The sequence below is a fragment of the Ctenopharyngodon idella genome, chromosome 17 (genome assembly GCF_019924925.1).
Source record: "Ctenopharyngodon idella isolate HZGC_01 chromosome 17, HZGC01, whole genome shotgun sequence".
Lineage (NCBI taxonomy): Eukaryota > Metazoa > Chordata > Actinopteri > Cypriniformes > Xenocyprididae > Ctenopharyngodon > Ctenopharyngodon idella.
Genome location: NC_067236.1, coordinates 18,044,236 through 18,164,405, shown reverse-complemented (window position 1 = coordinate 18,164,405; position 120,170 = coordinate 18,044,236). Strand labels below are relative to the sequence as shown.

At 38.3% G+C, this 120,170-nt stretch overlaps 8 protein-coding genes and 1 long non-coding RNA gene across 21 annotated transcripts; 4 read left to right on the top strand and 5 right to left on the bottom strand.

Moving 5' to 3' along the window:
- Positions 1–5,580: 5,580 nt before the first annotated feature.
- Positions 5,581–17,469, top strand: LOC127498301 (kelch-like protein 28). The gene is made up of 6 exons (XM_051867526.1): positions 5,581–5,812; positions 7,747–8,007; positions 9,383–10,020; positions 11,356–11,799; positions 13,982–14,190; positions 14,385–17,469. Exons 2-6 carry the CDS (start codon positions 7,747–7,749, stop codon positions 14,546–14,548), a joined length of 1,716 nt encoding a protein of 571 aa, XP_051723486.1. The 5' UTR covers positions 5,581–5,812; the 3' UTR covers positions 14,549–17,469.
- Positions 17,470–17,961: 492 nt separating this feature from the next.
- LOC127498303 (uncharacterized protein C14orf28 homolog) lies at positions 17,962–22,316 on the bottom strand. The gene is made up of 5 exons (XM_051867538.1): positions 22,155–22,316; positions 20,104–20,628; positions 19,186–19,275; positions 18,964–19,098; positions 17,962–18,878 (listed from the first exon to the last, which is right to left on the bottom strand). The coding sequence occupies exons 1-5, from the start codon at positions 22,220–22,222 to the stop codon at positions 18,695–18,697; spliced, it is 1,002 nt and encodes a 333-aa protein (XP_051723498.1). The 5' UTR covers positions 22,223–22,316; the 3' UTR covers positions 17,962–18,694.
- An 84-nt stretch (positions 22,317–22,400) lies between these two features.
- Positions 22,401–40,590, top strand: LOC127498302 (fibrous sheath-interacting protein 1-like). Of its 10 annotated transcripts, XM_051867527.1 has the most exons (14): positions 22,401–22,545; positions 22,667–22,769; positions 22,933–22,995; positions 23,120–23,231; positions 23,468–23,607; positions 23,688–23,736; positions 25,435–25,589; positions 25,667–25,739; positions 25,853–25,945; positions 26,226–26,359; positions 29,374–29,493; positions 34,167–34,322; positions 37,319–37,444; positions 40,207–40,590. In XM_051867527.1, the coding sequence occupies exons 3-14, from the start codon at positions 22,939–22,941 to the stop codon at positions 40,387–40,389; spliced, it is 1,398 nt and encodes a 465-aa protein (XP_051723487.1). In that variant the 5' UTR covers positions 22,401–22,545; positions 22,667–22,769; positions 22,933–22,938; the 3' UTR covers positions 40,390–40,590. The 10 variants fall into 10 exon arrangements, with proteins under 10 accessions (XP_051723487.1, XP_051723488.1, XP_051723492.1 ...); XM_051867528.1 differs by having other exon boundaries at positions 22,667–22,995; XM_051867532.1 differs by lacking the exon at positions 22,401–22,545 and having other exon boundaries at positions 22,552–22,769; positions 23,120–23,174.
- A 984-nt stretch (positions 40,591–41,574) lies between these two features.
- On the bottom strand, positions 41,575–50,012 carry LOC127498300 (thrombospondin-1-like). Its single transcript, XM_051867525.1, has 23 exons — positions 49,878–50,012; positions 49,731–49,802; positions 49,079–49,641; positions 48,746–48,821; positions 48,376–48,468; positions 48,185–48,294; positions 47,916–48,041; positions 47,269–47,365; positions 46,981–47,154; positions 46,484–46,660; positions 46,224–46,397; positions 46,009–46,136; positions 45,773–45,925; positions 45,460–45,678; positions 45,275–45,382; positions 44,714–44,873; positions 44,495–44,613; positions 44,163–44,397; positions 43,828–44,055; positions 43,479–43,750; positions 43,292–43,389; positions 43,055–43,194; positions 41,575–42,967 (listed from the first exon to the last, which is right to left on the bottom strand). Exons 2-23 carry the CDS (start codon positions 49,792–49,794, stop codon positions 42,960–42,962), a joined length of 3,522 nt encoding a protein of 1,173 aa, XP_051723485.1. The 5' UTR covers positions 49,795–49,802; positions 49,878–50,012; the 3' UTR covers positions 41,575–42,959.
- A 2,644-nt stretch (positions 50,013–52,656) lies between these two features.
- LOC127499120 (uncharacterized) lies at positions 52,657–68,166 on the bottom strand. Of its 3 annotated transcripts, XR_007926053.1 has the most exons (5): positions 68,042–68,166; positions 67,664–67,778; positions 57,890–59,159; positions 56,988–57,029; positions 55,344–56,097 (listed from the first exon to the last, which is right to left on the bottom strand). It is a non-coding gene; the product is annotated as an uncharacterized LOC127499120 (long non-coding RNA). The 3 variants fall into 3 exon arrangements; XR_007926054.1 differs by lacking the exons at positions 67,664–67,778; positions 68,042–68,166 and adding an exon at positions 52,657–53,433 and having other exon boundaries at positions 55,921–56,097; positions 57,890–59,912; XR_007926052.1 differs by lacking the exons at positions 67,664–67,778; positions 68,042–68,166 and having other exon boundaries at positions 57,890–59,912.
- A 19,281-nt stretch (positions 68,167–87,447) lies between these two features.
- Positions 87,448–98,696, bottom strand: LOC127498796 (acid phosphatase type 7). 2 transcript variants are annotated; one of them, XM_051868540.1, is made up of 15 exons: positions 98,498–98,696; positions 98,027–98,066; positions 97,674–97,820; positions 97,374–97,574; positions 96,113–96,295; positions 95,949–95,974; positions 93,786–93,883; positions 93,149–93,211; positions 92,855–92,969; positions 92,573–92,686; positions 91,238–91,304; positions 90,540–90,607; positions 89,743–89,814; positions 88,730–88,867; positions 87,448–88,356 (listed from the first exon to the last, which is right to left on the bottom strand). In XM_051868540.1, exons 3-15 carry the CDS (start codon positions 97,768–97,770, stop codon positions 88,291–88,293), a joined length of 1,308 nt encoding a protein of 435 aa, XP_051724500.1. In that variant the 5' UTR covers positions 97,771–97,820; positions 98,027–98,066; positions 98,498–98,696; the 3' UTR covers positions 87,448–88,290. The 2 variants fall into 2 exon arrangements, with proteins under 2 accessions (XP_051724500.1, XP_051724499.1); XM_051868539.1 differs by having other exon boundaries at positions 97,674–97,774; positions 98,498–98,643.
- A 469-nt stretch (positions 98,697–99,165) lies between these two features.
- On the top strand, positions 99,166–102,948 carry LOC127498797 (ER membrane protein complex subunit 7-like). Its single transcript, XM_051868541.1, has 5 exons — positions 99,166–99,545; positions 100,262–100,381; positions 101,675–101,813; positions 101,898–101,978; positions 102,049–102,948. Exons 1-5 carry the CDS (start codon positions 99,319–99,321, stop codon positions 102,253–102,255), a joined length of 774 nt encoding a protein of 257 aa, XP_051724501.1. The 5' UTR covers positions 99,166–99,318; the 3' UTR covers positions 102,256–102,948.
- Positions 102,949–104,811: 1,863 nt separating this feature from the next.
- Positions 104,812–108,598, top strand: LOC127498923 (fibrinogen-like protein 1-like protein). The gene is made up of 2 exons (XM_051868903.1): positions 104,812–105,062; positions 106,784–108,598. The coding sequence occupies exons 1-2, from the start codon at positions 104,939–104,941 to the stop codon at positions 107,476–107,478; spliced, it is 819 nt and encodes a 272-aa protein (XP_051724863.1). The 5' UTR covers positions 104,812–104,938; the 3' UTR covers positions 107,479–108,598.
- LOC127498922 (muscarinic acetylcholine receptor M5-like) lies at positions 108,596–117,093 on the bottom strand. The gene is given in 2 exon segments (XM_051868901.1): positions 108,596–112,977; positions 112,979–117,093. Coding segments are annotated over 2 exon segments (1,407 nt in total). The 5' UTR covers positions 113,027–117,093; the 3' UTR covers positions 108,596–111,618.
- Between the last annotated feature and the right edge of the window lie 3,077 nt (positions 117,094–120,170).

Genomic DNA, 120,170 nt, shown 5'->3' with positions numbered 1-120,170 from the left:
GTATATGAGTGTACAGTAAGTGCAGTATATGAGTGTACAGTAAGAGCAGTATATGAGTGTACAGTAAGAGCAGTATTTGAGTGTACAGTAAGAGCAGTATATGAGTGTACAATAAGTGCAGTATTTGAGTGTACAGTAAGTGCAGTATATGAGTGTACAGTAAGAGCAGTATATGAGTGTACAGTAAGAGCAGTATATGAGTGTACAGTAAGAGCAGTATTTGAGTGTACAGTAAGAGCAGTATTTGAGTGTACAGTAAGAGCAGTATATGAGTGTACAGTAAGTGCAGTATATGAGTGTACAGTAAGAGCAGTATATGAGTGTACAGTAAGAGCAGTATTTGAGTGTACAGTAAGAGCAGTATATGAGTGTACAATAAGTGCAGTATTTGAGTGTACAGTAAGTGCAGTATTTGAGTGTACAGTAAGTGCAGTATATGAGTGTACAGTAAGAGCAGTATATGAGTGTACAGTAAGAGCAGTATATGAGTGTACAGTAAGAGCAGTATTTGAGTGTACAGTAAGAGCAGTATATGAGTGTACAGTAAGAGCAGTATTTGAGTGTACAGTAAGAGCAGTATATGAGTGTACAGTAAGAGCAGTATTTGAGTGTACAGTAAGTGCAGTATATGAGTGTACAGTAAGAGCAGTATTTGAGTGTACAGTAAGAGCAGTATATGAGTGTACAGTAAGAGCAGTATATGAGTGTACAGTAAGAGCAGTATATGAGTGTACAGTAAGTGCAGTATATGAGTGTACAGTAAGTGCAGTATTTGAGTGTACAGTAAGTGCAGTATATGAGTGTACAGTAAGCAGTATATGAGTGTACAGTAAGTGCAGTATTTGAGTGTACAGTAAGAGCAGTATATGAGTGTACAGTAAGAGCAGTATTTGAGTGTACAGTAAGTGCAGTATATGAGTGTACAGTAAGCAGTATATGAGTGTACAGTAAGTGCAGTATTTGAGTGTACAGTAAGAGCAGTATATGAGTGTACAGTAAGAGCAGTATATGAGTGTACAGTAAGAGCAGTATATGAGTGTACAGTAAGAGCAGTATATGAGTGTACAGTAAGAGCAGTATTTGAGTGTACAGTAAGAGCAGTATTTGAGTGTACAGTAAGAGCAGTATATGAGTGTACAGTAAGAGCAGTATTTGAGTGTACAGTAAGAGCAGTATATGAGTGTTTGTGAGTGCAGTATATGAGTACAGTAAGAGCAGTATTTGAGTGTACAGTAAGAGCAGTATTTGAGTGTACAGTAAGAGCAGTATATGAGTGTTTGTGAGTGCAGTATATGAGTGTACAGTAAGAGCAGTATATGTGTACAGTAAGAGCAGTATTTGAGTGTACAGTAAGTGCAGTATTTGAGTGTACAGTAAGTGCAGTATTTGAGTGTACAGTAAGTGCAGTATATGAGTGTACAGTATGAGCAGTATGAGTGTACAGTATGAGCAGTATATGAGTGTACAGTATGAGCAGTATGAGTGTACAGTATGAGCAGTATATGAGTGTACAGTAAGAGCAGTATTTGAGTGTACAGTAAGAGCAGTATGAGTGTACAGTAAGTGCAGTATATGAGTGTACAGTAAGTGCAGTATATGAGTGTACAGTAAGAGCAGTATATGAGTGTACAGTAAGTGCAGTATATGAGTGTACAGTAAGAGCAGTATATGAGTGTACAGTAAGAGCAGTATATGAGTGTACAGTAAGAGCAGTATTTGAGTGTACAGTAAGTGCAGTATATGAGTGTACAGTAAGAGCAGTATTTGAGTGTACAGTAAGAGCAGTATAGGAGTGTACAGTAAGAGCAGTATTTGAGTGTACAGTAAGAGCAGTATAGGAGTGTACAGTAAGAGCAGTATAGGAGTGTACAGTAAGAGCAGTATATGAGTGTACAGTAAGAGCAGTATAGGAGTGTACAGTAAGTGCAGTATAGGAGTGTACAGTAAGAGCAGTATTTGAGTGTACAGTAAGAGCAGTATTTGAGTGTACAGTAAGTGCAGTATATGAGTGTACAGTAAGTGCAGTATATGAGTGTACAGTAAGAGCAGTATTTGAGTGTACAGTAAGAGCAGTATATGAGTGTACAGTAAGAGCAATATATGAGTGTACAGTAAGAGCAGTATTTGAGTGTACAGTAAGAGCAGTATAGGAGTGTACAGTAAGAGCAGTATATGAGTGTACAGTAAGTGCAGTATATGAGTGTACAGTAAGAGCAGTATTTGAGTGTACAGTAAGAGCAGTATATGAGTGTACAGTAAGAGCAGTATTTGAGTGTACAGTAAGAGCAGTATAGGAGTGTACAGTAAGTGCAGTATAGGAGTGTACAGTAAGAGCAGTATATGAGTGTACAGTAAGAGCAGTATTTGAGTGTACAGTAAGTGCAGTATATGAGTGTACAGTAAGTGCAGTATATGAGTGTACAGTAAGAGCAGTATTTGAGTGTACAGTAAGAGCAGTATATGAGTGTACAGTAAGAGCAGTATATGAGTGTACAGTAAGAGCAGTATTTGAGTGTACAGTAAGAGCAGTATAGGAGTGTACAGTAAGAGCAGTATATGAGTGTACAGTAAGTGCAGTATATGAGTGTACAGTAAGAGCAGTATTTGAGTGTACAGTAAGAGCAGTATATGAGTGTACAGTAAGAGCAGTATTTGAGTGTACAGTAAGAGCAGTATAGGAGTGTACAGTAAGTGCAGTATAGGAGTGTACAGTAAGAGCAGTATAGGAGTGTACAGTAAGAGCAGTATAGGAGTGTTTGTGAGTGCAGTATATGAGTGTACAGTAAGAGCAGTATTTGAGTGTACAGTAAGTGCAGTATTTGAGTGTACAGTAAGTGCAGTATATGAGTGTACAGTATGAGCAGTATATGAGTGTACAGTAAGACCAGTATATGAGTGTACAGTAAGTGCAGTATTTGAGTGTACAGTAAGAGCAGTATATGAGTGTACAGTAAGTGCAGTATATGAGTGTACAGTAAGAGCAGTATATGAGTGTACAGTAAGTGCAGTATATGAGTGTACAGTAAGAGCAGTATTTGAGTGTACAGTAAGAGCAGTATATGAGTGTACAGTAAGAGCAGTATATGAGTGTACAGTAAGAGCAGTATTTGAGTGTACAGTAAGAGCAGTATGAGTGTACAGTAAGAGCAGTATATGAGTGTACAGTAAGAGCAGTATTTGAGTGTACAGTAAGAGCAGTATGAGTGTACAGTAAGAGCAGTATATGAGTGTACAGTAAGAGCAGTATTTGAGTGTACAGTAAGAGCAGTATTTGAGTGTACAGTAAGAGCAGTATATGAGTGTACAGTAAGTGCAGTATATGAGTGTACAGTAAGAGCAGTATATGAGTGTACAGTAAGAGCAGTATGAGTGTACAGTAAGAGCAGTATATGAGTGTACAGTAAGAGCAGTATATGAGTGTACAGTAAGAGCAGTATGAGTGTACAGTAAGAGCAGTATATGAGTGTACAGTAAGAGCAGTATTTGAGTGTACAGTAAGAGCAGTATATGAGTGTACAGTAAGTGCAGTATATGAGTGTACAGTAAGAGCAGTATATGAGTGTACAGTAAGAGCAGTATTTGAGTGTACAGTAAGAGCAGTATATGAGTGTACAATAAGTGCAGTATTTGAGTGTACAGTAAGTGCAGTATATGAGTGTACAGTAAGAGCAGTATATGAGTGTACAGTAAGAGCAGTATATGAGTGTACAGTAAGAGCAGTATTTGAGTGTACAGTAAGAGCAGTATTTGAGTGTACAGTAAGAGCAGTATATGAGTGTACAGTAAGTGCAGTATATGAGTGTACAGTAAGAGCAGTATATGAGTGTACAGTAAGAGCAGTATTTGAGTGTACAGTAAGAGCAGTATATGAGTGTACAATAAGTGCAGTATTTGAGTGTACAGTAAGTGCAGTATATGAGTGTACAGTAAGAGCAGTATATGAGTGTACAGTAAGAGCAGTATATGAGTGTACAGTAAGAGCAGTATTTGAGTGTACAGTAAGAGCAGTATATGAGTGTACAGTAAGAGCAGTATTTGAGTGTACAGTAAGAGCAGTATATGAGTGTACAGTAAGAGCAGTATTTGAGTGTACAGTAAGTGCAGTATATGAGTGTACAGTAAGAGCAGTATTTGAGTGTACAGTAAGAGCAGTATATGAGTGTACAGTAAGAGCAGTATATGAGTGTACAGTAAGAGCAGTATATGAGTGTACAGTAAGTGCAGTATATGAGTGTACAGTAAGTGCAGTATTTGAGTGTACAGTAAGTGCAGTATATGAGTGTACAGTAAGCAGTATATGAGTGTACAGTAAGTGCAGTATTTGAGTGTACAGTAAGAGCAGTATATGAGTGTACAGTAAGAGCAGTATTTGAGTGTACAGTAAGTGCAGTATATGAGTGTACAGTAAGCAGTATATGAGTGTACAGTAAGTGCAGTATTTGAGTGTACAGTAAGAGCAGTATATGAGTGTACAGTAAGAGCAGTATATGAGTGTACAGTAAGAGCAGTATATGAGTGTACAGTAAGTGCAGTATATGAGTGTACAGTAAGTGCAGTATTTGAGTGTACAGTAAGAGCAGTATATGAGTGTACAGTAAGAGCAGTATATGAGTGTACAGTAAGTGCAGTATTTGAGTGTACAGTAAGTGCAGTATTTGAGTGTACAGTAAGAGCAGTATATGAGTGTACAGTAAGAGCAGTATATGAGTGTACAGTAAGAGCAGTATTTGAGTGTACAGTAAGAGCAGTATATGAGTGTACAGTAAGTGCAGTATATGAGTGTACAGTAAGAGCAGTATATGAGTGTACAGTAAGAGCAGTATTTGAGTGTACAGTAAGAGCAGTATATGAGTGTACAATAAGTGCAGTATTTGAGTGTACAGTAAGAGCAGTATATGAGTGTACAATAAGTGCAGTATTTGAGTGTACAGTAAGTGCAGTATATGAGTGTACAGTAAGAGCAGTATATGAGTGTACAGTAAGAGCAGTATATGAGTGTACAGTAAGAGCAGTATTTGAGTGTACAGTAAGAGCAGTATATGAGTGTACAGTAAGAGCAGTATTTGAGTGTACAGTAAGAGCAGTATATGAGTGTACAGTAAGAGCAGTATTTGAGTGTACAGTAAGTGCAGTATATGAGTGTACAGTAAGAGCAGTATATGAGTGTACAGTAAGCAGTATATGAGTGTACAGTAAGTGCAGTATTTGAGTGTACAGTAAGAGCAGTATATGAGTGTACAGTAAGAGCAGTATATGAGTGTACAGTAAGTGCAGTATTTGAGTGTACAGTAAGAGCAGTATATGAGTGTACAGTAAGAGCAGTATATGAGTGTACAGTAAGTGCAGTATTTGAGTGTACAGTAAGTGCAGTTTATAAGTGTTTGTGAGTGCAGTAGGGTGGCTGGGTGTGTTAATGAATCCCTCGCTCTCTCATTCATGTCTATTTTAAGCTCCATCAGTGTCGCATCAGAGAGCAGCTCCAGGGCAACACACACACACACACACACACACACACACACACACACACACCCACACACACACCCACACACACACACACACACACACACACACACACAAAGAAAATTTTCTGCACCTGATATTCACAGAGGTGTCATTTGTCATTTCAAGAGAGGTTATTTTAAAAACAAGGTCTTATTTAAAAGAGCAGACGGTATTTGGAGGATGGCCGAGGTTTTATTTTGCTCTGCTCGTTGATTTCCCGGAAGTGACGCATGCGCTGATTTGTGTTTGTTTTCCTGACAGTCGCGGCCGTGTTGCGCTTCAAACTGCCAGAAATCAGCCAGACATTCAGGTAAACATTGACTAAACACTTTATTACTCCACTTTACAGCATGAAATAAACCCGAGGACGGTGTAAATGAGCGCTAAACGCCGCTGTGCTGAGCTCTATATGCGGATGCTAATGTTAGCATAGAATGAGCAGCTTTATTTATTCATATCAGCTGATTCATGTCAGACGAAGATGATTTTCATGTCCGAAGATGATCTGTGATGTTTTCACTTAATACACCTGATGTGATTTCTGCTGTTCGGAGATCTGAATGGCTGTGTGTCATACCTAGTGAGCTGCTGCTGCCTACCTAGAACGCATGTTTGTCTTCATAGGGAGCATTCGTATGGAAGCAAAAGAAATAAATCATGCTTTAGCGAATCGTATTTATCACAAAAAATGTCAATGTTATTACAAAAAGGCAGTTTTATGACATAAAGAGCTGAAATTATGACATAAAGTCAATATTATGACAAAATTATATGAGTCATATGAGATACAGAGTCATAACTATGACGTAAAAAGTAAATATTATGAAATAAAATGACAATATTATGACAAAAAGTCGAAATTATGACATTAAAAGTTAAAATTATGACATAAAAAGCCAATATTATGATAAACAGTCAAAACTATGACAATGTCAGATCAAAAAAATGTGAAATTATGAGATAAAATGTCATAATTATGACTTGATGAAATGATTTACAAAAGCATGATTTGGCAGAAAGGAGCTTCTGTACATTTGTGTTGAGCTGCATGTCTAGACAGCATCATGTACAGCAGTTTTGAGCCTCAGTGGTCTGCTGTCTATGTAGGTGTCGATGGACAGAAATGATGCTCGATTCAAAGGCACCAGAATGCAGTGTGTGAGAGTTTTGAACACCTCGATATCATTGATCTGAGCGGATGTTTGATGATGTCACAGCTTTCCATTTCAATTCAAGTACTTTACTGGCACGATTGTGTTCACATTCTGTACTGCCAAAGCTTTATACACTAAACAAGAGAAGGATTTTCAGTAACACTTTAACTCCACACTCATTTGTTAACATTAGTTAATGCATTAGTTAACATAAACTATGGGCAATGTATTTTTACTGCATTTATTAACCTTGATAATGTTAGTTAATAAAAAAATTCACAGTGCTGTTAGTTCACTAATGTTAACAGATTAGTTAAGGTTAATAAATGCTTTAAAAGTGTTGTTGGTGAGGGTGTGCAGCTGAAAAATGATAGTTTTGGGTAAATGTTTTCCCTGGTTTGAGGGATTGTTGAAGTGTTTTTCTCTTGATCACTGCCTTCAGATGCAGTATTGAGTCTCCCGACTGCTGATGTTTGTTCACATCGGCTGTTCTTTTGGGAGTCAAATGTCCCTGAAGAACTGAAGAAAGCACTCGTGACTCGTTTGAACTCTCTGATTCTGTTCTTCACAATCAAACACAGTGACTCTTTAGATCTTATAAATGAAACAAAGAATGAAACAAAATGTGATGTTACGTGACATACTATTCTCCGGCTATTTTACTGACGTCTTTCTGCGGTTGAAACACTGATTGTTCGATTACATGAGACATGATTCATTTCAGTAAGTTGTTCTGAATCTTTCAACATTCCTTCTGATGTTCATTCATGTTTATTTGGTGCTGTAACTAGTAGTAAAGAGAGGAGATGATCGCTTCACCACACATTAAAGAGACACAAAGACACATTTATTATGATAAAATGACAGAATTTGAAAGCTGAGACTTTGTTTCACATCATAAGCATCAAAGATTATTGTGATTATTGGATGGCAGGCGCTACAAATAATGTTCAATGAAGTTTTGTTCACACATCAACTCAAAACAGCATCTAAAAGATCAATCTTGGGATTTAAGAATCAATATCAGTTCCTCAAAATGAGAATTGATTAAGTGCTGAGCTAAACTAGCCAGGTTTTGTGTGTTCGTCAGATGGACCAGTCGGCGAAGTCATACATGTTTGCGAGTCTGACGCGGCCTCACTCCGAGCAGCTCCTGCAGGGTCTGCAGCTCCTGCGACAGGACCATGAGCTCTGCGACATCGTGCTGCGGGTTGGAGACGCCAAGATTCACGCGCACAAGGTGGTGCTGGCCAGCATCAGCCCGTACTTCAAGGCCATGTTCACCGGCAACCTGTCCGAGAAAGAGACGTCAGAGGTGGAGTTCCAGTGCGTCGATGAAGCCGCGCTCAAGGTGAGCAGCGTCTGTTTCACATCTGTTTACAGCAGAGAAAATAATACATGATCTTCTGCTGGGTGAATCTCTGAACACCTGTCAAGATCATGTTCAAATCCTGTTTTACGGCAAAATCAAAAATCAGAATAATGTTATGCTTAAATAAAATAAAGCCAATATTTAGTACCGCTTATTTTTTCTTCATTTTTAAATTATTTTCATGATAATTCTGCAGATTTTCCCCCAATTCTGATTGATGTAATGCATAAAACATACATTTAAATTATGAAATTATATTTAAAACATAAAACATCTGCCAGAATAGTATCAACAGTACTATATATATAATTAATTGCAAATAAATCACACATTAAATTTAGCTGAGAAATTACCCCCAAAAGATCATTTAAAGTCATTATTGTGTTAAAAGACAAAAGCGTCAAATAGACATTACAAATATGAAATTTAAATTAAATTATTATTTCATATTAATACTCTACATAAGAATCTAAAACTGTTGGATGGTGATGAATATCTAAAGTAACTGAGTCATTCATTTATTCGATTCATTCAAAGGGCTATATATATATATAATTACATATACTGTATGTAATTGTGTGTAAATGTAATTATATATTATATCATTATATATGTATAATTATGTAGTATATATAAATTGTGAAATATATGTACATAATTGTAGTATTTGCTAAATTATAAATATATATATATATATGACCATTTGCCTAATATATGACCTAAATTTTTGACCTACCGGTCAAAAGTTTGTAAACATTAATATTTTTAATGATTTTTTTTTTTTAAAGAAGTCTCTTCTACTCATCAAGCCTGCATTTATTTGATCAAAAATACAGTTAAAACAGTAATATTGTGAAATATTACAATTTAAAATAATGGTTTTCTATTTTAATACACTTATAACACAAATATTATTTATTTCTGTGATTTATTATAAAAATGCTGTTTTTTTTTGTTTGTTTGTTTTCATGAAAAAAGTATTACAGGTTCCAAAAAAATAAAACATTGATAATAAATCATCATATCAGAATGATTTCTGAAGGATCATGTGACACTGAAGACTGGAGTAATGATGCTGAAAATTCAGTTTTGATCACAGGAATAAATTACACTTTACTATATATTCACATAGAAAACAGCTGATTTACACTGGAATAATATTTCACAATATCAATCACCCCAGAGAATGATGAGAATTACAAAACAGATCATATGCATTAAAATATTGAGTATGTTCTTTTGATTTTGGGGGAGACATGTGACCCAGACGTGTTTTCATGCGTGACCCTGTGCAGTCAATCACACTGTTGATGTAGAGTTTTCGTTAACCATGACGTTTCCGTCTCTCCATCAGGCCATAGTGGAGTACGCTTACACAGGAACAGTCTTCATCTCACAGGAAACGGTGGAGTCTCTACTTCCTGCCGCCAACCTTCTGCAGGTCAAGCTGGTTCTGAAAGAGTGCTGCAGCTTCCTGGAGAGCCAGCTGGACGCCGGCAACTGCATCGGGATCTCGCGCTTCGCCGAAACCTACGGCTGCCACGATCTGTGCCTAGCGGCCACCAAGTTCATCTGCCAGAACTTCGAGGAGGTGTGTCAGACAGAGGAGTTCTTCGAGCTGACGCGGGCCGAGCTGGACGAGATCGTCTCCAACGACTGCCTGAACGTGGTGACGGAGGAGACGGTGTTCTACGCCCTGGAGTCCTGGATCAAGTACGACCTGACGGAGCGGCAGCAGTATCTGGCGCAGCTCCTGCACTGCGTACGGCTGCCGCTGCTGAGCGTCAAGTTCCTCACGCGGCTCTACGAGGCCAATCACCTGATCCGAGACGACCACGCCTGCAAACACCTGCTCAACGAGGCCCTCAAGTATCACTTCATGCCCGAACACCGGCTCTCCTACCAGACGGTGCTGTCCACACGGCCGCGCTGCGCTCCCAAGGTCCTGCTGGCGGTCGGGGGCAAAGCCGGGCTGTTCGCCACGCTGGAAAGGTGAACGAGTTACAATATTTGACCCGTTTAATATTTGACTGTTTAATTATGAAAAAAATAATTCTGAGATGATGATTGTGATTCTGTCTTTGGCGATTCTGAATCTATTCCGAAAACTTCAGATTTAGTTTTTACCGCATATGTGTGATGGCACTAGAGACAGCTGTATGATGCTTGCTGCCAATCACACAAACACACACACACACACACAAAACCACCAGACAAGTATATAAACTTCCGTAAAGTTAGGAAATGATGAAGCGAATTACAAGTCTGTTTGTGCTGTGAGAAACAGGCTTTTGCTCAACTCTTACAATGCGCCAGTATCTCAGTGTTTTCCCTTCCAAATGCTGTACGAAGGCAGTGTTAATGCCGCTAGGATCGCAGTATTAGATACACGAAACTCACTTACTGACAGACGGCTGCTTTCAAATGCTCACACACACTTTGTGTTCGTTTGATGCTTTTATAGCTGTTTCAACTTTATTTCATAAATGACAAATCTTGCAACATTGACAGTTATCAAACTAAACTGAACCAACATTGAACTGAATTGAATCAACATTGACCCGAATTGAATCAACATTGAACCGAATTGAATCAACATTTAACTGAATTGAATCAACATTTAACTAAATTGAATCAACATTGAACTGAGTTGAATCAACATTGAACTGAATTGAATCCACATTTAAATTGAATGAACATTGAACTGAATTAAATCAACATTGAACTAAATTGAATCAACATTGAACTGAGTTGAATGAACATTTAAATTGAATGAACATTGAACTGAATTAAATCAACATTGAACTAAATTGAATCAACATTGAACTGAGTTGAATCAACATTGAACTGAATTGAATCAACATTTAAATTGAATGAACATTGAACTGAATTAAATCAACATTGAACTAAATTGAATCAACATTGAACTAAATTGAATCAACATTGAACCGAATTGAATCAACATTGATCTGAATTGAATCAACATTGAATGAATGAATGAAACAATCAATCAATCAATAAAGACAATAGTGTCATTATTTAGATCAGTTCAGTGTGTAAAGCTCATCAATTATGAAACAAGTTCAGTTTCAGCTGTAAAGCAGCTCTACTGAAGACAATAGAGTCATTATTCAGATCAATTCACTTCAAGTTTTGTTCTCATCTGATAGAGTCAGTGCAGTCAAACCAATAATATAACTAAATATTAAGTGTCTTTGAAACACCCCTAATGTTGATTAATTCATTGTTGAGTTGAGTTTTAATAAGCTGAACTGATGTAGTTTTGCACATGATGACTGTGTGTGTGTGTGTGTGTGTGTGTGTCAGTATGGAGATGTACTTCCCGCAGACGGACTCGTGGATCGGACTGGCTCCGCTCACCGTGCCGCGCTATGAATTCGGCGTGGCCGTCCTGGAGCAGAAGGTGTACGTGGTGGGCGGCATCGCCACGCACATGCGGCAGGGCATCAGCTACCGGCGGCACGAGAGCACCGTGGAGAGATGGGACCCCGACAGCAACACGTGGTCGTCGGTGGAGCACATGGCCGAATGCAGGAGCACGCTGGGCGTAGTGGTGTTAGCGGGGGAGCTGTACGCGCTCGGCGGCTACGACGGCCAGTACTACCTGCAGTCTGTGGAGAAATACGTGCCCAAGGTGAAGGAGTGGCAGCCCGTGGCGCCCATGACCAAATCACGCAGCTGCTTCGCCACCGCTGTGCTGGACGGGATGATCTACGCCATCGGCGGCTACGGCCCTGCGCACATGAACAGGTACGGCAGCACTGCATTCTGGGAACTAGTCGTTAGTTTTAAGTTAAGATTTCTTTTATTTCAGTAATTAGAGTTGGTGCTATGACTAACTAAAACTATTTGAAATATAGCTGCAAGCAACAATTACGGGGTCAAACCGAATAAGAACAGAAAAGGAAATATTTGTGGACATCTGTGATCATGAGGTTAGCATAAAGCGGTTTAAATTACATCAGTTCAAGCACTTATAACATTATAACATGGTTTATAACTTCTGAGCAGTAGGTGGCGCTATGACGAAACTCTGCATGCACCCTCAAGTCATGCCTGTGATGACCTGTACCAGGTTTCGTGTCAATACACAAAACTTTTGCAAAGATACAGCCGAATATCCATTTTGGCGTGCAGTCAAATTTGTTGACGCAGTATAAAACAACGGTTGGGTCTATCAAAAATCTTTTAACAACTTTTTGTCATGAGTGTCTGTAGATGCTACATACCAAATTTCGTACAAATCGGACACATTTTGTAGGAGGAGTTTGAAAAAGTAAGTTTTGAATAAAATTCAATATGGCGGACAGTAAGTATGGTAGAATATGGCAAATTTGGTATCATAAGAATCTGCATAAGCCAACAAATCTAATGATGTAAGTGAAATGACAATATGTTGAATTTTTCATATGTTAAAAGCATTTTCATAAATTTCATTATTTCTTGACCACTAGGGGGTGCTGACCTAAAACTTTACAGGTCCTCTCAGAACATGGCCTCAATGAATCATACCGCGTTTCATAACTATACGTTCATGTGTTCGTAAAACACAGAATTTTATGACAAAATTCAAAATGGCTGACCAAAGAAAATTGGATTTCGTTTAACTCGGCATGCCTCAAGGAATCTAAGGAGATCTTCTGATTTTAGGAAAAGGCATTCAAAAGTTTTAAGCAAAAATAGCCATTTTTTTCTCATCTCGGCACCAGTAGGTGGCGCTGTGACGATACTGTGCATATAATGTCCCCAAGTCATGCCTCTAATGACAAATACCTAGTTTGGTGTCAATACACCAAATCATTACGAAGATACAGCATCAAATCCATTTTTGCGTGCTCGCCGTCAAATTCGTTGATGCGCTATACGAGAACGGATTGACCGATCAAAAATCTTTTAATAACTTTTTGCCTGAAGTGTGAGTAGATGCTACATACCAAATGTCGTGCAAATTGGACAAACGCTCTAGGAGGAGTTCGAAAAAGTAGGAAAATTCAAAATGGCGGAATAATTTTCATGAAGGAAATGACGTCAAAGGGTGCATTACATGGAATCAGAGGGAAAAAGAATTTTGTTTCTAGGACCTACACATCAAAAGTTATGAGCACAAACATGAGTGATTTTGAACTGTAGGTGGCGCTAGAGGGTTTGAGGTAGAGACTTCAAATTTCCTATGGTAACATTTCAGACTGTCCTCTATCTGTGTGCCAAATTTCATAACTTTTTACTTTTACGGTTCTGTACGCTTCCATAGACTCGAGCGGAAGAAGAATAAATATTTCAAATTTCCATTTAGTATAAGTTGAAGTACTAAAATTACTAAAACTAAAACTGAAATAGTTTTAAGACATATTAAATCTTATAAAACCAACAAAAACACACACAATTACTAAAACTCTAAGAAAAATTAAAACATAAAAATTCAAAATATTAATAAATACTAATGACGCTTATAACAACGGTTGGTGTATTAGCAGAAACACTGGAGTTCAAGGCCTTGTTTCTTATGTAACTACTGAATGAATTTAATTTTTACATTTATTTTTTATAGTTCTGTGTTTAAATGAGAATTATTCTATTTTTAATTTTAGTTTGTTTGAACATGTTTGTCTTGAACTGCTGTAGGGAAGCAAATGTTAATGCAGGAGTTACAGTCACTGGTTAACTGAGTCAGGTTTGGTTTAGTCAGTGGCTCATGGGACGGTTCTGGTGTTGTCGTTGTGTTTCCATGAGCGCCGTCCCTCGTGAGATGCGTTTCGGCGGAATCGTCTCTCTAAACACACGTGTTCAGGCTGGAAAGAACACAGACTCATGGGACGCTGTCATGGTTTCATCTGTTTCATGGTGCCAAACTTTATTTGTCTGGTCATTAATGTCAGGCAGTATTGAGTTAAATTCATGATATTTAAAAGACTGTGACTGATGTTTGTTTCAGTGTGGAGAGATACGATCCAAGCAAAGACTCATGGGATATGGTGGCGCCCATGGCCGATAAGCGCATCAACTTCGGAGTGGGCGTGATGCTGGGCTTCATCTTCGTCGTCGGCGGACACAACGGTGTCTCTCATTTATCTAGCATTGAGCGATACGACCCGCATCAGAACCAGTGGACGGCGTGTCGGCCCATGAACGAGCCGCGCACAGGTGAGAGCGAAGGTCCTGAAGAACCTGATCATAACAAATACAACGTGCTTTTGAGCATCATGAATATAAGGGCACAGTGCAAAAACAATATAAAAGAGCAGCTATTCTGGTTTATGTTGATCTTGAGCATGAAAAAGCTCTGCAGAAGACAGTATTGTGATTATTGACGTGTGTGTGTGTGTGTGTTTCTGCAGGCGTGGGCTCGGCCGTGGTTGATAACTACCTCTACGTGGTTGGCGGTCACTCGGGATCCTCGTACCTGAACACAGTGCAGCGCTACGACCCCATCACGGACAGCTGGCACGACTCCAGCGGCATGATGTACTGCCGCTGTAACTTCGGCCTCACTGCCCTTTGACCCTGGGCGCACGGATGACGCTCTGTCAGAGACCGCGAGGGGAAGGATGGGGTTCATTTCTGGAGTGTGTTTCTCGCTCACCCGGTGACGTTTGCTCCGCGCCGGCACACGGACGTGGAGCGCCGCGGCTCACGGCCGTCACTGAAGCACGGATGAACACGCGAGGGCCGAGAGCCTTCCACAAACCCGCGGAGGACGCGGAAGCCTCGAGCTCTTTCCCCTTTACATTTCAAGGCTTCTCATGAGGGACGCACATGGATGTGTGTGTGTTGCATGAGTGGAATCAGCGCTTCGCTCTGGAGGAGGAGCGCGGCACTCGTGATAAGGGCTGCCTTCTGTCACGCGCACGTGTGTGTGAGTGTGAGAGTATGTGAGTGAGTGTGAGTGAGTATGTGAGTGAGTATGTGAGTGAGAGAGTATGTGAGTATGAGTGTGTGTGAGTATGTGTTTGAGTGTGTGTATGTGAGTGAGTATGAGAGTATCTGATAGGGCTGCACAATTAATCGCAATTAAATCGCACGTGATTTGGCAAAGGCTGCGATTATTTCATGCGCAGTTTGTCAGAGCTGTACGGCTCTGTGATCAGCAGTAAATGCTTCTCCATCTGAAAGCCAGAGGGCGCTCTCACGCAGAAACTGCAAATATGCCCTGCTGCAGAAGTAGAACACGCGTCATTCCAGGAAATCCCTACGGGCATCATACTATCGCTGTAGCTGAATAAACAGAAGATTAAAACGTTTTGATTGATTAAACATGACTAATAAACACACGACTGCCTTATTCTGTGTAAGAAGACACATGATCTCACAGAAGGACGCTCAACTGTCGTTATGAAGTGAGTTTGGAGTAAAAACATATTAAATGTTGTCTTTTGTTGGACAAGATGTTAATAAATGCTTCTCATGTCTGGAAAGATGTTTGACGCATGTTGCTTTTTCAAATGTACGTTATAAGCAACTCAAACTCACAGTGCTTTCAGATGGATTAGCATTTGGAGTCATAGTTCATTGACAAGCCGTGCATAAAAAAAAAATAATCGCAGCTTTGCGTTTTCATAATCGCACTAAGCCAAATCGTTTAAGCGTGATTTCAATGCTTTTTTCCTTCTAATCGTCCAATTAATCGTGCAGCCCTAGTATGTGAGTATGTTGAGTGTGTGAGTGTGTGTTTGAGTATATGTGTGAGTATTTGTGAGTGAGAGTATGTAAGTGCGTGTGAGTATGTGTGTGAGTATATATGTGTGAGTATGAGTGAGTGTATTTGTGAGTGAGTGAGTATTTATGAGTATGTGAGTATATGTGTGTATGTGATTATTTGTGAGTGTGAGTGTGTGTGCGTGTGTGTGTGTGACTCTCATACTGACTGGTGCTAATTTCCTCTTCAGGATTCAGTTGTTTTAGTTCTTTCATCGTTTGAAACTTGATTTCCTGTTTCAGTGACGTTTGTTTCTTGGCGTTCAGATGAAACGCTGGATGAAGCATCATGCAATAACATCCTTCATCTTCGGCCCGTCACGTTTGAGTTTGGTGTGACGTGAGCGCCGGTGACGTTACAAGCGTCTCACTGAAACACAAACTCCAGTCACATAGTGCCAAAACATTTCACACGTTCAGATGAAGCGTTTCTAGAGGTTGGTCGAGGCCTGCATCATTTCAGTCACGTTAGTCTCAGTCGTGTGAAGCGAGTTGTTCCGTGCGTTAATGCATCTGTTCATATATTTGCACGTGGAGACACTAAAGATGGAGTTGTGCACTTACCAAACCATTTTCTACTGTGTAAATATGATGTTTGAGTTCCTTTGAGGCAATAAGACTTTTTCTTCAACTAGTTTTTTATTTTTGTCATCTAATTGCCAAGGTGTTTTGGGGAATCCTGTGACTGACCCGAACGGCTTGAGTTGCATTCATTATGTTGCTCGTCATTCTGGATTTCTACACTTTATAAAGGGATATGATCATTCTGTCAACATTCACTCGCTCTCATGTCGTTCCAAACTTGAAGAATGTTGCTTTTTGTTCCCATTGACTTTTTTGTCCATATAATGGAAGTCAGTGGGAACTGAAACAGTTTGGAACGACAAGAAAGAATGATCATTTTTGTCGATCACTGTTCATTTTGTTTTGGATTGATCTTGATGTCACTGCGGTTCAGGACATCAGTTCAGTCTCTTTAGTGTGTTTCAGTTCATTCCAGCGGAATGAAGAACTTCTTTCAGAGGCTCAAAGGGAAACATCTGTGTTTGATTAGCAATAAGAAATATTTCCTTACATCCAGTGAATGAATGTTCATCGCCATCATTTGTTGTGACTCGACACTGAAATCTTCATGTCTGTTTGCAATATATTTGCTGATTTTCTCTCCTAAACAAGCAGAACTGTGCTGAAACGTGATGTGAATCCGAACACATCCGTCCATCTTCTCATGTGCACCAACACACGCTCGGTGAGAACACGTGGAATCACGCTGGCGTGACGTCACCGTCCTCCAGCCGTCCCTCTGGATTTATGGATGCCGTTCTGAAGGTCATTCTGTCAAACTGCAGAACGAAGGGATTTGGTGTTTGTTGGTGTTCGTGTCTCGCCGCTCTCACCAAAGTGCTCTTGAGGGAATCAATCTAGAATGACTTTCTCTGACTGTCTTAAACTTTGTTTTGTTGTTTTCCCTGATGAAGATGATGATGATGCCACTTTTTCTTTTTCTCATGAGTTTGTCTGTCTGGCTTGTGTTTGAAATAGGGTGAGTTTTTATAAACCTGTGGATTGTTACTGGAACTAAACCGATAACCTTAGCTACAAACGCAGTATTTATTTTTCACATTTTATCAAGCGTTGAGAGAGAGAGAGAGAGCATAGCGTACTTTTGCCATTTTATTTATGTGTGTCGCAGCTCAACCAGTCAAGAAATAAAGGCCTGGAAATGTTTTCGTGTTTTTGCTTTCATATTATGCCCTTTTTCATGCTTGAATGTTGATTATTTTCCTCATATTCTCCATTGTTCAGCTCCTCTCTTCCCAGTCTGTCAGTAACGCTCTGTTTAGTTCCTGTCTCTATGAAGCCCCTCCTTCTGAAAAGCACAATGTGCTCTGATTGGTCGGCTGGAGCAGTGTGTTGTGATTGGTGTTTGGGAAATGTCCCGCCCCTTACTATAACCGTCCGTTTCCAAACACTATTGACTGACTCAACCAGGCCCCGCCCCTTTATTCTGCGTATGAACTATTTAAAGGGGTGGCTGAACACCGTTACTGACAATCCTCATTTTGGCTGCGTGAGATTCTCCAGCTTTGTTGTTGTTGAGCAACCGAAGCGTGAGTTGTTAAAGCTCCGCCCTCTTCTGGAAAGGGGGCCGGGAGCAGCAGCTCATTAGCATTTAAAGGGACACACACAAAAACATTAAATGACCTCATCAACACAAGGTTAGAAACAAATAGATTTATTTGTAACAGCAGATACAATATCTGAATAGTTTTTGATACTGATTATAAAAGTAATGCGCACTGATTATTATTTTCACTCGTACTCTGGAGTTGATTGCTGTCATACTTCAGGAAGCTAAACCTAGTAAACTAAAGGCTAGTGTATCTGCTCATGACAGCTGAAAGTAATAAAATAAAGATTAAGAAGTGTGATCTTGATTTAAAAAAGCAGTTTCCATGAAATCCGATTTGTACATGAAACCGAATCATCATTTACAACCATCAGCAGCAGTTCAGTGTGAATTCATGTATTTGGGACCATTTCTGATCAGATCACGTACTAAGAAAATAGTTTTTCTGTCTGTGTTAATGTGGATGGCAGACGTGAAACACTGAGATTTTCTGATTGATCTGAATTCAGATTTGAGTTGCATAAATGTTTCTGTAAAATGAGGTTTTCGCTTGTGTCTGTTAATGCACAGTTACTCGAAGCGGCCCGGAACTATTATAGTCCATGTACAGATTCTTGGATTCCAAGCACCGCCGAAAACACACCAGAGAATCACTTAGAAAATTACAAAAATCAATCAAATACAAGAGTATAAAATGTCGCACAAAAAATAGTTCATTCTTGAAGGAGACATCGATTGATTTATTGTCCACACAACCACATGGATGTGCAAAACGGGCTATGAAAAGTGCCATCAGACTGCAGGAGGAGCTGTGGAGGCGTCTCATCTGTCTGTGGTCCGGATGTAGACCAGCGAGGACAACAACAGGAACTCGGGCGGTTTGTTCAGCAGCACCAGGTTGTCGCTCCGCAGGCCGTCGTAATGCATCCAGTATCCGTCGATCTGGAAGGCAGCAGAATAATGATGCTCGTCTCTGTTGAAGAGCGTCGCGCCCTCAAGCGAATACCTGTGAGACACAAACACACACCAGAAAATGAGCTGACTAACTCGTAAGACTAGTCTAAGCGGTTTATGCGAGAGAGAAACAGCACCGTTGATCAGAGAGCTCCAGGTGAAATGGCACATAAGACAGATCCTCCGACTGCCACATCTGCATGTTGAGGATGACGAAGGGCGGCGGGCCGTGACAGAAGAGCCTCTGACTGAACTCTCTCAGACCGTCACAACTGAAACACACACATCAGATGTGAGAGAGAGCACTGGATGGACACACAGACGCGCACACACACACACACACACACACAAACACTCACCCAAACTCTTCACATGGCTCCAGCCGCGGGCAGAAGAACTCGTCCACCGCTGACTGAATGGGATCTTTATCTGGAAGCTCATGAGGAGGACTGAGACAGACACAGTGAGAGATACAGCTGTGAATCAGCTCACAAACATCTGTTCTGACTCAAGCATTACACACCATTTATGGCCATGAGAGACTACAGAGCTTTGAAACTTTATATCTCGCAATTCTGACTTTATAACTCACAATTCTGACTTTAGTAATTCTGACTTTATATCTCACAATTCTGACTTTAGCAATTCTGACTTTATATCTCACAATTCTGACTTTAGCAATTCTGACTTTATATCTCGCAATTCTGACTTTATATCTCGCAATTCTGACTTTAGCAATTCTGACTTTATATCTCGCAATTCTGACTTTAGCAATTCTGACTTTATATCACACAATTCTGACTTTATATCTCACAATTCTGACTTTATATCTCGCAATTCTGACTTTATATCTCACAATTCTGACTTTAGCAATTCTGACTTTATATCTCACAATTCTGACTTTAGCAATTCTGACTTTATATCTCGCAATTCTGACTTTATATCTCGCAATTCTGACTTTAGCAATTCTGACTTTATATCTCGCAATTCTGACTTTAGCAATTCTGACTTTATTTCTCGCAATTGTGAGTTTATATCTTGCAATTCTGAGAATTGCTAGATGTAAACTCGCAATTGTGAGATAAAAAGTCACAATTACCTTTTTTTTTTTTTTATTCAGTGGTGGAAACAAGCTTCCATAGTTTTCCCTCCATATTCTCACTGTATCAGACTATATGAGCCATAAAAGCCTGACGCATCAAATATGATGCTCAACAGAAAACAAATTAGGTTTTTCTGACATGTGTCCGGCTGTAACGGGGTCAAAAGTCACGCACTTGACGCTGATGGTCTTCTGCAGGTGCTCCTGGAAGCGGGCGGGGCAGCTCTCGTTGGAGCACCAGCTCTCCTGCGCGCTGGACATCAGGTTCTCCAGGTTTTTGGTAAAGTTCTCGTGCTCGTTGCCGAAGAGGTCAATCTCCAGCGCCGTGTGGTGCACTTCAGAGCGGTACTGCCGCTTGGACATGCGGTCCCAGATCCACAGCATCTTCACGGTGGTGTAGTCGCACGAGTCCATCAGGAACAGGAAGTGCTCCACGAAGCGCTTGCCCAGGAACGGCGCCACCTCTCGGGGGAAGCTGCGGTTGTCTCTCAGGATGACGTAGAGCAGCATGAGGAAGCCGTCGATGGTGCAGGTGTTCTTCAGGCTGATCTGAACGTACAACGGCGTGCTGGCGATGGCCTTCCGTCCGGCTCTGATGGGGAACACGCCACCCCAGGGCAGAACGGGCCGCCAGAACCATCGCTCACCCTCCGCGTTATTGTTGATGGAGGCACGGATCTCCTCGAACAGCGTCTTGGTCCTGTCACAACAAAACTCTGATGAAACCACATATACACTGAACAACTCTTTACATGGTACTTGAAGGAATACCATGGCACGGCCATGTCCAAAAAAAACCGGTACATTTTGAATCTTCCAAAAAATTCCGACTTTTTCGAACTCCTCATAGGTGTTTGTCCGATTCACTCAAAACTTCACATGCATCATTTATCTCGAAAAACATGGCCATCATTGGCCAATGAAATTTGAGCACCTATTAGACGAGGTTAACTGAGGCCAATCGGAACAAAACTTGGTGGGCATGTTCAACTCATGGTCCAAGAGGTCTGTGCAAAGTTTGAAAGAAAAAGGTCACCGAGTGGCGCTATTGCATTTTAGACCTGATATATCACGCAACATATCATTCATAGACACAAAATGCATATCATATGTTAAATCTCCTCATTCTGAACAACTTTGCCTCAAGAACCTCTACTGTCAATCAAATCATTCATTAAATATCCATGATTATGTAAAAAACATACTTTTGTGAATTAGTCCTAGGTTTTTCACCCGATCAGAACCAAACCAGTGCATTACAATTCTCTGGAATCTTCAGATCAATAATTATGAAAAAAAGTTTAACTTTACCCTTTGGGTAGCTATAACAGGGTCATTTAGAAATTGGGCGTGGTAAAATATACTCAAAAGCCTGTAAATCATAAATTAAAACTTCACGAAACTAGGTGAGCACATGCAGCATATGACTCTTAAGAAGCTTGCCAACTTTTATGGAGATCGGACCACTATAGCTTTAAAAAAACATATATTTCCTATGGTAAATTGCCTGTATTAGCTGTAAATGGTCTTTTTCTTCTATGATTTAAATGGTCACATGCTTGCTTAATAAAACATAATACTTTTTTTCTGCATTGGCTCATAGGCCTTTAAAAGCTTGAACCCCGTTAACTGCTGCTTGCAGCTATATTTCTTATCTATATTCTGAAGGTTTGTTCTTATATCATTTGCCTCATTTATACAACATTTATTCCCTCTATAAAAACCTTTAACTCTAATGTCAACAAAATAAAACAAGAATTAAAAACCTCGCTTTATCCAATGTTTACGTTTATGTTCTGGAACTGTATGCAAATTAGTGCATCAGGTCATTTGCATATTTAAACACACCATTTCAGAAAACTTGTAATTCAAGACAAATGTCTTAATGTACTGTGATTAATCAACTGGGGAAAGTATGCTGATATATATTAGATACATGTTTTAGTTTCTTAAGTAAATAATAAATAATAACAAGCATTCCAATTTAATACGTTATTAAAAAACAACACAATAATATTCAGAGCTTATATGAAGTTTGAAAGATATCAGAAATCTGTCTGATCAAGCAAAACTCAATTCTATTCAATGAAATAAGCAAAAAACTGCACTTGATTAATTGGCGTAATTAATTCTGCTCTTGTGATTGAGTGCTGTTGTTGTACAGATGCAGCAGGTCTGTGTTTAATAAAGCACAGATGTTCAGAGCTCGTAATGTGATGCTCTCACCTCTCGGAGTGTGAGATGAAGCTCCGCAGCTCGTCTGTGTCTGTTAAACAGCAGAAATCTCTCTCCATAATGTTCCGCACGTCTTCATTTCTACGTAGTCAACATGGCATCTGTTTTCCATCGCGGCGCCCCGCCTACCTGATTACGCGGCACGCACGCAGCGCCGAAGAAGCCCCGCCCACTCACGCTCTTTAAACGGTGCGTGTTATTTTTTATTTTTTATTTTTTTCTTAGTCATTTTTTCGCTTCTGTTAAAGTATGAAGGTAGTGACCTGTTTTATTTTTGATTTAAAATGACTGAAAGTACATTGGTGTGACGCGCCTAGTGCTGTGTCTATGTGCTGTGCACGCGCTGTAGTTTGGCGCGCTCTTGTGGCGTCAGTCTGCAACGGTGAGTGGAAAGTTGTTGCAAAAACCTTTTATCCCAGAAAAAATTCGGCTTCACAGTTTCACTCACAAAAATCCGCCTTCACTTTATGGAATATAATGCAGTTTTTCTAAAATGGGTTTAGGGAAGCTGCGTCAGGCTGAATTTGTGTAGTTACTACATCCGGGAGATCTGGCGTCCCTGGATACAGAGTGTAAACAAACGGAGAACCGCGAGAAGTTCGCAGTGTGAGAGACTGATTTACTTTAATATAATATGAGTGTGTTTGCTGCTTAATTGAAGCTGAACGAATAAATCGACATGTTCTGATTAGTTTGATCATATTTAACTTGAATACCGCTGCACTGTCACGTGATTAATACTTCTGTTGCTGTAAATGTTGTGTTGTAGGCTGATATGGAGATTTCTGAGGATCGTCTGGAGTTCATCAGCTCGACTCTCACAGAACAGACGGTGAGGAAACACTTAAACACACACATTCAGTCAGTATATGCTGTATTTCATCTGGTAGCATCTGATGGAGGCCCAGTTAGACACACACACACACACACAGTCAGTCTGCTGTCATTCTGTTCAGGATCCAGATGATTGGCATGAGAAGAAGAACACAGAGAAGCTGCTCACTGATCAAGGTTTGACATTCATCAGGAATCATGAAGTGTTGACTGTCAATCACACGATAAGTAAAAGTATGAAACATAAATGTGACTGCAAGTGAAATAACTGGCTAGTACTGTATATAGTAGTGCCATTCTACATTATATTTGGACTGTATATCATTCATTACAAAATGTAAACTATATTTCTGTATATAAAGTTAGTATAGTATATCCAACTCTACCTGCATACATTCACGATGTAAATGTAAATAAAGCGATATATAAGCTCAAGGATCAATTGCTGTGTGATGATGATAATGTTCCAGTGTCTGTGGACTGTATGGACATAACAAAGGGTCGTCTGGATGATATTTCTCGGCCGGCCTCCGGTTCTGAGATCAGAAGAAGGAGTGGAGAGCGTCCCGGATCTCTGGAGCTGCTCAGCCCGGACCTCACGCACACACAGGTGGAGCTTCACTGCTGTTTGAGGAACATCTGAGTGTCTGGAGACGGGAAGAGCTAATGGCTGTTTGTCTCCTGAAACAGGTTCAGGGCAGCACACATGATCTTACAGCAGAAAACAGCTCTGATCAAGGTAAACGAGAGGAAACGCTCATAAAGAACGAGGAACTGACCGCTCCGATCATTAGTTTAGTACACTGAAGCTGTCGGTAAACTTCTGACGGCATTCGGTGTGTGTTTGTGTGTGTCAGAGGTCAGTACGCATTAGAAAAGATGTGGAAATGAAGCTGTTTTCACGATCGTCCCGGGAAAAGATTCAAAGCTTTGGAGAATCGACAACAACAGCATCATAAAGCATAAAGCCTGGAAATATAATATATATTTTATCATATTGAAATGTTTCTAATTGGAGGAATCTAGCAGATGTTATTTCTTACACAAGTATATAAGCTTTTGTAAAAATGTTCACCCCCTCTCTAAACACCAACAAACTACAATAAAAAAGAAAAAATCGCAAGAGTGCACTGTAAAAAAAATTGTTTTACAAAGATTAAACATGAACTTTTAAAGTAGAAAAACTAAAGTAGTATTTTCTTGTAAAACTTTTAATTATTTTTACAAGAATGTTATATTACTTAAGATTTTTTTCTGCTTCAAAATTTTATGTTTATTGTTTGTTCTTTTAAAAAAAATCATTTTTACAGTCCTCTATTTGGTGATTTTTTTTTTTTTTTCATCTATTTTTTGTGGTTTAATGTTCTTTATTGAGAGGATGAACATTTTTACTAGAAAATACTATTTAATTGTTTTCTACTTCAAAATTTCACTTTTAATTCAATGCTGTTTATTTGTAATTTTTTATATTTTTTTTAATTACTAGCAATTTTTTTTCGGTGTAGAAAATACTCTTATTGATAAATTAAACATAAATTAAAATGAAAATGTTTCCTTTTTCTAACAGATGATATTTCTTACATAAGTATATAAGCTTTTATAAAAATGTTCACCCCTCACCAAACACCAAACCACAAAAAAAAATTAAAAATGAAAAAAAAAAAAAACGCACTATAAAATGATTTAAAGATTAAACATGAAATTTTGTAGTATTTTCTTGTAAAACTTTTTATTTTTTTACAAGAAAATATTACTTAAGATTTTTTTTTTCTGCTTCAAAATTTCATGTTTTATCTTTGTTTTTGTTTTTTTAAGTTTTACAGTGCTTTTTTTGGTATTCTTTTTTTTTTTTTTTTTTTTTTTTGTGGTTTGATGGTCTTTAGTGAGGGGATGAACATTTTCACAAGAAAATGGTATTTATTTTTTTCTACTTCAAAATTTCACTTTTGTAGTTGTTTTGGTTTTCTTGCTAATTTTACTAGCAATTTTTCCGGTATAGAAAATACTCTTATTGATAAATTAAACAAATTAAAATGAAAATGTTTTCTTTTTCTAGAAGATGATGTTTCTTACACAAGTTTCTTACATAAGCTTTTATAAAAATAAAACTTTATTTTTATAAGGACAATATTCAGATTTTTTCTACTTCAAAATTTCATGTTTCATCTTTGTTCTTTGTTTTTTTTTATGATTTGATGTTCTTTAGTGAGGGGGTGATTTTTTTTCTACTTTAAAAGTTTCTCAATGCTGTTTGTTTGTAATTGTTTGTGAAATTTAGTAGCAGTTTCTGATTGAAAATTGTTTCTGCATCAAATTATTTTCAGTGTAGAAATGAGTGTTAATTGATAAATTAAACATTTTTATCTCTGAGAACATGGTGGTAAACCAGCATAATGCAGCTTATTATTAATCAAGAGTTCTACTGATTATTTCACAGAAGACTCTGATGAAGAAAATGAAGATCCAGAGTTGGGAAAAGCCATAAGGAAGATGAAGAGACTGGACCGGATTCTGGCTCTCAAGGCGACGGCGGAGAGAGAGGTGAAACAGAAAGGCATGAAGCAGCACCAGAGACTCTGGCAGGAGCTTCAGGTCCGTCTTTACATCCGAACACATCGGCACTTCATACGGGTGCCTTTATTCTTTGGTAATTCTGACACACGTTACAGACTGTGAGTCTCAGGATGAGCAGCAATGAGATGGAAAACACCAGACGCTTCCTGGCACTGACACCCGACAACTGTGAGTCACAAATACACATGTAAAGATACATATAAGATTTATGTGTCATGATTTAGATGTAAACATGATCAAATGTTAGTTGATTCACTTTTATTTCCCTTCGTGCACTTCAGCTCAGGACTGTGAAGAAGTGGATTTCATCTCTGTGTTTGAGACTGAAGTTCTAGATCTGAAGTACGACACGAACATGAGACAGGAGATGGACGGTAAAGGATCGAAACATCATTCTAAACCTGTGCAATAATAGTAATAAGTATTTTTTTCCTTGTGATTTTTGGGGTGAAATTTGAGCTGGATGTATTTGTTTTCGTCTGTTTTATTTCGAGAGTCACACTAGAGGGCGTTGTGATGTCATGAATGATCTTCATGTGACTCCTGTGTGTTGTTTGCTCATATTTTACACTTTAACTTAAAATGCCAAGAAGTCATTTCTCCATCACCTGTGTGTGTGTGTGTGTGTGTGTGTGTGTGTGTGAACTCCCACAGAGCACACGCAGGTTGAGTGTGTCGCTCATGCTGAAGTGGGTCAGCAGGTGATGGAGGATCAGACTGCAGACGGCAGACGGTGCGGAGCTGCTCGCAGCAAGCGCAGACAAGACTTCGTCAAGAAAAATATTGAGGTATGTCGAGGTCACGTCAGGCCGATTACAGCCGTATGACTGAACATGTGGGTAAGGAATGCTTTAAAATGCCCCAGACTCTTATTGTCTTACTGTTTATTGAAGCAAGGGACATATTGAAGATCTTTGTTTTTAAATAAATAGTCAGTAACTTTTAGTTGACGTCTCAGCCATGACTGTGATATTGACAGGTGGCCTCAGGGGGAGGGGCTTTCTTGTACTGCACAGCATTTGATTGGACAGAAATGCACCCGAGTGCAAGATAATGTCATCAAGAGTTTTGGTCTGTTTTACCGCCATATATATTATCTGCTAAAGGTTTATTTATTCATCTTTCAGATATAAACTCACAGTTGCAAGTTATAAAGTCCGAATTGCGAGATATAAACACAATTCTGAGGAAAAAAGCCAGAATTGTGTTTATATCTCGCAATTCGGACTTTATAACTTGCAACTGTGAGTTTATATCTCACAATTCGGAGAAAGAGTCAAGAGAACAAGCTTCCATAACTACAGACATGAACCAAAGTAAAGAACAGAAGTCACGTTTCTATTTTAAACATGGACATACATCAATTCATAGCAGGACTGAATGGAATAATTGTAATGTACAATTGAAACTGCTCTGTGTTTTTCCACTGAATTGGTTCCAGCTTCATCATTGCATAAAATGATGTTCTTTCTCAGTATTTTTGTCTCGTTTTCCAGTACAAACATCTAAACATTCTTTAGATCTCTCTGCTGCTTTTGACCCAGTTAACCACCAGATCCTCCTGTCACTCCTCATGATGAAGGGCATCTCAGGAACTGCCTCTCAGGAAGGTTCTTCAGGGTGTCATGGACGGGTGAGGTGTCTTTTCCACCATCGGGCCGAACGGTTCTCATTGCGTAACTGTTCCATTCTGTGCCGATCCGGACCAGCTGGTACGGTTACGGTTTTGTTTTCCACTGTGGGGCTGATAACGGCCGCTCTTTGGAATGTAATACAAAAGCGTCAGTCTTTGCCTTGGTAATGCAACGATTTACTTATGATATGAGATGTAATAACAACCGCATTATGGCGGATGATTAGATATTTTATTATTAATTTGTGTACGTCGCTCAAATAGAGCGCTTAGCTAGCTACGGAAAAACTGGTAGCCAGGCAACAGACAAGTGACCAATCCTATGTGTCGACATCACGGATTCTACCAGCACGATTCTGGGCCGAGAACGGTTTGTAATCGCAACTGGAACCGTTCCTTACCATTCTAAGAACCGTTCGGCCCGATGGTGGAAAAGCGGCTTAAGTCACAACATCTTGCTACTGGAGTGCCTCAGGGCTCAGTGCTTGGACCGCTTCTCTTCTCCATCTACATGACATCACTAGGATCTGTCGTTCAGAAACATGGTTTTTCCTATCACTGCTATGCTGAATACACACAACTCTACCTCTCATTCCAGCCAGATGATCGGTCAGTAGCTGCTTGCGTCTCAGACTGACAGACATTTCTTCCTGGATGAAGGACCACCACCTTCAACTCAACCTTGTGAAGACAAATCTGCTTGTGGTCTCAGCCAACCCAACACTTCATCACAACCTCTCCATTCAGCTAGGTTCATTAACCATAACTCCATTTAGGACAGCCAGGAACCTTGGAGTTGTGATCGATGATCAGTTAAACTTCATGGACCACATTGCTAGAACTGCCCGGTCCTGCAGACTTTCCTTATACAACATTAGGAGGATCAGGCCCTTCCTATCGGAGCATGCTACACAACTCCTCGTCCAAGCTCTTGTTCTATCCAGACTGGACTATTGTAATGCTCTTCTGGCAGGCTTTCCAGCATGTACTGTCAAACATCTGCAACTGATCCAGAATGCTGCAGAAAGAGTCTTTAACGAGCTGAAGAGAGCGCACATCACACCTCTCCTCATAAACTTGTTGCCAATTGCCGCTCGCATTAAATTCAAGGTTCTGATGTTTGCCTACAGAACAACCACTAGTTCTGCACCCCTACACCTAAACTCACTACTTCAGACCTATGTGTCCTCCAGGAGCTTGCGTTCTGCAAGTGAAGTAAAGTAAGTCGTAACATCTAGCTACTGGAGTGCCTCAGGGCTCGGTGCTTGGACCGCTTCTCTTCTCCATCTACATGTCATCACTAGGATCTCTCTTTCAGAAACATGGCTTTTCCTATCAGTGCTATGCTGAAGACACACAACTCTACCTCTCATTCCAGCCAGATGATCGGTCAGTAGCTGTTCTGCCTTGTGGTGCCATCATCCCAAAGAGGCACAAAATCACTTTCACTGACCTTTACCTGGACTGTTCCTGCTGGTGGAATGACCTGCCTAACTCAACCCGACCATTTTCAAGAAACAGCTAAAGATGGATCTTTTTCATCAACACTTGACCCAATAATACTAACACTTTCTGTTCTATATAATTTTTTTTTCTATTTAAAAAAAACCTTTGCTATGTGTACAGTGCTAGACTAACTGGGACTAGTCATATCACTTACATATTGTTGCTATTTTGTTGATTCGATTGCTTCTGTTCTCCTCATTTGCTTTGGATAAAAGCATCTGCTAAATGATTAAATGTAAATGTAAATATTCATAAATCAAGATACATTTATTAGAGAAGAAACATGACAAGATGAGAAGAGAAATTGATCAAAATGAAGTGAGTTTATGATTAAAACTTTTGTTTTTACTTATGCTTAAAAGATATCTGCCAATGGGGTCAGAAAAATAAACTTAATTCAAAGGGAAAAGAAGTTGATTTTTCTGACCCCATTGGCAGATATTTGTTCTTGTTTTAATCAGAAACTCACTTCATTTTGATCAGTTTCTCTTCTTTTCTTCAGTCATTTTGCTTCTCCAGTAAATGTGTCTTGATTTAAGAGTGTTTAGATATTTGTGCTGGAAAACAAGACAGAAACACTGAGGAAGAACATCAGTTTTTGCAGTGATTTTATAAAAAAGCAAATGTTTGATTATTTGACTGATGGTGTTTGTGGTTGTTCAGCTTGTAGGAGCGTCAGGGAACCCGGTTCTGCTCACACAGCAGGAGAGAGAGAGAATAGAGGAACTACTGAAAGATCTAGAGGAAGAACAGAGCGATAGTGACCTACTGGCTGAACCTCAGGTACACACACACACACACACACACGTATTAGTGGTGTTAAGTCAGTTTTCACCAGTACTAGTGATCAATCCTCTAACACTCAATATTAAACTTCATATAATGGGTCATTTTCTCTGTCATGCAAGTTTCTCTGTTGTGACCGTAGTGATGTCGCTGACATCAGATTTTGTGTCACACTTTATCAATGGATCTTCTAAAAGTGTCATATAAACATATGAAAAGCCAATGAAAGAAAACAAATCATCTTCTCTTCCACATGGAAGCTTGTTTCCATCACGGAATAAAAAAAATTGCGGCTTTTTATCTCACAATCCTGACTTTTTTCTTGCAAATACGTAGCCGTTTTATTAATTTTTTATTCCGTGGCTTCTATAGTTCTGTGTTGATTATTCAGGCTGAAACGTTTGTCAGGTTGTTGGCGTTTTAAGTTATCCGTTGGCTGGTGTTTACGAGCTGCTCTTATCTGATTCTGATCTCACCGCCGGAGGAACTGGCCACTACATTTATAGCGTCCTTCTTTCCTTTGCAAACCTTTTTCTGTAATTACACGTGGAAACCGAACAGGATCGCAGATGCTTTTCCGATGGAAACGTCCTGTTATTGCAGGAGCTTGTTGTCGATGGTCTGCAGATGTTTGATGTCATTTGGACTCTGCAGCTCATTTCTGACATGATTAAAGTCTCTCTGCATGTGTTTGACTGTCTGACCCTGAGAGACTGAGACTCACAGCAGCATCAGTCTGAAATATGTCCCTTCAGTAGTAAAATGTTTACCAGACAGAGAGACAGACAGGAATGAAGGTGAGATTTCTGACTGAATTGGTCGCTATACACTTCATACAATACAGACTATTTCACAGCAGCTTCACAGTAATAAAGAGGAAAATAACTTTTTCAAATATGAGACACTTTCAGATTCAGCTGTAAAGCAGCTCTACTGAAGACAACAGTGTCGTTATTCAGATCAATTCAGCTCATGCCTGATTAATGAAAGATCCTCTCTGAACAATGTTTTACTGTATTTTAGGATAATTTCTGATGATTTCAGTTTAAATATCTCCAAACACACAGATCCTCTACTGTTATAAGAGATAAAGCTTCTCTTTGATAATGTTGGTCAGTTGTAAAAGTCATCATGAAAGGGAAGTTGTGCTCTGTATTGTGACATATATCCAAGTGAAACGCTTCGCAAACAAGAACAAATGTAGGGCGGCGCTTGATTTTGTCTGTGGGAAATTGATTAGGATGGTTGTGGTTTGCTATTGGTGGATCTCATGTGAGTGACAGGTTGCCCCGCCCTCGTCATCAGAGAAGAGAAGAGATGCTGATTCAAGATTATGAGGAACATGAATTTAACACAATAATGATGTGCACCGATAAATCACACTGCAATATTCCATAAAAAGACAAGAATTGTCCATTTTGATTTCATGGGGACTTTAAAGTATGATATCAGATATCTCTACCTTCTCTTGGAGTCTCACCTATTAGTCGCTGTAGTTTCTCGTGTTTGTGTAAACTGCTTATTTTTCAGAGCTGGATGATTGTTTTTCTAGCTAAACACTGATTGGTGTGTATCGACAGCCCGACACGGTTCCGTATACAATCATTACTGGAAATGATCAACAAGATACACAGTTTACACAGCATAAACCATTTATGTTACAATCACTACACTTCATTAGACAGAATAAACTTTACACAACAATTCACACAATGTACACGTCTTATATAACGCAGCACAACAAAGCCAGAAACTAAATGCACAGAAACGTCTCTAGAAACCCATTATGCTTCTATATTTGTTCCGTACACAGCTGGAAGGCAGACGCCGCTGCTCGCATTCCTCTGTAAGAGAGACTCAACTCTCATAATGTGCACGTTTAGCCCACAAATGTGCAGTTGAAGCTGGAGCTTGACTGATCCTTCCTGTTCCTGCCCTGAAACGCGTCCTCCGTGCCAGAGGAGGCAGAACTGCGTGAATGGATTCTGATGGCTGAACAAAGAGGCTTTTGTCAGGCGTTACCTTGCTGCAGTTCTGGAATGAGCGAATGGAAATAAGCAGCTAATATCACTTGTCTCATAATCTTGAATCAGAATATCTTCTCCTCCCTCTTGCAGCATCTCTTCTCTTCTCTGATAACGAGGGCGGGGCAACCTGTCACTCACATGAGATCCACCAATAGCAAACCACAACCATCCAATCAATTCCCCACAGACAAAATCAAGCCCCGCCCTACATTTGTTCTCGTTTGCGAAGCGTTTCACTCAGATTTACGACACAATAGGGAGTGCAACTTCCCTTTCATGACAATTTTTTTTTTATTTTTTTTTTTTTATAATTTTAAGATTAAAGTTTGAAAACCTTCCATTGATTTTGCCAATCAGTACATCATCATCATCATCTGTTTTGTCTTCTTTGCATATATTTAACCATTTAATGATCTGTTTCAGTCATGTGACTTCTCTGTAAAAACTCTCTGCGACCTCCAATAATCAGCACTTTTTCTTGGTGTCTTTGTTCATGTTTTATTTTGGTCGTAAACATGGAGAATCAGTGGAAAAGTCTCGTGATTCATTTAATACAGGAATTCAAACCGAATCCTGACTTTTCTTTGACTGTCCTGCGATCACTTCTGTTCCTCCTGGACATGCGAATCAAGCTTTAATCCTGTAAAAATCAAGATTATTCTGTACATCGGTGGGCATTCGTCTGTTAGTGTTGTAATCTGACGCTCGTATGAGCTCACTGTCATTATATTGAGATTTTTAATCACCCTTCAGTCTTTACTGCATGCGGGCAGCGAGACAAAGCTTACCTCACCCTCACCGTACCTCTGACCTCAGCGCTCGCCGCTCGCTCGGCCTAATGGGAGATTTGCTCATTGGGAAACAGAAGGATATTAGTCAAGACTTAGATATTTGGCTTTAAAGGGATCATTGGACGAGCGACGAGAGCAGCAATCAGAAGATTGTTTGACGTCCAAAAGCAAATACCAGGTGCAGGAAAACCGCTGGGCTTTTATTTTCATGTGAGTGCTTCTGAAAAAGAGCAAGAAATCTGTGACGGATTTTGAAAGCAGATAATGAATGGTATTGAGAAAGGCTGTATTGGTAAGCTTTCAGCCAGTTTGCTTAACAATATAAAGCCTGCTTATAAGTGAATTTCTACTTGTTTTCCCTTTGAATTAAGATTATTTTTATGAGTCCATTGGCTGCGAAGCATTGCGAATCTTTTGTTTTGAATCAATGGTTCAGAGCGTGTATCAAACTGCCAAACTGCTGTTTTTTTTGGCGCACAAAAAGTATTCTTGTCGCTTCATAACATTAAGGTTGAACCACTGTAGTCACATGAACTGTTTTAAATAAGTCTTTAGTAGCTTTCTGGGCATTGAAAGTGTTAATTATCTTGCTGTCAATGGAGGCCTCACTGAGCCATCGGATTTTATCAAAAATATCTTAATTTGTGTTCTGAACATGAACGAAGGTCTTACGGGTGTGGAACGACATGAGGGAGAGTAATTAATGACAGAAATTTCATTTTTAGGTGAACTAACCCTTTAATTTATAGTCCTTTGGCTTCTCCAGTAAATGTATTTTGATTTAATCCTTCTGCATCAATTAAGGTCCTTAGAGGACAAAAATGTCCTCTACTAAAAATTTGTCCTCTAATAAAAACTCATAAAAATTTGAAGCTTGGTAGTACAGACTTAAGTTTGGTCTCATTTTAAAGAAGACCCTTGGTAGACTGTTGTTGAAATAAAAAAAGTGAAACAAAAAAGTTATAGAGGTTTTAGTTTATGAAAATTATTTATGAGCAAATCTATATTTAAAATATATATATTTTTAAAACATGTTAAATGCAAAACTTGTTTAAAAAAAATCAAAGCCATAAATCTGATGAAGTTGTGTTCCAAATTTGAGGTTGATATCTCAAAAAATGAGCTTTCAGTAACGTTTTGTTTGGGCGCAGTACCAAATTTTCCCCATTAGACGCCAGCAAAACTCCACTGGTGCACATTACATTTGTGATTTGCAGTAGAGTTTTTCTCTTTCAAATATTAGACACACACACACACACACATACAAACCACACTCTGACATCCATACCAACACACCCACACCATTATAGCTGCATAATTATCCGATTGGCTCCATAATATGCAGAAGAAAACAGGAATAAAGTGAGTATTTGCTTTATAGGCCAAACCTGAAAAAATGGCACCATCTGGCAAAAAATAGTAACCATTTGAACCCTATTCAACAGAATGAAAGCCTTTTAACAAAGACTGCATCATTTTACAGTTAAATGGGCCTGGGATTAAAAATTGCAGTTTTAATGGGTTTCAATGGGGTCATTTTAGTCCTCAAGGTCCTGAGAGGAACTGTTTTCTGTTACTAGTGTAAAATAGACTTATTAAAGGAAATGAGGGTGAAATATTAAAATTCTAATTAAAATACACGCTTGTGCCAAAATTTATGCAGTTGGCATTAGCACAGACAAAATTATCAAAAAAAAAACAAAACTGAAAAAGACAAAAATGTACTTAAGGGTTGTAAGAATCTTTAGATATTTGTGCTGGGAAAAAACCCAGTAAAATTTTGCCAAACATTTTGTATTAATTTTCATTGTCAGGTGAGTAATTTCTTTAACGCGGCTCTTCTGGCTTTCAGGCGGTCTCGTCGTCTCTATCAGCCGGTGAAGGTTTCAGTCCTGAACCTTCTGAACTCCACAGTCTCCTTCACATCGACTCCAGACTGCAACTGCTACTTCCTGTGCAGGACTTCCTGTCTGTGCGGAGCCGCTGTTCTGAACACTGTCCATCTCAGGTACTGACCTGTAGCAGGCCTGCTTTCACAGAGGTCCTCTTTACCTGTCATGTCAGTGTCATTACAGTGGGCGGCATTTTGCATTGAATATTTCTTTTTGTCCAAAATGACTTTTTGCAGATCATTTAAGGTGTTTGTGGAGCAGTTTTGCGCAAGAATAGTCATAATAGACCAATATTTAAAATAAACAAATTATTTGAGCATCTGAAATGAGTCAGCGAGATGTTGGCGTGTAGTGTGAAACAGCGTCTGTAACAGTAGCTCATCTCTTCATCAGGCCAAGGCTGAAGAAGTGTCGTAAATAATGAAATATTGAGGTTCATTTCTCGTCTTATTCGTCCAGGGAGTCGTTTGAAACTCTTTCCCGTTGACGCTCGTCCTGGCTCCAGCGTTCAGTGACTTCATGAATATTTAGAGGTGAACGTGAGGTTTGAGGAGAGAGGCTTAAGTTTTCATCTGCTTGTGATCCTGATTCAGTCGCACACGTTCTCCTCTGTTCTGCTTCTCAATGAACTTTCCTTTCACTTTTGCAGCACAAACAGAAGGAAAACACGCTCTAAAGAAGCTTGTGTTTGTATTCACTGCAAAAAAATAATGTTCTTCCTCAGTGTTTCTGTCTTGTTTTCCAGCACAAATATCTAAACATTCTTAAATCAAGATACATTTACTGGAGAAGCAAAATAACTGAAGATATTTAGTCTTGTTTTCAGAAAAAAATGTCAAAATGAAATAGTTTTTGCTTAAAACATGTTATTTTCTACTCATAGAACTGTACTATCATATGTATAAAATTGATTAAAATAAACAAAAATAATACATAAAAATAAATAAATAATAAAAATTAGATTAAATAAAATAAAGAATTTATTTAATTTTTATTATTACTTTTTATTTATTTATTTCTTATCTATTTATTAAAATTGAACTTCTAGTATCTGTTTATTTATTTTTATCCTTTTTTTTAATATTTAAAAGATTATTTTTCGTACCCATTGACACATTTGTTCTTGTTTTAAGCTTAAACTCACTTCATTTTGACTAAAACTAAACTTTTATTTAATGTCTTTTGGTTGAGTTTTTAGCCAATAAACGATAAAAATAGACATCTTTGAAGGCCATTTTCTCAAAATGAGTTGTGGCTGTTTATGGAGTGATAAAAAGAGATATCCAAACTCCCCCTCTGTAAAAACATTTAATACATCAACAAAATCAAACATGAACCTGTCTTTATCCAATGTTCACATTTCTGGAAATGCATGAAAACTAGTGCATATTTAATTAGAGAATGCCTCATTTGCATATTTGTACAACATTTCAGAAAACTTTTAATACATTTAATACTGTGATTGATTAACTGGTTTTATCCATCTGTAGCATCTTGCCTTGCGCTGGTCCGTTCTTGCTAAGAACATTATTAAAAATGCTTTTGGGTAGAATAATATGATCTACGTCAGTGAAGTATCTAATCCAAGAGTTTTTCTCATAAAATAAGGTCAGAAAAATAATCTTGTTGTCCCTTTCAATTAAGTTGATTTTTCTGACCCCATATGCAGATATTTGTTCTTGTTTTAAGCACAAACTCGCTTCATTTTGATGCATTATTCAGAAAATGAGACTTAATATCTTCAGTCATTTTGCTTTTATCTTGATTTAAGAATGTTTTAGATATTTGTTCAGAAAAACAAGACAAAAGTACTAAATGGGAATAGCAGTGTGATGGGTCGTGACTCTCAGCAGACCGTGTCTAATCAATGAAAGCAGCAGCGTTCCCATCAGAGATTGATAGCAGCTGTGAATGTGGGTCAGAGACGATGGAGCGTTTACTAGAACAGGACTGGAGTCATATTTGGCTCTGCTCTTGACCTGTGTGTTCGATCCATCGGGAGTTTTGTTCTGCCAGTGTTTTTCTCCAGGATGTTGTTGTGATTTGTTGTGTCATATCATGTGTTCAGAGACAGGACTGACAGACGCCAGCAGAGATTCGTGTAACTTTGATTCATGTGCTTCTGATCTGCAGGTTTGAGTGTCACTCTCGTGTCTTTAACAGCGTGTGTCTGATAATCCGCTCTGGTGTGTTAGTCCAGGTCTGATCCGTTCTGGTGTGTGTTGGAGCTGCAGTAGTTCTCGTGCTCAGGGAAACTCTGGCTCCGTTCCTGCTTCCACGTGGCATCGACCGAACGTCCAGAGCTCCTTCAGACTCTGTGTGACTCATTCGCTCTCTGTTTTTATAAAGGAGCCGCCAGTTTCCAGGCTGAACGTTACAGTCTTCAGTGCAGCTTCTTTTACATATCTGATTTATTTTAGTATTGTTTATATGCTTTTCATGGCATTTGTAAATATTTTGAAGTGGCTTTTAGTTTTCAGTTTAATTGTAGGAAATTGTTTGCTATTTTTTTTATTTATATGTCTTTAAATTATTTTTAAGTTTTAGTTTTGGTAATTTTAGTGCTTCAGCTTGCTCCAGTTCTATTCTAAATAAGTGTTTTTCCTCAAGATGTCATGTGAGAATACTGGATACCCCCATCATTTCAAGAACGAACGTGTATTTAGTGGTTGTGAGGGCTGGTAAAGGAGGCTTCATGAAAACACGCGTGTGAGAATGAGCTGCGGTCAGTCGGTCATGATTCTTCTGAATCCAGCTTGTTCATTTCGATCCCATGAACACTTTCAGTTTACCTACCAGTGCATTTCACTGAATCACAGAGAACAGAAGCGGCAGTGGCACACTCCGTGTGAGAGCTTGAGGAGATAAAGTGTCTGCAGGTCATTATTACAGGAGCCAGACAGGAAATTATCTAAATATCAGTTAAACATTTTAATAAATAAGCAACAGTCACTGACCTGCAATGTGAGACGCTGTAATCAAAACAACTCCAAACTTCACTTGTATTAACCACTTTTCCACAAATGTCCTACGAATCTGAAACAGTGGTATTGTCTGTTTTCAAGTTTATTCTATGTTACTCTAGAAATGAGATCTCTTGGCTGTGCTGTAGGGGAGTCTGGAGGAGAACACCGGAGACCGAGTCCTGTGGGACATGAGACAGAGACGAGAAGAAGAGAGACGCCTGCGAGAAATCCAGCAGGAGCTGCAGCTTCTGGAGGAGACTCAGCAGAACAGTGTGAGTTCAGACGACTCACTCAGACGAGTCAGTTCATGGTTTCATATGACTCATGCAGACTCAGACGACTCAGTTTGTGTGTTCATACGACTCACTCAGACTCAGACGACTCAGTCTGTGACTTCATAAGATAAATTCAGACTCAGATGACTCAGTTTACGAGTTCATATGACTCATTCAGACTCAGACAACTCAATTTATGACTTCAAACGACTCATGCAGACTGAGATGACTCAATTTGGCTTCATACGACTCATTCAGACTCAGACAACTCAGTTTGTGAGTTCATATGACTCATTCAGACTCAGACGACTCAGTTTGTGAGTTCATATGACTCATTTGAACTCAGACGACTCAGTTCATGATTTCATATGACTCATTCAGACTCAGATGACTCAGTTTGTGAGTTCATACGACTCACTCAGACTCAGACGACTCAGTTTGTGAGTTCATAAGACTCATTCAGACTGATATGAACTCATAACCTGAGTTGTTTGACTCATTCAGACTCAGACGACTCAGTTTATGAGTTCATATGACTCATTCGAACTCAGACGACTCAATTCATGATTTCATATGACTCATTCAGACTCAGATGACTTAGTTCATGACTTCATATGACTCATTCAGACTCAGACGACTCAGTGTATGACTTCATACGATAAATTCAGACTCAGATGACTCAGTTTGTGAGTTCATATGACTCATTCAGACTCAGACAATTCAATTTGACTACATACAACTCATTTAGACTCAGACGACTCAGTTTATGATTTAATACAACTCATTCAGACTCAGACAACTCAGTTTGTGAGTTCGACTTGTGAGACGACTCAGTTTATGAATCCATACAACTCATTTAGACTCAGACGACTCAGTTTGTGAGTTCATATGACTCATTCAGACTCAGATGACTCAATTTGACTTCATATGACTCATTCAGACTCAGACAACTCAGTTTGTGAGTTCGACTTGTGAGACGACTCAGTTTATGAATCCATACAACTCATTTAGACTCAGACGACTCAGTTTGTGAGTTCATATGACTCATTCAGACTCAGATGACTCAGTTCATGACTTCATATGACTCATTCAGACTCAGACAACTCAGTTTGTGAGTTCGACTTGTGAGACGACTCAGTTTATGAATCCATACAACTCATTTAGACTCAGACGACTCAGTTTGTGAGTTCATATGACTCATTCAGACTCAGATGACTCAATTTGACTTCATATGACTCATTCAGACTCAGACGACTCAGTTTATGAATCCATACAACTCATTTAGACTCAGACGACTCAGTTCATTAGTTCATGCAACTCATTCAGACTGTGTGTTCACTACTAATACACTTCAAGAAATTCTCATATCTATAGCTTTCTTTTCTTTCTTTTCTTCATTTTTCTTTCTTTCTTTCTTTCTCTCTCTCTCTCTCTCAGTGTCAGTGTTGAAGAGCTAGTAAAGCAGGGTTTTTCTTCTCTCTCAGATGTTTAGTCTGAAGCGCTGAGTTTCTGTCAACAGTTTGAAGAGGCACGAGACGTTAAAAGCCTTGCGGAGACTGTTTGATGTAAATGACTGATTAATGATCAGGAGAACTGCAGTATTTCACTGTATTTTGTCTCAACTTCACAATGATGATGACTGCTTTGAGCTTCACACGAGCAACTAAATGGTTGTGTGCTCAAGCTCAAAAGTTTGATGTTGATCAAAGATGATGTTGGATTGAGAAATGATCTCAATGATCTCTGGAGGAAAGAGACATTATTATACTCATGAAACCTTCGTGTGAGAGGGAGAAGAGGCCATTTCCCAGACTTTTATCTTCTGGAAAAAAAAGATATTTTGAAGGATGTTAAGAACCAAACAACATTGAACTCCATTGACTTTTATTGATCCCTTTAAATGTCTCTGGATGAGAAACTTACAGTGTCCAGTTTACTCCAGAAACAACCATCAGTTTCATGAATCAAGCTTCAGGTGAATTAGTCTCGTCACACACACTAATCTAAAAATGGACCATGATGTCAGACCTGCATGACTAACCATGTAACCTGATCTAAACTCTATTTCACTAGTTTAATATTGTGTGTGAAGATTGAAATGATGATAATGAATGAAACAGCCAAACTGCATGGGATTCTCTGTGTTGTGACTCGTGAATCGGTCACGAATGAAGTATTGATTCATGAACTGAAGAACATTTGCTCTCCATTTGGGCTCATTGCTGTCTATGAGAATCCATTAGAGAAGGTTTTTAATGGAGCGTGTGAAAGGAGCTGAGGTCCTCACAGCGTTCACTAGTATTTCACAAGCATCTGTGAGTCTTGTTCAGCCGTCGTTGAGCCGCAGGCGTTTGCAGGCCAGACGCTCACAGCCGTAAACGCGTTCAAACAGCGTCCGGCTGAAGGCAAGATCGCACATCTGTCTGTTCGGCTTTGTGAAGGTCTTCTGTGGGTCAAAACACTTTATCATTGATCTACAGGCCGTGTTGTCATGCCCGTCTGGTGTCTAATGTCGTGAACTGGTCATTTACTCATCATTGTGATACTGTTACACTCTTAAAAATAAGGGAACTCATAAAAGAACCGTTTTTGATTCCCCAAAGAACTTTTCAAGAACCATTTTTTCTTAGTGTGAAGAAGCCATTGGCTCTTTTAACTTTGGGCCAAGCGATCTCTTCTGTGGTGTATTTTTGTGTTGTTGTGAATATATCTTCTTGTCCAGTTCCTGATCTGATTGAGTGCCGTTCTTCTCTCGACAGTCGTTTCGTTTGTCTGACGATCAGCTGAGGAATCTGCTGCTGGATTGTGAAGATGAAATCATGCGATCTCCTGCAGGTTCTTCATCAGAAACATCTCTCGGGATGATCTCGGCTCTGGTCGCGTCTCCGTGTCTCTCCAGCTCGGATCTGACGGAGGGAACTGAACATTGGAATAAGGCATGAAATATGAAGAAGAATGTTCTTCTGTTTTATGTTTTGCACTGCTTCATAATCATGCTTATATAGTTGCACAATAAGGACATGAAAGTGTGTTTGTCATTGTGTCTCTGATCTGTTTGCCAGCGTCAGAATCACAATCAGACGAAGAACAGCTAAACTAGAACGTAAGAGAACAAAATAAAATGTTCCTTTTCAAAAATCAAACCAATATGTCTTTTTATTCATGTCATGAGCTTTTGATTAACCCCCCAAAAAATATATGGATCAAACCCATCTGAACAGTCTGACCTTGTTCCCCTTTTCTTTCTTCACGAATGGGTTTGTTGAGAACCTGAGATAACCTTGAATTATGGCTCATTAACACTGTTCAAAATGAAAGACACTCATTTTTATTCAGCAAGGATGCAGTAAATTGATCAAAAATGACAAGATTTCTATTTCAAATAAACTTTGCTCATCAAAGAATCCTGAAACAAAAATAAAAGTTTTCAGTTTGATCATCAAATCATCATATCAGAATGATTTCTGAAGGATCATGTGACACTGAAGACTGGAGTAATGATGCTGAAAATTCAGTTTTGATCACAGGAATAAATTACACTTTACTATATATTCACGTAGAAAACAGCTATTTTAAGCTGCAATGATATTTCACAATTTTTCAACATTTACATTTGGTAAATGTCAAATCATGTAGATTGAGTGTAAGATGGACGTAGTTTGGTCCATGTGCACATTGGCAGTGCAGTTGGTGAATGTGGTGTCATGTTCATATGGACGTGTTACAGCGACTCCGACATTCCCAGCATTCCTGACCTTGAAGGTGAGCCGTGTGTTTGCTGATAAATGAACCCAGGATTTCATGTGGAAGATTGTGAGAAAATGAGAATACTCTTTTGACCAAATTGGCTTTTATTGTAGAAGTAACCATGAGTCATTTTAACCATAAACCAAACCACAGCCGAAGACAGTAGAATTAAAATGGACTGGATTTCTTGGTGAACGCTGAGATTTATAGTGTAAACTTTATAGTGTAAAAAAAAATTCAGGCCTTCTCACTGTATATTTAAGCTGGGCATGTCGTCTGTCAAGGGAAGATGTAATTTCAGCTGATTCTGGTGTTTAAAGTGACCGCTAGTGGCTTTTGAGATTTTACTGAGCTACTAAAAAGAAAAGCATTTCACATCATTTTTACTCAAAATTATTTATTATTCATGTGATCATTACAAAATGATTGATAAGAATTATTAAACTGGTAACAATACTGACATTGAAGCATCCTTAAACATAGAAAACAAAGAAAATCCTCATCAGTGTGCAAACAGTTTATACAAATACTTCCAATGTCAGGTTACAGTTCATTATAAATTATTTAAATAGCATATATCTACATTAAAATAGAAAAAAAAACTTTACCAATAACTTACTTTTAAAAAAAGACATCATTAATTAGGCACAAACTATTTATATTAACAACTTTCCATTCGTGTTCTACTGGGGCATCTCATCCAAAAATTGTTGTATTATTTACAGAAGGAATGTTTTACTACCTACAGTAGCTCTAAAACAAAATAGAACTGACTTATAAATGGCACTAATATCATTTGTAATTTTTGTTGAGTTCAATTATACAACAGTGAGGTAATATTTGTATGTTTACATCATATTTTGTTCATATTCATTCACCCCAGTGCTTCCTCCTGGCCTGAAGGAAACGCTCTCAAAGCTCCAGTTGTTCTCTTTGTTTGTTTCAGTAATAAGTGGCACTGAGATGATTCTCATGTTATCCATCTTCTCTCAACACAATAAATAAATCAAACAAGTGCGCTTGTTATGCCTCTATAATCTCTCCACTTCCTTTTTCATTTATGCTTGTTTAGAACCACAAAAACTCTGAAGCTCATCGGGACATTCTGTGTATTAATCTAAGACATGAACTTCCTCCTTGAGCGGCGAGTCACAAAGGTCCTTCTAGCCCTGAGAAAGACTCCACTCTATAAACAGTGAAATTAAGACTCTTTGGTTGTCAACATCAATGATTGAATCTGATCAAAAGCAGAAGGGGGTAATGGATAACTTGTGGAAAAACAAGCCTATATCATTGAGACCTGAAGATCTGGATGTCTCAATGACAAACGTCCATGCAGAAGAACATGCTTTTACAAAGTCCGTCCGTCCTGTGCGTCATCCCTCAACAGTTCCTCCTGTGGGATCTCAAACCCACCAGAATCGAGGAGAAGCTTTTACTTCAGTTCATAAGCGACTCCATTCTGTCATGATCATAGTCCACAGCAGATCTGAGGTGACATTACAGAAGAGCTTCCCTTTACCCACCAAATGTTAAGAAACTAGAAACTGATTGAGACTCCCATTGAGATTTGAGGAGATCGATGAGATGAAAGTGTTGATGGACCACCATGCTCGACCTCGTCCTGTGGTCCTCACTTGGATTGATAGTTTTTGGCCTCCACGTTTGGATCCTTGATCCCACCACAGAAGAGAGTTTTATAACACACAACACACTTAAACTGACAGAAAAGAACAGATAGAGGGCAAGTCCTTCGGTAAAACCATTATACATCTGCAAGAGAGTCAAAAAAAAAACACTCATGAGCTTTCCCAGAACAATATGAGAGAAATATTCTTTAAAACCATCCAAATGAGTTACCTCGGCATTCGTATTTGAGGTCTGAGAAGTAAACCATCTCTTGAGAGAAGACAAAGAGGCCAAGTCTTCCTCCAGCGTATGTCTTGTCAATGATGCTTCCTGAATCTGCCATGACTTTCTTGCCCTCATACATGATAACTCTGAAAAGAATCAAAAGAAGAAGAGTGAGTAAAGCTTCTTTAGCTTTTGGCTAGTAACTAAGACAAATCTTGATCTAAGTTGACCATCCACACTTACCTGATGTGTCCGGTTTTGGGTCTGTGGATCAGGTGCCATCTGTAGGCAGTGTAATCTTTCCAGCCAATGTTCTTGGGGTCGTGCCAAAGGGTACGCACCTGCAAACAGTCCAAAATAAGGTGAGCAGGACATTTCAAAAAGCAAAATCACTTGAACGTTCCCATGACAGCTTGAGAATGATACGTACTTGTCCTTCGGTGTCTCCAGTGTGCCACAAAGCGTTCCTGAGATGTTCACCGGGTCCTGTAGTTGAGTTCACTACTTTAATAGACAGTCCAGAGTAACCCTGGGCTTTGGTGGGCGTATGAGACCAGTAGGTCTGTGTGATCTGTTTCCACATCACCACATAGAAACGTGAGCTGGATTGGTAGCCAAACACAAAGCCGGCATAATCGTCATCACGGTCTGTGTTGATGAAGAATGTGCCGCTAAAGTCCACAGCATTGAACTCATCATAACCTGGGGAACAAGAAGAAGAACATTAACACTTGAATGTAGATGAATGTGTTCATCATGAGCCAGTGTCAAACACTTACCAACAGCAATGCCAGGATCACAGTTGACGGTCTGCAGAAGTTCTTTGCCCTGGTGACGGACAACCCAGTTGGGGTCGATTTGGGAAGTTCCTGTGGGATCGAGGGGAACCATCTGGAACCTGCGGAAATCTGTCTCACTAATGGCAAAGTTCTCCGGGCAGACATCATGAATATCCAGCACGTTATCTTGGTCAAAGTCGTATTTGCAAACATCACCTCGGCCATCACCTGGACAGGAGAAAAAAGATGAAAATTCAGCATGTGGAAGTTTATTCTTGCACAAATTGAGTCATACAGAAAATGAACTGAAATCGGCGCCAGTGTGTTTGACTCACCATCCGAATCCAGTTGATCTGGGTTGAAGGCGAGTCGGCAGTTGTCTTTGTCGTCAGGTACGCCATCATTGTCATCGTCATGATCGCAGGCGTCTCCTTTGCCATCCTTGTCGTGGTCCACCTGGTTGGCGTTGGGGATGTAGGGGCAGTTGTCAAGGTTGTTCTGATGTCCATCCTCATCGATGTCTTGGTTGCTGTCACACTTGTCTCCAATGTTGTCAGAGTCTGAGTCAATCTGTGACATAATTTATTAATGATTAATGCAAAGTCTTCATCATCTGCTGTTCATGGTTGCACACTCGTGTCTTAAAAAGCAAGCAGAGGCAGCTCACCTGGTCAGGGTTGTGCTCCAGTGGGCAGTTGTCACAGTGGTCACCGACTCCATCCCAGTCAGTGTCTCTCTGGTCAGTGTTGTACACATATGGACAGTTGTCCTTCTCATTCAGAATGCCTGGACAAATCAATTCCAGTGTCACGCCAATGATTCCTTACAATGGTTTCTATGTCCTTCCCAGGATACAAGGACGAAAGATTCATGACATGTAACTCACCGTCACCATCGATGTCTATGGCACACGCATCACCCTCGCCATTGTTGTCGGTGTCGGTCTGTTCTGGATTACTGTCGTACGGGCAGTTATCGCATCGGTCGCCAACTTGATCGCGGTCGTGGTCGTACTGTCTTGGGTTGAAGATGAACGGGCAATTGTCCTGGTTCAAAACAAGAAGATCCAGCGAAGTCAGTGATGAAAACAGAAAGATAGAAAAACATCTGGAGCTGTTCTCTACCTCATCGACCAAAATTTATAAATACATTAGCACAGCATAGCAAAGCACTAAACAAAATTAATGTCTTAAGTGATATGCCATGGACGTGACCATTTGGGACACAGCTGTGCAGGAATTCAGTTTTTGGCTGCAAGACTCTGACTGTTTGTTTGCCCAGTCAAATTTTTTTCCAGTGTATGATTTGAATTATGGATGTTAAACCAAGGGATCCAGCTACTGGCAACGTTTCTCTCTCTCTTTTGTTCACTCTGTTCTTTCTTTTCTAGTCAGCAGCATGCAATCTCTAAATGCTTCTGCAGAAGAAGAATGTGTTTACGACTTACCCCCTCATCAGGGATCCCATCATTGTCATCATCATTGTCACAAGCATCTCCAGTTCCATCTTTGTCATAGTCTTCTTGCCCAGAGTTGGGAAGGTCAGGACAGTTGTCCTAAAATACAACACGTTTTGATGAAGATTTTGTAACCTCATTGTATAACGGGATAAGGTAAAGAAATGGTCACATACCTTCTTGCAGTGGTAGGTGGCATTTTCCACACAGTGGAGGTCCGTGTTTGGCCAGCCGTCCAGGTCTGGGTCCTCTCCACAGATGTAACCATTCCCAGCATAGCCTGGTTTACATTCACAGCGGAACATGATGTCGGAGAAGACTCCTAGGTAGATGCAGTTGGCATTCTTATTGCAGTCATGGCTGCCGTCCTCACATGGGTTTCTTGGTGTGCAGACCTGTGAGAATGTCAAGTTTATGGAGGTTAGCACTTCATGAAAGGAGAAAGAACTGGCCCTTCCCATTGTTGACATTGGTGTAGACTGCTCTAACCTGTTTATTGGCAATGGCCTGCTCCGTTCCTCTGCCGAAGGGCTGCTGTCCGGAGTAGCGCGGTGGGCAGGGCAGGCAGTTGTAGCCCGGTTCCGTGTTCTCACACTGATGGACTCCATTGAGCACAAAACAGGCATCAGGAACTTCTTTGCACTGCAGATACCAAAATTAAGAATATTTAGAAACACCAGTATCTCCATTTAGAAGTGTCCATCTCATTAGCACAACACTCTCACCTCATCAATGTCTTGACAGTGGACTCCATCCCCAGTGTATCCAACCGGACACTCTCCGCACGTCCAGGAGCCATCGGGGAAGCTAGTGCATTTGGTGCCAGCGAAGCACGGGTTAGAGAGACAACCATCTGTTCATGATAGAATGGAACTGTGTTATTTTTGTTTAACAAGAATCTTAAGCTTGATCCTTAACAATGAAGCATTTCATGTCTTACCAACAGGACACAACTGGGCGTTGCATAAACGGCTTCCTTTGGAGTCACCCAGACATTCTTTTCCACCGTATTTGGGAGCAGGGCTGTTACACAAACGGTGTCTGCGCTGCAGTCCTCCACCGCACGTGACGGAGCAAGAGTCCCATGGTGACCAGGGTCCCCAACCTCCATCCACTGAGACACCAGGAGAAATGCAGTGTCAATTGGGTTTTCAGGTTATATGCTGCAAACACTCCAACAGTTATATGGAAAACACTCACCTGGGCACGGGGCCTTCTGGCATGGCTCAGTCTGGCGACCATCTCCCTCGCAGTCTTTGCCACCCATCTGAGGAGTTGGGGAGTTGCACAGCCGGATGCGAGTGATGACGCCCTCGCCACACGTCACTGAGCAGGAAGACCAGGGAGACCAGTGGCTCCAGCCGCCATCCTGCTTGACTGCATGAAAACAGAAAGAAGCGTTAAACATGTGCATGTAACCGGTCCTACTCGACCCGCTCCGAGCGGGATTTGAACCGGACGCTAAAGACTGCAGTCTCTAATATGCCTCTTGAGGCCAAGGGAGTGAGGTTTTACACTCAGTTCTTACTGGCCTACGTTACACCCCCCCCCCAAACTTCACTCCCATCTGGGTCACGGCACCAAATGTAACCGGTCCTACTCGACCTGCTCCCAGCGGGATTTGAACCGGCGACTCTGGCATGGGAGGCTTTTTACATGCATGATGATCTGAATATGACCAGTGTTGTTAAACTCACAGCGTTTGTCGCATTCTTGCGTGTAACAGTCTCTCGTCTGGACGGACGTGCCATCGCAGTTGCTGTTGATCCGGTCACAAGAGCGTCCGCGCTGCTGAATGCCTCTTCCACAGGTCACCGAACACTGTGTCCATTCGGACCAGGGCGACCAGCCATCTATGCCCGCATCACTCGCTTGAGGAAGAGAATCAGAGAACATATTCAAACAGGGACACCAAATGAGTTCAGAGGAAAGATGACCTACATAATGAATAACGAATGCTGAAATTTAACAACAGCTGGACTCACGTGTTCCACAGCGCGGGCAGCATTCACCATCTGGGACAGTGGCGTTGGCACAGGGCATGAGAGGGCAGGAGATTTCACGACACACAGTGGCGGAGTTCTGTGAAATATAATATTTGAAGCAAGTTTAATGGAACGATCCTGACAGCTGCACATAATGAATGAGAAATAAACGCCTCTCTGCTGGCTTTCGGTTTGCCAATAAAAAGTGACCCCTGGCTTGGCCAGGAAAATCTTGTGGTGATATAAACTCTGAGCGGGCAGCAGGGGAATACATCTGACTGGACTAACAAAGTGTTTTAATGTGGCCAACATGAGGGTGGAGAATACAGACTGAGTCAGCGACCACAACCACACACACACTAACACAAACGCACACACTCGCTGGTTTCACCGGAAATCAGAGTCAGCGGGTATCACTCACCAATTAAAACATTCCTGAATCTGGGCCATTTAGATGCATGTGTGCAGAGAAAAAGAGACAGAAACACAGAACAGACAGAATTCAGCACCTGTTACCCTCCTCCCAACACTTTCCACCAGGGCTTTTTGGACTTGGACAAATCTGGTCTACCAGCTCCCTGCACTAAACCAGTTCTAACCAGTATAAATGAAGTGAAAAGCACAGTTGAACAGTGAGAAGACTGTACCTGACATGTGCAGTGCGTGCAGCTGTCCACCGTCCACTCGTCTTTGTCTTGGTAAACAATGCTGTTGTGCAGACAGACTCCTTTGTGGATTTGAATCTGGTTCATTAATAAGTTGTTGTCTGCTGTCTGAATGGCAGGAAAGAGCACAGAGAAATGTAATTTTATGTAAGGCTCAAGTGACTGAGGAACAAATGTTTGGCATTACATGAGAAACAGGGTAGAGAGACACATGCATGAACATCAGACAGACAGCTGGATTTGATCCTCACCACTTGGCGGAGCTCGTTTGACAACTGCTTCACCACCACACCGAGTCCCTTGAGCTCCGTAAACATGCTGGTCAGATCGTCGCAGGAGAATCCACAGATGTCCTGCAGACCTGAAGAGGAAAAGGATTCTAACGTTAACTCCATGCCGAGACCCCAGACACATCATCACAAACGCATGACGACCATCTGACCTTTAGACTTGTGTCCGGTGTAATCAGTGCGGATGGCTGGACTGGATCCATTCACGGAGGTCTCCAAGTTCATGACATCTGTGATGAAGGTGGCTGTAATGACAAAATATTCATTCAGTGACAATATTCAATTAATTTACATTTATGCATTTGACTTGCATTGCATTCAATTACATTTTATCAGTTCTTGCTTTCCCTATACAGGAATCGAACCAATGACTTTGGTATTACTAGTGTCATGCTCTACTATTTGAGCTACAGGAAAGTTAAATTTGACATTTTTCAATATTTAATAAAAAAGTGTGTGTTTATAGCATTCATCAATTACATTTTATGTCATTCATGAGTTTGAGATAAAATAAAGACTTACAGCTCTCGCATCCTCTATTGCGTAAAATCGCGTCCAGCTTCGTTCCAAAAACAAACCGAACATTCTGGAGAACTCCCTGGAAAAATGGGATAATGGTCAAAAACCGAGACTCACAGAAAAAAAAAAACTAACCGTTTTCCAACAGCTACTATTACATGGAACATTCAGACAGAGACTGTAAAACAAAAACACTCAGCGCTTTGCGCGCATTAAGTGCGTCTTTACGCGTTTCCAAACTCCTCATTACGCGAAGAAAATACGCATTAAATGGAAATAGAATAACTTAACAATAATCATGCAGCTCTAATACATCAAAACCCACTCTCTACTCACCATGAAGCGATCGGATTTGGCGGCTCCTTTGGCGATCTTCAGGCTGGCGATGCCCGCGTTCTCCTGACTCAGAATCTGCTGGATCGGAACATCGAGTTCTTGATTGTCGATCTCCTCGCAGCCCACATAAACCTGAGCTCGATCCTCCTGCACAAACACCGTGATGTTCTTCCAGTGCCCGTTCGCCACGCTCACGTCGTCGATGGACACCACATGCTGTCCGCTCGCGGTCCAGTACACCAGATCCACGGTGTTGGCTTTCCCATTGGATATTATCTCAAAGACGGACCCGGTGCCGTCAGTCCTCTCCACGGAGATCAGGGTGCCCCGGGTGCGTTTGGCTTGTTTGAGGTTGGCGGTGAAGATGAAGCCTCTCTCTCTCTGGATGGAGTAGATCAGGTCCCTGAAGGAGAGCTCGGGCACGGAGGGGATCAGGTTCGGGTTCAGGATCTTGTACGCGGGGCTGTATGGATCGGGTCCCTTCACCAAACTCACCCCGTGATGCTTCTTATGCAGCTGAGTGAGCTCGAACAGGTCGAACACGGTATCATCTTCCAGCATTTCTGCGGATTCGGAGAGACGCGGAACGCGAATGTGAGCGCGCACGAATAACAAACACATCAGAGAATCAAAGGTAGGAGTTTGTCCTCACCTGCATGTCTGCTGCTCTCGGAGCTCCACAATAAGAGACACAAAACGAGTCCTCTCAGAATCATGATTCCCCCTGAACACACATCACAACACACATCACACATCTGTCCGAACATGTGAAGAACGGTGATGGAAATGAAACACTTACCTGAAGAGAGACACTAATAGTTAAGAAATTCTCCCAGTATCTTTTCCCGTATATGTGTGTGTTTGTGTTGGAGATGTTCTGCTCTTCTGTGCACATGAGACTCCGACGCTATTTAAGTCATTTCACACATTCTTCAGCTGCGCTCTCGACCAATCAGCGTTCAGCAGGACTCGCGTATTCAACGTCAGGAGAAAAAATTGCACATTCCACAGCAAACTTTCCATAAGCCTCAATCTGCTGCGCGCGCGCACACCTTTATCAAACATATATATAACATTATTTAGATTTAGATTTCAAAGGTTCTAGAGTTCAAAAATTTGGAGTGTGTAAAAAAAAAAAATGTAAAGGAAGTCTAGGCTGAACTTATTTGATCAGAGATACAGAAAAACAGTGAAATATTATTATAATGTAAAATATCTGTTTTCTATGTGAATATATAGTAAAGTGTAATTTATTCCTGAATTTTCAGCATCATTACTCCAGTCTTCAGTGTCACATGATCCTTCAGAAATCATTCTAATATGATGATTTGATGATCAAGAAACATTTATGATTATTATCAATGTTGAAAACAGTCATATTTGTGTGAAAACCATCATACTTTTTATTTTTCAGGATTCTTTGATGAATCGAAAGTTCAAAAGAAAATAATTTATTTGAAATAGAATCTTTTGTAACATTATGAATGTCTTTACTGTCTTTCTGTTCTTATCCAGGATTCTGTTTGACTTCTGAATCATTTGTTATGACAAATTCCATTACAATTCCATTAGGATTTTATCAGTTTTTCAAGTTTTAAAGCCCATATGAATTTGAATTTGGACATAATGGTATTTCCTGTTTAGTCCTCATTTTAATCACATTTATCTATTATTTCGCAATAATCACGCTGTGTGTGTGTGTGTGTGTGTGTGTGTGTGTGTGTGTGTGTGTGTGTGTGTGTGTGTGTGTGTGTGTGTGTGTGTGTGTGTGTGTGTGTGTGTGTGTATTATATGAACGCCCAGGAAACATCAAATCAAATGCTGTAGTGATGCAGTCACAGCTCTATCAGCGATGGCACAGGCCGCTGACGTTTGCATGTGGGCGGCACAGAGGAACAGAAGCCCTTCTGAAGAATCAACAGAACCAGCCTGATGTCACTGTTTCCAGTCCGTACGCAGATATACGGAGACTGAAGGCCTGTTCAATATCTCCTCAGACACGCTCACTTGAGCAGGGACACGTTCCAGTATCTCTGTGCTGCGTCTCCTGATCAAAAACATCATAATGTGACAGGAGGATTTCAGTGCGTGCGATTCCTGTGGTGTACTGAGATATACAGACCACAAAGTGTTTCAATCACACTTTAAAATGTCTGAATGCCATTAGATGCAACATATCAAAGCAAAGAAAGATGCACAAACACAAACACACTGCAAAAAATTATTTTCCTATTTAGTATTTTGTCTTGTTTTCCAGTGCAAACATTCTTAAATCAATATACAAGCAAAGTCGCAGGGCCAAGAATGCTCTAATGGATTGTTGAGTAACATCTAATTAACGAAACAATAGATCTAAACTCAGATTTCAATCGCTGCAGATGTGACATAAAACACCTTTAACACACTTTTTTCACTTTTCTTCATAATCATCCAGTGATTTGAATCTCAATCTGTCAGACAGGATTTACAGTCGTTTAGGAGTGTTCAGGGAAGCTCTCTCACTCGATTCGTCACCGGCTCGGGTTGGATGCGTGTGGACCTGAGGATGACGGTGGGATCTGCTGCCCTCGGGCCTGGAACTTTGCAATAAACGATGAGTCAGTGGCATTGGCTCTCGCTGTCATGCTCCGACAAACACCGACTTCTCCTGAATTCACATCCCCGAGAAACGCAACATGTGTTTAGTTTGACACTTAATGCAACACTGTTGATTTAAGGGATTGTCCTTCTGGAATGATGCGAGTTCCTGTGATTTGCATGGCACTGCTCTTGATTTCTTCGGAAAATATTCCCAAAATATGATGTGCTCCAAGAAACACTGATTGATCTGAACACTTCGATCTAAACATGCGAGTGAAACTTTGATGAAACTGAAAATTCTTATTTCTATCAAATATGTTTTGTTCATTAGAAATACACTAATAAACAAACACACGTCCATCTGCGTTCAGTGATTATTTTGGCACGTTTCCTTGATTCGCTCTGTACATGTTCAGTCATGAACACTAGTCAATTCATGCTGTTTTTACTCTGACATCTAAAGTTTGTGATTTTACTTGTGTAAACAAGCTAATAACTTTACCATGATGAATTGATCAGATGGTAAAAGTGTCAGGTGGCTGATGAATAAAGAGATTGATCACTTTATTCAGGCGCAAATTATTACAATCTGATATAGAAGCTTGTTTCTGCCATGGAATAACAAATAAAAAAGATAATTATGAGATATAAACTTGCAATTGCAAGAAAAAAAAAGTCAGAATTGCGAGTTACAAGCTTCAGCACTGCAAAAAAATATATAGTCCTCAATATTTTTGTCTTAAATCATTCTTAAATCAAGATACATTTACTAGAGAAGCAAAATGACTGAAGATATTAAGACTTGTCTTATGAAAAAAATATTTAAATTAAGTTACTTTACACATTTAAAATGAGACAAAATATCTGTCAATGGGGTCAGAAAAAGAATTGTTTTTTCCATTTTAATAGTTTAACTATTGGCAGATATTTGTTCTTCACTGTAGTTGAAAATTACTTGTATGATGGTTATTTTCTATTTTTAATAAAGTTTATTTTTCTGACTACATTGGCAGATATTTGTTCTTGTTTTAAGCACAAACTCACTTCATTTTGATGCATTTTTCAGTAAACAAGACTTAAAATCTTCAGTCATTTCTCTTCTCCAGTAAATGTATCTTGATTTAAGAGTGTTTAGATATTTGTGCTGGAAAACAAGACAGAAATACTGAGGAAGAACATACGAATTGAAGACGAACATTTACTCCTGTAGAATAACGTCACTGATAAATCATTCACAATAAGACCAGAAACATGAATTAAGAGAGTCAATAGATTTTATTTGGATTTCAGACTTTAATATTAATTGGAGCTCTTCATGTTTATTTCAAATAAAATTAAGAGTTTAAGATGCTTTTGCCAGGAATTCTCAGTCTCCAACTCTTGTCGTTACTACTGTCTAACTGAACACAGATCAGTGGCTGTGGATCACCCGTCACTTCAGGGAAGAGGTGATGTTGTAGATGTTGTTACATTGCCTCTTTCCCGATGTTTGCTTCGCCGTGTCCTCGGGGCTTCGGTCTGGACTCCTCTTGAGATGCTTCTGTCTCTTCATCATGAGCAGTGATCACAGGGTGAAGGAGCACATGCTTCAGGGAATACTCATACTCATGACACTGCGCTTGACCTTCCAGGAAAGACATGTCCAAAATCCGTGCAGATTGCTTAATGCTTCTGGATGAAGAAAATGACAAGTAGCGAAGAAGGGTCATGTTGGGTGATGCATTTCAAACAGCGCTGAGCGATCGGGATTGAAGCCGTCAGATGCACAACAGCATCTGTGAGAGATGGAGATTAATAAGGCCGAGCAGCTGAAGTCAAGTCAAGTCATGTCAAAGTTTTTTTCACAATGTACATGCTTTTAAAGCAGCTTTACAGAAGGTCATACTGCACATATACCAGTGACTCAGACACACGTTTGAGCGCTCAAAGGCAATTATTAAGAGATTTAAATGTTGGTCGGTTTTGCTCAAAGTAGGAATAAGTGATTCTCAAAAAGTATGAATGAATATATGACCAGTTGTTGCGGGTGAAAAATCTGAAAAAGTTTGAAAAGTATGTTCTCTATCTCTAGGGCATGCTTTATTAAAATATTTTCTACATTTAATCAGTAGTCATTTAAGCAATAATGTTGAGAAATAAAGAGTTTGGCTTTCATTTCAGTTAGTAGCAACTCTGATTTCAAGCAGAATTACTGTAACATGATGGCGTTCTTCACTGTGGTTGAAAATTACTTATATGGTGGTAAAGATTTATGTAGAAAATGAGTAATACGATGGTAAAGATTTTAGTAGAAAATTACTTATATGATGGTGTAGATTTTCATATAAAATTACTTATACAATGGTAAATATTTTAGTACAAAATTACTTGTACAATGGTATAGATTTTCACATAAAATTACTTATACGATTTTATTCGAAAATTACTTATACGATGGTATAGATTTTCTTCGAAAATGACTTATATGATGGTATAGATTTTCGTAGAAAATGACTTATATGATGGTATAGATTTTCGTAGAAAATGACTAATACGATGGTATAGATTTTCGTAAAAAATGACTTATACGATGGTATAGATTTTCTTCGAAAATGACTTATATGATGGTATAGATTTTCGTAGAAAATGACTTATATGATGGTATAGATTTTCGTAGAAAATGACTTATATGATGGTATAGATTTTCGTAGAAAATGACTTATATGATGGTATAGATTTTCGTAAAAAATTACTTATATGATGGTATAGATTTTTGTAGAAAATGACATATGATGGTATAGATTTTCGTAAAAAATTACTTATATGATGGTATAGATTTTCATATAAAATTACTTATACAATGGTAAATATTTTAGTACAAAATTACTTGTACAATGGTATAGATTTTCACATCAAATTACTTATACGATTTTATTCGAAAATTACTTATACAATGGTATAGATTTTCATAGAAAATGACTTATATGATGGTATAGATTTTATTCGAAAATTACTTATACGATGGTAAATATTTTTGTAGAAAATGACTAATACGGTGGTACAGATTTTCATAGAAAATGACTTATATGATGGTATAGATTTTCGTAAAAAATTACTTATATGATGGTATAGATTTTCGTAAAAAATTACTTATACGATGGTATAGATTTTTGTAGAAAATGACTTATATGATGGTATAGATTTTCGTAAAAAATGACTTATACGATGGTATAGATTTTCGTAGAAAATGACTTATATGATGGTATAGATTTTCGTAGAAAATGACTTATATGATGGTATAGATTTTCGTAAAAAATTACTTATATGATGGTATAGATTTTTGTAGAAAATGACATATGATGGTATAGATTTTTGTAAAAAATTACTTATATGATGGTATAGATTTTCATATAAAATTACTTATACAATGGTAAATATTTTAGTACAAAATTACTTGTACAATGGTATAGATTTTCACATCAAATTACTTATACGATTTTATTCGAAAATTACTTATACGATGGTATAGATTTTCATAGAAAATGACTTATATGATGGTATAGATTTTATTCGAAAATTACTTATACGATGGTAAATATTTTTGTAGAAAATGACTAATACGGTGGTACAGATTTTCATAGAAAATGACTTATATGATGGTATAGATTTTTGTAAAAAATTACTTATATGATGGTATAGATTTTCATATAAAATTACTTATACAATGGTAAATATTTTAGTACAAAATTACTTGTACAATGGTATAGATTTTCACATCAAATTACTTATACGATTTTATTCGAAAATTACTTATACGATGGTATAGATTTTCATAGAAAATGACTTATATGATGGTATAGATTTTATTCGAAAATTACTTATACGATGGTAAATATTTTTGTAGAAAATGACTAATACGGTGGTACAGATTTTCATAGAAAATGACTTATATGATGGTATAGATTTTCGTAAAAAATTACTTATATGATGGTATAGATTTTCGTAAAAAATTACTTATACGATGGTATAGATTTTCATCGAAAATTACTTATATGATGGTAAATATTTTAGTAGAAAATTACTTATTTTAAAGATTATTTTAAAGTCAGTAAAGATTTTGGTCGCCCACCTCTAAGTACTTTAAACAGGAAACTGCTAGAAAATAAACACATAATGATTTTAGTCAGTATCGGATAAAGTTGGATCTATTTCTCTTTTCATCTCACACAGAGCCAAGATAAAATCACACATAACATCTTCAGCTCTCTCATCCGCTCTCTTACAGCCGAGTCCATTCTGTGTTTTACGGCGATATCCCGAACAGAGAGCAGGTCACCGGACAGACGCTGAATTTGGGGTGAATAGCAAGGATAATGGATTTAGCTCTGAATCCCTGGAATGTCTGATTTCAGCCACATCCAGTGCATCAGCACAGTGGGCGGCAGAGACATTCACAAAGTCTGTGAAAACAAAGACACACACAGGAGAGAAATCAGAGAACGCTCATTTTGGTATTTCATGAGGCATATGCTTCGTTCAGATCATAGGAAGGGAATGCGCTCTATCCCATGGGATCTGAAAAACATTTCTGAATGAAGAATTAAATCACACTTGAGGAAATGTACAGCAGTAGCTTTCATAGTTCCTGATCCGTCTCACATTGCATCTCCATTTATGGGCAGTCAGAAAACTAAAATTGAGTTCATTCAGAAGTGTATTTTGCGAGCACATCTGTGCATCTTACATCACCGACACTGTTTACACAGCTCTATACTTTATGAACGAGTTTTACATTCACTCTAATGCCAAGATTTTCATCATAAGTGCTTTCAAAAGCTATTCAATAAAAATAAATTAATAAACAACAAAGAGATGATCAATGTAAATGTTCCTTCAGATGTCTGATCTATCTTAACTGTAAATAAATGTAAAGAGAGTCTCCATCGCACTCAGAGGTCAAAGGTCATTCTGATTCACTCACCGTCTGTGTCTCTTCAATATCGCAGCCCATGAAATCGCAGCTGCTCTCCGTTGCTCAATATTTAAACTCGTAAAAAAAAAAGGGATCATTTCCCATGACATCATGAAGATCTTCCACTTGATTGTAAATACTGTTTCTCTTATTATTTGGCCTGTTTCATCTGTTTATAAACTCTCTCCTTATCAAGTTCAGCATTTGACAGCATGGTGGAATTATTGACATTATATCAGTACATCATATTTATTGGTGGATTGTACGATTAAACGGAAACTGGAATCAGAGATTTTTATGTTTTTGAAAGATACTTCAAAACAATGTCTGAAATGATTGAGTACATCAACATGAAGATGTGGAGAACATCAGACTGACCAGAACAAACAGCTGCTTCATCTTCAGGCCTTCAGCCTCCGTCTGACACGAAAAATCAGAAGAAAGGAGACAAATGGGTAGAAGAATGTAAAAACATGACTAGAAAAGAGTGTTACACTAATTAAATTGAGATATAAAGTCAGAATTGCAAGTTATAAAGTCAGATTTGAGTGATATAAAGTCAGAATTGCGAGATATAAAGTCAGAATTGTGAGATATAAAGTCAGAATTGCGAGAAATAAAGTCAGAATTGCGAGATATAAAGTCAGAATTGCGAGATATAAAGTCAGAATTACTAAAGTCAGAATTGCGAGATATAAAGTCAGAATTGTGTGATATAAAGTCAGAATTGTGTGATAAAGTCAGAATTGTGAGATATAAAGTCAGAATTACTAAAGTCAGAATTGCGAGATATAAAGTCAGAATTGCGAGAAATAAAGTCAGAATTGCGAGATATAAAGTCAGAATTGCGAGATATAAAGTCAGAATTACTAAAGTCAGAATTGCGAGATATAAAGTCAGAATTGTGTGATATAAAGTCAGAATTGTGTGATAAAGTCAGAATTGTGAGATATAAAGTCAGAATTACTAAAGTCAGAATTGCGAGATATAAAGTCAGAATTGTGAGATATAAAGTCAGAATTACTAAAGTCAGAATTGCGAGATATAAAGTCAGAATTGCGAGAAATAAAGTCAGAATTGCGAGATATAAAGTCAGAATTGCGAGAAATAAAGTCAGAATTGCGAGAAATAAAGTCAGAATTGCGAGATATAAAGTCAATTGTGAGAAAAAAGTTTGCAATTCTGACTTTATATTTTGAGAAGCTTTTCTGCTAAGAGTGCATTGGCTTAAACTGAATAACTTCTAATGTGTTTATAAATTCAGGTTTAAATGCTTTTACCATTTTTTTTGGAGGCAATCACACGAGTTCAGCATCAGTAACGCTCAGGAATCACGATCCTCAAATATGGGTCAGAACCTCAGAGGAACCCAGCTGAGGAAAGTAAAAGGATCATTCATCAAGAAGCGCATGGGTCAAAGCATGATGCCAAGACTCGAGCCACTACAGGAAGTGCAGTGAACACACACACACACACACACACACACACACAAACACAAACAAACAAACACACACACACACACACACACACACACAGACTTATGTCTGGGGCTGCAGTGTTTGCTTTCACAGTGGACAGAAGTGTGTGTCGGAGCAACAGCCTGTAATTTAGCTCAATATAAAGATCCGCTGTAATGAACGAGACGCACAGAGAGAGCGTTCACACTGAGAATCTGTTGGAAGCCCAATAAAATGTGTTGAAAAGCACGTCTAGGTCTTGAACTGGATCATCTCCAAACTTAAAACTGGATCTTACTGGGTTTTCAAGTCTGCTGTTAAAATATTCTTCAAACTGAGAGCTGCGATCGTTCCAGCATCAGATTGAGATTAATGATATTGTGTCATTCTGCTGATGATTATCACTAAATCAAACATATAGTGTATATATATATATATATATATAAATGTTCCATGTATTTAATTTATTTATTTATTTTTTAAATATGATATTATTTGAGTATCTCTAAATTAAACATTTATATATTCTTTTAATAATTAATTAATTAATGATAATTAATTTTGGTGCTTGAGGATCACTAAATCAAACATTTATATATTTTATATTCCTCTTTTAAAAAAAAAAAAAAAAAAAAGAATTATTTTAGTGTTTGAGTATCTCTAAATCAAACATTTATATATTTTTTGTTCCACGTGTATTTTTTTTTACCTAGAGTGGAATTTTTGTGACATGAACAGTGGAATAAATCAGAGGTGACTCAAGCACATTGTTAAAAATAAAGGAATGGGATCATTGGAAACACATGAAGCTCTGTCCAGCGGAGTTTACTGGAACATGGTGAAATACGAGGAATGCTCCAACTCTTTACGACAAAACCTCACTTCAGCAGCCAGTCAGATGTGCGGTCTCTGCAGGAATGGGAACGATCGGGTCTCCTCCACATCTGTCCGACACCCTCCAGCTGCAGATCTGACCCGGGTTACGGTAACTGTGAGGCGGAGTGAAGTCGTCCATCACACACTCGCCGCTCAGCAGAAGAGCGTCAGGAATGTGTTTGAACACGCGCCACGTCACTCCACGTCACTGACGGACCTGTTCATCACACATGATCAACACAAAAATGAATGTTTCCAGAAAACATTGCTCAAAAACTCTACAAATACATCTAATGACTAAGATGATTTGAGTGTTTTCAGGCATTTCAGAGGCTGTGATTGAATAAGTGCACTAACCAGTGGACCAATCGCATCGCAGTATCTCAAATGTTGGTTTGTTGGTTCTGAAACGTCTGAGTCAAAGTCTGTCATCAGAATGATTTGGTTTAATTCCTCCAGAAGCGTCTCACACGATTGTGTTCCCAAACACCAGCATCCCAACGCAAGATCACATGACAGCGTTTATTGTGTTTCGTCTGACGCTCTGAGACCAACTCATTTATGATGGAGGAGAAAGAGCCCGATTGAAGAAACTTACAGTTTTAGTACTGATATTTTGCACCAATTTCCCAGGAAGTGATGATTTTGTTTTTTTGAATGTTCACATGGGATGGAGACGCTGCTTTATTCGCAAATGTTTTATGCCATATGCCAATTTGGTGCATAAGCTAAATTGTCAACTTTGGATGGAAACACAGCTGGTGAGACGGCCGTTCTGGGTTCATTTACTGCTACTGTGAGCTGCAGAGAGAGAGACGTGTTGTTATATGGTGAGAAGCGGAAGTTGAGATGATAGATGAAGGTGTTGAACTCATTCATGCTCAAGGGCTCGAGTCGGATCAGTGCAGAAACAGACATGCGTCCGGCTCATTCCTCTCGTGCCTTCAAGCTTTCCGGAACGCTCTTCCGATGGGAGACATGATATAGAGCCGCTCACTTCTGCGGCGATATACATTCACCAGATCACATGACAAACATGAGAGAGGCAAAATAAACTCACAGCAGACAGAAAACTGAGAGAACACAATCACATTCTCGTCACGTATAATACAATCACAAGAAGCAAAATGATGATTGTTGGAGAAGATAAAACAATTAAAACCCCTAAAGCTCCCAAAAATCCAATATGTGTCAGATTTACACTGATTGACACTAATAAAGTTATGAAAACGTCAGTTTTAAATGTTCTCTGAACGTTCTGAAACAAGTAGTAACATTTAAAAAACGCTAGATGAACGTCCAACTTAATGTTTCAGGAAAAATGTATAACGTTTTTGTTCTAATGTTTTGAGAACATTATTAAAGACCAATAAAAAAAGCAGATAGCCTAGTGGGCAGCACCGACATATAGCGCCGCTGTGCTTTGGGCGACCCGAGTCCACTTTCCCGATCCCGTCCCCTTCTATCTCTCCCACTTCGCTTACTGTCCTATCATAACAAAAGCAAAAACGCCAAAAAATACATCTTTAAAAAAGACCAGATAACTTTAGACAAACATCCTATTAATGTTACTGGACGCTGAGAGAACCTTGCCAGAACATTCCCTGTTAGCTGGGATACTCCCATAATCTTTGTTTTATTTACAACTTTGAAAAATCTTACTTATGAGTATTACTAGTGATGATTGATCACTAATAAACCACCCGCAGCAGTGTGAATCCCTTGAGACGGGAAGCTCGTGTCAAACATCAGACATCTGAAGCAGCAGAAACATTGTGAAGGATGAATATCAAACACAAACCCCAGAAGAACAGAGTCGTCAGCAGACGCAATGATCCGCTCAGAGATCAGAGATCTGTTGTGTTTGTCATGTCAGCAAACGTCTCATGTCACTTCTGTTCATCAGGAACATGTGTGAATGTAAACAACACACATCTGCACATGTTCGACCACAGAACAGCCTCAGATGATCAGAGTTTTGCTCAAGAACCCGGTCATACAGACGTGATTTCAATCATGTTCTGTGACACTGTTATTGAGCTGAACTGATCTGAATAATCACTCTATTGTCTTCTGCAGAGCTGCTTTACAGCTAGGGTTGCAAAGTTTCCAGAAACCTTCCAGGATTTTTGGAAACTTTCCAAGTTTTTTGTGGAAATTTTCAGAAGCTTTTGGATAGTTTCTGGAAATTTATCTGAAATTTTCAGCCCCTTTGCAACCCTATTTACAGCTAAAAATTGATTTTGTCTCATATTTGATGAAGTTTGCATCACTGATTCTGCTATTTTCCTGTTCATTACTGTGAAGCTGCTTTGAAACGATCTGTACTGTATAAAGCTCTGTAGAAATAAAGCTGACTTGACTTGTTTGTTCTGTATGAAAAGCATCACATCATATAGGCTGTACCTCAATACTAGTTTTACTTGATCTCAGAGCTGCGTTCAACACTATAGATCATAAAATACTCTTAGATCGACTACAAAATTACACTGGTATTCAAGAACATGTGTTAAGGTGGTTTAGATCGTACCTATCAGACTGTCACCATTTTGTCTATTTAAATGGGGAAAAATCTAAGATAACGTCAGTAAATTATGGAGTGCCACAAGGTTCGGTGTTAGGCCCTCTGTTATTTTAAATATATATGCTGCCACTTGGGAATATTATAAGAAAATCCATAAACTTGGATCCATAAACATCACAAATAAATAAACTATTTTTAAAAATTCTCAAATGTGTGATGATTTTTGCTTTTAAAAAAACAGCTTCATTTTGCAGTATTACATTATATTCCAACATTCCATTTTCTGTAAGCGTTCTTCAAAATGATATGTATTGTAAAAAGTGCAATACAAAAAAATTTGAATGAGGATATTTATTGTATTTATAGATATAGTTTTTTTTTGACTGCTTGACCTATACACGTCTTTGTACGATCTCTATATTCTTAAATAAACGTCAGACAAGTAAAGATCCTTCCTCCTGTTGAGCTTTTCAGTTTAACCTCCATTTATTCAAGAGAAGAATTTATGAGTCTCTCCTGAGACGATCACATTTCAACCTCGAGCTGAGAGAAACACTACTGTATATACTCACATCTCAAGTGTGTGTGTGTGTGTGTGTGTGTGTTGATGTGGTTTACTTTCACATCTTTATTTCTGTTTCTATACAGTTCTGGTCCTCTGATCTAAATGGTCCAAGTGTTGTTCTCAGATCAAAACATCCATCAAACTGCATTAGATATGGAGTTATTCGTAAGAAGATGATCTGTCAGATCAGCTGCAGTGGATCTTCATAAACATTGTGAAATGCATTATATGAGAGGTTCGCAGATGGATTGTAACGACGGCTTGTGTTTCCTCCGTTCAGAAGAATGTGTGAACAGAAAGTGTAAACAGATCGAGTGACGTCTGAACTTGATCCAGAACTATTGAGATGGATGTTTAACACTGCGAGTGTGTTTCTAGAAGAGCTCGACCATTGACCTGGTTCTGCGCTGCAAAAAAATTATGTTCTTCCTCAGAATTTCTGTCTTGTTTTCCAGTACAAACAACTGAAGGAAAAGGACCTGAAGACTCGTGTCATGAAATCATATTTACTGTCTGAGCGGGAGCCGCATATGGAAAAACACAAGAGGAGATTTTATGTTCAGATACTCAAAGCAGATGTTCCTCACGTTTCCTTCTACATGGAAAACTGGACTCATCTGAGACAAACAATTAACAACCTCTATCACTGGATCACTGACAGCCTGCTGATGGCGGTTTGGAGTTTGTGTTACAGAATTCATTTATTTCTATAGCGCTTTATACAATACAGATTGTTTCAAAGCAGCTTCACAGAAATAAACAGGAAAATAACAGAATCAATGATGCAAACTTCATCAAATATGAGACAAATTCAAATTCGGCTGTAAAGCAGCTCTACAGAAGACAATAGAGTCATTAATCAGATCAAGTTTTGTTCTCATCTGATAGTGTCAGTGCAGTTAAATAGGTAATATTACTGTCTTTTAAACCCTTTAATATTTAATAACCCTTTCATTATTTAAAATCCTTTAATATTTACAGTCTTTTTTTAAGACAATGTGTTTCTGAGCAGACACAATGATGGAAACTAGATTGCATTTTCTGAAGGAAATATCAGCATTTGAAAGACTGAAAGAATAAACAAGAATAATGTTCAAGTTTTAGTTTTAAGCTGTAAATGAAATGCTTGCTTCGTGTCTAAGTTTTTAAGTCTATAGTTTTTCTCGTCCAGCAGGTGAAGCGATCAGTCACATTCAGAACAATTCCAACTCTGAATCTCACGAATGTTCCGTCAGAATCAAGTTTTCCCGAGTGCTCTCTGCCGACTGATGTTTTTCTGGTTTCTGTCATTACCTCACTGACTTCAGCCCGCTATCTCTGAGATTCACATCCAACATCTCAGTTTTTCCACTGGCTCGCTGATGGCCGAATACCTGCTCCGTGTGCCGCAGATTTCCATGTTCTGTGAAGCCAGATGCCTTCAGAATGCCGGAGATAATGGAGCTTCATCTAGAACAATAATCTCACAGAATTAAGAGGTTAAATTGACAATAATCTAACAGAATTAAAGAGTTAAATAGACAATAATCTCACAGAATTAAAGAGTTAAATAGACAATAATCTCACAGAATTAAAGAGTTAAATAGACAATAATCTCACAGAATTAAAGAGTTAAATAGACAATAATCTCACAGAATTAAGAGGTTAAATAGACAATAATCTCACAGAATTAAAAAGTTAAATAGACAATAATCTAACAGAATTAAAGAGTTAAATAGACAATAATCTCACAGAATTAAAGAGTTAAATAGACAATAATCTCACAGAATTAAAGAGTTAAATAGACAATAATCTCACAGAATTAAGAGGTTAAATAGACAATAATCTCACAGAATTAAAAAGTTAAATAGACAATAATCTAACAGAATTAAAGAGTTAAATAGACAATAATCTCACAGAATTAAAGAGTTAAATAGACAATAATCTCATAGAATTAAAAAGTTAAATAGACAATAATCTCACAGAATTAAGAGGTTAAATAGACAATAATCTCACAGAATTAAAGAGTTAAATAGACAATAATCGCACAGAATTAAAGAGTTAAATAGACAATAATCGCACAGAATTCAAGAGTTAAATAGACAATAATCGCACAGAATTAAAGAGTTAAATAGACAATAATCTCATAGAATTAAAAAGTTAAATAGACAATAATCTCATAGAATTAAGAGGTTAAATAGACAATAATCTCACAGAATTAAAGAGTTAAATAGACAATAATCTCACAGAATTAAAGAGTTAAATAGACAATAATCTCACAGAATTAAAGAGTTAAATAGACAATAATCTCATAGAATTAAAAAGTTAAATAGACAATAATCTCACAGAATTAAAGAGTTAAATAGGCAATAATCTCACAGAATTAAAGAGTTAAATAGACAATAATCGCACAGAATTAAAGAGTTAAATAGACAATAATCTCATAGAATTAAAAAGTTAAATAGACAATAATCTCATAGAATTAAGAGGTTAAATAGACAATAATCGCACAGAATTAAAGAGTTAAATAGACAATAATCTCACAGAATTAAAGAGTTAAATAGACAATAATCTCACAGAAATAAAGAGTTAAATAGACAATAATCTCAGAATTAAAGAGTTAAATAGACAATAATCTCACAGAATTAAAGAGTTAAATAGACAATAATCTCACAGAATTAAAGAGTTAAATAGACAATAATCTCACAGAATTAAAGAGTTAAATAGACAATAATCTCAGAATTAAAGAGTTAAATAGACAATAATCTCAGAATTAAAGAGTTAAATAGACAATAATCTCACAGAATTAAAGAGTTGAATAGACAATAATCTCACAGAATTAAAGAGTTAAATAGACAATAATCGCACAGAAATAAAGAGTTAAATAGACAATAATCTCAGAATTAAAGAGTTAAATAGACAATAATCTCAGAATTAAAGAGTTAAATAAACAATAATCTCACAGAATTAAAAAGTTGAATAGACAATAATCGCACAGAATTAAAGAGTTAAATAGACAATAATCTCAGAATTAAAGAGTTAAATAGACAATAATCTCACAGAATTAAAGAGTTGAATAGACAATAATCGCACAGAAATAAAGAGTTAAATAGACAATAATCTCAGAATTAAAGAGTTAAATAGACAATAATCTCACAGAATTAAAGAGTTAAATAGACAATAATTGCACAGAATTAAAGAGTTAAATAGACAATAATCTCACCGAATTAAAGAGTTAAATAGACAATAATCTCACAGAATTAAAGAGTTAAATAGACAATAATCTCAGAATTAAAGAGTTAAATAGACAATAATCTCACAGAATTAAAGAGTTGAATAGACAATAATCGCACAGAATTAAAGAGTTAAATAGACAATAATCTCAGAATTAAAGAGTTAAATAGACAATAATCTCACAGAATTAAAGAGTTGAATAGACAATAATCGCACAGAAATAAAGAGTTAAATAGACAATAATCTCACAGAATTAAAGAGTTGAATAGACAATAATCGCACAGAAATAAAGAGTTAAATAGACAATAATCTCAGAATTAAAGAGTTAAATAGACAATAATCTCACAGAATTAAAGAGTTGAATAGACAATAATCGCACAGAATTAAAGAGTTAAATAGACAATAATCGCACAGAATTAAAGAGTTAAATAGACAATAATCTCAGAATTAAGAGGTTAAACAGACAATAATCTTTACATCTGAATTCAATTTGTCTCATATGTGATGAAGTTTGCATCATTGATTCTGTTATTTTCCTGTTTATTTCTGTAAAGCTGCTTTGAACCAATCTGTGCTGTATAAAGCGCTATAGAAATAAAGATGACTTGACTGGACCATCACATCAGATGAGTATAACAACTTGTATAACAAATTTCACTCACAAACATGAGACTTTAAAGTAAATGGATTTTGTTCTGATACCAGTAGCAATATTCAAAAAACATTAGATGAACATCCAACTAAAACATTTCAGAAAAAACGCTCCATAAACGATGTATAAATAACATTTTTTGTGCTAACATTTTGAGAACATTATTAAAGACCAGATAACTCTGAACAAACGTTCTATTAACGTTCCTGGAAGAACGTTTGTTCCCTGTTCTCTGGCTTCATGTTTTGCCTTTTTGCAGACTCTGAACCAGCGATGCATTTCCCAGCCGTTGAGCTTTAACTGCCTCACCTCCCATATTTCTTCTGTCATCAGCACGCGTTACATACGTTTTTCACATCAACTCAAGCTTGTAAGCTTCACCACAGTCCTCCGCTCTATAGGCTGCAGGATTCCAGTGGCATCGCTGGACGCGCTCCGCTGCACGTGTGCGTCCGCCGCCGGCCCCCTGCACTGCATAATTACAACTGCATGTGCTCGTTCTCCACGGCCACGTACAGAGAGTGGATCTGACCCAGGTGATTATGTGAAACATTATTGCAAAACTCTCCATGCACGTACCAGCGGCTTCCTTCTGCTGAATCACTTACGACAGACACGCTGCACCTCACAGTCTTCTCGGGCGCATCAATCACGCTGCGCTTTTTCCGCTCTTGGCTGCACTGGGAATCAATGTCATGGTGTCTTTGAAGTGGGAATCCGCAAATGCTTGAGCAATATGAAAATCAAACACAATCACAAGCTGCTCTCATGTGTTTGTTGTGTTTACATTTAAGGTCTTGAAATGGATTTGAATGATATTGTGCAGTTCCACTTCCAGTAGATAGTTCAAGATCTCTGACAGATGTTTAAAATGCATCTGTAAACAACTTTTGTTCGTTTGTACATCAGAATATTTGGTAGGGAAGTGCATGCATGATTCCAGAAGAATTGGAGACTCAGTATTTCAACAGTCTTGTTTTCCAGCACAAATATCTAAACATCCTTAAATCATGATACATTTACTGGAGAAGCAAAATGACACAATAAGTCTTTTAATCTGTGAGTTTGTGCTTGAAACAAGAACAAATATCTGCCAATTGGGTCAGAAAAATAATCTTGTTTTCACTTTGAATTAAGTTGATTTTTCTGACCCCACAAAGCACAAACTCTCAGATAAAAAGACTTATTGTGTCATTTTGCATCTCCAGTAAATGTATCATGATTTAAGAATGTTTAGATATTTGTGATTGCTTTGAAAGGCGTTTTCATTATTTAATGACTGATTTTGTGTCCTCTGACATCTTTCAGTGAGCTCTCGGATCAGTCTTGGCTCTTTCCTCTCGTTTTCCATCCGAACTTCATCAGGAATGGCATTTTTGTTCATTGTTTAGCTGCATAGTTTATCAGGACTCACAAATGTTTTCTAATGGAAATACTGAGAGTCAAGTCAATCAGCTTTATTTCTACAGCACAATACAATACAGATTGCTCAAAGCAACTTCACAGTAATAAACAGAATCAATGTTGCAAACTTCATCAAATATGAGACAAACTCACATTCTGCTGTAAAGTGTCATTATTCAGATCAATTCAGTTCAAGTTTTGATTTCATCTGATAGTGGCAGAGCAGTTAAATCAATAATATTACAGAATATCAACTCAGAGCAAAAACAATCATTCATATGTGAAAAAGATTGTGTTGTATTTAATGCAAAGTGAGTGTTTCAGGAAGCCTGTGCTGCGGAGATGAAGCGGAGCCGGACTGACCTTTACACTGGATTCATGATCTCCAGCTGAAACTCCAAACACACGCCATCTCCAGGGAAGGTTTTGGAGGGAATGTGCGATGGAGGAATGCACAGACCTAAAGACCAGCTTTTCCCTGGGAATATAAATCAGTGTGGGATATTACTTTGAATGACAAACATGATATTTCACTGTAACTGGAAAGAAATAAAGTCTCCGTTGGTGGAGGTGAACGAGGTTAACAGAGATCAACGCCTCTGAAAAACTCAGAAATCTTCTCAGGTACAGCCACTTCAACATTACTCATCATCACATGATTATTTACAGAACGAATGAAATAAAGAGTGAATGAGCAGGATGAACAGCCCAGAATCCATCAGATCCACAGAAAACACTTACTGATGTCTGGGCTGTCGATTTCCCTCCAAAAATGATGTCACTTCCTGGAGGATGATGTCATTAAGGAACATGTTTCATTTGACCTATTGAAGAACAAAACATCATAAAGAAACATCTGGAAGCAATAAAATAAATATATAAATATACATATATAAATAAAAATAAATAAATAAATAAATAAATAAAAATGTGTATATATATATATATATATATATATATATATATATAGTAGTGAACAATTGAAGTGGATCAGAACCTTTCATCAAAGTTGTCCTAAAACCTTCTTCTTAAGACAACTTAGTTCCTAGGACAACTTTGCTGAACTTTTTTGATCCACTTCAAATGTTGACTACTGTATATACAGGTGCTGGTCATATAATTAGAATATCATCAAAAAGTTGATTTATTTCACTAATTCCATTCAAAAAGTGAAACTTGTATATTATATTCATTCATTACACACAGACTGATATATTTCAAATGTTTATTTCTTTTAATTTTGATGATTATAACTGACAACTAAGGAAAATCCCAAATTCAGTATCTCAGAAAATTAGAATATTGTGAAAAGGTTCAATATTGAAGACACCTGGTGCCACACTCTAATCAGCTAATTAACTCAAAACACCTGCAAAGGCCTTTAAAGGGTCTCTCAGTCTAGTTCTGTAGGCTACACAATCATGGGGAAGACTGCTGACTTGACAGTTGTCCAAAAGACGACCATTGACACCTTACACAAGGAGGGCAAGACACAAAAGGTCATTGCAAAAGAGGCTGGCTGTTCACAGAGCTCTGTGTCCAAGCACATTAATAGAGAGGTGAAGGGAAGGAAAAGATGTGGTAGAAAAAAGTGTACAAGCAATAGGGATAACCGCACCCTGGAGAGGATTGTGAAACAAAACCCATTCAAAAATGTGGGGGAGATTCACAAAGAGTGGACTGCAGCTGGAGTCAGTGCTTCAAGAACCACTACGCACAGACGTATGCAAGACATGGGTTTCAGCTGTCGCATTCCTTGTGTCAAGCCACTCTTGAACAACAGACAGCGTTAGAAGCGTCTCGCCTGGGCTAAAGACAAAAAGGACTGGACTGCTGCTGAGTGGTCCAAAGTTATGTTCTCTGATAAAAGTAAATTTTTGCATTTCCTTTGGAAATCAGGGTCCCAGAGTCTGGAGGAAGAGAGGAGAGGCACACAATCCACGTTGCTTGAGGTCCAGTGTAAAGTTTCCACAGTCAGTGATGGTTTGGGGTGCCATGTCATCTGCTGGTGTTGGTCCACTGTGTTTTCTGAGGTCCAAGGTCAACGCAGCCGTATACCAGGAAGTTTTAGAGCACTTCATGCTTCCTCCTGCTGACCAACTTTATGGAGATGCAGATTTCATTTTCCAACAGGACTTGGCACCTGCACACAGTGCCAAAGCTACCAGTACCTGGTTTAAGGACCATGGTATCCCTGTTCTTAATTGGCCAGCAAACTCGCCTGACCTTAGAAAATCTATGGGGTATTGTGAAGAGGAAGATGCGATATGCCAGACCCAACAATGCAGAAGAGCTGAAGGCCACTATCAGAGCAACCTGGGCTCTTATAACACCTGAGCAGTGCCACAGACTGATCGACTCCATGCCACGCCGCATTGCTGCAGTAATTCAGGCAAAAGGAGCCCCAACTAAGTATTGAGTGCTGTACATGCTCATACTTTTCATGTTCATACTTTTCAGTTGGCCAAGATTTCTAAAAATCCTTTCTTTGTATTGGTCTTAAGTAATATTCTAATTTTATGAGATACTGAATTTGGGATTTTCCTTAGTTGTCAGTTATAATCATCAAAATTAAAAGAAATAAACATTTGAAATATATCAGTCTGTGTGTAATGAATGAATATAATATACAAGTTTCACTTTTTGAATGGAATTAGTGAAATAAATCATCTTTTTGATGATATTCTAATTATATGACCAGCACCTGTATATAAAAGTCTTATTACATTATATATTAGTTTTCTTTTAGAATCAGCAATTGGGTTGTTTTAACCCAGTGTTTGGGTTGTTTTAAGCCAGCGATTGATTGGGTTGTTTTAATCCAGCATTTGGGATGTTTTAATCCAGCATTTGGGATGTTTTAATCCAGCGTTTGGGATGTTTTAATCCAGCGATTGATTGGGTTGTTTTAATCCAGCGATTGATTGGGTTGTTTTAATCCAGCATTTGGGATGTTTTAAGCCAGCGTTTGGGATGTTTTAATCCAGCGATTGATTGGGTTGTTTTATTCCAGCATTTGGGATGTTTTAAGCCAGCGTTTGGGATGTTTTAACCCAGCGATTGATGATGTTGATTAGCCATTCAGTCATATCTGACTCTTGGCGATCCGATGGTCCAGCTCTCACCATACTTTCCGGTCTTCTGCTTTCTTTTTCAGCTGTTCTATGCCTAAGCCAATGTCACTTTTGATGGTGTCGAGCCAACGTGTTTTTTGGCAGCCTCTTCGCCTTTTTCCGCTAACCACGCCGAGCATCATTGTGTTTTCTAGTGAAATCGTTCGCATCACATGGCCAAAATAGGTGAGCCGCAGTTCGGTAAACATCTCTGGTTTGATGTGCTCCAGGACCTCTCTGTTGGAAACCCTCGCTGTCCATGGTATCCTTAGGAGCCTTCTCCAACACCATAATTCAAAGGCGTCAATCCTACTACGGTCAGTTTTTCAGCTTTCGCATCCATATATTGATATGGGAAATACAATTACCTGGACTAACCTGCATTTGGTTGTGAGATTGAGGTCTTTGCTTCTCCAGATTTGGTGCATGCTTAGCATTGCATTTCGTCCTAATGAAATTCTGTGCTTTATTTCAGGTGTGCAGTTGCCGGTTTGGTCAATCACAGATCCTAAAAAGTCCTTAACGCATTCAATTTCCTCTCCAGTGATGGTTAGTTTAGTTGCTCCGGATTCAGCTGTTGACATAATTTTTGTCTTTTTGATGTTCAGGTGGAGTCCCATCTTTTCACTTTCCTTTTGAATTGTTATTATGAGGTGTTTCAGGCCATCCTCAATTTCTGCTAATAAAGTTGTATCATCAGCGATTGGGTTAAATGTTTGCCCAACCTGCTGGGTGGTTTTATTTAGCCCAACTATTGTTTAAAATGACTATTTATAAAAATGTTTAATAAATGAACATGTATTAATAAGTTTAATAAATAATAATTAAACAATAGATATTTATTAAATTGCTTATTAATAAATGTTCACCTTTTGATTATTATTGTTGCCTCTAGTAATTATGTGTCTGATTTTTAATTTCCAACCTATTTTGGGTTCATTTAAAGCCAGACATTTAGTAATTTTTAAACAATAGTTGGGTTGAATAAAACTGCCCAGCATTTTGGGCAAACATTTAACCCAACCGCTGGGTTTGTCCATTTTCAACCCAACATGAGTTGTTTTTAGAGTGTATTAAGACATGATGAAGGCATGAACATGTACTGTAGAAGGACTGACCTATCACAGAAGAAACATTCATTTATTATGTCCTGAACTCAATTAATGTGCAAAATAAGTTGTTGTTTAATGAATCACCGCAGAGACTTTATTGGTTCGGTAAAGCAGCGGTCAGTAAAGTGTGATTAGTAAAGACTACAGAACTTCTATTTGTAGAACAAAGCTTTACCGTAGTAATTCAGTCACAGTTTCCAGCGCTCTGATTATTAATAGCTACACATGATTTAACGTTAATGAGCGATGCTCTGATTACTGGTAGGAATATTTCAGATTGAGAAACAGCGAATGCTGGCGAATGATCAACAGATACGGCTGGTTTAAGAGTGAAAGTGAACTGAAGCCAGTGGAACTATCATGTCAGGACTTGATGGAAAACAGATGTGTTTGGCTCACTTGTTTTCAGTTTGTGCTCTCGGAAAAACGTCTGAGCCGCTCGATTATGAAAACTAGAGAATGTAGGATTTGGAAATCTCCTCTTCCGTTTGTTGATTGAATATAAAGCGATTTGTGTGGCACTCCAAATCAAAGTTCAGCACCGTGATTTTCCAAACGCACTCTAGATTAAGAGAGTGTGTGAAATTATTTATGGAATCAATATCGGTGGGTCAGAGCAGGTCATGTAACACTTCTCGGCAGCCAAATACTTCTTTCTTAGCAACAGTGTTTGTTTAATGGTCATAATGTGTGTTTTAAAACAACATAATTGAAGTTATTGGCAACGTTTGGCTTGAGGAATCTCCATAAAACAGTAAAAGTCTGTTATGTGAAACTCCTGTCACACGCTGCGATTGTTTTAAGCACCATCACATGAGCGTAATGAATTGTGTTTTATTCAAGTCTCGCAGGATAGGGTTATTAACCAGTTTTATAATGGTAAATTAATTAACCAACAAAATAAAATTAATTGAATGTAGCCTACCTAAATTAAATTATGACGTAAGAAGACTTAGTTTGAAAAAGCTATATATATCATATATTCATTTGACCTAATCCAACTAAAATTACTTATTTAAAAAAAAAAAAAAAAGATTAAAGTGGACCTATAATGCCCCTTTCACAAGATGTAATATAAGTCTCTGGTGTCTCCAGAATGTGTCTGTGAAGTTTCAGCTCAAAATCCCCCACAGATCATTTATTATAGCTTGTCAAATTTGCCCCTATTTGGGTGTGAGCAAAAACACGCCGTTTTTGTGTGTGTCCCTTTAAATGCAAATGAGCTGCTGCTCCCGCCCCCTTTCCAGAAGAGGCGGAGCTTTAACAGCTCGCGCTTCGGTCGCTCAACAACAACAAAGCTGGAGAATCTCACGCAGCCAAAATGAGGATTGTCAGTAACGGTGTTCAGCCTTACATTGTTCAAACCGGAGTCGACACTGATGGAGAGACTCAGGAAGAAGTTACAACTTTTAGACGTTTCTGAATGGTTAGTGGATAAATTTATGTAGTTGCTGTGGAGTTGATTCAACTCATCGACTACCATGTGCCGTCATGTTAATCTTTAGTGTTGAATTGACCCTCGTTTGTGAAGCAGTCCGGCGTAAAATGACGGCATGTCAACAACACTCTACTACAACAACTCTTCCTCTTCTCTAAAGCAGCCCAACATTTATTGTGTGTTCTCGGGGGCGGGGTTTATGTAAATTTAGGGTTAGTGATGTCACCAACCCAGGAAGAAGCTTGTTGTAGTTCCTACCGGCCATTTGTTGTAGTCCTTAAATAGAGAATTCTTTAAATGAAAATATCTCTCTTTGCATTGAACTTTGAGCGTTGTAACTTTGCAGATGATGTTTATGCTCAAACAGCAACATTACACACTAACTAAAGTTAAAAAAGTCAAATCATTAATCAACCACCCCTTTAAATTGTGTGTAAAAGGTTTCTTAAATTAAATTCATTGAGAGCATGTTCAAACCTTTAAACCACAGAACTAGACTTCAGTCTAATGGAGCAGCAGTGCTCAGACTATAAGCACTTGTTTAGTTAATGACTATAATAAAGCTGGTTTTTGTTTGCTGCTTTGTTTTTCCTGATGTTGTCATGGTGTTTAGCGTCTGCAATATGAGGCTGATCTCTTAGAAACAAACCTAAACAGTCCTTCTGCTCTGATGTTGCAATCGTTCATTCAGTAAACTTCTTCACCCCAGAATTTGTTTCCAGCTAAAAAGGATTCGACACAATACTGACATCTTAAAGCTGTCAAAACAGCAGCCTAAGATAATATTATGCATTCCGTCCAGGTCAATAGTGGCGTTGAGTTTCAGCTGTAAACCGTCTTAATGTGTTTCTGGGGAATATGTCACTTAATACACCTGGAGAAATATTTCCGTCTGAATTATTCCACCGGATTCTGCTGAAAGACATCATACTTGTGCTTCTTAAGGGATATTCTTGATCTCACACCACAAAGACATAATAAAACTACCAGAGACATTAGAGATGATGAGTTATATACAGGGGAGAAAAATCACAGAAGTGATTTATGATCATAACCTGTTAACTGTCAGTGTCACTTAGTGTCCATTTTTAATCTCATGTGAGTGTCTCCTCTTGAGTTTCAGAAGAGATCTGCATTCTCATCAGGTTTCTCATCAAACTCTAACACTGAATCAAGTGATCACAATTATGTGACTCATTTGAGTCTGTTTTTATGTTTTTTGTAAGGAATTCGAGGATAGATCTGGACATATCCACTCATACAGGAGCACAGACTGAAGTCTGAATCTAATGCGCTGTTAAAGACTCACAGTCATGAGAACAGAATGTAAACTCAACCACAGACTCACTATACATTTGATTAAACACACAGCAGTGACACATCATCTTCAGTATGAGATGGTGCTGGAGATCACGCCGACCACAAAGAATGTAAACACAACGTGACACAGCGGTTTTTATGAACACATTGATGCATGACAATGAGAGACGAGCACAGATGCACGAAACACGCTGCTTTAATGAGAACATTCCTTCAATGTGTTCAAAGCTTCAGTTAATCCTGTCAACCCTCATGATGAAGGGCATCTCAGGAACTGCCTCTCAGGTAGGTCCTTCAGGGGTGAGGTCTTTAAGTCGCAACATCTAGCTACTGGAGTGCCTCAGGGCTCAGTGCTGGGACCGCTTCTCTTCTCCATCTACATGACATCATTAGAATCTCTCTTTCAGGAACATGGTTTTTCCTATCACTGCTATGCTAATGACACACAACTCTACCTCTCATTCCAGCCAGATGATCCGACCGTTGCTGCTCGCATCTCAGCCTGCCTGACAGAGCTTTCTTGCTGGATGAAGGACCACCACCTTCAACTCAACCTTGCAAAGAGAGAACTGTTTGTGGTCTCAGCCACCCCAATACTTCATCACAACTTCTCCACTCAACAAGGTTCATCAACCATAACTCCTTTCAGGACAGCCAGGAATCTTGGAGTTGTGACTGATGACCCAGTTAACCGCCAGATCGTCCCGTCAACTCTCATGACGAAGAGCATCTCAGGAACTGCACTCCAGTGGTTCAAGTCTTTCCTCTCAGGTAGGTCCTTCAGGGTGTCGTGGAGGGGTGAGGTGTCTAAGTCACAACATCTTGCTACTGGGGTACCTCAGGGCTCGGTGCTTGGACCGCTTCTCTTCTCCATCTACACGTCATCACTAGGATCTGTTGTTCAGAAACATGGTTTTTCCTATCACTGCTATGCTGATGACACACAACTCTACCTCTCATTCCCGCCAGACATTTCATGCTGGATGAAGGACCACCACCTTTAACTCAACCTCGCAAAGACAGAACTGTTTGTGGTCTCAGCCAACCCAATACTTCATCACAACTTCTCCATTCAACAAGGTTCATCAACCATAACTCCTTTCAAGACAGTCAGGAACCTTGGAGTTGTGATCGATGACCCAGTTAACCGCCAGATCGTCCCGTCAACCCTCATGACGAAGAGCATCTCAGGAACTGCACTCCAGTGGTTCAAGTCTTACCTCTCAGGTAGGTCCTTCAGGGTGTCGTGGAGGGGTGAGGTGTCTAAGTCACAACATCTTGCTACTGGGGTACCTCAGGGCTCGGTGCTTGGACCGCTTCTCTTCTCCATCTACATGTCATCACTAGGATCTGTCGTTCAGAAACATGGTTTTTATCAGTGCTATGCTGATGACACACAACTGTACCTCTCATTCCAGCATCTCAGCCTGCCTGACAGACATTTCTTGCTGGATGGAGGACCACCACCTTGCAAAGACAGAACTGCCACTGACTCTGCACCCCTATACCTAAACTCTCTACTTCAGACCTATGTGTCCTCCAGAAGCTTGTGTTCTGCCTTGTGGTGCCATCATCCCAAATAGGCATAAAATCACTTTCACTGACCTTTACCTGGACTGTTCCCGCTGGATGAATGACCTGCCTAACTCAACCCGACCATTTTCAAGAAACGGCTTAAGATGCATCTTTTTTGACAACACTTGACCAAAACAATTTTATATCAAGTAAAATAAAATAAATAAATATCAATCAACTTAGACCAAACTTTTCTGAATTACTGAAGATAAATGGTGTTGGCATAATGGATTAAAAGTACCTGTATAAATTAATTTACAAATGTAAATGTAACTGCAGGTTTTTCTTAAAAAGAATCAGTAACTCTATAGTAGTTTAGTCTGTGAGAAAAGGTAAAGTAATGAGTAATTAAACACACACACACACACACACACACACACACAGGTATAAACTCCTGCCAAACGTTTGTAAGTCTCCAGGTGGATTCCAGCTGAATGACTGAATGATTCGATCTCATAATGGAATAAATGTTCACAGACTTCAGCGATTGTGAAACACTCTTCAGTCTCAGTGGACAGCAGCAGAAAAGCTCTTTTAGACATAAATCTCAACTTTAAAATGAAGAGGAGACATCATCTGATGGGAGCAGAAACTGCTGACACATCACATCCTCTCACACACACTGATCAAATGAATCAAACGAATCAGCATGTGTACATATGTGATGAGAAAGTGTCAGTAAACCAGAGTTATTATTATAGTTAACAAAAAATTATTAAAAAATGTTTCTTGAATTAAAATAAACATTTAAATATATATATATATATATATATATATATATATATATTTTTTTTTTTTTTTTTTTCGGTAACACTTTATTTTAGGGTCTTTTAACTAGTTGCTTATTAGCATGCCTATTACTAGAATATCGGCTATTTATTAGTACTTATTAAGCACATATTAATGCCTTATTCTGCATGACCTTATTCTACATTCTTAATCCTACCCAAACCTAAACTTAACAACTACCTTACTAACTATTAATTAGCAGTAAATTAGGAGTTTATTGAGGGAAAAGTTGTAGTTAATAGTTTATATGTGTTCCCTATACTAAAGTGTTACCAAACAAACATTTATAAAAATATAGAAACAATATTTTATCTGCAGAATCACTAACACATGCTTCACATTTACATGCTACTATAATGGTGCACAGAAAATCCTAACTACGTCATTTACAAGGGTCGGAATAAAATACATTAATGTTTTACTGCATTTTTATAGAATTAATTGTACAAAATGAATACTTTAAATTGACAGTTATTATATATAAACACTGGAAAGTCCCTGTGTTTCTAAACATGGTGTTCATTATTTATCAATGAGTTTCTGTCTTCCACATCATATATATATATATATACACACACACACACTCCTCATCAGTTTCTCTTCTTCTTGAGTAGATGACAGATATCTGTTAACCTGGTTAGCAGATCAACTTCAAACAAGAGAACGCTCTCTCTCTCTCTTTCTTTCTCTCGATCGACCTGACAGAATAAATGATATTGTGCAGGATCTTCTTTATATTCCAGATCTGTTTCTGATATTCTCCACCCAACGCTACTGGGGTAAACTAGTCTAGATGTGTTTACTAATAAATCAGTCAATTACATAATCATGAGCAGCTCTGATATTAATGTCGTGTCAGAATAACTGTCTGCATGTGTGTTTTTCCACAGCTAATTAAAGCCATGAATTTGTTGGTTTATGTCTTGCTCTTCTTAACGTTACTGGAAGAATGTTTGTTCATAACTTTGAGATAACGTTCACTGTTAGTAACACATCAGCGACCCACACACGTGGGACTGTCATTCCACTGCGGGACAAACCTCCGCTTGTTCCTGCGGCCGGGAACAGCTTTAAATCAGCTAAGAGGATTCTTGTCAAACCCAAGCTCAGGTTCAGATTTCCCCTCAGTCCGGCTGTTTATGTAATCGATTGTTCTTCACAGTTTGTCACTTGATTCTCCAGCACTGAGTCACAGGAGTCCGGCATGCGGATGTTTGTCCATATAAGGACTTCAGATCCAGCAGACGAGCGCCGGAAACTTCCCAAACCACAGAGAGTAACTCTATCTAGACCCTTCAAATAATTCTGTGTGGGACTCAAACATCTACACAATCCTGTGATCCGTTTGATTCACTGCACTTATGAGACCAAATCAACTGTGATCAACTCAGAGGCTTCAGATGTAAAAGTGCCCTTAATAGAGACTCAGCAGAACTACTTCAGCTAGTTTACATGTTCACATGCTTCTTTTCTGCATTTTTCCTGTGCACAATGAATACTGTTCACAATGAATACTGCTCTAATAACTAATTATAACTATTGTACTTTTATGCATTTTTCAGATGCTTTTATTCAAAGCGACTTGCATTGCATTCAAGGAATTCATGTGGTCAGTTCATGCATTCCCTGGGAATCGAACCCGTGGCCTTGTGTTACAATAGTGCAATGATCTGCTGTTTGAGCTACAGGAAAGCTGTGGTTTTATTTACATTAACATTAACATGAATTAACAACAAAGAGCAGCTTTAAACGGTTGTAATTCATCAATGCTTTGGAGTACAGATCTAAGGTTGGTCTCTTTTTAAGGACACTCAGATTATTGCAAAAATGAAAGTGTAAAAAGTTGTAGAAGTTTACTGTAAAGCAAATGTACTGAAATAAAATGTTTTATTTTATACAAAATATTCTGGTCTGTAAAATTGCTAGAAAATCAGCCATATGTCTAACCAAGTTGTGTCCAAATTTGAAGTTAATATCACAAAAATTGAAAGTTTTAAAGTAGTGTTCCCATTGTAAACGCAATGTCTGATTTCAAAGGATGAATTTTGAGTGTTTTGAGTAAGTTTTCAAATGATACCTAAATGATAATCACTAATATGGGATAGGGAAAAGGGTGATAAAAAAGCACACCAAGTGACACTGACATTTGAAATTGGAAAAAAGTTACGTTGAAATTGAAAAGCATATGTTGCCATGAGTTTTTACAGTGTTCACCACATATAAAATCAAGTCACACCATTAATTTCATCATTGGATATCTTGTTTTATGTCAAAAAAGTAAAAAAAAAATCACTCAAGCTTATTTAGCTAAAAAAAAAAAAAAAACCCTGAGAAACATAAACTCAAAATGAATGAGGTCTACAATCAATCAGCAGAAATATATTAAGGTGAGGCAGAATGAGGCAGAATTGAGATTTTTTCAGAACTGTTCAGAAGTTATAAGCACCAAAACCAAAAAAAAAAAAAAAAAACCCTCAATTTTTCATATCTCCTGACCACTAGGTGGCACTGTGCCAAAACTGTACAGGTAACCTCAGGTCATGGTTGTCATAACACACACCAAGTTTGGGCAGAATAGGCTAAAGGTTTGCAGTGATATAGCCTCACATCCATTTTGGCGTGTTGTTTGTAGAATTTGTTCTCATTTTAATTGAAAACCGTTTGACGAATTGATGTTTTTTTTCTGTCCGCAAGGTCTGAGGATGATCGGATTCAATTTTCGTGATAATCAGAGCAACGGTCTTGGAGGAGTTCGATAAAGTGTGTTTTTAAAGAAAATCAAAATGACGGAGAGGAAGTTCGGATGACTGTGGTAAATTGATATCTATGTTCAATCAAAAGCTATTAGCATTTTTTGAAATTTCATTATAATTCTCGACCATAAGGTGGCGCAGCCCTGAAACTATATGAATACCTTCAGGGCATGGTGCCGATGACACTTTATCATGCGTTCATAAAATATAGCATTTTACGGCAAAATTTAAAATGGCTGATATGGGAAAATTGGATATTGTTTGACTTGGCATGCTATACCAATTCTAAAGAGACCAATTTTGTGATTTTTGTGAAGACCACTAGGTGGAACTGTGCTGAAACTGTGCAGGTAGCCTCAGGTCATGGTTATCATAACACACACCAAGTTTGTTCGCATGTTTGTCAAGAACGGTTTGATGAATCAACTTGATTTCCATGTTTTTCTGTTGCCATTGTCTTAAGAAGACCTGAGCCAATTCTGGTGAAAATCAGACAAACCGTCTAGGACGAGTAGGTTTTTCAGAAAATTCAAAATGGCGGAAAACTTTGAGTTAGAGACTCCAAAATTGCTATGGTTAATGCTTGGACTGTCCTCTATCTGTGAGCCAAATTTCACAACTATGGGCTGCCACAGACTTCAAGAGCGGAAGAAGTTTGCGTGGCCCCTAAACACAAAACCTGTGCTAACTGAAAGAAAACAAGTTGACAAAAAGATTGAATCCAATATTTGATTATAATACATTACAATAAGAGATTTACCAGCAATTTAAAAGGCGGGTCATTTTTGACCCGGAACACCAAATTAGGTAAAGGATCTCCAGCACAGCACAAGTAAACACTTAATTTTGTTATAAAACTAAACTAATTTTAGGACTCATGAGTCACACTGAAGTGAAGCTGGTGAAAAACAGCTCAAATAAACACTCTTCACATCCATTTCACCCTGAGATCATGATATTGAGGAAAAGGCCACATTAAACATGCATGAACACATTTGGAGATGGTCGAAAAGCAAGCGCTTGTGTAACAGCACATCTGTCACCATGGAAACAGCACAACATCAGCACAACAAGCGCTCGTCTACCGTAAACGTCCTCCGCAGATTTGATTATTTCATGTGTTTTCCATCTTTCTTTGAGCGACAGTGGCTGTTGCGCGGTGCACGTTTAGAGATAAAGATGCTGGGAGTGAATGTGACACAAGCAGCTGCTTCATCTCACTGGCTGTAATCTCCCAGAATTCCTTCACTCCGACGCAACAGCTTCCGGCTCTTCCTTTCATGGGCATGACAGCGAGCGGAAACGGATTTTAAGAGCTGTGAAATTTGTTTAGTCGTGTCTTTGAGCATTTGGGTGGTGTACTGTGGTATTTGACTGACACAATGCAGTGCGATCACACCGGACTGAGACACATATTCATTTTTCTACACACATATGCATGTTTGCAATCACACACAAACACTTTACATCTGCTGCTCTGGTAATTTGTTCAAGCTCAAGCACAAGTAAATCAGTATAGAAATATTAAGACATTATTTTTCCTTTATACCAGTCTATGACATGAATGAATTCAACTTGAACTGTTCAAAGTACAGATAATGTCATAATATATTACAAGCGGACCGAAAACCCTAAAAAAAAGTTTGTTGGTTCCAAACGAACTCTGTTGCGCTTCAACTGAAATATGAACAGACCAAAGACATCTGAAGGAACAGTAAACAGGATGTGGTGACCCTAAAAAGGACCGAATGCTCAAGCACACCTGCGCTGTGTCCCAAATCAAATACTTCTCTACTATACAGTATGCGAAAAACAGTACGCCAAAAGAGTAGTATGTCCGAATTCATAGTAAAAACAGTAGGTGAAAGTCCCCGTATGATCTGCTACTTCCTCTGAGATTCTGGAGTGTGCATTCGATGGACACTTTACTATCCCATGAGGCCACAGGACAGGATTTATGAATGCCGGTGAAGCGATGCAACTGACGCCTGTAGGTCACGTGATAATGACAACGTGGCGGATGTAGAACGTCTGGATTTCATTCATACTATATAGAACATACTTTTTTAATGGTCGTCTGAACCGCGTCTCCTCGCAGCAGATCTTCGTTTGAGTTCCTGATGCTGTTTTACTCCTTTACACATTTTCTCAGCTGGTAACAATACTATCATATCTTTGCACAAACAATGAGTGCATTTAGTAAGATCTGTCACAAAATATATGTCATAAAAGCCTTTTTTTTTATATATATATCTCACATTGCTCATGGCAGAAGTTGAAGATTTCTCAACTTTTCAAGCGCCAACGCAGGCGTCAGCCAATCAGATCACAGAAGCTAGCCAATTGCGTTCATGCAACACCAGAAGGTAATGTGATTGGCTGTTGTACTATGACGGTTGCGTCTGCTCAAGCTTTAGACACGCCCTCCGTCAAGCGTTGACACCGACACCACGTGTGAATGCAGCGTAAGCGAATAAGGGCTAAATGTGTCTTTTTTGGTCCGGACCAAAAGAACCAAGAGAGGTTCCAGGTGTGAACACAGCCTGAGTTTATGTTGAACTACTAAAACTAAATGAACTAAAACTAAAAAAAGAAAACTATGTAAACATACTTAAAAACTAATAAAAATGACAAAAAACAAAAAAAAAATTTTTGAAACTGAAATAAAAATGAATTAATGCTATATACTGTACACTATGTTGCCAAAAGTATTGGGACACCCCTCCAAATCACTGAATTCAGGTGTTCCAATCACTTCCATGGCCACAGGTGTATAAAATCAAGCACCTAGGCATGCAGACTGCTTCTACAAACATTTGTGAAGGAATGGGTCACTCTCAGGAGCTCAGTGAATTCAAGCTTGGTAGCGTGATAGGTTGCCACCTGTGCAATAAGTCCATTCGTGAAATTTCCTCACTACTAAATATTCCACGGTCAACTGTTAGTGGTATTATAACAAAGTGGAAGCAATTGGGAACAACAGCAACTCAGCCACGAAGTGGTAGGCCACATAAAATCACAGAGCGGGGTCAGCGCATGCTGAGGCACACAGTGCGCAGAAGTCGCCAACTTTCTGCAGAGTCAATATCTACAGACCTCCAAACTTCGTGTGGCCTTCAGATTAGCTCAAGAACAGTGCGTAGAGAGCTTCATGGAATGGGTTTCCATGGCCGAGCAGCTGCATCCAAGCCTTACATCACCAAGTGCAATGCAAAGCGTCGGATGCAGCGGTGTAAAGCACGCCGCCACTGGACTCTAGAGCAGTGGAGACGTGTTCTCTGGAGTGACCAATCACGCTTCTCTGTCTGGCAATCCGATGGACGAGTCTGGGTTTGCCAGGAGAACGGTACTTGCCTGACTGCATTGTGCCAAGTGTAAAGTTTGGTGGAGAGGGATTATGGTGTGGGGTTGTTTTTCAGGGGTTGGGCTTGACCCTTAGTTCCAGTGAAAGGAACTCTTAATGCTTCAGCATACCAAGACGTTTTGGACAATTTCATGCTCCCAACTTTGTGGGAACAGTTTGGGGATGGCCCCTTCCTGTTCCAACATGACTGCGCACCAGTGCACAAAGCAAGGTCCATAAAGACATGGATGAGCGAGTTTGGTGTGGAGGAACTTGGCTGGCCTGCACAGAGTCCTGACCTCAACCCGATAGAACACCTTTGGGATGAATTAGAGCAAAGACTGCGAGCCAGGCCTTCTCGTCCAACATCACTGCCTGACCTCACAAATGTGCTTCTAGAAGAAAATTCCCATAAACACACTCCTAAACCTTGTGGAAAGCCTTCCCAGAAGAGTTGAGGCTGTTATAGCTGCAAAGGGTGGACCAACTCCATATTAAACGGATTAAGAATGGGATGTCATTAAAGTTCATGTGCACGTAAAGGCAGGCGTCCCAAAACTTTTGGCAATATAGTGTATATGGCTAAATATTAAAAAAAAAAAAAAAAAAAAAAAAAAAAAATCAACTAATACAAATGACAAAAGCACATGAAATTACTAAAAAAAAAATAAAATTTAAATTAAAAAAAATAAAATTTATTGAACATTTAATTAAAATTAAAATTGCAAATTAAGCAAATTCAAAATATTAATAAACACTATAACAGCAAATAAATAATACTAAAACTCGAACTCATCTGCTTGAGTTGTGGGGAACAAAAGCACCCACAGCAAACACATGCTCGTCTGACAGAAGAAGATCTGAATGAAAGCAGACTGAGTTACATAATGTTTCTCTGTGACAGATTCACTGCAGTTTGCTTTCTGAAATCATCAAAATAATAGAAAACAGCTTCTGGTTTGACAGAGAGCTGATGGTCTGAAGGAGATGGGCTGATGGAGGAAACTGATGGGCATTTCTGGAATAGTTCTTCTGTTCTGACTCTTGCCATACCGGAGAGATTCAGATGACACTAGACATCTTACTAGGCTCTCAGCTTTCAAATTCTGTCAGTTTTATCATGATAAATGTGTTTTCGTGGCTCTTTAATGTGTGATGTAGCGCACATGAACCGATCATCTCTTCCTCTTTACTACTAGTTACAGCACCAAATAAACATGAATGAACATCAGAAGGAATCTTGAAAGATTCAGAACAACTTACTGAAATAAATCATGTCTCATGTAATCGATCGATCAGTGTTTCAACCGCAGAAAGACGTCAATACCTAGACACCTGATATATATCCAAATGTAACTGATATTGAATCAAAAGCTTGTGAATCAGAATTAAAATGATTCGTGTCAGTACTCAAAGTGAAGCGGATGAAGGTACCTGACACAGGCTGCAGTGACTCTACTGAGACAGAAGATGAAGATCTTGAGGGATTTTTGTCAGATCCCAAGCTTCACGGCAGAGCGGCTCATGATCTGTGGATCTCTGAGCTCCTGTCAAAAGTGATGAGATCTTTTTACTCATTCAAGATCTTTAAACGCAGACAATCAGCTGGACCTTTACACCTGAGCCGCGAGCAGATGCTCGTCTCAGAGGAAAGGTCTAATCTCACCATTGTGACCACCGGCGTGTTGTTTTTGGGCGGTGAATATCAGATGTTCTGGAGAGCGTTTCATCCCAATCCCTGCGTGACTCACAGGAAACCAGTGCAGATAAACGCCAGACGACCAGATGGGAAAAAAACCTCTGCAGAGACTCTCACTCAGGGTTATTATCATCATGTACTAGAATTAAAAGCTTGAAATAAAATAAACGTTAATTGAAATCAAATAAAATGTCAAAAAAAAAAAAAAACTTGTTTTATTTCAGCTAGTTTCCAAGGCAGGATTTCTTATTTTTGTTTAGTTTAACTTGAAATACTAAAATAACTGAAATAAAATTTAATAAAAAATATTTAGACAGAGACAAAATAATAATAAAAATGAGAAATACATAAAACTAAAACTTTAACTAAAATGAAAAAGGAAAATATAAGAATAAAAATTCAAAATATTAATAAAAACTATAATAGTATATCAATGAAAAAATATAGACGTTACAAAATAATTATTAAAAACAAAAAAAAAACAACAAAATGACCAAAACTTTAACTAAAACTAAAATAAAATGATTAATACCTAATTACAAATATTAATAAGGACTGTAATAGTATATCAATGAAAAATACAGTATATAGACATGTTTAAAAATAATAAAAACAACAAAAAAACAACAAATTTAACTAAAATTAAAAAGGAAAATTTAAAAATAAAACTCCTTCGAAATATTAATAAAAACTATAATAGTATATTAGTGATACTAAATCAACACTGCAGTTTAGATTGTTTCCGTCCACATCTGAAAGTATCAGAATCACATCATTACTGTAATCAATCAATCAATCAATCAATCAATCAAACAATCAAAAGTATTTCTGTCTTGTTTTCCAGCACAAATATCTGAACATTCTTAAATCAAGACACATTTACTGGAGAAGAGAAATGACTGAAGATATTAAAGTCTTATTTTCTGAAAAAAAAAAGTCAAAATGAAGTGAGTTTGTGCTGAAAACAAAAAAACAAGTGGGGTCAGAAAAATAAACTTGTTTTCACTTTGAATTAAGTTAATTTTTCTGACCCCACTGGTGGATATTTTTTTCTTGTTTTAAGCACAAGCTCTTTCAATTGTGATATTTTTTCATAAAACAAGACTTGTTATCTTCATTTATTTTGCTTCTCCAGTAAATGTATCTTGATTTTAGAATGTTTAGATATTTGTGCTGGAAAACAAGACAGAAATACTGAGGAAGGCGGTCATTTTTTGCAGTGTCATTTCACCAATATGCCACAAAACTGCTGTTTTCATTGAAATTCATATTCCACACACGTTTTCCACGCAGTGAAGATGTAAACACACACGTCAGCAGCAGCACATACTGTGGTGGTTTACCTTTCCCAGCATGCCTGTGTGTCTACGGCAGGAACGTTTCAGAAGTGAAAACACAGAAGAAGAATCGCCACAAAACATCAGCTGGTTAGGAACATCTAGAGAAGAAAACTTCTGAGGAATGAGTTTCATTTTCATCTAATGATGGAGAAACACAAACCACCAGAAGTGCGTCTCTCCCTCGGGAATGTTTTGAGTGAGAGAACGTGGTGAAACACACACAAACACACTTCACGTCTCGCTACAGTTGCCATATGTTTCCTCAAGCTCGAGATGTTTGTTTTTTTGAGGACACTCACTTCATCTGCTGCTCCTCGTCCTTAACTCTTTCACGCATAGAGGTCACTACAGTGGACAGCTATTTGAAAAGCATTTTCTTGCATATGCATGGGTTTTGAAGGCACATCAACCTCTACAGTGGACCCTAGTGTATCATCCTATACATTGCCACCACGTGGCAAGCTGATTTTTTCCTCACTCCAAACCAGTTGCTCTGGAATATCCATCCATTCCTTCTATCCTAGGAGACTCTTGCAGATAAAAAAATGTTGTTTTCAAGCAATATCAAGCAATATCTAATGAGTCATATCACAGCTGAATTTTCCAAGTATTGTTCCAAGATTGGGAGGAAATTCTGATTAATCATCTGTCCACTAAATTGGACATCATGCATCAATAGCTATATTTCAGCTACAATTCATACTATTACTCTGACTGTTGTTTTTGAAAATACTTCATCTGCAGTAACTTTTTTGACAGTAAATAAATCTATTTGTTATTAGAATGTAATTTGCATTAACATCAAAAAAGTAATGTGAGTACATACGTAATGTACAAACTTGTAATGCGTTACTTTACTCGTTACATCAAAAAGTAATCTGATTACGTAATGCACGTTACTTGTAATGCGTTGCTTTACTCGTAACATCAAAAAGTAATCTGATTACATAATGCACGTTACTTGTAATGCGTTGCTTTACTCGTAACATCAAAAAAGCAATCTGATTACGTAATGCACGTTACTTGTAATGCGTTGCTTTACTCGTTACATCAAAAAGTAAACTGATTAAGTAATGCACGTTACTTGTAATGCGTTACTCGTAACATTTGGTCATTATTTACTCTCTCGTTCCAAACACATACGCTGTTAGTAAAGACGTTTTAAAAACTATTTTTTAAATTACATATTTTGTTACAATTTCACTTCTATATATGTTATGAAAGAAAATGCTATTGATCTTATTGTGAACAATTCATCTGTGCATTCGTTTAACTTCTTTCAGTTTATTTGAACTTCAGCCCTTCAGAAATCAGCCCTTAAGAAAGAGGTTTTAAACTGAATTAAAGTATACTTTTACACTGTATACGTGGCAGCTCAAGCGTTCTGTTTTCTAGACGCCATGTGGAACAGAGTAATATGAAATTAACTCAATAATGTGAATCAGTCCTGAGCGAAAGCTCTTCTCCTGCTGATCTGCATTAACCACAAATATGGCCGTGTTGCGCAACACACTTAGAGTCACTTTAAACACCGCTCACATCTGTATTAGCCGAAACAGATCGCTTATCTTCATCCTGAAGAACTGAAACAACAACCTGATGTGTCTGGAGGAGTTTACCCTGGTAAAACACCATCAGCTCCTGTGATTCTCAAACAGACACCAGTTATTGTGACAAGATGAATTTATTAAAGCTTATTGTGAAGTTCAAAGCAGCCGCATGTGGAGGAAATCTATTCAAACCCCAGCGAGACAAATATTTCCTCGAATTGTTCACACAGAAGATGTTGTTGTTGAAGACATTGTTTTTCTATGAAAGCGTGCTATTGTAGTATATAATTGAGAAAATAAAATGAGATACTATTACATTAGTATCTTGTTATCATTGGTAGTCTTTTGCAGCATCTCACATAAAACAGTGATATAAAAACACGGCACTCAAGTAAAAAAAAAGGTGTTTAACTTTTAGTTTTCTGAAAAATATGTATCTAGAAAAAAAAGTGTTCTGTGTGAATGGCCCCTTATAAAGCAGCATACTGTCATAAAATGCTGTCTATGTAGGCAGCTCACTAGGTTTTGGAACAGTTTTCATAGTTTAAAAAAAATCATGTAGATTACATACAGTACTTTATCATCTTACTAAAGTATAATCATTTACAAGTTAGATCAAGGAAGACATAAATGTTCATTCAGTCCATCCAATTAAAGACCTTAAAAAACACTGTAATCAATCAGACTGTGATGTTTATATCCTGCTGTGAAGTGACAGGGTTTCCCGTGAGATTCTGAAATAATCCAGTGCAGAATCAGCGGTTTAAATCTGTCTGGAAGGGGTTTGAAGAATTGTCTCCACTTCAAACTCAAAACACATGTGTTCCTGTAAGATCTTTAGAAGGACCTTGACGTTAGATCTTCGGGTCCCTCGTTTGGTTGATTACAGCTAAAGTGCCTCTCACCGTTGATTGGGTTTCAAAGTGTTTCCTGAGAGAGAGAGAGTGTGTTTGGATCTTCAGTGCCAGGCGTCCGGTCCGTGTTTCTCCTTCACCAGCGTGATCTGATCTATCACTTTTCCATACTGCAGACAGAGTCAGAGCTTTAGATGTCACACATATGAACTTTAAAGTCAGCATGAAATCATATTGCAGTATGATTTATCGGTGCACATCATTATTGTGTTAAATTCATGTTCCTCATAATCTTGAATCAGAATATCTTCTCCTCCCTCTTGCAACATCTCTTCTCTTCTCTGATAACGAGGGCGGGGCAACCTGTCACTCACATGAGATCCACCAATAGCAAACCACAACCATCCAATCAATTCCCCACACACAAAATCAAGCCCCGCCCTACATTTGTTCTTGTTTGCGAAGCAGTTTCACTCTGGTATATGGCACAATAGAGAAGGAAAGAGTGTTTCACACTGACTTTAAGTGAGTTGAAGGTGTTACCTGGTCGTCAGACACCTGCTCCAGGTACAGGTGTGTGGAGTTGATCAGACGCATGCGTGTGTAGCCGTAATCTGTGCTTCTGAACGCGCTCCAGTCTCGAGGTTTAGGGATGAAGCCGTCGTGTTTTTCTCGACATCCCTGATGAAACAAATTCACAGGCTGTGAAAATTGTGCAGCGAACAACACAATGCACCGGATACTGTATCCCACAATGCACTTGACCTCCTATTTGCAGTGTAACGAATGAGCTGGAACTGATTATTTTAATGCAAAATTCAATTTAAGGCAAGACACTACAGGCAAAACCAGTGTTTTTCATGCACTGGTCAGTTTTGAGAGAGATTTGGCTTTTCATAACTAGTGGAAAGAAAGCGAGTGTTCATTTTATTTGCTTCTGTGGATTTCAATCTCTTTAAAGGCGTCAGAAATCTCCACTTCAGCAGCTTTACACACATCAAACTTTACACTTTTATTCATATCTATATTCTGAAGGGTTCTTCACATATCATTTACCTGATTTATACAACATTTCAAACCTAAAAACATGGTGAAAATGTATTATTTATATCTGTTTACAGTATTTTCTGATATATGGAGTGATAAAAAGAGAAATCCAGAATCCCTAATGTCAGAACAACAATTATGAACCTGGCTTTATCCAATGTTCACATTTCTGTTCTGGAAATACATGCAAATTAGTGCATATTTAATTAGATAATGCCTCATTTGCATATTTAAACAACATTAAAAACACAATGTAATGCATGTAATCAATCAGCTGGGAAAGTACGGTGATATCTATTAGTTCAGTTTTTTCTCTATTCACATGTAGTTTCTTGCCTTAAAATGCAAAACAACCAAGATGGCACCTGGACATGGAACATGATGAGGTCATGTGACAAAAAATAAGTAATAAATGTTTATTGTTGCACAACATGTGCTGCGTCACACACTATCTTTATTAAACAGTATGCAGTGTTTCTGATGTTGTGTTTCACACTGATGATACTCACGGCTGAACCTGTGATTATGTGAACGGGCGCTTTAGGATTCACATACGGCTCTTCAGAGCTCCCGTTAAACACCTGCAAGACACAAAAACACACAGATCTGCAGTTACTGCGGTTTAAAGTGCCCCATTATGCTATCGTAAAGGTTCCTAATATAGTTTTGTCGTCTCCTACAACAGGTTTACATTCATCCAAGGTCAAAAACACTTTAGTTTTCTCATAATATCCACTGCAGCATCAGCTCTTTTCTCTCAGTGTCTGAAACAGTTCGTTCAAAGATTCGGTCTCTCTAAACCCCGCCTCTCTGAGAGCTGCTCTGCTATGATTGGTCGGAAACCAAACGCTCATTATCATATCTGAATCTCAGCTCTTGATTCACAGTGATTCGAACAGTAACAGTTTTACCGTATCAATCTCATCAAAGTGGATTTGCTTTGGCAGCAGAAAACAGCGTCTTCTCGATATGAACAACACGAACCAAACTCTTCCAGTCTCAGATACAACTACAGTGATTGAGGGCGGGGCAAAGAGATGCTGTTCACCGACAGCCAATGGGGTGACATTATGTAAATTAGTTACAAACCTACACAGGTTCAGCAGGAAGTGAGACTGAATTACTGACGACTCGTTTCAGTTCAGAATCACTTCTTTCTTTTAGGAGACAAAAACTCCATTTATCTTTGAAACTTTGTAGAGCTTTTACCTTCACAAACCGCTCTATTACACACTGTATGAACGGGAATATCCCAAAAGCAATAATAGAGATACAGATCAGTTCAGTGATGTCAACATGTGATTACCTTGTAATCGTACACAGGCCAGAGTCTCTCATAGGTGTGTTCATGAGCCCACAGCTCCAGATCCACTCCTGCAAACATAAACATAAATATCAAAACTCACACACAGATGCAGTTTAGGCTCGTCAGCGTAATCATTCAGCTCATCAGAATCATTAAAGGTTCATTATCAGACCAACATGTGCAGCTGAAACACTGTCCTGTCATATGGGTGAAAACTATTACATATCATTATACTTCCCAGTTTACTGAAATGTTGTTTAAATATGCAAATGAGGCAGTATCCAATTAAATATGTACTCATTTGAATACATTTCCAGAACAGAAATGTGAACATTGGATGAAGCCAGATTCATAATTCTTGTTTGATTTTGTTGACATATTAGAGATTCTGGATTTCTCTTTTTATCACTCCATAAATCAGAAAATACTGTCAATAGACAGAAAATAATACATTTTCACCATGTTTTTAGGAGTAAAATGTTGTATAAATCAGGCGAATTATATGAACAAACCTTCAGAATATAGATATGAATAAAAGTGTAAAGTTTGGTGTGTGTAAAGCTGCTGGAGATTTCTGACGCCTTTAAAGAGATTGAAATCTACAGATGCAAATGAAATGAACACTCGCTTTCTTTCCAGTAGTCTGAAAGAAGACACATTAAAGAAGCAAAACAGCTCAAAATCTCAAGGCCTCTCACCGTACTGATAGAATAAATCCTCCAGTCCAGGAGCAGCAGGTTTCGTGTCATTGCGTCCGATTCGGACCTGAAACGGGACAATAGATCGGTCAGACAGCATTAAACAGACATTAAACTGAGGCGGTTTCACTGATCCCAATTGTCTGATGCACAATTAACACAAAAACACTGACTAGATTAATTCATCTTCCTGTCATCAGTGTGAACAGGTTTAGATCAGAAAACAAAGTCACGTATACAAGATCACAGACTACTCCCTGATTTGACCGTATACAATATGATCTTCATCACATTAAATCAGGAAGATAATCAGAGTATTTCCAGACACTTAGTAGCGACAAGATATCCTTCAGAAAACCTCTTTAAAATGTTCTTATGCAAAGCTGCAAACGTTTCTGAAATGTGATTGTTTAGATCTTTATCATCTCAAAAAATATGTAGGATTTACTTTAAAACTGCTAGCAAATTTCACAAATAATTACAAAGAAAAGGTAAGTAACACACTGAATTAAACATGAATTTTTGAAGTAGAAAGACTGAAATTGTATTTTCTTGTATTTTTACAGTGTAGATCATTATGTGACAACAGCAAATCCTACTAAAGCAACCTTCTGCAGTCTTAAAGTGCCACTATTATGCTTTTTCATATATATTCCCTTTCATGCAGTGTGTAATAGAGCTGTTTGTGAATCAAAGATCAAAGATAAATGGAGTTTTTGTCTCCTAAAAGAAAGAAGTGATTCTGAACTGAAACAAGTCGTCAGTAATTCAGTCTCACTTCCTGCTGAAACTATGTAGGTTTGTAACTGATTAGCATAATGCCAGCCTATTGGCTGCTGGTGAACAGCGTCTCTTTGCCCCGCCCATGTCAAGAAGACGCTGTTTTCTGCTGCCAAAGCAAATCCACTTTGATGAGATTAATACGGTAAAACTGTTACTGTTCGTATCACTGTGAATCAAGAGCTGAGATTCAGATATGATAATGAGCATTTGGTTTCTGACCAATCAGAGCAGAGCAGCTCTCAGAGAGGCGGGGTTTAGAGAGACCGAGTCTTCTAACGAACCGTTTCAGACACTGAGAGAAAAGAGCTGATGCTGCAGTGGATATTATGAGAAAACTAAAGTGTTTTTTGATCTTAGATGAATGTGAACCTGTTGTAGGAGACCTGCAGAACAAAATTAGGAATCTACAATAGCATAATAGGGGCACTTTAATAAATCCGAGAGTAGAAATTAGGACAACCACCGCAGGACGGTCAGATGAGAAAGAACTGAAAGAGATTCTGTGGTGAAGCATGAACGTTATCAGCAGATTTGCTCTTGTCAGACACATACGTAGCTCTGAAATTGTGTGCAGTCGTCTTTGTCGTCGTTGGAGCAGTACATGGGTCTGTGTCCCATCGTGATGATCCACGGCCGCTGCGCTCGGTTCTCAGGACGGTTCGCCTCCTGAACCACACAAACACAACACTATTATAACACACACGGTAAAACAGAACACCACGTTTCATTTGTTGAAGTTAGTTAAACACACACATTGCTCAACTAATGGGATTTTATAGTAAAGTGTTGATTGTGAGAATAAAATCGATCTCAGCAGCATCTCTGTGTTTGTACCTCGAGATCCGTCCGCAGCCACTCGTACTGTCTGAAGATCAGATCAAGGCCGTATTCCAGATAGAAATAGACTTCAGTGGAAAAGGAGATGATATGAGCGGGACCGACGTTCCAGCTACACACACACACACACATTGATAAACAAGCTTCATTTTTTAGAAAGTGATTGTGCAAACGTTAAATGTTTCTTCAGACCGGCAGAGCTGGACTCGTTGTCCTCTCTGTGTTTAAAGCAAAACCTCATCTAAAATAAAATAAAATATAATATAATAAAAATAAATAGAGCACTCGTACCTGTACCACAGATTCTCTGTGTGTCCCGGCATGCTAAAACGATTCCGGTAGTGGGAGAAATTACTGGAAGAATAAACACAGACAGAAAATCACAGACTGAAAACCACAGCTGAAGACGCGAGCGCTGCTCATCATGAGAAACAAACACCAGTGAGGAACAGAAGAGCGCTCTCGTGTTTCATTCGGTCGTAAACATGAGTGACGGTCAGTCCTGGGTGAGATACGGGTGTGTGTTTAAACACAGACAAATTCAGGGTCAGTGAACGGAGAGAGTGGGGTCAAAGGTTAAGAGGTCAGGGGGGGTTCAGGATCATTTCCGTCGTGCTGATATGGATGTACTGAGACCACGCTGGAGTCATAAGGTCAGGGCTAGGAAAACAACAGGCCTCTGCAGATGTTTGCTGCATTACAAGGAAAAATTACAGCCTAAAACCCACTTCCACCCATAACTAATCACATCTATCAATGTTCCTGAGAGTTATTGAGTCAGTGCACAGGTTTGTGCTTCCCTCCAGTGGTCAGTCGTCAAACTGCACACGTGAGCAGCAGACCAGTTCACTAAAACCATGAAACAGTTTTTGAGCGAAGTCTCTTCTGCTCAGATGAGGTTTAGGTTAAGAGCAGGTTCAACACTCACAAAGCCCACTCATGGTTTCCTGGACAGGTCATATAAGGAGTGTAAGCAGCGATGGACTGGATCTGCTTCATGAACTCATCACCGATCCTGCCATTGTCCTGAGTGAACACACACACACACACACACACACACACCAGTCATCAGATAATCAACACAATACTGAACATCATCAACAACACTGAACCTGTAAGATTCTTTGAATTATGTGTCATTAAGAGACCTCGATCAGAGCAGCATCATGAGGCTGAAGGACAGACTTAACGTGTTTTCAGTGGCATCCGCTGTAAAAAGCTGTATAACGCTCCTAGAAATTTTCCACAGCTCATGTTGCCTGTAGTTTGTTTTGTCTACTGAAATTTCTTGGAAAGATATTTTTGGAGTTTTTCGTCATCAGAACAATCCAAAAACACATGAAATGACAGCGCAACCCGCTGAAGAGATGTGTCTCTCCCTCACAGACTCGCTTTCATTCCCGTTAAAATCAAAGACGGCGCTGCTGTCAATAACGTCTATTGTAATAATATTAGTCTTGTGCTTGGGCAACAATCAAGAGGTGAACAATAAAAGCCGATAAAATGGACACTTGCTGAAAAATGGACACTTTTTACCAATATGAAATATATTTTTAACTGAAAAAAAATGGACACTTTTTTTTTACCAAAATGAAATATGTTTAACTGATAAAATGGACACTTTTAACCGATAAAAAATATATAACTAACCGATAAAACTGACACTTTTTAACCAATAAAATGGACACTTTTTTTAACTTATAAAATTGAGGTCTATAGTAATAATATTAGTCTTGTGCTTGGGTAACAATCAAGAGGTGAAATTCAGAGGTGAACAATAAGTTAAATGGACAATTGCACAAAAATGGACAATTTGTAGCCATATAAAATGGACACTTTTTTACTGATATGAAATATATTTTTAACCAGTAAAATGTATACTTTTTAACCTAAAGTGGACACATTTTAACCGATAAAATGACGCTTTTAGCCGATAAAAGGGATACTTTTTGACCGATAAAATTACACTTTTTAGCCGATAAAATTGACACTTTTTAACCGATAATATATTTTTAACTGAAAAAATGTACATTTTTTTTACTGATATGAAATTTATTTTTAACTATTAAAATGGACACTTTTCAACCAATAAAATGGAATCTTTTTAACCGATAAAAATGACACTTTTAGCCGATAAAATGGATACTTTTTGACCGATAAAATTACACTTTTTAAACAATAAAATTACACTTTTTAGCCGATAAAATTACACTTTTTAACCGATAAAATTACACTTTTTAGCCGATGAATGACACTTTTTAACCGATAAAATTACACTTTTTAGCCGATAAAATGGACATCATTTAACAACAAAATAAACACACTTAATGTGATATACACAGGTGGTCTTGGATAAAAGTGTCTGCTAAATGCATGATGTAAATGTAATGTAAATGAAACTGATCCATCATTGAGTTGATCTGGGAAGCCTCAGTCATGACAGAACTCAAACCAGATCCATCTATTTTCCAGACAGCCAGCGAGACACTTACATAACCATAATTGAACTCAAATCCAGTGATTTTGGGAATATTGTGGTTGGGCCATTATGAGTTGTTGGGTTTCTGTTGCTCTAATGAGTTTCCAGACGCTCTCTGTGCTTCTGCTGAAGGTTTGAACACACTGAACCAGCAGAAATGGTTGTTTTTGTAGGTTTTGTCTCTGATTACGATGTTATAGGAAACACTATATTGGAAACCTGTATGACTTTCTTTCTTCTGAGCAACATAAAAGACAATTTGAGAAATGCCTCAGTGTTTTTTTCATACAATAAAATGTCAATGGGGTCCCATTTTGCTTCAAAATATCTTCTTTTACAGGTCTGAATGACATGAATGTAGATGAAAACAGAACGATCATGTTTGTCTGAGCTGTGCCTTTAACTGTCAGTGTCAAAGAGAGAACGGAAACTATCATGGAAAATAAATTAGGACATTTTTGGTGCAAAAAATGATATAAAACGGCTTTAAAAAAAAATCATGCAGACTTTATTTATGTGATCAGAATTTTGATGATCATCGTGGCACTGGATGCATGTGAACAAACGTCACGTTAACAGCCCTGGATGTGTGTGTGTGTGTGTGTTTCTTACCTCATACAGGTCATACGCAAAGTCCCCTGTGAAAACAATCACATGCTGTAATGCACTTTCACCACATGCACAAGCAAAACAAAACAAACCCAAAGCATCCAAACTGTCATTCTAATCTGCTCATGCTCAGTTCATCAAGTCTGAACGGATGTTTGGAGTCTCACCGACGTGCAGAATGACGTCGTACGTCCCCATCTGCGTCTCCTTCTGCAGTCGACTCAGAGACTGAGGGTTTTCATTGCCCATGTCACCGAACAGAGCGAACCTGGGGCTGAAACTCACGCTTTCATTCAGAGACGTGAAATAGAAGATGTCGCTCCAGCCGGCGTCACTGCCGCAGTGATACACTGAAACACACACATCGCCTTCAACACTGGGCTTCTCAAAGTCATAAAACATATATTTTATTTAAAAACAAATAAAAAATAGATTACGATAAAGATTAGATTAAAAAATTATAAAAATTTGATTGAAATAAGTAAATAAATGAGCAAATATTGATCATATTTTAGGGCTCTGTGGAAAAGTTTAGAGAAAAAATGTGTAAAAATGAAAAAAATATATATATATATATTTTCCTTAAAAATAAATAAAATAAAATTACAATAAATAAATAAATAAATAAATCAAGAATTAGGTTTAAAAAAGGATAAATAAAAATTTGATTAAAATAAGTAAATCAGTGAATAAATAATGCATTAATAATACAGTGCTGTATTGAGTAGAAAAAATTTAATAACTCACTTATAATTATTACCCAATATTTTCCAAATGATATCTAGACATATCAATAATATAGTTTTTTCACAATATTAAATTGTAAGATGGGGGTCCTTTGCATGAGGATGATCATATTTTAGGGCTCCGTGGAAATGTTTAGAGAAAAACAGTGTAAAAATGTAAAAAAAAATATAAGAAAAAATATATTTTACTTAAAAAAATTAAAATGAGAGTACAATAAATAAAATATAAATAAATAATGCATCTAAAATACAGTGCTGTTATGAGTAGAAAAAGTTTAATAATTCACTTAATAGAAATATTTTGCAAATAATATTTAGACAAATTTATAATATTATTAATTTTTCACAATATATTTTGGGGTCCCTCATGCGAAGATGATCATATTTTGGGGGTCCACTGAAATGTTTAGAGAAAAACAGCGTACAAATTTAAAATTAAAAGTACATTTTATTTAAAAATAAATAAAAATTAGATTACAATAAAATAATAAAAAATTGATTAATATAAATAATATAGTGCTATAATGAGTAGAAAAATATTTAAATTATATTTAAAATACTCAATATTTTGCAAATATATTATATATTCGTATGGATCCTCACACGAGACTGATGGTCATATTTTGGGCGTCTGCGGCATGTAAAAGACTGAAGGTGGTTGATGAACACGTATGAAGGTTACCGTATGAAACGGCGGGCGTCAGCTGGCTCAGCGTGACCCGGTGGATGTACACGGTTCTGAACTCCGGCCCTTCGTTAAGAAAGATGCTGGAGTTTCCTTTTGCCGTGTGACTGAAGAGCTTCCCGCCCCACACTCCGTACTCCACAACGCTCTCGGTTTTATTGACGGTGGTCCATGTGACCACCATAGAGTTCGAGACACCTGAGGACAGACGCATCATCATTGTCACATGACGTGACATCACTACTACACTCATCCTCTCTGACAGACAGCTGTCAATCATAAAGACTGAACTCTCACCTGGATATGAGATGTGCACCTGCTCAGGTTGAGTTCCTACGGGCGGCACGGCAGCGATCGAACCGCAGAGACACAGAAGCAGCAGAAGAGCCATCATTCATCTGATCAGACAGAGTCACATGAGGGTCACATGATCAGAGAACAGAGCTGAAGGTGTTGACAGAAGCAGGAAATGTTCCCATGATGTTTTTTTACAGGTTATGTAAATGTTACGACAAAAACATTCTTAAAATAATGTTTATGGAACGTTCTTACAGCATATTTGATATAATGTTGAGAGGAAACTGGGTCACAACTTCCTTAATGTCTGAATAATTTTGTAAGTTATTAATTGCTCAAAACCTTTTCTTTACCTGATTTGCAGCACATCAGTTTGGATGGAGGTTAATCCACCTGTGACAAAAATGAGTTTATTCTCCATGACGTCATTCATAAATAGAAATAACACGCGACAGTAGTGGTCAAACACTAAAATATCCCAAATAAACATCTAAACAACCACTTAATACAGTATAAATTAACCTTAAATTAATAAAAACCACAAACAAAAAACAAAATAATGCAAATAAACTTAAATATGTATCTAAACAAACGCTAGAAATCATATGAATAACCCCGAAATTAATAAACACCCAAACAAACAGTGAAATAATCCTAATAATCTTAAATATGTATCTAAACAACCACTTAATACAGTATAAATAAACCCCAAATTAATAAACATTCAAACAAAAATCTCAGCTAAATAAATGAGCAGTTTTTAACCGACACAAACATTGAAAGATTACAGTTAAACTAACAAAATCGCAGCTGATTTCACAAACCTGTTAGTGTACTGTTTTGGTTTCCTCAAACTGCCTCAGTTCAGCTGATCACATGATCAGTGTTTGTCCCGTCAGATCACGTGACGCTCTTTCCCTCATGTGTGCAAGTGGCGACGTGCGCGCTCACGTCTTTGTTTCGGTTTTGCCTTTTAATAAAAGGACAACAACAAAAGCTTTAATAACATTATCTGTTGTGTCGATACTTTCAGTTTATATCGTATTCGATCTCTTCTGTTTTTATTTTTATTTTCTCGCTGTTATTTGATACTGTCTGCATATTGTTTGAAGTATTCATAGCTCACAGCAGCGTATTTTCTCGCGCTATCATGGCTGTTGACTGTGATGATTGACAGCTGTCTGTCAGTGAGATCCGCGCGCGTAACAGTGACTCCTGGCGGCTGATCGCAGCATTGCAGCCTGTGTTTCAGATTAAAAAAAAAAAAATACATTCACTACAGAAATTACATATTTTATTAAGTCGATTAATTAATAAAATTAACCGATAAAATTCCCCCCCGCAGGGAACGTTCAATAATGAGCTTATATTACCCGTTCAGAAACGAGCATCAAGACTTTTTGAGACGCAACACTTTCGAAACACATTTCCCTGGTGAACTAATGCTATAATCTCTGAAATAAAATAGTTGTTGTGAATAAAGTCGGCACGCGTTCTGTGACGTCATCACGCAGCGCAGCGCCTGTCAAACTTTGACAGCAGACAGTAATGCAAACCGTCACGTAGTGATTTATTTTTATCCGAAAGCGACAACAGCAGCAGCTTTAACGAGCTACCGACGAAGCGGAAAACGTGAACCGATCCGATGAAGACGCGTGTGCGCGCGTGCGTTACGCTGCTGCTGCTGTTCGTGCTGCACGCGAGTTTCTCTCACGAGGACATAAAACTACTCGAAGACTACGAGACGTCAGAAGATCTGGATGTGAGGGTTCAGGTGTCGGGTCGAGCGGTGGTCCCGGGTGTCAGAGCTCAGGACTGGATCTGCTCTGCTCGGGTTCTGCTGGACGGAGACAAACACGTGGGATTCATCAGGTGCGTGAACGACATCAAAACAAATGTCATGCCTGAGACACGTGAGCGAGCGCGGATGACGGTGCATGTTATATGCAAATACCTCGCTACATGAATATGGTAATGATTCAGTACTATCCCAGCTAAGAGTTTTTGGTTCCCAGAAACTTTCTATTGGTTAGCCGGGAATTTTTCTTAACGTAAATCGAACGTTCCATTTAGTTTGCATAACGTTCCCCTCATATTCCCAGAATGTGCTTATGTGGTTCCCACAAAAAGGGAACCTTAGGGAAACATTCTGTGTTTGCAGACATCATCCCAACTAACAGAGAACGTTGTCAGAACGTTCTGGCAAGGTTCTTTCAAAGTTATGAACAAACGTTCTTAGAATAGAACGTTCGTTCAAAATTATCTGGTATTTAATAATGTTCTCAAAACGTTAGTACAAAAACATTGTTTATAGAAATGATTTTTCTGAAACGTTTTAGTTGGATGTTTGCCTAACGATTTTTAGAATGTTACTACATGTTTCGGAACGTTCAGAGAACATTCAAATGTAACGTTCCCACAATGTTTGCGGAATAAAATTGAATGTTTTCTTAATGATTGCATAAGCTGTTCAAAGAAGATTCATAAATAATGTTTTTATAACTGAATGGGAACGTTATCAAAACGTTCTTAGAGCATATGTTTGTTGGCCGGGATCACTGTACATTAGTATCCTGCTGTTTCTGCAGAGATGATGGAGGTTTCACAGTCAGCGATGTTCCATCAGGATCGTATGTTCTGGAAATCTCCTCTCCAACCTACAGATTCCAGCCTGTCCGAGTCGACATCACCACTACAGGGAAAATGAGGTGCGTGGATGTGAACTTTCTGCATCGGATGCTCTTTAAAGCCTATTAGTAACCTATTAGATTAGATATTTTAGGTAATGTACTCTGACTACTTTTAGATTACTTTTAGATACTTTTGATTTGACAGTTATATTTATGAATATGGAATACTTTGAGTGTCTATATGCGGGAGGTTTTAGGGAGAATCAACGAATTACGAATAAGGCAACATCTTACGATTTGTTAAGATTAGTTAACATGAACTAACAATGAACACTTCTTAGGGTACGTTTACACAACAACGATTTACTAAAATCGAAAAAGTTTTTCCTTTGCTTTTTTTTTTGTGCGTACAAAACGCATAAAAAGCTTTCAGTTTTTAGTTAAAAACGACTACGTTATGTTATTAAAATCGAAGATGTATGTTAATATGATTTAATGTACTTCAGCATGCATGAACTAACATTGAACAAAACTTCTAAGGGATCATTTACACGACAGCGATGTACTAAAAATGGAAACGTTTTTCCTTTGTGTTTTTTACGTACAGATGACAACGTTGTCAAAACGATCCCCGTTCACACGGAATCCAAATCGAAAATGACTAAAATCGCTGTATTCTGATGTCAGGCCAGTAGATGGCGATGTCACTTTGTAAAGAAACACTACGCGCCTATATACTGAACACGACATATGCATGATGTCACTGTTTTCACAATTGAGCGTTTTTGTAGTTTACACGGAGAGGGTAATGTATTGTTTAAAAAAAAAAACGTCCTTGTCATGTCAACGAAAAGCCCAAACGCTTAAAATTTTTTAGATTTTTAGTTGAAAACGCTGTCTTGTAAACGGACCCTAAAGCATTTATTAATCTTAATGTTAATTTCAACATTTACTAATACATTATTAAAATCAAAGTTGTATGTTAATATTATTTAATGTACTTCAGCTTACATGAACTAACAATGAAGAAAAACTTCTAAGGAATCATTTACACGATAACGATGTACTAAAAACGTAAAAGTTTTCCTTTGCGTTTTTCGCGTACAGATGACAACGTTGTCAAAACGATCCCCGTTCGCACGAATCCACGAAAACGACTAAAATCGCTGTATTCTGCTGTCAGGCCAGTAGATGGCGATGTCACTTTGTAAAGTAACACTACACGCCTATATACTGAACACGACATATGAGCGTTTTTACAAATTCACGTTTTTGTAGTTTACACAGAGACGATAACGTATCATTTTCAAAAAAAAAAAAAAAAAACGCTGTCATCATGTAAACGGCCCCAGTTCTGTGTCGCTCATGCAGGGCTCGTGTGGTCAACTACATCAAGACATCGGAGGTGATCCGACTGCCGTACCCTCTTCAGATGAGATGCGTCGGTCTACATTCATATTTCATCCAGCGGGAAACCTGGGCATGGTCCGATTTCCTCATGAACCCGATGGTGGGTCACTGCCATATCAGTCCGGTCCTGTAACTGCAACACATCGGTTTGACGTTTCTACTTTACTCTTGTGCGCTCCCTCAGGTTCTTATGATGGTTCTTCCTCTTCTGATCATTGTTCTCCTTCCTAAAGTCATCAACCCCAGTGATCCGGCGATGAGGCGGGTATGAACTCATTATCTCATAATCAAACATGAATGCTGTGCTCTGATTGATCATGTTGTTTCGTTTGAAGGAGATGGAGCAGTCCATGAACATGCTGAACTCCAACCAGGAGCTTCCTGACGTCTCGGAGCTCGTGACCAAGTTCTTCTCACCGCCTAAAAGTCAAGGGAGGTCAGGGGGCGGAGCCAGGGTCCCTCGAGGCGGGGCTCAGAGTGTAAGGGGCGGGGCTCCGAGGCGGAGAGGAAAGACTAATATGGCCGTGTCATATACAGAATAAAACGGCTAAGAGAGTTAAAAAGCTTTTATTACTCATTACTGAACTCTACAGGTTCATCTGCTGTGTTTGATAAAGACTTCAGCAGGTCAGAACACAATATTTCTGTCTGTCAGATCATCTGTTTATATGTAAATGACACTTTATCATTACACTGCTGCTCATTAAACTCCACTGAAGCTGCTTCACCTGCATTAATGACACTTCACTGTAATGCTCCATCAGTTAATGATAGTAAACACATGAACTAAAGGAGCAGTACATTTGTTACAGTATTGATCAATCCTTTATTAGTTCATACAAATACAACTCCTCATTATTAGTTCATGTCCGTCGAATAATATTAACAGAGACAGCAGTAACACTTTCATTTGTCAGCATTATTTAACTACAATAGTAACATGAACTTTGTTAATGTTAATCTGAACTTTTACTGACACATTTTTAAGATCAAAAGTTGTATCTGTGAACTAATATGAACATTTTAATTAACTAACATTAAAGATACTGATATATTGTGGAAGGATTTATTGCTCATTGTTAGTTTATGCATTAACTAACGTTAACAAATGAGTTTATTGTGAAGTGTTATTTATCAAATCAATTTATTTACTGAAGTAGTTATTATTATAAACTATCATACAAGTTCAAAGAAAAACTAATAAAGGTTCAAATTAATAAATGAAAGTCTTTCTTGTTTCTTTGTTTTCTTTCTTTACATATTGTGTTGTGTAGTTTAATGATGGTCCCTGGTGTGTGTGTGTGTGTCTGTGAGTGAGTGTGTGTGTGTGAGAGAGAGAGAGTGTGTGTGAGAGAGAGAGTGTGTGTGTGTGTGTGTGTGTGTGTGTGTGTATGAGAGAGAGTGTGTGTTTTTGAGTGTGTGTGAGAGAGTGTTTTTGAGAGAGTGTGTGTGTGTGAGAGAGAGAGCGAGTGTTTTTTTGAGAGAGTGTGTGTTTGTGTGTGTGTGTGAGGTGCGAGTGTGTTTTTGAGAGTGTGTGTGTGTGAGAGAGAGCGAGTGTGTTTTTGAGTGTGTGTGTGTGTGTGAGAGAGAGTGTGTGTGTGTGTGTGTGAGAGAGTTTTTTTTTTGAGTGTGTGTGTGTGAGAGAGTGTACTTTTGAGAGTGTGTGTGTGTGTGAGAGAGAGAGCGAGTGTGTTTTTGAGTGTGTGTGTGAGAGAGAGAGAGAGTGTACTTTTGAGAGTGTGTGTGTGTGAGAGAGAGAGCGAGTGTGTTTTTGAGTGTGTGTGTGTGTGTGTGTGAGAGAGAGAGAGCGAGTGTGTTTTTGAGTGTGTGTGTGAGGGAGAGCGTGTGTGTGTGTGTGTGTGTGTGGAGAGAGAGAGAGAGTGTGTGTGTGTGTGTGAGAGTGTTTTTTTTTGAGTGTGTGTGTGTGTGTGTGAGAGAGCGAGTGTGTTTTTGAGTGTGTGTGAGAGAGTGTGTCTAAGAAAATGTGTGTGTGAGAGAGAGAGTGTGTGTGTGTGAGAGCGAGTGTGTTTTTGAGTGTGTGTGTGTGTGTGTGAGAGCGAGTGTGTTTTTGAGAGTGTGTGTGTGAGAGAGTGTGTCTAAGAAAGTGTGTGTGTGAGAGAGAGAGTGTGTGTGTGTGAGAGAGTGTGTTTTTGAGAGTGTGTGTGTGAGAGTGTGTTTTTGAGAGTGTGTTTTTGAGAGTGTGTGTGCGAGAGAGAGTGTCTAAGAAAGTGTGTGTGTGTGTGTGAGAGAGTGTGTTTTTAAGAGTGTGTGAGAGAGAGAGTGTGTCTAAGGAAGTGTGTGTGTGTAAGAGAGAGAGAGAGAGAGAGAGTGTGTGTGAGAAAGTGTGTGTGTCAAATGAATCCAGTGTGACATTTATGGACAGAGACTGAATCTATATTTAGCAGATGTGTGTGTTTGTGTGTGTAATTCTCCTAGGAGAGCCACACACACACACACACACACACACAGGTCTGAAGTGACCGTCACAGAGGAATAAAGTTCATCTCAACACTGATGTTGTTCAGCGCTGCGTGTGACGAATGACGATCTGCTGTGAATCTGACCAACATCTACAGCTATCAAACTCTTTAATTCTGTCAATATTTTCCATTATATATTTTCTAAATATCTCATTATTGCTCACAATGACTCTCATTAGATGCTTGTTGCTGTAATACAGTTCTGACATATTATTTTTTTGCCCAAAATCCAGCATAAATATACATTTACACATTTTAGTAATACAATTTGATTTGTATACTATTATAGTATTTATTAATATTTTCAATTCACTATTATTTTCATATTTTCAGTTTTCAGTTTTAGTTTAAGTTTTGTGTTCTTTCTTTTTTAAAAATATTTATATTTAGCTTTAATTTATTTTATTATTATTATTATGAGCATGTTTATTCTGTGTGTTTCTTGGTGTTTGTGGATTACTCCTGTGATGAATCTCTGCTGATCTCTGTCCGGAGGTCTGGGTTCGGCTGGTAATCGGGTCATGAATCAGTCACTGGTGTTGCGACACGGAGTCAAAGGCTGAAATGAATCAGATAAAACAAGTGAAACTCTCAACAGTAAAGAGTCCAGATAAAGCGTTAACCCTTCCGGTGCCGGGGCTGAAGTCCAGCTGATAGTGAGACGCTTCTCTCTCTCACACTCAGCGGTCAGACCTGACGTGAACATCGTTTCTCTGCCGGTCCGGACTGATTCTCGTGATTCAGGATGCTGATGTTGTGTGTTTGTCTCGTGCTGCTGGCGTGTGTTCGGACTGAAGCGTCTCCTGCTGGAAACATCCATCTGCTGGCGCCAGAGGAGCACAAACTCATCCTGAACCTCGGACAGAAAGGTCAGATCGCAGTTTCATCTGTGCTTAAAATCAACACAGACTTCATTCACCGTCCTGACAAAACCAGCTGACAAAAATATGCTCTAAGAGCGTTATGATTACGCTCCCAAAACATTATTTCTGTAATGTTCTCTGAACATTCAAAACATCCAGTTTTGTAAATATTTTAAAAATGTTTTCACAGAAACTTGCTCCGGGTCTGAAATGACTTTCCTCTCAGCTGACGTCAGCTCGCTCTCTTTGTAATCATGTTAATGTGAACTAATAGTCAAATATGTGTTCAGTTCTGCTCCTTTATAAAGTCAGTCATTAAATAAGATCAAACGCTTCTTTATTGAGGCTCTCGTTTCTACGATTTAGAAATACTAGTTTGTTTGAGTGGATTCAGGGCAGTGTTCTTAACTTTACTCCACTAACCCATTCTGACATTTGACTCATCAGAGCAGAGGTCAAAGGTCAAGCAGGACTCATATAATTAGTCCTGATAAAGACTAATTACATCAGGTTAACAAACACTAGATAATGGCTTCTGATTCATGAAAGAGACTGATGAAAGATCTTCACAACACTGTTATTCTAGTATTATTGTCCATTATAGTATTCATATTTTCATTCGCGTTTAGTAATTTACGTTTTAGTAATTTTATGTGCTTTTTTGTGTGCATTTTTATAAATATTTCTATTTAGCTTTAATTTATTGTTATACATTTTATGTTTATTTTTTAATTTTAGTTTTAGAAATTTTAAGTACTTTAACTTAAAAATATTTATTACAGTTAGGCTAGTTGCCAAGGCAACATTTCTTTTTATTTTTCATTTTTTACATTTCTATGTAGCTTTCATTTATTTTTATATGTATTTTTAATATATTTAATTTTTTCTAGTTTTTGAAATTTTAGCACTTCAACTTAAACATATTTATTACAGTTAGTTTCCAAGGCAAGATTTCTTATTTTTCATTTTTTTATATATACTATTACTATTTAGCTTTTTAAAATATATTTTTAATATATCTTAATATTTCTTATATATATATATATATATATATATATATATATATATATAATTTTTATATTCTTTTATATCTTATTATATTTTATTTTAGAAATGTTAGTACTTCAACTTAAACATATTTATTACAGTTAGTTGCCAAGGCAACATTTTTTATTTATTTATTTCTTCTTCTTTTTATATATATTTCTATTTGGCTTTAATTTATTTTTATATATATTTTTTATATATTTTATTATTTTTTATTTTAGTTTTAGAAATGTTAGTACTTAAACAAATTTATTATTATTATTATATTATTTTTAATATTTCTATTTGGCTTTAATTTATTTTGTATATATTTTTCAATTTTTTATATTATTTATAGAAATGTTAATACTTCAACTTAAATTTATTTATTTTAGTTATTTGCCAAGACAATTTTTTTATTTATTTATTTATTTTTTTTAATTAAATTTAGCTTTATTTTTATATATTTTTCATTCTTTTTTTTAACTTTACTTCACAAATTGTAGTACTTCAACTTAAACATTTATTTCAGTTAGTTGCCAAGGCAAGTTTTGATTTAATAGTTATATTTTATTTCAGCTTTATTTCCAAAAATGCTATATTTAATGCTTTCAGCTTTAGTTAACAGTGACAGCAGTTCTTCAGAACACCGTCACTGATGAATGAAGAGAGATCTGACTGTGACTCTTGTTGTGTCTCAGAGATTCCCCGGGACTGTTATGAGCTGTGGCAGAGCGCCGGCGGTCAGGCGCGGGACGGCCTGTACCTGATCCGGCCCGGAGCTTCACCCATCGCCGTCTACTGCGCCATGCACGAGGGCGGATGGACGGTCATCCAACACATCACGGTCAATGGCAGCGTGGACTTCGACCGCGGCTGGGACGAGTACAAGCGAGGGTTCGGATCCCTCACCGGAAACCACTGGCTGGGCAACGAGCACCTGCACCAGCTCACCGCCGGACCCGTGCGCTACAAGCTCGCCATCAAGCTGGTGGACAAAGACGCGGTGACCAAGATGGGCGAGTACGACCCGGTGCTGGTGGAGGACGAGGACGCCCAGTACCGCCTGCGTCTGGGTCTGTTCCAGGGCACGGCGGCGGACGCCCTCACGCTGGACACCGAGAACTACCTTCACGACAACCAGCGCTTCACCACCAAAGACCGCGACAACGACAACTACTTCCAGAACTGCGCAAAGCTGGAGTTCCAGGGCGTGGCGGGCGGCGGCTGGTGGTACGACGCCTGCGCCGGCGCAAACCTCAACCGCAGGAACGTCATCTACTGGCAGAAAGACTGCAACAAAGAACACTTGTGCAAATATGCCTGGATGATGGTGAGACCTTCAGATCAAGTCAAAGTCATCCGGAGCGGAGACTGTGCCAGAGACGAACTCTGACCTTGATTTCCAATACAGTCATCAAAACATCCTTTAACATATACTGAGGCTACTTGAGAAGCCAAATCTTGCTTTCAGAGAAATCTAACACAATTTGGTGATGTTTCTGCTTAAATCTAAAAAGAATAAGAAAAAAGATGTCAATAAGGAAAGAAAAATAATCTGCAAAGGAAGATTATTTTTCTGACCCCACTGGCAAACATATTTTTTCTTGTTTCAAGGCCCTTTCAAACCGAGGACGATGACTATAAAGATAACGATAAAGATATAAATAAAACAAATCGTTCTAAATATAAAAGAATAGCACTGTCCACACCACAGCTATAACGATAACGATATAGAGGAACAATATAATTGGGATCACTTTCAGAATGATTTTTTCCAGCCGTGGAACGAATCCATTCTAATTTAAGGGCTCGCGCATTTAAAATGGCGGACGACCTTGCGGAGAATTTAGTCGCAGAGGTCCAGAAAAATCCACCGTTTGACAAGTCAAGGTCAAACCCCCTTTTCAAGGATACTTTAACCAGCAGATGTCCTCAGCATGCTATGTTTCTTGTGAATCTAGTGTATCGATCTAATCTTACAGTGAATTTAGCTGACGTAGTCAATATAGTGGAATAAAAACATCAAACTTCAAAGGAAGCAAGACAATGTTGTCGAAACTAGCGCTGGATACCTGAGGTCATTTTATATTACACTGTTTGCTAGCCTGGCATAATGATCTCATCGTTAACACCTCTCACCATTTATTCCGAGGGTATGACAGATTGTTTTCCATATATCCATTTTGTTTAAAGCCGTGTAAATGCAACAAGAACAGCAAAAACATGTTCAATGACGTTTGACCGTTATTGTTCGTTGGTGTGGACGCTGTCTTTATAGTTACTGTTCTTCGTGTGAACGGGCCTTTAAGAACAAACTTCACAAAATTCTGTTAGATTTCTCTGGAATTAAAATGTAAATTCTTGGTATTTTTATATTTGCTTCTAAAGTGAATAGGCCTACATCTTTTTTTAAGGATGGTTAGATAAAACAAGACAAAAAATCTGGATAAGATGTGATTTTTTTGCAGTGTAGGGATGAATTATTAACCCATTAAACACATGACGATCAATTATCTATTTCTTTTTTATTCAATAAACATTTAAATGTCAGATTTATTTGTACTGAAGAGTGCAAAAGGTCTCATAAAACTGATCACACACACGATTACAGGGAATTAACAGACCAAAGACGCACTGAAAATTACAGTATTTCTGTCTTGTTTTCCAGTACAAATATCGAAACATTCTTAAATCAAGATACTTTTACTGGAGAAATGACCTGAAAAATGTGTCAAATTAATTGAGTTTATGATTAAAACAAGATCAAATATCTGCCAATGGGGTCAGAAAAACACACTTAATTCAAAGGGAAAACAACATTATTTTTCTGACTCCATTTGCAGATATTTGTTCTTGTTTTACAAGCTTAAACTCACCATTTTTTCAATTAACAATACTTCATATCTTCAGTCATTTTGCTTCTCCAGTAAAAGTATCTTGATTTAGGAATGTTTAGATATTTGTGCTGGAAAACAAGACAGAAACACTAAAGTTTTGTGCAGTGCGGTTTCAATCCTTCAAGCAATAAAGCCGACGAAAATTGAAAGTTCTGACATGTTTTGTTCACCTTCATTGAGTTGTTTACGGCACATTAAAAAGAATCTTCCAAGCACCTACAGATAAAAATCACACACTGTCATTAAACAGTTTGTTTCCTGAAACGCAGACAGCACGACAGCATCATCAACATGACAGCAAGAAACATCCAGATCCGTTCGAATGAAATCACTGCATCTTCAGCTCCTGCAGAGGAGAAATGAAGCGTTTAAGAGTTTCCTTGTCATTTTAAAACTCCTCTGCACTCTTATAATGGCACAGTAAGGCATCTGAAGTGGGTACAATCGACATCGAGCCTTTGAAATGTACAACATTAGCCCTTATTAACACTGTCACGGTAACAAACATGAATAAAATCATCACTGAGCAAAAAGATGATGGTGTGTTTGTTCTGAGAAACTCATCAACACCGACGTTCATCTTATCCTTACGACTGGATCTACATCATCCCTCATATTTGACATCAGTGGGAGGTTTAGTGTTGTGAAAGTGTCTGAACATCACACACAACTGCTTGAAAGATTTCACACACATGAACCCAAGAGTTAAAGGAAAAGTTCACAGTAAAATGACGGAAATACTATTAAAGGGGGAATTCAACGCTGGCAAGATGGGCTTTTAATAAAACTTGTCAGTAGAAACGAGTTGCCTTTTCCCAAAAACTTCAACACCCATAATGCATTTTTGATTTTTGGGAGTGCATAAATGCAGACTATCTGTAATTTTTACAAAATTCCTGGAGCTGTCAGAAATATGCCGGATGATGCGTTTTTAACGGGATGTACGGGTTTTAGGGATGTACCGGTATCAGCCGGTAAATGTTCATTTTTAATGTTATCGTTATCGGCCCAATAAGAAAATTTGGCCGATATATCGAAGCCGATAAATAATGGATTATTTCCTTCAGCTGAGACACTTTTTTGAATTGCTTGAAATCTGACTGAAATCACTTCAAAAAGGAAAACACAGTTAAGTGCAACATACAGCGCACGTCTGTCATATAAGATACATAATATTATAATGAGAACATTATAATTGTGTGCTTGGGACTTGGCTCTTAATGGTGAGACTTTTGTTTTTGCCTCTTAAAAATTATATAAATTTATTCTGATTTAGATTTATTGGCCAATATATCGGTTATTGGCTTTCAAATATAATATCGGCTCGTCCCTAGTTTTAATTCATCCTTTTTCCATGGGCTTTTGCTGGCAAATACACTGAGAGATCTGGGATCAGGTAACATGGAGAAAGATCATTTACAACACATCGTTCATTTACATATTGTAACGACACTATAACGACACAAAGCTGGTTGAAAATCTGCAAACTTTTCCTTTAACTCAATCATTCCCTTCTCAAACATGGTAAAGATTTACAGGAGGCTCATATGGGCTGGTTTTATGGTACATTTAGGACTCCTTTTTGAAACAGTTCATTTTTGAGGTGAACTAAAATATATCGGTCAAAAGTTTGGAATAATTAAGATATTTTAATGTTTCTGAAAGAAGTCTCTTCTGCTCTCCAAGGCTGCATTTATTTGATCAAAAATACAGTAAAAAATTGTGAAATATTATTAGTTTAAAATAGCTGTTTTCAATTTGCCCCTATTTGGGTGTGAGCAAAAACATGCCGTTTTTATATGTGTCCCTTTAAATGCAAATGAGCTGCTGCTCCCGGCCCCTTTCCAGAAGAGGGCGGAGCTTTAACAGCTCAACAACAACAAAGCTGGAGAATCTCACGCAGACAAAATGAGGATTGTCAGTAACGGTGTTCAGCCTTACATTGTTCAAACCGGAGTCGACACTGATGGAGAGACTCAGGAAGAAGTTACAACTTTTAGACGTTTCTGAATGGTTAGTGGATAAATTTATGTAGTTGCTGTGGAGTTGATTCAACTCATCCACTAGCATGTGCCGTCATGTTAATCTTTTGTGTTGAATTGACCCTCGTTTGTGAAGCAGTCCGGCGTAAAATGATGGCATGATAACAACACTCTACTACAACAACTCTTCCTCTTCTCTAAAGCAGCCCAACATGGCCCCGCCCCCTTTGTTGTGTGTTCTTGGGGGCGGGGTTTATGTAAATTTTAGGGTTAGTGATGTCACCGACCTGGGAAGAAGCTCGTTATAGTCCCTACCAGCCGTTTAAAAAGTGATTTCTGTAAAAGAAAATATCTCTCTTTACATTGAACTTTGAGCGTCGTAACTTTGCAGATGTTGTTTATGATCAAACAGCAACATTACACACTAACTAAAGTTAAAAAAGTCAAATCATAATTAATCACCCCTTTAACTATAAATTCACATAGAAAACAGCTATTTTATATTGTAATAATATTTCACAACTTTTACTGTATTTTTGAACAAATAAATGCAGCTTTGGTGAGCAGAAGAGAAACTTTTCTGTTGACAGTAAATCTGGGAATGGTGCCATTTCTGTCCTGCTGTGATTGGAAATGTAAAGTTGAACGGGTCTCTCAGGCGAGTCTGCCGCCCGCCGCAGGGTTTTGTCCGCACCAGTACAGCTTCTCCTCAACCCGCTTCTTCCTCCACTGGCAGAGCAGCAACATGCGGAAGGTTTTCTGGAAGGTTTTGTTGCAGAGCGCATAACACATGGGGTTGACGGTGCTGTTGACGTAACACAGCCAGTATCCCAGATGCCAGAGCGAGAGCGGGACACAGTCGGAGCAGAAGGTGGAGACCAGCACCATGATGTTGTAGGGCGTCCAGGTGAGGATGAACGCCAGCAGGATGGCGCTCAGAGTCTGGGCCGCCTTCTTCTCTTTGATCAGGACCATCCTCTTCCTCTTGGTGATCTGGCTTTTCAGTGTGCCATCTATGGGTTTGGAAGAAGATGACGAAGAAGGTACGTTCACAGACTCGGCAGACGAGAAGGATGAGGGTTTTGCGTCTCCGTTGGCGTTCTTTAGTGGACCGGACGCCGGTTTGAACTTGTACGAGACGCACTTCTTGCTTCTTGTCGGACTTGTTTTGAAGTAGCTCTGGTCCTCGTTGTCGGCCTTGCATCTGGAAGACGTCGGGAAGACGCCGGGAGAAGCCGAGCGCTCCTCGTCCTCTGAGGAGGCGTAGCTGTTGAAGTCAGCAGGTTTGGGAGGACTTCGCTCTCTTTCGCTTGTATGCTTGCAGCCGAAACACGAGCGGACGGTTTGAGGTTCGCCGCTGGAGTTTGACGAAGAGTTGACGCCTTGGAGTTCGGCGAGGTCTTTGGTGCGTCTCTCGGTTTCTTTGTATATCCGGCAGTAGAGGATGGTCATGACGGACACAGGGATATAGAAAGCCGCTATCGCTGTCCCGAAAGTAATCACAGGCTCGGAGAAGAACTGGATCTGACACTGTAGTTCGGGAACCGTCCGCTTGCCGACAAAATACTGCCAGCACAGAATTGGCGGAGCCCAGAGGACGAAGGACACGAGCCAGGCCAAACCGATCATGACGGCCGCTCGCTTCGGCGTCCGTTTGGCTCGATACGTCAGCGGACGGGTAATGGAGAAGTATCGGTCGAAACTAATGACCAGAAGGTTCATAACAGAGGCGTTACTGGCCACATAATCCAGCGCCAACCACAGATCACACGCCAGACTGCCGAGAGACCAGTAGCCCATCAGAATGTACGAGGTGTAGAGGTTCATGGAGAAGACGCCGATGATGAGGTCGGCGAAGGCCAGGCTCAGCAGGTAGTAGTTGTTGACCGTCTTCAGCTGGCTGTTCACCTTGAAGGACAACATCACCAGAACGTTCCCGATGATCGTAATGAGGCTCACGACGGCCGATACGCTGGCGATGGCGACCACTTCCCACAGGCTGTGTGTGAGCGGGGTGGACGTCTGAGACGTTGGCGCTGACGGTGATGTTCTCGCCGGCCATGATCGATTCTCCGTTCACACGCTCTTCAGCACGGCCATCTCCTGCGGAAACACAGGAACAGATGGAATAAACACTTAAAAGCTCTTTTATTAGCTCTGGATGTTTAATACAGGGCTATTATTGTTAACTACAACTATTGAAAACATTGAAATAAAGCTGAAATAAAATAAAATATTAGATGAAAAACATAAACTAAATGAATATTAGAAATGTTGATTGGGAATAAACTGAAATAAATTTAAATTAAAGCACTAAAATGTCTAACTGTAAATAAAATAAATAAATAAAAACATACAAATAATAACAAAAATACTAAAATCTTAGAAACTATCATGTATATTTTAGATAATTGTCAGAAACAGTATCTGAATGATATCAAGAGATTGTGTTTGTTAGAAACCGTCATGTACATTTAAATTTTCTAAACTGCTTAAATCAGTTGAAATGCTTTTAAAGAAGTTTATTTGTAGTATTCGTCTGTGAAAGTTCATTAATTTCGTTCATCAGAGAATATCATCATAATCATCCAATAAAATACAATAAAATATATAAGATTAAACGTCAAGAGCTAATATACTTATTAATGTCATTTAAAGTCATTATATCATCCCATTAGAATCACATATTTGAAATAAGCACATCTAAAGTCCATTTGGAAATGAATGCCTGACATGGTTCATTGTCCACTGATGTCTGTGTGAAGAGACTGAAGCGCCTCTAGAGGGCGGAAGAGAGTCACATCAATACCTCCTCGCTGGTGTAAATCATCTACTAAAATCTCACAGAGATCTGAAGACACATGAGCAGTATAAAGTGCCATTTAAAGTGACTCAAAAATCCTCTCTAAAACATCAACTGTACATGTACAGCAGGAGCAGAAACGCTCAGATAACTAGATTTAAAGCAGAAGGTCATCTGAAGTTCTTCTCTCAGTCGCCGCACACGTGGACAGGCTGATGGACGGCACACGTCTGATGTCTCCGTGGCTTTTTGTTTCCAGGGAAACAGTGGAGTGATTTCTTTTGAATGATAAAGCCAACATCATCTGAGGCCGAGTGAAACGCTGAAGACAAACCAAACAAACACTTGAGGACAAGCGCGGCATGTGCCTTCTGGATGTGTTTAACGTGACACACACACATTCTCAAACACGTGAGAAAAGAGCCCATTATGTGTGAATGCATGACAAGATCAAAATCCACAAGAATAATAATCATTTGCTTTTAATCATTTGGTTATGTGAACGATAAGAGAACATTTCATTTGATCATTCTTCAAACATTAAGGGAATGTTACTTTTGAATGTTCTGAAACAAGTAGTAACATTTAAAAAATGAAACACTCAACTAAAACGTTTCAGAAAAAACGGTTACAGATAACATTGAGGGAATGTTCTATTAACGTTACTGGAAGAACGTTTGTTCATAACCAGGGAGGGTAGCTGAAGCTGAAGCTAAAAATTTAAAATAACTTTTACTAACAACAGTAACGTACAAAAAACAAATTTTTATAGGGAAAATGTAAATATTCTACTCTTATTAAACGTACCATTGTTCTTCTGTAGTATCACACTGAACTGACCGACAGCTTCAGTGATTATAAAATGAGCGCTCTTTACTCGCTTTCTGTGTAATTCAGACACAATTTGAAGAAAAGTTTTTGTTTTTCATGAGACTTTGTGACTTCCTACTTTTTTCCATATATTAGGGAGTGGAAAAGTGCTCCCCTGCTGTGGAGAAAAAAGTGTTTGTTACGAAGTGTTAGTTTTCCTACATCTTTAAACTTTAAGGGCCCTATTTTAACCATCTAAGCGCATGGTCTAAAGCTCATAGCGCAAGTGTACTTAGAGTGTGTCCGAATCCACTTTTGATAGTTTAACAACGGGAAAAGTGGTCGGCGTTCCAGGCACATGGTCCAAAAGGGTTGTCCCTATTCTCTCAATGAGTATGAGTATTTGGGCGTGAGTGCAATAAACCAGTCAGAGTCTCATCTCCCATTCATTTTAAAAGCCAGTTGCGCTCGCGCCATGATGGATTCGCTATTTTCATGGCGGAATTTGCAAGTGAAAAAACTGAACGCTTCTCTAGTGAGGAAACAGATCTGCTCGTGCGCGTCAGCAGACCATCTACAGGACAAGCCGGATTCCACCAAAGCATTTTTATCTTTATGCACACAATAATAATCTTTTACATTGTAATCCTTTTATTTTTAATATTTGGCATGTTTGTGTGCTTCTGTGTGTGTAATAAGCAGAGTGTACGTGTGTTGTGCACCCACCTATGGGCCCATATTACTAATGCGCCTTTAAATGACAAAATAATACTGCACCATTGACTTTAGAGCAGGTTTCAGTTGGTCAAAGGCACAGTCGTTTTCAGTTCCTCAAAATAGCAACATGCCAAACAATACGCCTGAACACACCTCGTTTTCAGACCAGCACGTCCATGGGTGAACAGATGGCCGTGAGTGCATTTGATATTTAAACAGGTGATTAAGTGATTAATAAAAAAAGAAATTATGTTCTTTTTGGTCCAAAAAAAACAATAATTATTTTCCTTTTTTCTCACATTGTTAGCTCTTGTTGATGAGGAGGAGTAGTTTAGTTTAGTTAGTGGACGCTCAGGTTCAGTAGATGATCTGTTTGGTTTGGGAGGAAGTTTTCAGTTCTGACATGTAGTTTTTTTCCAGATAAACTGATCATCATTTGACCCTTAATTAAATTGGATATTGGATTACAACATTTTTTTTTTTTGCAATTCTTAATGTAATCAATATCTATTAGTTAACGCTTCTATCTTATTCACCTGTGGTATGATCATCAGAAACGAGAGTTTAATGCTAAAAGAGTTTCATGCTGTAAAACGTGAGCTCTTCAGAATGAAGAGAATGTCAGTGTTTGTGAGCGACAGCAAGATCAGACCATCCGTCAATATACAGTCATCATTTATTCATCTGCTTCCTCAGAAATCTGCCCACCACATGCCGCCTTCACACCAGAACAACATCTAGAGGATTTTTCACATGCACACAAATATATCGGCATACCAGATCTTTCTGCATTCATCACTTAGATTCAAAGCAGCTCCAACAAGACTCAGGTTTGCGTGTCTGAAAGGCTGCAGGATCTTTTCTTCATAAGTCTGTTTGAATCAGCTGGTGTTTTGGGGGTTTAAGTGGATGTAAAAGTTTTGTCAGTTTTGAAGTTCAGACACGTGTAGAGAATCGCATTGACTATCAACATCATCCATGGTCTGGTTTTCCTGCTGCTTTCAGGACTGAGAAATACAGTGATTCAGTGTGTATTTCCAGCAGTGAAGTCAATAACATAATGACAGATTCAGTGCAGTGAAGAGTCATCGGCCGTGTGAGCGCCGAGCTATTATGCTGTTGAAATCACTTGCTGTTAAACTACTCATAAGAGCTTTATGAAGCTCAGAGACAGTGACGGCACTGCAAAAAGTCATTTTCTTCCTCAGTGTTTCTGTCTGGTTTTCCAGTACAAATATAAACATTCTTAAATCAAGACATCCCTTAAATCAGCTATCCCTTTAATAATATCGCTTTAAGACATGGTGAGAAGCACAGAAATCTCTGTTATAAACCATATTAGATCAAACAACGCTGACGTGGAAACCAGGAGAAACATTGTGCCATGAATGAACAAGTTATAGAAGGCTTTTCAATCAACAAATCACCAACATTCACTATCGATTTAATGGAGTAACTCTAACTGTAACCATGGTATTGTGGCAGAAATAGTCGAATGTTATTTTTTAAAGGGTTTGTACAACCTTTTGAGAGTGAAATATAAGGGCTTCACACTTTTTCCAGCACTTCAAAGCTCTAAATATCATCCAGTTTTAATGGTATTTTTAATGTGATGATTTGTGAAACTCAGGGTCCTATCATACACCCAGCGCAATGCGACGTCAGGCGTGACACACGTGTTTTTTGCTAGTTTCAGCCTGATGCAGTTATCATTTTCACATCCTGCGCCACGTTGTTTAATACTATGGAAGCTTGTTTCCACCACAGAATAAAAAAAATTATTAAAAAAAGGTAAGTGCGACTTTATATCTCACAATTCTGACTTTTTCTCTGAATTGAGTTTATATTAATTCCGAGTTTATATCCCGTAATTATGACTTTTTTTCCCCGAATTGCGAGTTTATATTAATTCAGAGTTTATATTTCATCATTTTGACTTTTTTCTCTGAATTGCAAGTTTATATTAATTCTTGAGTTTATATCCTGCAATTCTGACTTTTTCTCTGAATTGCGAGTTTATATTAATTCTGAGTTTATAACCTACAATTCCGAGTTTACATCTCGCAATTGTGACTTTTTTCTCTGAATTGCGAGTTTATATTAATTCCAATTTTTATATCCTGCAATTCTGACATTTTTTCATGAATTGCAAGTTTATATTAATCCCGAGTTTATATCCCGTAATTATGACTTTTTTCCCCTGAATTGTGAGTTTATATTAATTCCGAGTTTATATTTCATAATTTTGACTTTTTTTTCTGATTTGCGAGTTTATATTAATTCTGAGTTTATAACCTGCAATTCCGAGTTTACATCTCACAATTGTGACTTTTTTCTCTGAATTGCGAGTTTATATTAATTCCAATTTTTTTATATCCCGCAATTCTGACTTTTTCTCTGAATTGAATTTATATTATTTAGAGTTTATATCCCGCAATTCTGACTTTTTTCTCTGAATTGCGAGTTTATATTAATTCCGAGTTTATATTAATTCCGAGTTTATATCCCGCAATTCTGACTTTTTCTCTGAATTGAGTTTATATTAATTCCGAGTTTATATCCCGTAATTATGACTTTTTTTCCCCTGAATTGCGAATTTATATTAATTCCGATTTTATATTTCATCATTTTGACTTTTTCTCTGAATTGCGAGTTTATATTAATTCTGAGTTTATAACCTACAATTCCGAGTTTACATCTCGCAATTGTGACTTTTTTCTCTGAATTGCGAGTTTATATTAATTCCAATTTTTATATCCCGCAATTCTGACATTTTTTCATGAATTGCAAGTTTATATTAATTCCGAGTTTATATCCCGTAATTATGACTTTTTTTCCCCTGAATTGCGAGTTTATATTAATTTTGAGTTTATAACCTGCAATTCCGAGTTTACATCTCACAATTGTGACTTTTTTCTCTGAATTGCGAGTTTATATTAATTCCAATTTTTATATCCCGCAATTCTGACTTGTTCTCTGAATTGAATTTATATTAATTTAGAGTTTATATCCCGCAATTCTGACTTTTTCTCTGAATTGCGAGTTTATATTAATTCCGAGTTTATATTAATTCCGAGTTTATATCCCGCAATTCTGACTTTTTCTCTGAATTGAGTTTATATTAATTCCGAGTTTATATCCCGTAATTATGACTTTTTTTCCCCTGAATTGCGAATTTATATTAATTCCGATTTTATATTTCATCATTTTGACTTTTTCTCTGAATTGCGAGTTTATATTAATTCCGATTCTGACTTTTTTTTCCCTGAATTGCGAGTTTATATTAATTCTGAGTTTATAACCTGCAATTCCGAGTTTACATCTCGCAATTGTGACTTTTTTCTCTGAATTGCGAGTTTATATTAATTCCAATTTTTATATCCCGCAATTCTGACATTTTTTCATGAATTGCAAGTTTATATTAATTCCGAGTTTATATCCCGCAATTATGACTTTTTTTCCCCTGAATTGCGAGTTTATATTAATTCCGAGTTTATATTTCATAATTTCGACTTTTTTCTCTGATTTGCGAGTTTATATTAATTTTGAGTTTATAACCTGCAATTCCGAGTTTACATCTCACAATTGTGACTTTTTTCTCTGAATTGCAAGTTTATATTAATTCCAATTTTTATATCCCGCAATTCTGACTTGTTCTCTGAATTGAATTTATATTAATTTAGAGTTTATATCCCGCAATTCTGACTTTTTCTCTGAATTGAGTTTATATTAATTCCGAGTTTATATCTCATAATTCTGACTTTTTTCTCTGAAGAAAAAGAATCAGAATTGATATAAAAATTGCAGTTACTTAAATTTTTTTATCTTTATGGCGGAAACAATCTTCCATATAAACGCTGCTGTGAATGAAGACTGGCGGACTCTGGTAATGAAAGCACAGCGTTAGAGTCGGATCTGCTAATGACCTCTGAGACTCTCCGTCCTCACAGTGCTCTCCTGTCTGTGCTAGTCTCACGTCACATTCCAGTGAGCCTCAGCTGTGTGTGTGTGTGTGTGTGTGTGTGTGTGTGTGTGTGTGTGTGTGTGTGTGTGTGTGTGTGTGTGTGTGTGGTGATCTGACCCGTGTCTAATGTCCCTGCAGTACTGCTGCGACTGACAAACTTCCTCCAGCAGTGAGTTCGTGTTCAGTCTCAGGTGAAGCTGCAGACGCATCAAACCGCAGAAGATCCTGCAACTCATTTATCATTCAGTTTATGTGCAACACACTGGAAAAAATGAAATCCTCAGTATTTTCTCTTGTTTTCCAGTACAAATATCTAAACATCAGTCTTGTTTTTAAGGAATTGATCAAAAAGTTTTTCTGACCCAATTGGCAGCATTTGTTCTTGTTTTAAGCAAAAACTCACTACATTTTGATACATTTTTGACTTATATCTTCAGTCATTTTGCTTCTCCAGTAAATGCATCTTGATTTAAGATTTTTAGATATTTGTGCTGAAAAACAAGACAGAAACGCTGAGGAAGAACATCAGAGTCTGCAGTGAGTCTTTATCTCTCCTGTAAATCCATCACAGCACAATCGCTCAGATTTGTGAATATATCAATTTGTAAATATCCATATCAGAAACCTCCAGTGTGATCTGATCTGATCTCAGCATCTCTCACAATGTGTTTCTCACATGATCATCAACTTTTCCATTAATGTTCTCAAAATGAGATTCATAAATTGTTTTTCAGTGAACTCAGTCGTGACGTCACACAAAACATCAGCGATTCAACAAACACAAACTCTGAGCTTCAAGGGTTTTGCTCTGTGACCCTGTAAATGTGCGTAAACGGCCTGATTATTCAGGAACATAATTCATCAGCATGCTTTAAAGGTCACATGACTCAAATCATACATTATTATCATTTA

Excerpts from the sequence above, each read along its gene's own strand:
- LOC127498301 (XM_051867526.1), top strand. The coding sequence starts at position 7,747 with ATGGACCAGTCGGCGAAGTCATACATGTTTGCGAGTCTGACGCGGCCT. Across the intron at positions 8,008-9,382 it reads TCGATGAAGCCGCGCTCAAG|GCCATAGTGGAGTACGCTTA; the intron begins GTGAGCAGCGTC and ends TCTCTCCATCAG. Across the intron at positions 14,191-14,384 it reads CATGAACGAGCCGCGCACAG|GCGTGGGCTCGGCCGTGGTT; the intron begins GTGAGAGCGAAG and ends GTGTTTCTGCAG.
- LOC127498303 (XM_051867538.1), bottom strand. The coding sequence starts at position 22,222 with ATGGAGAGAGATTTCTGCTGTTTAACAGACACAGACGAGCTGCGGAGC. Across the intron at positions 19,099-19,185 it reads GAGCCATGTGAAGAGTTTGG|TTGTGACGGTCTGAGAGAGT; the intron begins GTGAGTGTTTGT and ends TGTGTGTTTCAG. Across the intron at positions 18,879-18,963 it reads CTGGAGCTCTCTGATCAACG|GTATTCGCTTGAGGGCGCGA; the intron begins GTGCTGTTTCTC and ends TGTGTCTCACAG.
- LOC127498302 (XM_051867527.1), top strand. The coding sequence starts at position 22,939 with ATGGAGATTTCTGAGGATCGTCTGGAGTTCATCAGCTCGACTCTCACA. Across the intron at positions 23,608-23,687 it reads CGGACCTCACGCACACACAG|GTTCAGGGCAGCACACATGA; the intron begins GTGGAGCTTCAC and ends CTCCTGAAACAG. Across the intron at positions 23,737-25,434 it reads AGAAAACAGCTCTGATCAAG|AAGACTCTGATGAAGAAAAT; the intron begins GTAAACGAGAGG and ends ATTATTTCACAG.
- LOC127498300 (XM_051867525.1), bottom strand. The coding sequence starts at position 49,794 with ATGATTCTGAGAGGACTCGTTTTGTGTCTCTTATTGTGGAGCTCCGAG. Across the intron at positions 46,137-46,223 it reads CGCCCAGTTGTGTCCTGTTG|ATGGTTGTCTCTCTAACCCG; the intron begins GTAAGACATGAA and ends TATCATGAACAG. Across the intron at positions 43,390-43,478 it reads CTGGAGACACCGAAGGACAA|GTGCGTACCCTTTGGCACGA; the intron begins GTACGTATCATT and ends GACTGTTTGCAG.
- LOC127498796 (XM_051868540.1), bottom strand. The coding sequence starts at position 97,770 with ATGATGGCTCTTCTGCTGCTTCTGTGTCTCTGCGGTTCGATCGCTGCC. Across the intron at positions 97,575-97,673 it reads GGTGCACATCTCATATCCAG|GTGTCTCGAACTCTATGGTG; the intron begins GTGAGAGTTCAG and ends GTCTGTCCTCAG. Across the intron at positions 89,815-90,539 it reads GGCCTGTGTACGATTACAAG|GTGTTTAACGGGAGCTCTGA; the intron begins GTAATCACATGT and ends TGTGTCTTGCAG.
- LOC127498797 (XM_051868541.1), top strand. The coding sequence starts at position 99,319 with ATGAAGACGCGTGTGCGCGCGTGCGTTACGCTGCTGCTGCTGTTCGTG. Across the intron at positions 100,382-101,674 it reads ACCACTACAGGGAAAATGAG|GGCTCGTGTGGTCAACTACA; the intron begins GTGCGTGGATGT and ends TCGCTCATGCAG. Across the intron at positions 101,814-101,897 it reads ATTTCCTCATGAACCCGATG|GTTCTTATGATGGTTCTTCC; the intron begins GTGGGTCACTGC and ends GCGCTCCCTCAG.
- LOC127498923 (XM_051868903.1), top strand. The coding sequence starts at position 104,939 with ATGCTGATGTTGTGTGTTTGTCTCGTGCTGCTGGCGTGTGTTCGGACT. Across the intron at positions 105,063-106,783 it reads CCTGAACCTCGGACAGAAAG|AGATTCCCCGGGACTGTTAT; the intron begins GTCAGATCGCAG and ends GTTGTGTCTCAG.